The sequence below is a fragment of the Rana temporaria genome, chromosome 11 (assembly GCF_905171775.1).
Source record: "Rana temporaria chromosome 11, aRanTem1.1, whole genome shotgun sequence".
Lineage (NCBI taxonomy): Eukaryota > Metazoa > Chordata > Amphibia > Anura > Ranidae > Rana > Rana temporaria.
Genome location: NC_053499.1, coordinates 117,655,590 through 117,799,768, shown reverse-complemented (window position 1 = coordinate 117,799,768; position 144,179 = coordinate 117,655,590). Strand labels below are relative to the sequence as shown.

At 44.0% G+C, this 144,179-nt stretch overlaps 1 protein-coding gene across 2 annotated transcripts; it reads left to right on the top strand.

Moving 5' to 3' along the window:
- Nucleotides 1-78,643: 78,643 nt before the first annotated feature.
- CHKA (choline kinase alpha) lies at nt 78,644-129,292 on the top strand. 2 transcript variants are annotated; one of them, XM_040328916.1, is made up of 13 exons: nt 78,646-79,064; nt 88,758-88,866; nt 99,927-99,980; nt 106,331-106,357; nt 106,633-106,746; nt 110,760-110,893; nt 112,460-112,564; nt 113,968-114,026; nt 115,400-115,487; nt 118,242-118,350; nt 120,659-120,765; nt 122,245-122,326; nt 125,705-129,292. In XM_040328916.1, the coding sequence occupies exons 1-13, from the start codon at nt 78,808-78,810 to the stop codon at nt 125,762-125,764; spliced, it is 1,305 nt and encodes a 434-aa protein (XP_040184850.1). In that variant the 5' UTR covers nt 78,646-78,807; the 3' UTR covers nt 125,765-129,292. The 2 variants fall into 2 exon arrangements, with proteins under 2 accessions (XP_040184851.1, XP_040184850.1); XM_040328917.1 differs by lacking the exon at nt 106,331-106,357 and having other exon boundaries at nt 78,644-79,064.
- The last annotated feature ends 14,887 nt before the right edge of the window (nt 129,293-144,179 follow it).

The window sequence follows — 144,179 nt, the reverse complement described above, 5'->3', positions numbered from 1 at the left end:
CAAGGCTCAATACAGGGTGTTGCCACTCCACCAGTCCCTAAAGGATCTGATCCTACGGGAATTGAGGTAACCTGAAAGGAGAATTGTCAGACAAAAAACCTGGAAAAGGAGATTTCCCTTTAAAGAAGGTGACGAGGAGACATTTTTTAAGCTTCTATTATGATTGGAATACGTAAAAAAAAAATCATAATTCGTGAAACTCAGCCACGGAGTTGTCATACCAGGGGAGCGTCCCCCCACCAGAAAAGGTTGATTGAATCATCACCTCTAAGGAGAGTGGAGGTCAAGAGACAAACCTGATGTTGACACATAAATTTGACAACAGTCAGCCAAATTGGCACCATTGTTCAGATTCTGCGTTTTGAGATCCAGATTGCAAAGCCTGTGTTAAAGAAAAGCCAGAGTAAACAACCCCATTGTTTCTAAGGGTGAGATCGTCTCTCAGAAAGCACCCAATGTTGACTCAGCTTTTCCCCAGACAATAGCATCATTAATGCCTGGTTAATTCTACAACCAAAAGGCACCAGTCACAGATTTAAAACAGAAGCAAGAGTAAAATGACAAATACATGTATCTATATAGATATGGATATATAATATGTTAAATTACAATGTTGCAACGCATGTTGTAAGAATCAATATGTACCATAGTCATGCATATATTTGATAAGGATTTGGCACCAGTCTGTTATGGGTAAAAGGTGATGTTGTGTAATTCCCTGAAACTCTGTCAATCTCAATATATTTGGTTAGGTAGAGACTTAGCCAGTAAAGTACACAAGATGGAGACAGTACATGACAGGACAAAAAAGCAAACAATTATATTAGATTAACATGAAACATGTTAAAACACATTTCATAATAACACTATACATCATATTCTGATTACACCTTAGCCATGATGGGGAACGGTGAGAATCAGGGCGGTTACCGCCCATATTTGTAACCAACCAATCACAAGAGGATCATCATAAAGTGAAGGAGGTAACCATCCAAGTTTTTCACCATATAAAGGAGACACACACTCAAAACACCTGATTACCATCAATCATACACGCAGACACATACACCATTCATCAACTTACACTTTTACATTCATGAAGATTCCTGAACACCTTATGCTTTGGAATTCGAAGGTCGCAAGAAGTAATTCCTCTTTAAGAGTATCCATCTTGAAAGCCACGGCGGCCATACTAAAAACTCTGGTAACCAGCAATTCAGACCAGTAGCTGTTTTGGAATGGGTAATTATGTTGTGTTGATTTTTATCTTGTATTCATTTGTGTTCTCTTAAATATTGATTCATTGAATTTCATACTATTGATAATTTTTCTCCCAAATCAATAACCGCCTTGTAGATTTTTCTCTAAAGATTCAATTTTCAATATATTTTTCATTTTCATAGTTTCCACTTTGGTAACATAACAAACGTCTAATTTTATTTCATGTTGTTAACCACTTACCTACCTGCAGTATAGTGTGACAGGAAGTCAGGTAAATCTGTGGGTGTTGTCACAGACGGGACATACATTTCTGCCTTGTTTAGACAATACACCAATTGTTATTAGGCGTCGGCTGCAAATGTAGCCAGAAAAGGTCTAAGGGCGTTTGAAGACTTCAGCTGTTCGGAATGAGGCAATTAAGGCCTCTATAAGTAATCCAGAGGATTACCACTGATTTGCTGCATCCTGAGGCTTTCTGAGTGAAAGAGAGCAGTAGCTAAAAGTCTTCTGAGGAGGTGAGGAGGAAATTGATTTTTCTGTGTGATAAAAATCAAAAGACTATTGTTTTTCTGCTGTATGACCAGCAGTGTCTGCCCAGCACTAGGCTGTGCCAGACTCAATAGATAGGTTCCTGTGTGGTGAAGATAGATGCCCCAAGTGGCCAGGGTTTATTTTATGTTTGATTTTGTTTATGCTGTTTGGATGCTTGCACTTGTTTCCAGCAAGATGGAAGAATAAACCAAAATCTTTGTTTTCAACCGTCTTCGACTGCCTGTCTGTATAAATTCAGTGTGTAGTGAACCCATCCAAGGGGTCACACACCCCGCTACCGAGCTAACCCCTTACACATGGTGGAGAATGCGGGCAGTTAAAGTAAACCCAAAATGGAGGAGATACTGAAACAACTGGCTTTAGCAAATGCAAATCAACAACAGGCAAATGCAAATCAACAACAGACGAATGCAGGTTTGCAGCGGAGCATTGCAGCTCAACAACAGAGCCTTGCAGCTCAACAACAGGCTTACGCAGCTCAACAACAGGTTCACCAAAAGTGCATTGCAGCTCAACAACAGGCTCACCAAGAGAGCATTGCAGGCTTGGAACAGAGACACCAGCAGCAAATGGAGGCCATCGTGAAACAGCTTCAGAGACAGCAGACCGAGGCTGGGAGTCAGGCCAGTAACATACCGACTTTTCGGGTAAGACACTTATTGCCAAAGATGACTGCAGATGAGGACCCTGAGATGTTTCTGACCATGTTTGAGAGAGCAGCAGAAAGAGAGAGTTGGCCTAAAGACCAGTGGGCTGGACTAGTGACCCCCCTATTATCTGGAGAAACCCAAAAGGCATATTTTGAATTGGAGCTTGCAGACGCAAAAAACTATGATCGAATAAAAGAGGAAATATTGGCACGTTTCGGTGTAACCCTGGATGTCCGTGCTCAGCGGGTCCACAATTGGAGTTATCAGCAGAGGAAGCCACCTCGGTCGCAGATGTATGACCTCATCCATTTGGCTAGGAAATGGCTGCAGCCAGAAACTCTGTCCGGACCAAAAATTTTGGAACGAGTAGTCATGGACAAATTTCTTAGGTCTCTTCCTAACACCCTGCAGAAATGGGTGAATCATGGTGGTCCAGAAACCACAGACAAACTTGTAGACCTGGTCGAAAGGTACCTAACAACAGAGAATTTTTCCTCTTCCACCAGAGACGCACAGACTTTTCACCCCAAGACCAGACCCTCCCCACCTATAGGTAAGACTGCATCAAGGGCTGGGGGTGGAGAGAGGTACCAAGGAGCAACTAGAGGAATGATCGGGACTACTGCTAATGTTTGGCGAGAGCGGCATGGAAGACCCATCCCACAGGAGAGGACCAGAAGGTTGATTTGTTACCGTTGCCGGGAAGAGGGACATGTAGCAGCGGTTTGCCCAGCGGGTGATGAACCCACGCAGTGTGACTTTCTGACAGAGAGACGACAGTCCCCTTTTGCAACCACATGCACTGCAGTAAAGGCAATGAGAAACCTTTATATAGAATGTGCTTAGATGGTAAAAAATGTGTGGTATTGTTGGATTCAGGTAGCCTGGTCACCTTAGGCCCCGTACACACGGTCGGACAAAACCGATGAGAATGGTCCGACGGACCGTTTTCATCGGTTCACCTCTGAAGTGGCCGTACGGCCTGATGTGTGTACACACCATCAGTTCAAAATCCGATCGGGTCAGAACGCGGTGACGTAAAACACACGACGTGCTGAATAAAACGAAGTTCAATGCTTCCAAGCATGCGTCGACTTGATTCTGAGCATGCGCGGGTTTTGAACTGATGCTTTTCTGTACTAACCATCGGTTTGGTCTGATGGGGCAGCGGTCCATCGGTTCGGTTTTGAAACATGTTTTAAAATTTTGGACCGAAGGAAAACAGACCGATAGCCTATACACACGGTCGGTTTGGTCCGATGAAAATGAACTTCGGTTCATTCTCATCAGACCAAACCGACCGTGTGTACGGGGCCTTAGTGAAAAGTGATCTAGTGGTGGGAAAAACCTTACATCCAAGGAAAATGGCTGTAGTTTGTGTACATGGGGACACTCGAGAATATCCGGTGACTACGGATTCCTTTGAAACCTCCCTCGGTAACTTGTGTCACCAGGTGGGTTTAGTTCCCAAACTGCCACATGACGCCATTGTGGGAAGGGATTTCCCAAAATTCTGGGAACTCTGGGACTGCCCAGATTCCCCAGTAGGTGGTTCTTCTGAGTCTGAACCATCTAGTCCAGAAACCAACAACTGTGAGGATTCTCCTGAGTTTCCATTCTCAGTATTAGCAGGGGAAACACCAGTCCCTAGGGAGGAGCCTGCTACCTCAGAAGAGGAACAGCGGCCGATAGGGTTTGATGACCTCGAGGTGCACAGAGAAAATGTTGTCACTGAGCAATTGAGGGACCCCACATTGCTAAGAGCCCGAGAGAATGTAGTGAAGATAGATGGGGAGGAGTTAGTTAACCCTGACGAGAGGATTGCCCTCCCTTACTTCATTATTGAAAGGGACCTGTTATATCGAGTGTCACAGAGGATAGAGGACACCATTGAGCAACTGGTAGTGCCTAAACCGTACCGCAAGATGGTTTTGGAACTGGCCCATGGGCACATTCTTGGGGGACATTTGGGAGCGGAAAAAACCCAGAGGTTTTATTGGCCTGGGATCACTAAAGAAGTGGAATTGTACTGCTCTTCCTGTCCAGTGTGTCAGTGTCAGGGCACTAACCTTTTACGGTCGCATTCCCCAGTTGGCTCTGGGTGGAATCGAACCCTGGATCTCTCCATTGCTGGTCCGGGTCCTTGCCTCTGAGCCACTGCTCAGTGTTATTCTGTTTGCTGTCCGTTGGAGCCTGGTGCTGAACCTATGTTACTTTGGACCAATGAGTGTCCTGAGCGGCCTATTTAAGCCAGCCCCTTCCTCCTTGCTCATTGCTGGTTCGTTGTCAGCTTTACCTGAAGTACCTTTGAAGATTACCTGTATTCTGACCTGTTTTGACCCGGATTTGGACTTGACTACTCTTTGCCTTCTCCTACGCTTTGACCTCCTGGCTTGTTTACTGGACCCGCTTCCGTCTCCATTCCTTTGATCCCTGGCTTCCCGTTTTGGACTCTCTACCTTCTGGAACCCCTGACCATTTGGCTTGTTTCCTGGACTTCCTGCTTGACCTGATCAGGCTCTCAAACCCGTGGACTCTGACTTGCACCGGCATCTTCACCTCATCTGCTACAGCTCCCTTGGTGTCTCCGAATCATAGCTTCAGTGACTTCCAGCTAGTCATCTTCCGGTGCCGGCAGCCGGTGCCTCTTTGTGCCCCTCCTCGCTGTCTCCATCTCCAGAGGGTGAGGTGCACAGAGTCGCAAAGGTAGCCACCCTCGGCATCTCGGTCTCGGTGAGTACTTACCTTAACGGTCCTGACAGTCAGACTACTGCACCCATGCCACATTTCCGCAGTCCGTTGGTACCCCTGCCCATTATCGAGGTCCCTTTTGAGAGGATCGCCATGGACTTGGTTGGCCCCTTACTGAAGTAGACTAGAGGGCACCAGCACATCTTGGTAATAATGGACTATGCCACCTGGTACCCAGAAGCGATTCCTCTCCGAAACACCTCTGCTAAAACCATTGCCAAAGAGTTGTTTCAGGTTTTCAGCCGTGTGGGTCTTCCTAAGGAAGTCCTAACTGACCAGGCGACCCCGTTTATGTCTAGGGTGACCAAAGAACTTTGTAAACCCCTGAAAGTGACCCAATTACATACATCAGTATATCACCCTCAGACAGACGGGTTAGTGGAAAGGTTTAATAAAACCTTAAAACAAATGTTGAGGAAGGTGGTGGATAAAGACGGAAAGAATTGGGATTATCTGCTCCCTTATCTGATGTTTGCAATAAGAGAGGTTCCCCAATCGTCCACAGGGTTCTCTCCGTTTGAGCTACTGTATGCGAGGCACCCTCGGGGCCTACTGGACATTGCCAGGGAAACATGGGAGAGTGAGAGTTCCCCTCATCGAAGTGTGATTGAACATGTGGCCCAAATGCAAGACAGAATTGCCCAAGTGATGCCGATTGTGAAGGAACATTTAGCCCAAGCCCAATTGGCTCAACAAAGGATTTACAATCGTGGGGCCCAGGTCCGTTCCTTTGCACCTGGTGATAGGGTGTTGGTCCCCTCGGTCGAAAGTAAATTCCTAGCCAAATGGCAGGGTCCATATGAAGTGTTGGAAAACATGGGAGTGGCGAATTATAAAATTAGCCAACCTGGAAGACGAAAACCTGAGCAGCTCTATCACGTGAACTTGCTGAAGCCATGGAAGGATAGAGAGTCCTTGGTCGCTAAGACTACCCGATTTTCTGCTCCATTTAACCTGGCTGTCCCTGAAGTTGGGATATCGGAGACTCTATCGAAAACTCAGAAACAGGAGGTTAAAGAACTTGTGCTCCGTAATAAGGAGAAGTTTTCAGACCTGCCAGGTTGGGTCTCCGGAGTTGAACATGACATTATCACCACACCAGGGGATATGGTCAAGTTGAAGCCTTATAGAATTCCAGAAGCCCGGCGAGAGGCAATTTGCCAGAAAGTAAAACAAATGCTTGAGCTGGGGGTGATAGAAGAGTCAAATAGTGGATTGGTCAAGTCCCATTGTCTTAGTGCCCAAACCAGATGGAAGTTGGCGGTTTTGTAATGACTTTCGCCGCCTGAATAAAATCACTAAGTTTGACACCTATCCTATGCCCCGCATAGATGAACTGATTGATCGCCTAGGCACTGCCCGGTACATGACAACGTTAGACCTGACCAAGGGTTATTGGCAAATTCCTCTCTCGGAGTCGGCCAGCGAAAAAACAGCATTTGTAACTCCAGACGGATCTTTCCAATATCGGAGGATGCCTTTTGGGTTACAGAATGCTTCCCCCACATTTGAACGCACCATGGATAAGACCCTTCGGCCTCATCGAGCCTATGCTGCTGCATACCTTGATGACGTTGTCATCCACAGTGAGGATTGGGAATCACACTTGCCAAAAGTTCAGGCTGTGTTGGATCCCATCTGGAAAGCCGGGTTTACAGCCAATCAAAAAAAAATGTACCCTTGGGCTAGAAGAGGCAAAGTATCTGGGGTATACCATTGGAAGAGGTCTAATCAAGCCCCAAATAAATAAAGTTGAGGCTATTCAGGATTGGCCACGTCCCACCAACAAGAAACAGGTTCGTGCATTTTTGGGGATCGCGGACTACTATCGCCGCTTTATCCCCCATTTTGCCTCACAGGCTGTTCCCCTGACCAATTTGACCAAAGGGAAGGAGTCTGTAATGACCAAATGGACTCCCGAAGCAGAAACAGCTTTTCAGGCTTTAAAACAGGCCTTATGTAGTCAGCCAGTTTTAAATTCGCCTGATTTTTCACGGGACTTCGTGGTTCAGACAGATGCGTCAAATGTGGGCTTAGGAGCTGTACTGTCTCAGATTATCAAGGAGGAGGAACACCCTGTTATGTACCTCAGCCGAAAATTGAAGGCCCACAAAGAGAATTATGCCACCATTGAGAAAGAATGTTTGGCGGTGAAATGGGCTTTGGATTCTCTCCGGTACTACCTCATGGGTAGACAGTTTGAACTGGCGACGGATCATGCCCCATTGAAGTGGATGGCACAGGACAAAGAGACCAATAGGAGAATAAATAGGTGGTTTCTGGCCCTCCAGGAGTTTAGTTTTGTGGTAACGCATCGCCCCGGTGCTAAAATGGGGAATGCAGATGGGTTGTCCCGAGTGCATGCCTGCCTGGCAACCTGTGTCCCAACCCTAGGGTTGAAACAAGAGGGGGGGTATGTGACAGGAAGTCAGGTAAATCTGTGGGTGTTGTCACAGACGGGACATACATTTCTGCATTGTTTATACAATACACCAATTGTTATTAGGCGTCGGCTGCAAATGTAGCCAGAAAAGGTCTAAGGGCGTTGGAAGACTTCAACTGTTCGGAATGAGGCAATTAAGGCCTCTATAAGTAATCCAGAGGATTACCACTGATTTGCTGCATCCTGAGGCTTTCTGAGTGAAAGAGAGCAGTAGCTAAAAGTCTTCTGAGGAGGAAATTGATTTTTTTGTGTGATAAAAATCAAAAAACTATTGTTTTTCTGCTGTATGACCAGCAGTGTCTGCCCAGCACTAGGCTGTGCCAGACTCAATAGATAGGTTCCTGTGTGGTATAGATAGACGCCCCAAGTGGCCAGGGTTTATTTTATTTTTGATTTTGTTTATGCTGTTTGGATGCTTGCACTTGTTTCCAGCAAGGGGTCACACACCCCGCTACCGAGCTAACCCCTTACAATGGTAACTGCATTGAATTTGTGAAATATAGACGTTGGCCTGGATTCACAAAGCACTTGCGCCGACGTATCTCAAGATACGCCGCGTAAGTGCAAATATGCGCCGTTGTATCTGTGCGCCGGACCCACATACTAAGATACACCTAAAAACAGGCTTCATCCCACCGACGTAGCTTGCCTACGCCGGTGTAGAGTGGGCGCATAGTTACGCTGGACGCAATTGGCGCTCCCATTGATTTTCCATTCAAATGAGGGAGATACGGCGATTCACGAACGTACGTGCGCCCGACGCAAGTGCGCGTAAGTTATACGTACGTCGTAAAGTTATGCCCCATAAAGGAGGTGTAACTCAGCAGCATCCATGCAAAGGGCTGCACCAGGGAACACAAGCCGGCGTATTTTACGTAGTTTACGTTGGACATGAATATGGCTGAGCGTAGGTTATGTTCACGCCGTAGGCAGTGATCCGACGTATCTTAGGGAGTAGTTCCGACGTGATTCTGAGCATGCGCACTGGTATGCGTCCACGGGACGGCGCATGCGCCATTCGTTATACGTATCTGTCTGGCGCTCGGCCCATCATTTGCATGGGGTCACGCCTCATTTGCATGGCTCACGCCCACTTCCACCTATGCAGGCTTATGACTAGGAAACCCAGCGCAGTTTTGGGAGCACTGGCTTTGTGAATTCAGTGCTTGCCTCTCTGCGCTGCGTCGGCGTAGCGTACAGGAGATACGCTACAGCGGCATAAATGTGCGCCTCTGTCTGTGAATCCGGGCCATTCTCTCTAATTGTCATTTTACAAGATTATTGATTCTACAGGGAAGTTTATTATTGTTGTGTCACATCAAAGGTACTACACTCCCATTTAGCGGGTGTTTCAACTGATATTCAAGATTTTATGTAACGCAATCTCTATTTTTAATATTATGAAAATGTTTGTTTTTGATTATGTCTGGTAAATAAAATTTCATATTTTTAGACTGTGGTCATGTTAGATTGAATGCAACTACATTTCGCGAGACGTGTAGGCCATATTGCTACAACTGCATGGGATTCGCACACCCTGAACTCAAACTCCAAGACTGTAACTATTTTATATTTTTATCTTTAGATTGTACTGCCCAATGGCAGATAAATAAAATGTATCTATTTTTTCATAAATCAATTTATTTGTATTCCATTTCTTACAGTCCTCAGAGGCACAACCAAAGTCCCACCCGTTCTATTTTTTTTAAAACATAGTTGCATACTTTTAGGGGATGGCGCCTCTGTAGGTGTATTTGTTATTCCACGCTCACCCCAACCCCTACACACATAATAGATTGAATCTGTATCTTAAAAATATCATCGTTAAAATTACTTAAATCATTAATACCGTGCAGGAAAACTTTCCTTAACAAGCACAACACTTCCAAAACTGGATGCTGCTCTGTCTCAAGTTACCAAGCAGTCTTACCTCTCCTTTAAGCATACAGGCAGTATTAAGGATCTTATGGACTGTAGATCCCTCCTTAGACAGTCTTGGGATGCAAATACATCAGCCATGGGTCCAGCCTGTGTAGCCAGAAATGCAAACTTCTGGGTGGAGAAGCTGACCAAACACCTGTCACAAGAATCTGAATTAGATGACATCCTTGACTCCCTATCAGTGATAGGAAAAGCCATTGCATAACTGGCAGATGCCGCAGTTGAGTCTGCAAGAGCCTCAGCTAAGGCAGCCTCATTGATCAACTTAGCTAAAAGAGCTGTCTGGATTAAGGCCTGGGAAGGAGATGTCACATCAAAGGGTAAACTATGCGGACTTCCTTTTCAGGGCTCATTGCTGTTTTGCCAGGGCATAGACGACGTCCTGTCTAGGTCCTCAGAAAAGGGGTAAGAAGTTCCCAGTGAAGCCCAAGAAGGAAAAACATGCAAGAAATTTTTTTGTGGCCCTCTGGGACAACCGCAGCATAGAGCCATACAAGAGCACAACAGGAGGCAGGGCAGTGGTAGGGGAAGGCAAAAGAGCAACTTACTGTTTTCATCCCCCAGGTTGGGGCCAAAGAAACAAAGTGACGCCAAGATCAGGGTGGGGTCGGCTGTCTCACTTTTTCCCACAGTGGGAAAAGATATCAGACCGCCTACATTTGCCAGATCCTGCGAGAAGGTTATCTCCTGGAATTTTGGGCTAAATAATCACCCCCCCAGGGATGCCCTGAAAAGATCAGCCCTTCTGGATGGTATCCAGGAATTGGTAAAACAGCAGGTGTTGGTACCCGTACCAAAAGAAGAACAATACCAATGATTCTACTCCCATGTAGTCGTCGTCATTCACAAGCCGTCAAGAAAGTATCGGCTTATAGTAAACCATATGCAAAAACCTCATGAAGGAGACCTTCATGTCGTCACAGGGGGGAAAATTCACTGGCAATTTAGAGCCCTCACATTCGGGTTAACAGCCAGTCCAAGGATTTTTACCAAAATCCTAGCAGAAGCAGTAGCATTTCTGCATCTCCAGGGTATCTCAGATTCCCTACTTGGACGCTGGTCTCTGGACCGTCAGTTGCCCAAGTCAGATCAGATACCAACAAGGTAATTTCGGTCTTGGAAACCCTGGGCTGGATAATCAGCACAGAAAAATCCTCCCTCAAACCAGAACAGGTTACCTAGTAGTCACCAAACTACAGAAGCTCTTCCTGCCAAAGGAAAAGGTGGCAAAACTAGCTTCATCAGTGGGGGACCTAGTAAAAGCCCTATCACGCTCCATAAGGGAGGTGCTAAGGAGTCCCTGGACCAGGAGACAGCGCTCAACCCTCAGGTTCTATCCTCCCTAGACAGTGGACAGTGCCCAACAAAGGGGGGCAGACCATGGGCTCAGTGGGATCCAGTAAAGGTGACCACCGATTCCAGCACCTGGGGGTGGCATGCCCACCTAGGAAAGGAGAAAGCCCAACGTCAATGGAACAGCTCATTCCGTCAGATGTCATCCAACTGCAAGGAGCTCAAAGCAGTGGGAGAGGCCCTGAAAACCTTTCAAGGAAGCATCCTAAACAGGGAGATTCAGGTTAGCTCTGACAACTCCACAGTTGTAGCTTACCTGAATCACCAGATAGGCACCAGGTCCAGACCCCTCCTGGAATTATCCAAGGAGATCTTTGACTGGGCCGAAGGGAAGGTCCTCTGCATATCAGCTGTCCACATAAAATGGACAAGCAACACTGAGACAGACTTAATCAGGCAATAAGGCAGGGGGGATAGGAACTGAACCCCAAGGTATTTCAAACCCTGCTGCAGCGGAAATCGATCTGTTCGCCAACCGACAGAACAGAAAGGTGAAGAGATATTTCTCGATTTCCCAAGAGAGAGAGAGAGTCAAAAGTCTTAGACGCCCCGTCTCAGACCTAGCAATACAGGCTGGCATACCTCTTCCCACGGATTTTGGTAGGTGTAGGGTTGGTGGCACTGCCCGTCACCCGAAGAGTGGATCTCCACAGTAAAACGTGTTTTCTTTACCAAAGAATTTCTATGTATAGATTTGTGCTCCTTTTTTAAGTGCTATTTTATCCCTGTAATTACTTTGTGCTTTGAAAATAAATATGCAAGTACAAATACAACATTTTTATATTTTTGTTATCTGGTCCGACATATGCTTTCTGATTAAACCAGAGATATCACACATGATGACCCTTTGCATACGTGACTAATAATTCCTTATACGTAAGAGAATATAAAACAATCATTAGTATTAGATGATGGACAATATATATATATATATATATATATATATATATATATATATATATATATATATATATATATATATATATATATATATATATATATATATATATAAATAAAAAATATATAAAAGATTATAAAAATCCAGTGAAAAAAAATGATTCATGCCTAGATTTGGCCACCAGTGTACCTTAGAACAAGTGACTTCCATGATCCCCTTCAGTTCCCCACTCACCAGAACCTTGCACCCTTGTAGGGGTAGAAAGCGTGTAGTGAAGTCTAGGCAGTTCACGGGATGGTCAACTCCTCCTTGGCTCAATAGACACTGGGGTATCTGAACACCTCAGCTCCTCCAGGGGCTCTCTATCTTGAGTGAATGAGTTGCAGTGAACACCTCTGCGGCTCCCTATAGATGACCTGAGAAAACTAGATGGCAAGAGATCCACAAGTACGAATATATATGGAAAGTTATAAAGGAAATAGCGAGAAAAAAAAAGCAAGTAGTGAAACGCCCAGCTGACAAGGGCAAGAGCTTAGTAATACTGAATAAAAAAGACTATGAGGAAGAAATGGAGAATCTACTTAAAGTGGAGAACACCTATAAGAAACTTAAAAGGAACTCTAAACTGTCATATGAAAAGAAGTTGAAGGCTTTTGTAAAAAAGGGGAAAGATGAAGGAATATTAAACAAGAAAGAAGCTGGATATCTTCTATCAGAATCCATGAAGACCCCTGTGATATATTGTGTGCCGAAGATTCACAAGAGGAAAGAAAAGCCACGGGAAGACCAATTATTAGCGGGATCAACTCACTCTTCTCTCACCTAGGAGAGTACCTTGACAATTCATAAAACCATTGGTACAAAAGGAGATCGTATCTTATGGACTGGAAGTAGTTGAGAAGGCATTACATGAGAATACCAAGTTGAAACAAGAGCAAATCGGATATATTCTCGAGGGCCTCCAACTAGCTATGGAAAGCAATTACTTCTGGTATGGAAGAAATTATTATGCCCCCAGTGTGGCCAACCTTTTTATGAATATGTGGGAGGAAAAATACCCCAAAATAAGCTGTACCGAAGATACATAGACAATCTAATTATCCTATGGGATGGAACAGCAGAATCCTTTGAGGAGTTCCTTAATGGAATTAACCACAATAAGTATGGGATGTCGTTTACTGGAAAGTGGGACTACCAACAAATTGATTATCTAGACTTACAGATATTCAAGGAAGGAAATTACTTATATACAATTTTTTTTTTAAAACAGACCGCAACAGCTATATGCTAACTTCTAGCTGCCACCACCCAAAGTGGAAAGGGAACATCCCAGTGGTGGCTGGTGAAGTTTTAGGATGGGGGTGCAAGGCCCCGCCCCTCCACATTTGGTCCCTCCCACTTCTCATAAGCCACACCTCCTATAGAACACCACCACCTGTCACACTGCCCCCCACCACGACCTTTCACACTGGCCCCCCACCACCACCACCACCTGTCACACTGCCCCCACCACCACCTGTCACACTGCCCCCCACCACCACCACCTGTCACACTGCCCCCCACCACCTGTCACACTGCCCCCCACCACCACCTGTCACACTGCCCCCCACCACCTGTCACACTGCCCCCCCACCACCTGTCACACTGGCCCCCCACCACCACCACCTGTCACACTGCCCCCACCACCACCACCTGTCCCACTCTCCTCCACCTGTCAGATTGGCCCCCACCTGCCACCCTGGCCCCCACCTCCATTCACACTTGCCCACCACACTGTTCCCCCACCTGTCACACTGCTGGATTTGGATGCCTCAATGGTTATATGGGGATGTCTCTTTGCTGGATTTGGCTGTCTCTTTGTTATACGGGGATGTCTCTTTGCTGGATTTGGCTGTCTCTTTGGATTGGGCTGTCTATTTGCTGGATTTGGCTGTCTCTTTGATATATGTGGATGTTTCCTTGCTGGATTAGGCTCTCTTTTTGACATTTTATGGCCATGAATTTTTGCAAATTAAAAGAAATGTTGCAGTTTAAATTTTAGATGCTTTAACATTTTCTATTGTTTCTTTTTTTTGGGGGGGGGGGGGCGCAAGTAGCTGGTCTTGCCTAGAGTGCAAAATAGTCTAGCTTCGAGCCGGACAAATAGCACTAGCAGTGGGACAAGGGAGTCGGGCTGAGCAGGCACAGGCAGTCCAGCGTGCGGTGGCATCTTTGGTTTCTGCCTGCAAGCTGGGCTGTCACCACCTCTCTTGAGCCTCCCTGAGTGACTGACTTTGCAAGCTAAGGCAGAGGGGGGCGCCGAAGCTCAAGTGCTGACTATGAGCGGGGCTGAACATAAGAAACTTTGCTGCCCCTCCCCCCTCAAGCCGTCACTGTCAGAAGAGGTCTCAATTTCTTGCCTATCCCCTCCTTCTGTCAGCAGTTGGGGAGAGCGGCTGTGTCTCTGGAGAGAGCAGCTGCAGGATTTTCTCCCCCCTCTCCTCCTCATGCTGCTGTACTCGGGAGTGTAGCCCTCTCCTTCCCATTGGCCAAAAAAAAAGAAACCCAAAAGGAGGATCATGGGTTATATAGTCCCGAGGACTGGCAAGCCCCAGCAATCCTAAAAGGGAAACTGCAGCCCCCAGCATGTCCAGCTGAAGGGGAGCGCTAGCTCTGAGGAAGGGGGTGCACCCCCAAAACGTGTTAGTTGTACCCCGTGTTTTGTGCATGTCCATGCACTGTGTTTATGGCCTTTTGTCAGTGGCGGAGTTCGGGCTCCCCTCAGAAATAAGTTGAGCTGAAGCCTCCTGGAAGGTACTGAAGAACGCACAGCAGGACGACCCAGCACATTTCTGGATTTCTCCTGATTGGGCGGATCATTCAGGATATGACACATTTCTCATTGGATCCACCTGTGAGCCTGCCTGTCTGTCTGTCCTGTGACTCCTTATATTGGAATACAAGCCTGGATTTTACCCATATGGGAAAGCGCTTTTGACCCTTTTTCCTATCTGAGGGTCCATTTTGTAAGGTGAGCGGCCATTTTCAATACTGGTGGAGGTCTCTCACTATATTCCACGTTTATCACCTGCATGTACCAACTATAAGGCCCCGTACACACAAGAGGATTATCCGCTGGAACTGATCCGTGGATAAATCCCAGCGGATAGATCCGGTGGTGTGTACGAGGCCTAAGTCACGTTTGAAGATCACTTGGATGATTTCTTGATTTAAGGACTTTGATTAGCGCTGCACTATCTCTTTTATATTTACTATAGGAATTTTTTTTAAATTGACTACTTGACTAATTGAATACTGCTTAGTCAACATGATCAACATGTACAAATATATAAGAGGTCCATACAGTGAACTTGGTGTTGAGTTATTCACTTTACGGTCATCACTGAGGACAAGGGGGCACTCTTTACGTCTAGAGGAAAAGAGATTTCACCTCCAAATACGGAAAGGTTTTTTCACAGTAAGAGCTGTGAAAATGTGGAACAGACTCCCTCCAGAGGTGGTTCTGGCCAGCTCAGTAGATTGCTTTAAGAAAGGTCTGGATTCTTTCCTAAATGTACAGAATATAACTGAGTACTAAGATTTGTAGGTATAGTTGATCCAGGGTAAATCCGATTGCCTCTCGGGGGATCAGGAAGGAATTTTTTCCCCTGCTGTAGCAAATTGGATCATGCTCCGCTGGGGTTTTTTGCCTTCCTCTGGATCAACTGTGGGTATGGAGTTGGGTGTATAGGATTTTACTGTGTTTTTTTATTTTGTTTTTTGTGGTTGAACTTGATGGACTTGTGTCTTTTTTCAACCTGACTAACTATGTAACTATGTAGTATTAGGGTTTTTATTGCGCTGATTTGTCTTCTGTTTTAGATTTGCATTTTATGAGTACCCACTTTTATGCTAACATTTTTTTATTATCAAATTATCTCTGGTAATACACTAGGTGTGTGCGCCTTCCGTATCTGTTTTTCCTATAGTTCCTTTCGGATTACCCCATCCGAGGAAGGCAGCATCCACCTAGTTTTGGGATACCATATATACCTTTTACATCACCATTGTATCTGATATCTGTTACATCACACCTTTGAAGACCTATTAGCGCTGGAAGTGACTGTGTTTTTCATATACATTTCCATACTTCATTTTGTTACTTATGGCCTATAATGTCCCTTGGGGCTTCACACTTGGTTTATACAATGTACAGAGAGAAAGGAACTTTTTTTTTGTAACAACTTCTGAGCGCAGTTTCTGTTGTTGATTATGTTTTTTGTAGAACTCTTTAAAAACACTCACTAAAAACCAAATAGTTAAAAATAATAATAATCTGCCTGCGCTTAGGACCGTGAATTGGGCTGCTGCCCCCCTAAAAACCAGTCCCCTAAAAAGGGGTAGGTAGACGTGATAGAAAATGTGAGAAGAGTGACAACGCCTCAGAAGACGTGATTACGAAACGCGCGTCAGGCGGAGTTGCGCATTACGTCATTTCCGGGTAAGCGTCAGGTGGAACGCAGCTGGAGCGCACGCTGCAATCCCCGTTACAGGTGCCTATACACTTCACCCGGCAGCTTCACTTTATGGCCCGGATTCACAAAGACTTACGCCGACGTATCTACTGATACGCCATCGTAAGTCCAAATGAGCGCCGTCGTATATTTGCGCTGATTCTTTAAATGAGATACGGCAGAATTTTGCCAAGATACGACCGACGTAAGTCTCCTACGCCGTCGTATCTTGGGTGCATATTTACGCTGGCCACTAGGGGTGCTTCCGTTCATTTACGTGTCGAATATGTAAATGAGCAAGATACGCCGATTCACAAACGTACTTGCGCCCGTCGCTGTAATCTACGTCGTTTACGTAAGGCGTTTTTCCGGCGTCAAGTTAAACCACCAAAAAGCTGGTCTAAGTCGTTTAGGGTATGGACATCGGGACTGCCGTCGGATTTTACGTCATTTACATAAGTCGTACATGAATGGGGCTGGGCGTAAGTTACGTTCACGTCGTACGCATTGAGCCGTCGTATCTTAGGGAGTATTTGCGACATGATTCTGCGCATGCGCCGTTCGTTCGGCCATGCATTTACAGTAGCCTTGCTACTTTGAATTAGGCGGGCTTACGCCGGCAATTTTACATTACGCCGGCGCAAGAAAGGGAGCAAGTGCTTTGTGAATACAGTACGAGCCTCTCTATGTTACGTTAGCGTAGCGCATATCAGATGCGCTAAGCCGCTCTAAAGATACGCCGATCTTTCTGAATCTGGCCCTATGAGCCTGACTGCTCCAAGTAGCCATAACGGTCTTTTTATTTTTATGTTTACTTTTACTTTGACTTATTTTATTTATGGTTTCTTTGAGCTGTACTGAAATCATATAGCACTGCTTTTTAAAATATTTTTTAACTATTTGCCACTTTGCGGCCAAAATAAAGTTTTTTTGGATACTAAACTAGGGAAGCCGTCTCTTTCTCTTCCTGAGGGACCATCATACACATTTTTTGTGTTGGAAAGATTCCAACGGGAACGTGTCTGACTCGCGGAGGTGCAGTGGAAAATTGGGAGGCCTATACTATATGCTGTGTACCCCTGGCGGGGAGCTGGATCTGGTGAGTGGGGACCCTTGTGGGGGAGCACCGGGACCAGGGGACAAGTCCTGGGGAAAAAAGTGTGGGAACTCTCACCCAAGATCCACTCCCCCACCAAAAAAAAAAACAATTATATGCTCATATGCATAATTACTAAACCGCATGTTTTTCTTTTTTTTCCTCGATCCACTGTACTTTAGTAATCCTTTGTTACTGGCCGCTTCCTGTAAATTCCTGTATATGGATTTATAGTTCTTTCTAAATCCCACGATAACTCATGGCAGACCTCCGCAATGTCTCCTGGGAACAATGACAAAAGCTCCCAGGAGACATTGCGGCATCGAGGAAGTGACGGAATACCCGCACACTACCTGATGAATCCATATACAGGAAGCGGCCAGTAACATAAAGGATTACTAAGGTTCGCCTGCCCCTGACAGTGACTCGAGCTGGGCATCGCCACTTCGTGAAGGATTGGCTCGGGCGGCTCGGCTGCTCTAGTCCTGCAAAGGGAACTGAGTTCCTGCTGTGAAAAAAGTGCAGGAACTCCGTTCCCACGCGTTCCTGCAGGACTTGAGCCCTGACCGGGACCACCACGAATGCTGTATCAGCTGTATAGGAACACCCTTCTTCACTGCAAGAACCTGCATTCATAAGCCCTGATTGGAACCAATAGAACTTCTCCCACTAGAGACTATTGTGTTTATGGTTTTATGTGATCTTCTCTATGCGGTTCTACCGATCAGACATCATATAGCCTTAGACCTGAGGCTGTAATTGGACTTTATATTTTCATTTTATGTATGATTGTTTTGATTCTCACTTTTACCAATAGGCTGGTAATGTTTATTAGACTATCACTTTGGGTGTAAGTTTGGAGATAGATTCACACACCTGTGGGAGGGCCATCTCAGGCCTACACTCATTTTCTCACTGTTGACTAAATGTTGAGGCTTACACAATTTACCCTAGGGTACCAATGACAGTTGGTGTGGAAGCTCATACATTAAATAATATTTTTGCACTATATTTAATGCATTGATTTGTAGCTCACCTTATTGGATCCTACACTTGGGTCCTCTTCTCACCTTGTATGGTTTAGGAGATAAGGCACAGGCAGCGCCACCACCCCCACTCTTCTCACATTTTCTAAAAACCAAATAGGGTAAGGTAAAAGATGTGGCAACAGTGATGTGTCTATTCAAAGTACAGGGATGAATAAAGATATTGGTTTCACAACATCACTTGTTGGCTCAACCTTTAGACCCATGAGTGAGTAACCTAAAAATATTTTCATTTACTGTACATATGACTGTTGCTTCATATGGACTGTTGGACTATTGACACATATATTCTTTGTGTTTGTGACCAAGTTATCCAAACACCTCCATTTTATTTTAACATTATGACAACAGTAGGAAAAAGGAGAAATGAGAACATCATGCATTGCAGATTAGGTGTAGACTTTTTATCTAAGCTGGTTGATCCACCTACATTCTCTTTGTAGTAGGGACTTATCCCAAATTACACCCCTCTATCCTTTAACATTTTAAAAGTCTTACCTGTGTATAATTTATTAGCTGTACAAGTTAGTAGGCATATCACTCCCTGGGTATCACAGTTGGCAAAATGACTGTCCCATACTGTGTACCCCAGAAGGGTGTTCAGTGAAGTAATTGAATAAGCACGCAGAATGCAAATTTCTGACATAAGTGCCTTTGTACACCTCATTTTTACAGCTGTCATATCCTAATACCAGTCTATTTTTTAGTGACATAGCCCTCTTCTATACAATCTGTGGCCTATTAGTAATACATTTAGAAAGTCTAGTATCTTCTTCAAGGATCATTTAATGCTTCTGCAATATTACATCATACTGATTGCAATAGATCATAATTAATCAATCTTGATCCATCTGTCTTATCTTATTTATCTGTTTATTACATTGTGCCCCTTTATAAACCTTACATAAGGTCAAATGCTTACAGTATAAAAATAATTTCTCAACCTATTCCGGAGTGCTTCCTTCTCAAAATCCTAATTATGATTACATTTTCTATGTATCTGTGACAGAACTGCTAGGTGCTTCCGCCAATAACAGTGCCTCCTGCCCTCTGCCCTCCAGCAGACCGAAAGCTAATATCAGCTGTTTTTACCCCAAACATCGTACACAGACATGATGTGAGGTAAAATCCAAAGTAATGGCTTATTGACTTATTGAAATTTAGACACAAACTTTATACCCCACAGAAGGATATTCCCCTCCTGACCATATTACCCTAACAATACAAACTGTAAACAGGAATATAATTACCATAGCTAAACAACAGCCAACATATACTATAAACATTAAGTTAATTAAAAAACTAGCCACCCAGACAATTTTGTGATTAATCAGAGATCTCACTCACACACTGGCCCCAAGGTCACAACAAAGTACACTACACATCATAATAAGTATAAATACATAACATCCCACATAAGTTTGCTAGCAGACAGACAGAAACAAAAGGTGAGTTAATTAGCACAATGAACTATGGATGAAAGAGACTTAGGAGTTACACTATGGTAGAGACCTACTTACAATAAACTCATTATAGAAGGAGACTCCAGACAAGTGGTTTGAGCTGGTGATATTGACATCTGCTAAATCTCACAGTGTGAAGCAGTCATCGTTAGTAATGGGCATCTAGGCCCTAAACATAGATCCCAGGCTTATATTCCCAGAGTCTGTTAGGTAGATTCAGGTAGAATGCCGCAACTTTGCGGCGGCGTAGCTTAAGGAATTTAAGCTACGCCGCCGTAAGTTAGAGAGGCAAGTACATGATTCACAATGTACTTGCCTGCTAAGTTACGTCGGCGTAGCCTGAATCCGCGGTCGTAAGGGCGCCTAATTCAAATGTGTTGGGGGGCGTGTTTAATGTTAATGAGGCTTGACCTCAAGTTTTTTAAGTTTTTTTTAACGTGCGCATGCGCCGGGTGCCTACATTTCCCAGTGTGCATTGCGGCTAAGTACGCCGCACGGGCCTATTGATTTAGACGTGGACGTAAATCCCGGTTTGCGGACGACTTACGCAAACGACGTAAAAAATTTGAATCTCACGGCGGGAACGGCGGCCATACTTTAACATTGTTATTCCACCTAATAGGTGGAATAACTTTAGGCCTGCTAATGCCTTACGGAAGTGGCGTAAAACTACTGCGGCGGCTGGGCGTACGTTTGTGAATGGGCGTATCAACTCATTTACATATTCTATGCCGACCGCAATGGAAGCGCCACCTAGCAGCCATCCGAAAAATTGCAACCTAAGATAGGACTGCGCAAGCTGTCTTATCTTAGATATGTTTAAGCGTATCTCTGTTTGAGCATACGCTTAAACATAAGTCGGCGTAGATTCTGAGTTAGGTCGACTTATTTACTGATAAGTCGGCCTAACTCTACCTGAATCTACCTATGTGTGTTTTGGGGAGACATGAATTTGAATCAGAAATAAGACCACTCCAAGGATCCCCCAGGCATACACCTCCCAAAGGGTAGTGTTCCCTTAAAAGCCAGGGCCCATAGTCAGTGGGTAAGAGGCTTGCTCCGATTCCTCTTTAAAAGCCCCTGTCCTGGTTAGGTCTGCCACAGTATCCCAGTGGTGGTGCGTCCATAAGGGGCGCACGGGCACCGCCCCCTCTCTCCTGCCACCCCTCTATCACCATAGATAGATTCATGCATGGCGGGGTATTTTTTGGAAGCACCTGATTAAAGCCTTAGGTGAAAAGCGGGCACCATGCTGGGCGCTCGCAGTTCACTTAGCTTTGTGTTAGGAAAGTGAATGAATATTCACTTTCTTAACACTGAACTGCCTCTCCACCAATCAGGTGCTTGGGTATGTTACCTGTCACCTGATTGGCTGAAACAATAGGTGCTGTGATTGGACACCTATCAGGCATCCAATCATAGCAGAGGATGGGAAGAGAGGACAGGAGAAGACATAGAGGAGCGTGGAGAACACCCCCGTGACCCTCTGCCCCACGAGACAAGGCAGCATTTGATGGGAACAGTGGCGGCAATTGATGGGCACAGTAGCAGCAATTGATGGGCACAGTGGCGGCAATTGATGGGCACAGTAGTAGCAATTGATGGGCACAGTGGCAGCAATTGATGGGCACAGTGGCAGCAATTGATGGGCACAGTGGCAGCAATTGATGGGCACAGTGGCAGCAATTGAGGAGTACAGTAGCTGCATTTGATGGCACAGTAGCAGCAATTTATGGGTACAGTGGCTGCGCTTGATGGGCACAGTGGCTGCTTTTGATGGCACAGTGGCGGCAATTGATGGGCACAGTAGCTGCGTTTGATGGGCACAGTGGCTGCAATTGATGTTTTTTTTCAGTTTGTTTGCACCCCCCTGAAGAATTTGAGCACCAGCCTCCACTGCTGTATCCTAACATATTGTCCATTAGGGATACTCCCATAGGGGTTTAGGGTGGCCACCCTGTGCCTCTAACCACTTAAGGACCGCCGAACGCCGGTATACGTCGGCAGAATGGCACGGTTGAGTACAGGTACGTCGCCTTTTGGAGCCCAGCCATGGGTCGCGCGCGCTCGCGACCCAGTCCGAAGCTCCGCGGACCCGATCGCCACCGATGTCCTGCGATCGGGTCACAGAAGCTGAAGGACAGGGAGAGGTGAGTGTAAACACACCTTCCCCGTTCTTCTCTGTGGCAGTGACACTGATCCTCTGTTCCCTGATATAGGAAACGACGATCAGTGACGTCACACCTACATCCACGCCCCCCTACAGTAAGAATCACTCCCTTAGGGCACAATTAACCTCTTAGCGCCCCCTAGTGGTTAACCCCATCACTGACATTGTCATTTTCACAGTAATCGGTGCATTTTTATAGCACTTTTCGCTGTGAAAATGACAATGGTCCCAAAAATGTATCAGAAGTATCCAATGTGTCCACCATAATGTTGCAATCACGGAAAAAAAACGCTGATCGCCGCCATTACAAGTAAAAAAAAAAAATATTATTAAAAATGCCATAAAAAACTATCGCCTATTTTGTGAACGCTATGGGCCAGATCCACATAGAAACAGATCGGCGCAGCGTATCAGAGATACGCTACGCCGCCGTACCTTATCTGGCGTTCTTTCGAATCCTCAAAGATTTTGCGCCGTAAGTTACGGCGGTTTAGTGTATTTCTGGCGGCGGAATTCAAATCAGCGATTAGGGGGCGTGTTTCATTTAAATGAAGTGCGTCCCCGCTCCGAATGAACTGCGCATGCTCAGTTTCTAAATTTCTCGCCGTGCATTGCGCTAGATGTCGCAACAATGTCATTTTTTTTAACTTAGATGTGAATTACGTTCCATCCCAATTCACGACCGACTTACGCCAAAAAAATTTAAAATTCAAATTTCGACACGGGAACGACGGCCATACTTAACATGGCAAGTCTAACTATACGCCGCAAAATAGCAGCTTTAACTATATGCCGGAAAAAGCCGACTAGAGACGACGTAAGAGAATGCGACGGCCGCACGTATGTTCGTGGATCGTCGGAAATAGCTAATTTTCATACCCGACGCGGAAAACGACGTGAACGCCACCCAGCGGACGCCGAAGTATTGCATCTTAGATCCAAAGGCGTACGAGGACGTACACCTGTCGGATCTAACCCAGATGCCGTCGTATCTTGGTTTGAGTATTCAAACTAAAGATACGACGCGGGTAATTTGAAAGTACGCCAGCGTATCAGTAGATACGCCGGCGTACTCTGTCTGTGGATCTGGCCCTATAACTTTTGCCCAAACCAATCAATAAACGCTTATTGTGATTTTTTTACCGGAAATATGTAGAAGAATACGTATCGGCCTAAACTGCGATAAAAAAAATGTTTTTTTTTATATATTTTTTTGGGATATATATTATAGCAAAAAGTAAAAAATATTGAATTTTTTTCAAAATTGTCGCTCTATTTTTGTTTATAGCGCAAAAAATAAAAACCGCAGAGGTGATCAAATACCACCAAAAGAAAGCTCTATTTGTGGGAAAAAGAGGGCGCCAATTTTGTTTGGGAAACACGTTGCATGACCACGCAGTTGTCAGTTAAAGCGCCGCAGTGCCGAATCGCAAAAACTGGCCAGGTCCTTTACCTGCATAACGGTCCGGGTCTTAAGTGGCTGATATTGTATACTTGACACTTTTTTTGTAGTGCCAGAATGTAGACAATCTTCCTCATTACATACTTAAATCAAGGATCACTATTAAATCACTATGGGTCAGTGTAGAGCTTACATGTTCAAACCTACAAGAATTCTATCTGGGGGAAGATCATTTATGAGTGGAAAAGGGTAGGGCGTACATTAGTATATATCTTAATGATATCTTAGAATGGAATCTATATATACACTTACTGTATTATTTCCATTAGAGATACATTTCTGGAGACAGTGGGTCTCCCCAGAGGATCATCTTAATTTTTATGAACCTTAGGTAAAGGATACAGTACAGGTGATCTTGGTTAGGGTTTAAGACAACGTCACTGCACAGTGGAGCAAGTTCAGAATTGGACTAATGGTTCACACCAGATGCAGACCAGTGCATTTTTAATCTGCATAAAAAATGCATGAACTGCTTTTTCAACATAGATAGCTTGGTATTGATATGCGGCTTGGTCGAGATAGGTCATCCTAACAGCTGGGTTAGGAGTGTAGGTAATTATCAGGGAGGTGCATGCTCTAAATTAACTGGATAATGTAATCTGGAGTGGGATCTACACTTCAACAAACTGTCACAAATTTGTTTGGCCCCTCTATAGCAAAGGAGATAGGTGTGAGCTTACCTGAAGCATTTCCAGTCTCTGTCTGTCCCTGGAAGTTGGATTATTTTATGGCTCCGATGGGTGAAGGTTTCTCCCTGTCTTCTGGAAGATTCTAGAATGTAGTGGGCTAGAAAGGCAAATCAGCAACCTGAATATTTATGTTGTCCCAGCCAATTCCTGGGGGAAGGATGCACAGAAGGTGGTTGGGGAATTGCATAAATAGTTTGGGGTCTGGAGCTACCCTGTTCTTGTCCAGGAGGAGATGTTACCAGCCTGGAGGGCTGCTGCTCTTTTAGGCATCCCAGCTGAAATGTTACTTATCCATTCCTGATCAAGGTCCCAACTCTGCTAGAGCTGGGGGGCCTGTTTGCTAAAAGAATCTGGAACTAACCATAGGGATTTCACAGAGGATCTGGTCTTGAGAGAGCACTGGAGAAATGTCTGGCTGATATTGGAAGGATGCGTTTATGTGTTCAAATCAACTATTTTTCTCTGGGGAAGACACAAGGGCAGTGAAAGAGTGCATTAGAGGAGCCGGGTGTTGCTGAAGCGGCCTAATGTTGGATCGCGGCTGCCTACAGTTATTTTTTAAAGTCACAATAGCTTCGTTTGTAAGTGCAATTATTTTAATAAATATGTATTTTGTGATGTACTACACTATAAGAGTGTCAATGCTAGGCTCTCAGCCCTCCCTTCTCAGCTCTTGGGTTGCTCAGCTGTCGGTTAATTGCCAGTACTCATCGTTCCACTGTGGCTCACCTGGTGATCATTTCCTGCTCGTCATTCCAGCTTACAGCCAGCCCCTTCTGGCTATTTAAACTGCCTGGTTTATTTCTCCTGTGCCTTCGCCTTGGTCAGACATATCAAGTATCAGATCATATCAACATATCTGTTGTGTTCCTGTTGAAGACTTGCCTGGCTGACATCCATTTTGGCTCCTAATCCTGTCTGCTGCTTCCGACTATCCTGATCTCTGTCTTTCTGATTTAGTGGCTTGTTCTGACTACCGTTTTGGCTACTGTACCCTGGTTATATTTTGATTAGGTTTTCTATTTGTACATTTTTTTACAATTATATTAAAAAGTGTGATTTTAACTGCATTTTCTGTCTCTGTCTGATTCATGGTTCCTGGCAGAGAGGCCACCCTGTGTATTTTTGAGTTTTCTGGCAGCAGAGGCTGATGGTCTTTTAAAGAGACACTAAGTATTACCACTGAGGAAGCCATAACCATAAGGACATCTAGGAAAACTAAGACCACCATATTCACACCCCAAGGGAGTAAAAGCAAATTGGACCCAACAACATATGTCCTTAGGTCCATGCCATAAGGGAAGCACATTGAAGTGAAGGTGGCAGGACGCACTTTGCATGATGGTGTGGATGTACAAAATGGTTTAGTAGAGGAAGAGTTAATTTGGACACATAAATGCAATCATTTGCAACTTGATTACTTAGTATTGTTGTTATAGTGTTTTCTTTCTTTATAACGATTCGGTTATTTAAATTCGGATGTGGGTTGCCAATTTATATTTGGAATGCTTACTTTATAATTTGACCTTGTAGTTTGGACACTTATGTTTATTTAATGCATGTGGTAGTAGTTATTAATAGATTTTTATCACATAGGGGGTTATTTACGAAAAGGCAAATCCACTTTGCACTACAAGTAAAAACTACAAGTGCAAAGTGCACTTGAAATTGCACTGAAAGTGCAGTCACTCTAGATCCGAGGGGGGCATGCAAAGAAAAAAAAAACAGCATTTTATCTTGCACATGATTGGATAATAAAATCAGCAGAGCTTCCCCTCATTTCAGATCTACCCCTCAGATTTACAGCGACTGCACTTCCAAGTGCACTTTCAGTGCAATTTCAAGTGCACTTTGCACTTGTAGTGCGGAGTGGATTTGCATTTTATAAATAACCCCCATGGTGATCTCAATCAGTTTAAGGGAGCACCACATAATAATTAATGAGAATTTAGCTTACTTGTGGGAACGCATATGTATGCGAGCAGCACCCTTTAAATATCTAGGATTACACAATATACACTAAATTTCCAAAGGTATTGGGAACACCTGCCTTTACACACACATGAACTTTAATAGCATCCCAGTCTTAGTCCGTAGGATTCAATATTGAGCAGGCCTACCCTTTGAGGCTATAACATCTTCAACTCTTCTGGGAAGGCTGTCCGCAAGGTTTAGGAGTGTGTCTATGGGAATGTTTGACCATTTTTCTAGAAGCACATTTGTGAGGTCGGGCACTGATGTGGAAGAGAAGGCCTAGTTACAGCCTCTGCTCTAATTCAATCCAAAGGTGTTCTATCAGTTTGAGGGCAGGACTCTCACCTCAACCTCGCTCAACCATGTCTTTATGGACCTTGCTTTGTGCACTGGTGCGGAGCCATGTTGAAACAGGAAGGGGCCATCCCAAAACTGTTCCCACAAAGTTGGAAAGCATGAAATTGTCCAAAATGTCTTGGTATGTTGATGCCTTAAGAGTTCCCTTCATGGGAACTAAGGGGCTAAGCCCAACCCCTGAAAAACAACCTCACACCATAATCCCACCAAATTATTTGAACCAGTGCACAAAGCAAGGTCCATAAAGACATGAATGAGTGAGTTTGGGGTGGAGGAACTTGACTTGCCTGCACAGTCCTGACCTCAACCCGATAGAACACCTTTGGGATGAATTAAAGCGCAACCCGCGAGCCAGGCTTTGTCCACATCAGTGCCTGACCTCACAAATGGGCTTCTAGAAGAATGGTCAGACATTCCCATCTTGAATGTAAATGCATTTTTAGGGTCTGCCCCCCCCCCCCCAAGTATAATTTTGTATAAACATTCCCATAGACACACTCCTAAAGCCTGAGAACAGCCTTTTTAGAAGAGTTGAAGCTGCTATTGCTGCTAAGGGTGGGCCAATGCAATATTGAACCCCACAGACGAAGACTGGGATGCCATTAAAGTTCATGTGCCTGTAAAGGCAGGTGTCCCAATACTTTTGGCAATATAGTGTATGTTTATAGTGGTTTAGAGCCGATAGCACCAGAGTTTTCACGATTGTTGAAGTTGGAAGGAGGAATACGAGTATCCAGTGTCACTGAGTACAGAGATGAGAGTAGGATCCTGGTAACTGTTATTGCTGCTATCCCTTGTGCATCAGTACTAGAGCTAGCCTGGCCTGGAATGTTTTTGATGGTGTCTCAGTGCTGTCTGGACTTTTATTTAGCCAGAAGAGTGACTATTGCTGTGTACCTGGCTGCTGTTTCACTAAAGGAACCTGAGGCAAACCAAGGGCCAGCCGGAACAAACCATGGTCCTGAGACTACCAGGAGTTTGGTGGTTCGACAGAGAGGTACAGCAGTTGATGAGAAATGTAGTCCCAGAAAAGGGGTCCTACATTCTGGACCTGAAACATGGGTTTGAGGAAGACTGTACCTATGCCCTGATAGAATGGAAAGGGAGTATTCCGGTAGAGTTCCAGAAAAGCGTGGTAAGCCTGGCTGAAGGTCTAGAGGGCCAAGTGATTCCGGTACAGCTACCTGAAGGAGCTGAGAGGACCCCTCCTGGATCACCTACAGGAAGTCTTGTAGCTGGAACCCCAGTGACTGGCAGTCTAGTCGCACCTGGCACAGTTGTAGGGAGCTCAACAGCAGAGATGCCTCCAGCTTCTTTTTACCAAGACATGAGTCGCCTGGTCGACAGTCTGATAAAGAAACATAATGCTTCTGTCAACCAGGGATACAAGAAGTTGCCAACCTTTTCAGGCCAGGTTCCTAGACCAGTGTAACAGGCGCTCCGCGCGCCTGGTTGCGTTCCATTCTGGAGCGCATTATGGCGACCGCGCGATGATGTCATCGCACGGCCCCCTGTGCGTTCCACCGTGGAAGTGCGCCGGCGAACGGCGCTCCTTTCAAATCTACTGCGATGCACTACAGCTGGTTATATTCCTATAAAGGCATTGACCTTACACTCAATCCCTGTTCTATTATTGTCAGCTGTAGGTTGGCCACGCTACTAATACCGCTGCCATCGCTCCCCATGCTGCAACACCGCTCCAGGCAACAACTACTTCTTTAGTGCAATTGCACCTACTACACTCAGAGCATTGCTGGGGACAACCTTGAGGCCTTGCTAAATACCCTACACCACGGATTCGCTATCTCCTACATAGAAGCCTACAAACGAATAAGTAACTATTCTATCACTTGTAGTCCTATAAGATCTACTGCTATCCATCTAATACATTTGTTGTTACTAAATATGCCGTGTGGATATTAATATACTATTGGGGAGATACTGCTGTGCTAAGAACTGTTTGCCAACGAGTATCTTAAAGGTTCAGCTACCCTCAAAATACTTGTGCAATATTCATCTCATATATGCAACTATAATAACCTGAGCTATGTTGTCTTTTATAAGCAACTAATATTACCTGAGCTATATTGCCTCTCATACGCAATTACTAGTTGTCACTACAACTCCTATTTACTACGAGCTTGACATAAGTACAAATCCCTTATAGGCCTTGTCCTAATTGTTTAAACATGTTCGCTATAACTTTTCTATGCTAGGGGTTGATGCTAGTTCATAGCATCTCCCTTAGTGGCCTAATACATCCCTATATGCTCAAAGTGATATGATGTAGAGAACCCCCCAACTCCTGTTTGTGTGGAGTGACGCCTGGGGTCCCGTACTGATAATCACTTGCATATAGAGGTGTATTGGAATCTTGATCTCTGAAGTATTATATAATTTTAAACGCCAAGCTCTGGTTGCATGTTGTAATTTAGCAGCTCAACGCCTTTCTTTATGTGACAGAGAGATGATGTAGAGATCCCCCAAACTCCTGTTTGTGAGGAGTGACGCCTGGGGCCCAATACTGAGTTGTCACTAGGGTTCAGCGAACCCGAACAATTTACTTTAAGTTCAGGTTCGGGTCCGGTGTTCGGCAATGTAATGGCACGCTGCAGGGCAGCCAATCACCATTTGTTTTACTTGTGTGACCTAGAAGCTATCACAGCCATGCCTACTAATGGCATGGCTGTGATTGGCCAGTGCAGCTTGTGACCCAGCATGTGACCCAGCCTCTATATAAGCTAGAGGCACATAGGGTAGGGAAAGGCTGCTGCTGTTGCTCTGAGGGAGAGAATTAGATAGGAGTCAGACTGTCCTGCTTCAGAAATAAAATTACTCAGCGATCTACATAGCACAGCAATTCACTCTGCATTAGATACTTTAGGGAAAGGTTCCCGATTTTGCTTGTAGGGAGAGAAATATATAGGAGTCAGTCCTGCTTCAGAAATCAAATTACACCAGCACTGCATATGTTACTGTGAGATACTCTGCATTAGATACTTTAGGGAAAGGTTCCTGCTTTTGCTTGTAGGGAGAGAAATATATAGGAGTCAGTCCTGCTTCAGAAATCAAATTACACCAGCACTGCATATGTTACTGTACACCCTTTAGATACTTTTCTTCTATTGTGCTATTCAAAAAACATCCATTTATGGCAAATACATTTTTGCAGTGTTTCCACCATATCTGTATGTGTGAGATACACCCTTTAGATACTTTTCTTCTATTGTGCTATTCAAAAAAAAAAAATTTAGGGCAAAAAATAAATATTTTGCAGTGTTTCCTCCAGTGTTTGCAGTTTCCTCTATATCTGTACGTGTGAGATAAACACTTTGGCCCAGATTTACAGACAACGGCGCACATTTATGCCGCCGTAGCGTATCTCCTTTACGCTAGTGCGACGCAGCGCAGAGAGGAAAGCATTGAATTCACAAAGCACTTCCTCCCAAAACTGCGCTGGGTTTCCTAGGCGTAAGCCGGCGTGAGTGGAAGTGGGCGTGAGCCATGCTAATGAGGCGTGACCCCATGCAAATGATGGGCCGAGCGCCAGACAGATACGTATCACCAAGTGCGCATGCGTCGGGACGTGGGGGCACATCGTTCTGCGTATGCTCAGAATCACGTCGGAACAACTGCCTACATATTTGAATAGAAAATCAATGGGAGCGCCACATGCGTCCAGTGTAAATATGCGCCCACTCTACGCCGGCGTAGGCAAGTTACGTTGGTGGAATGAAGCCTGTTTTTAGGCGTATCTTAGTTTTGTGGGCCCGGCGCACAGATACGACGGCGCATATTTGCACTTAAGCGGCGTATTTCGAGATACGTCGGCACAAGTGCTTTGTGAATCTGGGCCTACAGCTAGTGTTCTTCTATTGTTCTATTCTAAAAACACCCATTTAGGGCAAAAAATATATATTTTGCAGTGTTTCCTCCAGTGTTTGCAGTGTTTCCTCCATATCTGTACGTGTGAGATACTCACTTTAGATACTGTTTTTCTATTGTGCTATTGTGCTATTCAAAAAAAAAATATTTAGGGCAAATAATCTTTTTTTTTTGGTGCGTTTCCTGCATATCTGTACGTGTTGTAAGATTGGGGTTATTAGACTCCAGCGATAGATGCGTTTTCCAGTGAGTATGCCAATCCAGAACTGAGTTTTTAAGGGCCTGGTAGCCCACTTTTATTTAAAAACATGAAAGTTCACAAATACAATAGTAGCCCTCGCAGGGGGTTCCACCATTCCTGTATCTTGCAAAACTCAACAGTTTAGCCTCCTGGCTTTCACACACTTGCCATCCGGCTGTTTCAGGCCTTTAGCTTAGGCCCAAGTTCTGCTCCTCGGAACTACCCGTTTCCCAACGGTAAGCACACACCTAGCTTTTGTCAGCGTCTTGCTGCGCAATTTCTGTCCCTCAGAACAGTTTCCTGGAGTCAAGCTCAAACCTCGCTTTCTCCAGTCCTTAATGATATCTGCCTCCTGCAAAGATGCATCCACTCTCTGACTTCTCTCAGAGAGATTTGGGAGTCACCTGACTCCCAGCACAGACCTCCTGCCTGTGGGGTGGGGCCCGGAGCCATGTCAGATCAGAACTATATAGCTGGACACATAGCTGTCCAATTAGTGTGTCTTTTTCTCCAGAATTTGGCGTAAACCAGCAATTTCTCACACAGCACAGGGTCCTACCCTCACAGTGTGAGATACACATTTGAGAAATATGAGGAGAACGTCAAATAAGGGATGTGGCCCCGGTCGTGGTGCTGCTGGTGGAGATCCTGTTGCAGGGAGAGAATGTGGTCGATCTGTGCCAGCTACACGCACAAGTGAAACACCTTCCTTAGGTGCGAGTAGGCGACAGAGCCTGCAGCGGTATTTGGTCGGGCCTAATCCGGCTCTACGAATGTTGAGGCCAGGGGCAGAACAGGCAGTAGTAGATTGGGTTGCTGACAGTGCCTCCAGTTCCTTCACATTGTCTCCCAACCAGTCTTGTGCTGAAAGGTCAGAGTTGGCACCTGCAGCCAATGTCCATCAGTCTTTTACCTCACCCCCTTGCAAATCAGCCAAGCAGTCTGAGCCCCAAATCATGCAGCAGTCTCTTCTGCTTTTTGATGACTCTGTTAGCATGTTTTCCCAGGGCCATCCACCTAGCCCTGCCCCAGAAGTGGAAGAGATTGAGTGCATCGATGCCCAACCACTTATGTTTCAAGATGAGTACATGGGGGGGACCATCACAGCACGTCTCGGATGATGAAGAAACACAGTTGCCAACTGCTGCTGCTTTTGCAATTGTGCAGACTGACAAGGAGGGCAGTGGTGAAGACTGGGTGGAAGATGATGTGGTGGACGATGAGGTTCTCGACCCCACATGGAATCAACGTCATGCAGGTGACCTGTGTAGTTCGGAGGAAGAGGCGGTGGTCGCACAGAGCCACCAGCACAGCAGAAGAGGGAGCAAGGTGCAAAAGCGGAGCGTCCGTCCCCTAGACAGTACGCCTGCTACTGCCCAACACAGCAAGGGACCGAGCACACCAAAGCCAGGTCCAAGGAGTTCCCTAGTGTGGCAGTTCTTCACACAATGTGCTGATGACAAGACACGAGTGGTTTGCACGCTGTGCAATCAGAGCCTGAAGTGAGGCATAAACGCTCTCAACCTGAGCACAAGCTGCATAACCAGGCATCTAAGTGCAAAGCACGAGCTGCAGTGGAGTAGACACCTCAAAAACCAAGAAAGGTCTCTGGCTCCTCCTGCTTCCTCTTCTGCTTCAGTCTCGGCCTCTTCATCCACCTCTGTAATGACAGTGGCACCTGCCACCCCGCAATCAGAGGATCAGCAAGCAACACTACCACCTGGGTCACCAAACATCTCCACAATGTCCCATGGAAGCGTTCAGCTCTCTATCTCCCAAACACTGGCGCGGAAGAGGAAGTACCCCCCTACCCTCCCGCGATCCCTGGCCCTGAATGCCAGCATTAAAAAATTACTGGCCTTTGAAATGCTGTCATTCCGTCTGGTGGAGACGCATAGTTTTAAAAGCCTGATGGCATTGGCTGTCTCACAGTACGTCGTGCCGAGCCACCACTACTTTTCCAGGCGAGCCATCCCTTCCCTGCACAACCAAGTGGGGGATAAAATCAGGTGTGCACTGCGCAACGCCATCTGTGGCAAGGTCCACCTAACTACAGATACGTGGACCAGTAAGCACAGTCAGGGACGTTATATTTCCCTAACAGCACACTGGGTAAATGCAGTGGCGGCTGGGCCTGAGGCGGATAGCAGTTTGGCGTATGTCCTTCCACCATCGAGGATTGCAGGGCGCTTCAGTTTGCCTCCTGTTGCTAACTCCTCCTACTCCGCTTTCTCATCCTCTACCGCCTCCTCATCCGGTCAGTGTAACACATTCACCACCAACTTCAGCACAGCCATGGGTAAACGACAGCAGGCAGTTTTAAAACTTTCCTGTTTGGGGGAAAAAACCCACACCGCGCAGGAGTTGTGGAGGGACATGGAACAACAGACCGATGAGTGGTTGGCGGCAGTGAGCCCTTAAGCGGGGCCTGGTGGTGTGCGATAATGGGTGAAATCTCGTAGAAGCTCTGGGCCTAGCCGGTTTGACGCACATCCCTTGCCTGGCGCATGTGCTGAATTTGGTGGTGCAGAGGTCCCTTAAAACTTACCCCGATATGCCACAGCTGCTGCAGAAAGTGCGGGCCGTCTGTTCGCACTTTCAGGGTTCACACCCTACTGCTGCTCGCCTGTCAGCGTTGCAGCGTAACTTCGGCCTTCCCGCTCACCGCCTCATATGTGACGTGCCCACAAGGTGGAACTCCACCTTGCACATGCTGGCCAGACTGTGCGAGTAGCAGCAGGCGATAGTGGAGTTTCAGCTGCAGCACGCATGCGTGAGTCACTCTGCGGAACAGAACCACTTCACCACCAATAACTGGGCCTCCATGCGAGACCATGTGTGCCTTGTTGCGCTGTTTCGAGTACTCCACCAACATGGCCAGTGCCGATGATGCCGTTCTCATCGTTACTATCCCAGTTCTATGCCTCCTTGAAAAAACGCTTCGGGCGATGATGGAAGAGGATGTGGCACAGGAGAAGGAGGAATCGGGATCATTTCCAAGGCTTTCAGGGCAGTCATTCACAAGTGGCTCCATGGGTGGGTTCCTGCACCAACAAACGGCAGGTCCACAATTGTCCAGCAAGGGCACAGTTCTGGAGGATGAGGAGGAGGAGATGGAGGAGGAGGAACCATGTTCACAGCAGGGTGGCACCCAGACCAGCTCATGGCCATCACTGGTGCGTGGCTGGGGGGATACAGAGGACGCAGGCGATGCACCTCCCACAGAGGACATCTTTTCGTTGCCTCTGGGCAGCCTGGCACAGATGAGCGATTACATGCTGCAGTGTCTCCGCAACGACCGCCGCGTTGCCCACATTTTAAACAGGTGCTGATTACTGGGTGGCCACGCTGCTGGATCCCCGTTACAAGGACAATGTACTGTCCTTCATTCCCTCACTGGAGCGTGATCGCAAGATGCGCGAGTACAAGCGCACGCTGGTAGACGCGCTGCTGGTGGAATTCCCACCTGACAGCGGGGGCACAGTGGAAGCACAAGGCGAAGGCAGAGGAGGGGGAAGAGGTCGCCAACGCAGCCGGGGCACCGCCAGCACCTCAGAAGGCAGGGTTAGCATGGCTGAAATGTGGAAAAGCTTTGTCAGCACGCCACAACAACCAGCACCACCAGCTGATATGGAACGTTTTAGCAGGAGGCAGCATTTCACCAACATGGTGGAGCAGTATGTGTGCACACACCTACACGTACTGAATGACGGGTCTGCCCCCTTAAACTTCTGGGTCTCCAAATTGGGCACATGGCCTGAGCTTGCCCTTTACGCCTTGGAGGTGCTGGCCTGCCCTGCAGCCAGTGTATTATCTGAACATGTATTTAGCACGGCAGGGGGCGTTATCACAGACAAGCATAGCCGCCTGTCCAGAGCCAATGTGGACAAGCTCACGTTCATTAAAATGAACCAGGCATAGATCCCACAGGACTTGTCCGTACCTTGTGCAGAATAGACACGTATACCGGCCTTACCCAGCCATTCTTTTATTTCTGATCTTTCTCACTCTTTTGGGGTGTACCCCAATTTAAAAAATAAATAAATTAAAAACAAAAACCTGTGTTGGCTACCTCGTCCTCCTCCACCGCCGCTTCCACCTACACCCCCACATCCACCGCCACCTCAACCTCCTACTCCATATGGACCGCATCCTCCTAGGTCAAGATTATTTTATTTTTATGTATTTTATGTTATTTTAAGTTATTTCCCTATCCACATTTGTTTGCAGAGTACTAGCCATGCTCTTACCAACATTTTGCTGCCATTTTTAGCCCTCTAGCCCTTTCCATTCGTTTTTTAGAGACATTTTAGTACTGAAAAGTTCGGGTCCCCATTGACTTCAATGGGGTTCGGGGTCAAGTTAAGGTCCCCAACCCAGACTTTTTTCCGAAGTTTGGCCGAACCCATGGAACTCGAACATCCAGGTGTCCGCTCAACTCTAGTTGTCACATAAAAAGCGCATTGAAATCCTTGCTAGCCGCAGTTGTGGTTCACTCCGTTCACCAGTGCTGTTACAACCAGATGGAGAAGAAGAATTCGACAGTTGGATGGATCGGGCCTTGCAAGCGGTTGAAGAATGGGAGGTGTCCGAGGCAGTGAAGAGGCAGCGGGTCAGTGAAAGTCTTCGTAGTCCGGCAGCTGATGTAATCAGGAGTCTGAAATGGAGGAAGCCAGATTGTGAGGCTATGGACTATATTGAGGCCCTGTATGCAGTTTATGGGAGAGTAGAGAAACTACCCGATCTGATGTACAAATTTGAACACACCCACCAGTGGAAAGGAGAGAAGATGTCCAACTATGCTGTCCGGGTGGATCGCATCCTGCATAAAATCATCATGAAAAAGGGGTTCGACCCTCGTGAGATAAATTCAGATTGGAACAGACTTTACAAGGGGCTAGACCCAACCATTCAGTGGTGCTCCGGTTACTTCTAAAAGGCCCACGGGAAGTGACCTCTTTCCGAATTGATGGGGCTGGTAAGGGAGGAGGAGGCCCTTCTGGATGAGAAGAATCAAGGGATCCGACCTCAGGAGAGGACACCTCAGAATAATGAGAAAGTAACTGCCCAGTCTGTACAAGTGGATGCTAATGAGGAGGAATCTGATGAAGAATCTGAGTGGGGGGAGCATACTAAGGTTCTCGTGGAACAGTCTACTCCAAAAACTACCCCTGTCTAACCATCTGAAGGGGGAGGTCAGGTCCAAGACCAAGTTCAGCAGGCCTTTTCACTTGTGATGGAAGCTCAAGATGGAGCTCAGGCTGAACAAACTGGCATAAGGAAGTGCTACAAGTGCGGTGACCCGAGACACTTCAGGGCACAGTGCCCCAACAAGAGATAGGCAGAGAATTGTTGGCGTAATTAGTAAAGGTGCTGCAGAATCTGTTGAAGGATAAACGCTGGGGGGTCTCAGTGAGGGAGCCAACTGAGGACTCCAGTGAAAAAAACTCCAGCAGATCAAGGAAGAAAGCTGCCGCAAAGAAGCCGTTTAAAAAAGATATGTACAAGCCGACCTGTTCCAGAGGGTGTTTTCCCGTCTCCATGAAGAAGGGTTGAAGCTGTCGTTGGGAAAATGCCAATTCTACAGAACATCCGTCACCTACTTGGGCCATGTATTCTCTGCAGGGGGAGTCGCCACTGACCCTCAGAAGTTGGAAGCTGTTGCCACCTGGCCTCGGCCAAGAACGGTTACCAAATTGCGCTCCTTCTTGGGATTCTGCTCCTATTATTCGAGATTTGTGGCCAACTTCGCCAAGATTGCCCGACCTTTGAATGAACTGTTGCAAGTGGTTACGGGTGAAGGACCAGATGGGGTCAAGGAGAAGAGCAGTTTCTATAAGAAAGGGGAGTCAGTCCAAACCCAGTGGACTCCACATTGTGAAAAAGCTTTCTGGCAGCTGAAGAAGAGCTTTACAGAAGCCCCAGTCTTGGCGTATGCTGACCCAGGCCTACCCTATGAACTGAATGTGGATGCCAGCAAAGAAGGGTTAGGAGTTTTATATCAAGAACAGAATGGGGGATTGAGACCGGCGGCCTATGTGAGAAGGAGTCTTATACCTGCTGAGAAGAACTATCTGGTTCACAAGCTGGAGTTCCTGGCCCTCAAATGGACCATGGTGGATATGTTGAGAGACAACCTGTACGGAGCTGAGTTTAACGTCAAGACTGATAATAACCCTCTGACCTACATACTGACTTCAGCAAAGTTGGGTGCTACTGGACACAGATGGCTGGTTTCCGGTTCAGCCTGAAGTATCGGCCTGGGGTTGGGAACAGAGATGCAGATGTCTTATCCTGGCGGCCCCATAAGGAAGAGAAAGACTCTGAGGAGTGGACTTCTGTGAATGAAGAAGGAGTCCAAGCTTTGTGTCAAGGGTACATTGGAGTCCACCCTTTAGGCATACCAAGACGTTACTGTGGACTAACCCAAGTGGGGAGAAGGCTTACCTCAGTTGTCAAAGAAAGATTTGAAAAGGGATCAAAAACAGGATCCGTTGGGCAAAGTGGGGATCCAAGCTCTGAACAAGCAGAGACCTGGGCTGTTGTTGAACAGCACCGTCAAATAAAGCAAAGACATTGCACCGGGAATGGGATGGCTTACAGATCAGAGATGGAGTGCTGTAAAGGTGTTGCCCAACTGGAAGTGGAGAAGAGTGACGGCAGCTATTTCTCCCTGAGAAACAGTGACCCACTGTCTTGATGTCCTTACATGACGATCATGGTCAATCTAGATAGATTCCGGCTGATTAGGGACAGATTCTATTGGCTCAACATGAGAGGGGAGGTAGAAAGCTATTGTCACTCATGCCTGACATGTATTCAACGAAAAACGAAAGGAAGGGACTTTGAGAGTCAGTTGATCCACCAGTTATGTGCTTTGCTTGCCATATGACCCGCAAGGAGATGCTCAGCCTGAGCGATTTAATCGAACTCTGCTAAACATGTTGGAGACTTTGTCAGAGAGAAAGCAGCATTGGGGAAATCACATAGCCGCATTGGTGCATGCCTATAATAGCACGGAGAGTGATGCCACTGGTTATTCACCATACCGGCTGATGTTTGGAAGAGAAGCTCGTCTTCCTGCTGACCTGGCCTTTGACACTTCAGTTGATGATGTCCCACTGGTGTCACACAAAAGGATATGTGGACAGACTTCGAAAAAATGTGCGGCAGGCTTATGAGAAGGCATGCTTCTGTCAGAGAATCCCAGAAAAAAAAAAGCAACTTTGATTTTAAAATTTTGAAGATACAGGATTTGCAGCCCGGGGACAGAGTGTGAGAGAGAGAGAGAAAATGTGCCTTTCTGGTGGTGGTCTACTGAAGACCATTCGGTAGAAAGAAAAAGAAAAAGAAAAAAAAAGAAAAAGAAAAAGAAAAAGAAAACGAAAAAGAAAAAGAAAACGAAAACGAAAACGAAAAAGAAAAAGAAAAAGAAAACGAAAACGAAAAAGAAAAAGAAAAAGAAAAAAAAGAAGAAAAAGAAAAAAAAAAGAAAATAATAATAATAATAAGAATAAGAAGAAGAAGAATCACATTCCCCTTAAAAAAATTATGTAGCATGCTCTAAAGTGAACTCTGAGAATGTAGGGGAGTCTACACAGGTTGCTGGGCCCAGCTCTCCAGTGCAATTGAGGTGGAGTGTGCATCCCCCAAAGAGACTTACCTATGATAAGTTGGGAGAGAGCTCTGACAAACTTATGCACACCATTAGAACTGTTCCTGAGGCTGCACCCCCTATTGTCAATTGGGTAGGGAGCGACTCTGCTCGAACCTCTGACACCCGAGGGTGGGACACTGCAATTTCCCTGGCCTGTTCACTAACTGAATGTGAATTGTCTAAGAACGTGTATAGATGGCTTTTAATGAATCCAGAAGTAGGTAAGAGTTTGTTAGACCTAGACCTTGGTTGATATTGAAATCATTTGTTAATTTTTTATTCCTCCCTATTAGTTTCTAAGGGAGTGTCCCTCTGTCTTTGGGGACCAAAAAATCTGAGTGGGGGGAGTGAGTAGCCAAGGTATTGCTACTGAAAGTTATTGCATTACGTTATGTAATGTTTATTTAGCAAAGGGTTTGGCTCCCTCTGGTGACCATTGAAAGTTATTTGCAAATACATTTTCTTGGGTAAAAAGAATAATGGTGATGCATTATGGGTTGTGTGGTTTAATGAGGAAGTGATTCTTACTGTGTAAATTAGTTTGTGAACTACCAGACCCACAATGCTAAGCTGAGGGCCCACAAGGCAAAGTGTCACTGAACAACCTGCTGGGTAACCAGATAAAAAGACAAGGCAGGCCTGGTCTAGGCCTCTCTGGACGCCCTCTCAACAGCCAGCAGGAGTTCTGTGAATGACTGAGAGCGAGAGACTGCGGCCTACAGCGGAGAGCCGGATCATCCGCCCCAATTGTGATACTTGTGAGGCTTACCAGAGGGATTGGACCCAAATAGGCATATACCTAGTGGGTCATACAAGCTTTAAGTAATGCCAGGATTCCAGGGTAGGCTCCAATGATGATAAATTAGTTGGTCTCCTAGAATGTTTTCATACGTAATGTAGCAATTTCACAGGTACCAGTTGGATGATGCTAGTGAATGCTCCCACGTATTGATGTGAACATATCCACAGAATTTTCAAATAATGCAGATAGGAGAAAGAGAAATAAAAGTGCACAAAGCGTGATTCCGTATTTAGTAAGTAACGATATTTAATAAAAAAAATGTTACACTCACATTTAAGAAGGTAAAAACAAGCGCTTAAGTAAGTCCGGCAGTGGGGTCAGTGTAGTCTCCCGACGCGTTTCGTTCCCTTGAACGTCATCTGTACCAGCCAAATGAGGACTTACATGGGTGAGTGGGCACTTGCCCATTAAAGTAATTCACTGAGATTGATAGAGGATTTCTGCTATCCAGACTGTCGCTGACACTTGTAGTCTCACGGAAGGGTTCCATTACACCTAATTGTTTACACAACCGGATGTTCAGATTTAAAATATCTTTAAAAGAGGATTAAGCATATCACCTTTTTCAGTTGCTGTTAATTTCTTTGTCTTATTGGATCACAATTAAGTGCACCACCGTACAATTCAAGACCACTAAGCTAGCTGACGAAAAGAGACTGGAACAAGAGAACACTGCCATCACTTTATGATTCACTAGGCCGCATAATTCATAGCCCAGGTCACATTGAACTGCACTCTAGGGGTAGCCATTTAGTAATCTAAGGTGGAAGCATATGTTCTAATTATTGTATTCATTGCTGTTTATTGATTTCTGCGCTTGGTTCATTGTGGGAAGGTGGTCCAGTACAATTACAGAAGTGCTGGGGAACCTGCTCCACTGTGTCCTGGTCCACATATCCTTTGCCTAGTTGTTTCAGGGTAAAGTGATAGCCATTGCAAGCTTGAATATACATTTCAGTCAATGCTACTAATTTGTGTTCATTTTCTATTGAATGTAGAATACTTTAAGTTTTTTCTTTGCTCCAGTAAAGTTTTGTGCAATTCAGAAATCTTGATTGAGTCTATTATTATTACGGTGAGACAATTACAATGAAACTGGAGAATCTGCAGAGTCGGGATACCCTGTGGGGTATAGGGTCAATCAGCAGCCCCCCACAGGGGTACCGCTACAAAAACTACAAAAATAAATAAAAATAAACTTAATAGCTAGTGCCCAGTTTCACAACCTGTAGCACAGGACTGCATGCACCCCTTGGCGCTTATTGTGCACCTCGAAGCTCACAAAACAGTAGTCTGTATTTTTCCTACCTAGGTGCTTACTTAGGCCAGTAAATAAACATATTTCAAAACTTGGTTCTAGTAGTTAAATGGTTTGGTTAGTTTCTTATTCACCGGCTCCCCCCCCCCCCCCCCCCCTCTTTCCATCTTTGTTCTTTTTTTGTGTTTCTTTATTTTGATCTTTTATTATGGATCTTGTAGAGACTTATATGAAATGTGGCATAAGAAGGAAGCACCAATATAGAAGCATCGGGCTTTAATAGCCAGTCTCTAATAGCCAGTCTCTAGAAGTTTCATTTATTGTCTCTCTGGTCTATGAATGTCTGCTAATGCATGTCTCCAGTCTTCTATAACTTTTACAGTCTATAACTATTTATTTTAGCATTTTTGTAGTGTGACCATCTCCTGTTGCATGTAGTTATGGCAGCTGAATATAGCCCCTTTGGTCATGTCAGGGGCCACAAATGAGGACCCCCGTATCATATCATGAGAAATGGCTACTACTGGCCTAGCGTCTGTGTTATCGCTCTTCTGCATATATTTATGTGATAATGCATTTTCACCATCAGGTGGCAGTAGCACACTATAGACATATTCATAACATTTGTTGCATTAGGTTTCAAATACTTTTCAGCAAACTGAATAAGGCATCACAAGGTCTGATTCTACCTGGTTAAAGCTCGTTCCCACTTTCATGTTTTCGAATTTAACAGTGCTTTATATATTAATCTGTGTTTATTTTCTTATGTAAGAAATAATAATTTTAAAGAGTATAAGGCAGTGATATATTATATTTTTCAAACGCTGGAAATTCAGTTACTTAGCAGGAATGTTGTAATCATAGGGTAGGACTGTGCTTTTGCTTGTGAGGGTGAATTCATTTTTCTTGCCTCCACACTACTATGACCAGTAGATTAAGTCACAAACAGAAATTATTCATGGAACCCAATGCGGTATTAAAATTTTTTTTTTTATATTTTAATGGAATCAAAAAGTAAAAAAATAATTAAACCCTTTAAGTCTGAACCATTTATACAATTCTGCCTAAGGCTAATATTCTGAATAACCAGAATTATAAATTAAAGAGGTTAGAGCTGTTTCCTACATTCCTTCCAAAATAGAAATCGGAAATGCAGGATCTAATATCAATTTGATTATTCAGAGTTAAGCCAAAAGGGGTAAATATACTTCTTGTATACTGCTTTTATTGGATGATTCTACAATGAACTTGTTCTGTCAGTGTTCTACCAGTATGCAATATTGACACATCAAATAATTATTTTATCTGCAATCAGTTACACATCACTCAACTAAATATATTTTGGCCTTGTAATAGCAAGCAAGGTCCATTGACCTTGATCGAATGGTACGTTTGTGCCAAATGTCACCTACGAAGGAAAAAATAGAAAAAGGGTACCAGAAAAAGTGTATATGTGGAAGTGTATTCCAACTACGTATATTTCTGTATCTGTAGGAAAGCTCTAAAATGTAGATGTGCTCATAAAACCCACATTAAATGTGGAACTGTGCTTGGAGCTTGAAGAGGTTACAGATAGGTCTTAAGAGGCAGTTCATCCAAAATTAATATTTAGCTTTTTTTGTCAAACAAAATAACTAGTTAGTGGGATCTTTGTACTTGAGATAATGGGTCTGTGCACCTGCTATGGTATTATTTTACATCCTGATGAATGCACGAGAACAAATGGGAATACTTCAGGCAGATTGAATGATTTTAGTAAAGGCAGCTATTTGGGATGCCACCCAAGGCCCACAGCTCCCAGGGGACCTATGCCTTACAACCCATCCATTATACAATTTCTTTCCTTTAAAACTGTTTTCCTTGTACAGTCTGGAAGTTGTTTATGTACTCTACGCACATTGCCATTTAGTAATTTGCTGCTGCACACTAGACACATGGCCTTAATGTAATGCCTTGTGATGCTCTGAAGCAGTTATGCCATGCTCTGAAATTAAAGGTATAACATTTAATATATGAAGTTTGTGTTAGTGACAAATTGGTTTTACAGAGGAACTTCATTCTTGTCATACAAATTGTCACAAATGCACCTTTGAATTGTTTAGAAACTGATTCTTACAGGAGTTTCATTCTTTGTATATTTATCACTATTAGGGATGAGCCGAACACCCCCCGGTTCGGTTTGCATCCAAAACATGCGAACAGACAGAAAGTTTGTGCGAACTTTCAAACACTGTTAAAGTCTATGGGACTCGAACGTGAGAAATCAAAAGTGCAAATTTTAAAGCCTAATATGCAAGTTATTGTCCTAAAAAGGGTTTGGGGACCCAGGACATGTATCAATGCAAAAAAAGTTGTAAAAACTGAAGTTTTTTTGGGAGCAGTGATTTTAATGATGCTTAAAGTGAAAAAATACAAGTGAAATATTCCTTTAAATATTGTGCCTGGGGGGTGTCTATAGTATGCCTGTAAAGTGGCACGTGTTTCCCATGTTTAGAACTGTCCCTGCACAAAATAACATTTCTAAAGGAATAAAAGTCATTTAAAACTTCCTTTGGCTTTAATGTAATGTCTGGTCCCGGCAATATGGATGAAAATCATTGAGAAAAATAGCATGCCCCCCCAGCCCATTACCAGCCGCTTTGGGTCTTGTATGGATATTAAGGGGAACCCCCGCACCCAGATTGATAAAAGGAAAGGCGTGGGGCCGCCAGGCCCTATATACTCTGAACAGCAGTATACAGGAGGTGCAAACAAGACAAGGACTGTAGGTTTGTTCTTAAGTAGAATCTGTTTGTAATTTGGAACATTTTGTTGATGTCAATTTTTAAGCTTTTTGGAAAACATAGGGAAGGGTTATCACCCCTGTAACATCTATTTGCTGTCTGTGCACCTGTTCAGAAGATTTCATCTCAGTTTCTGTCCCAAAGGCTATTGGATTTTGAAAATTTTGTGTTTTTAGGGAAACAAGGATTGGTGATAAAGCATTAGTGGAGAGGAGACACGTTTTTCCCATATTAACTCTTAGGCCTTGTACACACGACCGAACATGTCTGCAGAAACTGGTCCGACGGACCAGTTTCCGCGGACATGTCCGACCGTGTGTAGGGCCTACCGGACAGTTTTCCGGCCTAGCGGACAGGTTTCCAGCGGACAAAAGTTTCTTAGCATGTTAAGAAACTTGTCCACTGGAAGCCTGTCCGTCGGACATGTCCGATGGTCAGTACGACTCATCGGACATGTCCGCTGGCCTGAAATCCCACGCATGCGTCGAAGTGATTCGACGCATGCGTGGAAGCATTGAACTTCCTGGTGCGCGCACGTCGCCGCGTCATCCTCGCCGCCACGTCACCGCGTATTCTGTCCGCGGGGAATTTGGTCTGATGGTGTGTACACACATCAGACCAAATGATCCCAGCAGACATGTCCGATGAAAACGTCCCACGGACCGTTTTCATCGGACATGTCTGGTCGTGTGTACGAGGCCTAACAGGAGAGAATTTCCCTTCCTAGGGGTAGATTTCCTCTGACTTCCTGTTGTCTCCCTCCGTTTGTATGTATGAGTCGTTTGTAAGTCGGATGTTTGAGAGAAGGGGCCTGCCCTATATACTTTGCAGAAATTTGGGCCTTAGGTGTTGGTGTTGCCACAACACTGATAGCCCTCACAGTTACTCTTGGTGGGCGCAGGAATAAGCCCTGCTGTGAAATATTAGACTAAGAATTGTAATTACATGCCCCTGTTGAACAGGGTCAGAAAAATTGGGCTTTAGGCACTAGTGCTGGTGCCACAACACTGCAACCCCTCACAGATACTCTAGTTGGAGCACAGGAATGAGCCCTGCTGCAAAGTATTGCAGCAAAAATTGTAATTACACGTCCCTGTTAAACATGGGCATAAAAATTGGGCCTTGGCCACTGGTGGCGGTGCCCAGAACCAAAAATGTTCTTACAAGCTATCAACATCAACATGAAAATTGAGGAGGAAGAGGATAGTTACTCAGCATCAGCATAGGCAGTCTTAAAGGGATCTCAGATTCATTAAAAAAAAGCATTCGGTTACATCAGTTTAGCTGGTGATCCAAGACCGATTTATTTTTATGAAGGTCAGCTGATCGACCAAGTCGGTGGACAGGCGCACCCTGTGATTGGTTACAAAGCCTCCAGCAGCACTGAATGTGCGTTCCGAAAGAACGCTGGATGCAGGACAGGCCAGTAGCTCAATTGCATGCTGTGCAAGCTCTGGCCAGTGATCCATCCTCAAGACCCAGTAACCCAGAGGATTTTCGGTGGGAAAGGTGTCCAATTCTGATCTTGTCCTTAGGTATTCCTTCACCATGTATACCTTGGGGCTGCGGACTAAAAAGTTGTCTGAACGCATCGGTCAGACGGCCATCTTCTCCACTGCTCCTTCTGGGACTGACCGAAGCCTCAGCAACACGTTGTCCAGGACCAGGAATTTGTAACCTCCCAGGCTCAACAAACCTTTCTGCAAGGTCTCCCGAAGATGTTTCATCCTCTGCGACGGCTACATAAAGTCTTCAACCTAACCCTTGTAACGTGGATCAAGGATGGCTGCCAGCCAGTAATGATCCCTCTCCGTGATACCACGAATCCGAGGATCATTTTGCAGGGTTTGCAGGATCAGGGAGGCCATGCAGCGTAGGTTTGCTGAAGCATTCGGTGCGGGGTCCTCTGGGTCACTAAGGACGACATGATCCGCAGCCACCTCCTCCCAACCATGTACAAGTCCATGGATTTCTGGGGACTGTAAATGATCCCTTGAAGACTGCTACTGATGCTGAGTGCTAGGCTCCACCTCCATGCAGACACAATCCTCCTCCTCCTCAACCTCTCCATGTGTGATCGGCAGGCCTTGAGAGGTAAGGAAGTCCTCCTCTTCCTCCCTCTGTTCTGCCTCAAGTGCCCTGTCCATTATTCCATGCAGCGTGTGCTCCAACAGGTGAACAAGAGGTACACTATCACTGATGCATGCACTGTCACTGCTCACCATCCTCGTGGCCTCCTCAAATGGTGACAAGGCAGTGCATGCATCCCTGATCATGACCCACAAGCTCCCCTGACCCTGTCCTGGTGCCATAGTCGCACAGGTACTCATTGATGTCCCTCTGCTGCGTGTGCAGCCGCTGCAGCATGGCCAATGTTGAGTTCAATCTGGTGGGCAAGTCACTGATTAGGCGGCTCTTGGGCAGGTTAAATTCCTTTTGGAGGTCAGCCAGCCAAGCACTGGCATTACACAGACTTTCCTGGCCTGCCTCAGGAGATCCTGTAAGCCTGGTACCTGCCCAAGAACCGCTGCACCACCAAGTTAAGGACGTGAGCCAAACAGGACATATGGGTCAGGTGTCCCTGGCAGAGAGGAGGTTGGTACCATTGTCGCAAACCACTATTCCTGGCTGAAGCTGGCATAGCGTCTAACCACCTCTGAGGACACAAAAAACAAATACTCCTGCGCACGAGTGGATAGTCCAACAGTCAATGTTCCATGGAAAAGTGCCAAAAACGGTAACAACGGCCTTGCTGTCCTTCATGGATGGGGAATATCCTAGTAGCAAAAAAGGAGGAAAGAAAAGAAAAAGGCGCACCAGCCTAGTGTGTTACCGTTATAACAATTTAATAAAATAAAAATATAATAAAAAACTACTCACAAAGAAAGCAACATAATAGGCTTATCGAAGGGATAACTAGGGGCTAGTTGTTGGACTTTTTAGGCACAATTGGTTGATCAGAATACAGTCACACAGAGAATGGTGTTCTCTAAAAAATATTTCAATTTATTAAGACAACAATAAAAAAGATTATACATATTAAAAGGAAATTGCCATTGCCATTGCAATAAAGACTACCTAAAGAGCCAATTCGGCAAGCCTCTCCAGGTACAGTGACAGGAATAATGAATAATAATATTGTATCAGAAAAATAAGGTTGAAAAAAAAATCCCTCTCAAAAACACGAAAGACAACCTATAATTATAATTGATAGTCCTGTATGGTTATGGAGATGCAGGCAAAGAATTTCTGCGATGGTATGGCTTGCTTGGTTAGCTGACTCGACCGGTTTCACTCTATCTCACAGCGCTTCCTCACGGAGTCTTAGTGTGGTTAACTGTATGACAACATTGAACATGAACATAAAAAACAAATAAAGATCAAAAAGATACATCAGTTTAGATAATATCAAAAATAATTATACAAACATATAGATGGGCAGGCACAAAGCAACACAAAACCTAGATTGAGAAAGCATAAGGAGAGGAAAGGAAAGAAGGGAGAGGGAGAGGAATGGAAAGGGAACAAGGGGGGGGGGGGGAGTGAAGGGGGGGGGAAAAGAAGGGGGGGGAGGGGTAAGGGAGGGGGGATGGGGAGAAACGGGGTAGGAGTGTATGTTCAGCCATAGAGCATTCCCTCAATGATACAGTAGGAGCAGGGATATATGGTGTTAGAGTATGTATAGGGAGGTAAATATGACTCAAGGATAATGAAATAACTGGGGATATTAATATAGATACTCACAAAAGGTGTTTAGAGCAAAAGGAAAAAATCCAAAAAGTTATGTAGACATTGCACATAGGAAATTTCCTAGCAAGAAAAAGTAAGTTATATCCAGGCTGCTAGACGTAATTAGAAGGGTATTCAGATAACCCAAAGAATAAGGTAAAAATTCTGGAGGATAATGAACAAAAAATAGTTTAGGGTCACATTGTATATAGCAAATAAGCAGTGAATGACATTCAGTAATTGACAAGAATAGATATAGCACTCTACCTTAGATGGAGGAGGGTAAGGCCTGGTTAGAAAGGAGGGCGGAAAAACGAAAGTTTTTAGACGCCAAAACTCAAAGAGTAATAGACTCCTTAGTAAGGGAATTGCATCGAGTATATATGCCCCAATGTCAGCCCAGCACAGGCTGTAAAGGCGGCGGTAAACCTGGTAAATAAAGAGGGAGGAAGAATAGGTATAGTTGCGAGTAGTGTATAGTAAGATCAGAAATTGCAAAAGCCATTGTCCCTAGAGAGGGGCATACCAGGGTAATGGGTTGCAGCGGCGAACTCCTCCACAAGTCTCCCGAGAGACTGCAGCAACTGGCGTCTCAAGTGTGGGAGCTTAAATAGAGCCCTGCTCAAGGCGGAGAGGGCGTACAACACGGCGCATCCGTGTGACGTCATCCGCAACGGCCGCGTCTCTCCTCAACATGCGTGGGCGTCGCAAAGGTATAGCGACGTACTGCATGAGAGGTATCGCTCCAAGACGGATGGCTCCATCTAGTGGTGCGATAGCATATCTCCATGATGGAGATATGTGATACGCGGCCACCCACTGTATCAAGGGGAGAGAAATATCTCGGTGGATGGAAATAACAAACATGGGGGGGGGGGGGGAAGGAAATTGAGAGAAAAAAGGGCAGTGGTGATGTATCAGGGAAAAGTGGCGAAGTAGAATGCCCATAGATATGTAGTATTTAGTACTAATTTAGTTTATATACATTCTACATATGAAAAATATAGGTACAGAATTTTTTATCTTTTGATATTACCTAGAAAAAAACGGGAAATAAATGGAAAATAAACATAGGGACAAGGGGAAGGGGAAGAAAGGGGAATCCTCTGTTTGAGGATAAGGGAATATAAAAGGAAAGCCATAGAAAACACATAAATTCTGGTATAGGAAAATCTATAATCCATAAGTCACATCCAGACATTGGCAGATTATATAGACATTCAGCATGGTACATGTAACTTCGTCGAGACATATGTATAAGGGTTCATAGAGGGAATTAAAGCGGTAGTTCACCCTCACTGGCTTGATTTTACCATCGAGACAGGCATTGTAGCGCGAGCTACAGTATGCCTGTCCCGATTTTTTTAACCCCGGACTCACCTTGTAATCGGACATCGTAGATTTCGGCTCCCGCGGGGAATGGGCGTGCCTATGGAGAGGGAGGATGATTGACGGCCGGCCCTGGCACGTCACTCTCCCCGAAGACAGCCGGAGTAGGTCTCGGCTCTTCACGGCGCCTGCGCACAGGCTATGCGCAGGCGTCGTGAAGAGCCAAGCCTATTTCGGCTATTTCCGGAGAAACGTGACGCGCCAGAGCCGGCCGTCAATCATCCTCCGTCTCCATAGGCACGCCCATTGCCCGGTATCTTCGATCTACGCTTACAGGTGAGTACGGGGGTAAAAAATTCGGGACAGGCATACTGTAGCTCGCGCTACAATGCCTGTCTCGATGGTAAAAGAAAAAAAAAAATGTTTTTTTCGTTGATAGGGTGAACCCCCGCTTTAACATATCTTTTTAAATTTAAAAATAGTATATTTAAGGTATGTCTCACACTCTATGTATCGTACATAGTTTACTCACTGAATTTTAGTGCATATTTATATATAAAGGACAGTATATTAACAGGCCTAGTCATGGGTTAGAAAGATTGTGTAAAAGTATGGGGTTGAAAGGGAGAATCATATAGGGGAGGAGAGTTGATTATAGGAAGGGCTTGTAGGATTGTGCCTCGTTGAGGCCAGGGGCACAGAGAGCATTAAGACGTTCTATCCATAATGTTTCCTTTTGCAATATTAATTTATCCCAATTTCCCCTCCGTTAATTTTTGGGGACTACAGCTAGGGCAATGAAGGAAACCATTTTGTTATTAAAGCTGTGGTAAAGATCTAGATGCCTGCTTACTGATGTCAGCATTTTGCCTTCTGCCGAATAATATACATGATCTCGGATCCTGGCTTTAAATTTCCTGATGGTTTTCCCAACATAAAAGGCCTGGCATTTGCATGTCATCAAATAAATCACTCCCTGTGTGTTGCAATCAGCATGGAAGTTGGGTTTAAAGGTTTCCCCATTTGGTAGGGAAAAAGTGGTGCCCTCGGTCAACCATGGGCAGAATGTACAGTGGCCACAACGGGTAATACCATTGATAGATGTTAACCGCTTGGACGCTGGTACATAGTGACTCGATGTGAGTTGATCACGCAGGGATCTAGATCTCCTAAATGTTATGTCAGGTTTGGGGCCGATGTACTTTTTCAGAATAGGGTCATTAGTGAGTAGCGTCCAATTTTTCGTTAGGATGGTGCGCAATTCATTGTGATGGCCAGAAAACCTAGTGATGAATCTTACCGGTTGAGAAAGGGGGTTGTCTTTTGGTTTGTATAGTAAACTTGAACGGGGTTTACGGAAGGCCTTATTGAAGGCCTTGCGTAATAGGGTCTTGCTGTATCCTCGATTTAGGAGACGCATTTTTAGCAAGTTTGCTTGTTCAATGAAATCGGTGGTTCGTGTGCAGTTTCTGCGCAACCGCAAATATTGCGCATAAGGTATACTGCGGATCAAATTTGCTGGATGTGCACTGTCTGCATGTAACAAGGTGTTACCAGCTGTTTCCTTTCTGTAAAGGGATGATGTCACACGACCATGTGCGTCTTTGAGGATATTTAAATCTAGAAACGTTATTTTATCTTGTGCACTGGTATAAGTGAACTTCAGATTATAGCTGTTGGTGTTTAAGGCTTCAATGAAGTCATCAAAAAGAATGTAAGATGATGAAACTCGAAGGAGTGTCAACAAATTAAAACAGCGCTATCAAATAACTGTGCATATTTGACTATATAAAATACATTACTACAACCCATATGTAATGATATACAGTGATAATAAACAAAATATATCCAGTTTAAGAAATAAACACTAAACTGTGACTGTAATAATAAACACCCGTGATTGACTTAAACGTGAAGTGAACGCACTGAAAGTGCAAGAGACAGTCTTTAAAAATAATTTAGAACGTGGCCAAACAAAGCAAAGTTCATGTGTATAAGGATCCTGCGATCTTCAAATTTTTTCAAAAACTTCCACCACACCCGACAGTGCTCAGTGACTCCTCCCCCATCAAATGGACACTCACCGGATAGGTATGCCTCACACTCTCGTGTTTTGGCACAAAAAACCTTATCAGATGTAGTTGTTCCCGTCAATAAAGATGTAATCCAAATATGACATCCAATCAGTTCCACATATATGTCAGAGAGAGACAAAAGAAGTGCAAATAGTGTGATACCATCAAAGGTTTAATAGCACACCAAAATAAAACTTCAAACAGTGCACTCACAAACAAAATCTTGTAAAACAGCAGAATATCACATCAAGAAACTCCTTCAAACGTCAAAATGGTGAGAAGCGGTCACGGCGGACCCCCGATCAGCGAGAAAAAGTGAAACCAATTCTCCTACTCACGGTGCCATGGACTTCTGTCAGATGCAGCTGCACATCCACTTAAATAAAAAACTTCAAACGCACTCTGCATCCAAAAACGCAGCACTCACTAGTAAAATTAGACTGTATGGCAATACCCTGACATGTTTCGTTATAAAAACTTATTCATGGGACTAACCACACAGTCATAAATGGTTACCTTATATCTGATGTAGTCAGATCAATCAGCCTATCAGTCCTGGGCGTTTTCCCACTTCCTCCAAAACTGTGGGCGGAAGTAAACGATAATCCCAAACTACTGTGGGCTGACAGCATCATCCACCACCACTGGCTGGTGTATAAATCAATCAGCCAGTGCGATAGGCGTGGCGCCAGTCCCCAGATTCCAATAGGTGAGAGAGTATGTTAATCACATCCCCCAACAGCAGCAGTCTGAGCCAATCACGTGCTGCACAGCGCATCCCGCTCCGCCTACAACGATGGGCGGGCCTAGAACGCTTATGCAGCCAAAGCTAGGAGGAAGTCAGCGCCTCCTCCATTGGCTGGCTGTCTTACCCAGCAGCCACAGCGGTAAGCCGACCTGATAGGTCGAGCAGACGCTGCTCATGATAGGCTCGCCGCGGGGAATGGCTTCTATCATGAGCAGCGTCTGCTCGACCTATCAGGTCGGCTTACCGCTGTGGCTGCTGGGTAAGACAGCCAGCCAATGGAGGAGGCGCTGACTTCCTCCTAGCTTTGGCTGCATAAGCGTTCTAGGCCCGCCCATCGTTGTAGGCGGAGCGGGATGCGCTGTGCAGCACGTGATTGGCTCAGACTGCTGCTGTTGGGGGATGTGATTAACATACTCTCTCACCTATTGGAATCTGGGGACTGGCGCCACGCCTATCGCACTGGCTGATTGATTTATACACCAGCCAGTGGTGGTGGATGATGCTGTCAGCCCACAGTAGTTTGGGATTATCGTTTACTTCCGCCCACAGTTTTGGAGGAAGTGGGAAAACGCCCAGGACTGATAGGCTGATTGATCTGACTACATCAGATATAAGGTAACCATTTATGACTGTGTGGTTAGTCCCATGAATAAGTTTTTATAACGAAACATGTCAGGGTATTGCCATACAGTCTAATTTTACTAGTGAGTGCTGCGTTTTTGGATGCAGAGTGCGTTTGAAGTTTTTTATTTAAGTGGATGTGCAGCTGCATCTGACAGAAGTCCATGGCACCGTGAGTAGGAGAATTGGTTTCACTTTTTCTCGCTGATCGGGGGTCCGCCGTGACCGCTTCTCACCATTTTGACGTTTGAAGGAGTTTCTTGATGTGATATTCTGCTGTTTTACAAGATTTTGTTTGTGAGTGCACTGTTTGAAGTTTTATTTTGGTGTGCTATTAAACCTTTGATGGTATCACACTATTTGCACTTCTTTTGTCTCTCTCTGACATATATGTGGAACTGATTGGATGTCATATTTGGATTACATCTTTATTGACGGGAACAACTACATCTGATAAGGTTTTTTGTGCCAAAACACGAGAGTGTGAGGCATACCTATCCGGTGAGTGTCCATTTGATGGGGGAGGAGTCACTGAGCACTGTCGGGTGTGGTGGAAGTTTTTGAAAAAATTTGAAGATCGCAGGATCCTTATACACATGAACTTTGCTTTGTTTGGCCACGTTCTAAATTATTTTTAAAGACTGTCTCTTGCACTTTCAGTGCGTTCACTTCACGTTTAAGTCAATCACGGGTGTTTATTATTACAGTCACAGTTTAGTGTTTATTTCTTAAACTGGATATATTTTGTTTATTATCACTGTATATCATTACATATGGGTTGTAGTAATGTATTTTATATAGTCAAATATGCACAGTTATTTGATAGCGCTGTTTTAATTTGTTGACACTCCTTCGAGAGTTTCATCATCTTACATTCTTTTTGTTCACTTATTATCTTCTAAACAGCAGCTAGGCATCATCCACTCCTCCATAGGCGCAACGGTGGGCGACTTTTTAGGGCGCATTCTATAGATCACCCATTGTTACTTTCAATGAAGTCATGTAATGAGTTTACTGACCCCGTCCAAATTATAAATACATCGTCGATGTATCGTAGCCAGTTAGCCACAAATTTGGTGTAGACAACTAAATCTTCATTGGAAAAAATTAATCGTTCCCACCCCCCCAGGTACAGGTTCGCGTAGGCAGGGGCACAACAAGTGCCCATTGCCACGCCCTGTACCTGGAGGTAGTGGGACTCTTTGAAAACAAAATAATTACGGGTGAGTATGAAACGTAAAAGTTCAATGATGAACTCATTATGTTTCCAAGTATGATGATCTTGTTCGTTGAGGAATGTTCGTGCTGTCGAGATGCCCTGCTCGTGAGGGATGCTGGAGTAAAGAGCCTCCACATCCAGGGTCACGAGCAGGGCATCCGGAGGCACGACCATATCCTCAATTTGTTTTAAAAGGTCCAGGGTATCTCTAGTATAAGATGGTAGTGCCAGCACGTGTGGCATAAGGATTGAATCCACGTAGCGACTGGCATTTTCTGTTAATGATCCAATGCCGGAGACCATCGGTCTTCCAGGTGGATTTTTAGGGTTTTTATGTGTTTCCATCTTTTCAGAATGTTACTGCTGACTTTAAGATGTCTTGGGAACAAACCCTTTCTGCTTGCAGTACACAACTTATGAAACTACTAATTGTACAGTATCAAGCTGAATTAGCTTCATTAGACCAAGATGTCCTTATACTACAGTCCAACAGTGAATCAATTAAATCTCATACTCAATATGACAAGCGTTGTCAAGAGATAAAAGACTTAATTACTAGAATTACTAAGGACATCATATACAAAAAACAAATCAAGCTATCTAAGGACAGGCTGGCCTTTGCAGAGGGCTATGCCTATCGTTGGCAACCTCCCCCTGCAAACAGAAACTCAAGATCTAACTATAGAATACCCAAGAATCATGACAGTAACTATTACACCACTGAAGATGATACCGAGTCTGACTCCTCCTCTATGCTTCCCTTACAGCTTCCATCACGGCGGAATCATTCGACAACGACACCTTCGACTTCTGGCTCACGTAAGAGGGAATTTGGTGGAGGGTCTCTTACACCTAGAGCTAAACAACGTCCCCCCATTAGAGACACCCCTTTTGTACATCATCCTCAAACAAACACTTATTCTAGTGGTGGTGGTCCTAGAACACAAACTAACTATACAGGAGCTACGGCACTTCTGGCCATACAAACATTGCAATCGCAAAACATTTCTCACCTTCCCCCTTTAGAAAGCACCAATACCAGTTCTATTACTGATACACAGACTGGGGTACCCAGGAGAAACATCTCTCTAGTTACACCACCAGTAGCAACACAATTGCAATTATGCACCCGACAAGGCACCCTGGACCCACATGTCATCTCCCAGGTTCCCAATTTTCAGATCCCCCCGAATACGATATCACAAACGTAACGACAAATCCTGACTTGGATGTCATTAATCTTACCCCCTACACTTTTTCCAACGAGCAGCTTGGGGTCCTACGTTTAGGCCTTAGTTTCTGTCCTTCTATGAGCCTCAATAAATATGAGACCATAAAAGATATATACCTCTTTACGAGAAATCTTACAATTAAATTTTTGTTTGATGGAGATCATCTCCGCACCATTGAGGAAAGACAAATTTCGGAACAAATAAAAAATTTCTCTATGGAGGACTTTAGAGCCCTACGAGACCTTATGCTGCTCCTAGAGGAAAGTGAACCCAGTACCCCTGAACCTAATCTTTGCACCAATCCTTCTATTCCGACCATCAATAGATCTATTCCGACCATCAATAGATTTAAACCTAAGTCCCAACGTTTTCCTGATCTCATCAGTAACCCAAATATATGGGCCTTTTTGATAACTACCATCAATGATCTCAAAAAAACTTGAGATCAATCCTTTAAACTATAATATCTCGAAAGAACAACGATTAGCCATTAACCTTTTACAATGCCATTCTGACCTCGAAATCAAGGGCTCAGATAAAAGGCGGCAGTATAGTTTTAATGACCAAATTGAACTATGAAAAGATGGTAATGAAAATACTTCAAAACAAAGATTGGTACAGATGGATCCACGAAAACAAAATCACTCAATTTAAGGATGAATTCTGAGGCCCCGTACACACGATAGAATCCATCCGCAGATAAATCCCAGCAAATGGGTTTCTGCGGATAGATCCTATGGTGTGTACACGCCAGCGGATCTGTTTCCGCGGAGAAATCTCCTCTGGGATGGATTCCAGCAGATCGGATATTTGCTGACATGCACAACAAATCCATCTGCTGGAATCCATTCCAACGGATGGATCCGCTCGTCTGTACAGACTCACCGGATCCATCCGTCCAAAGGGATTCCCCGCACGCGTCGTAATGATTTAACGCATGCGTGGAATTCCTTATATGACAGCGTCGCGCCCGTCGCCGCGTCATAATCGCGGCGACGGCGCGACACGTCATCGCCAGAGGATTTCCGCGCGGATTTCAATGCGATGGTGTGTACACTCCATCGCATAGAAATCTGAGGAAATCTTTGAGAGGATTTATCCGTGGAAACGGTCCGCTGGACCGTATCCGCGGATAAATTCTCTCGTGTGTATGGGGCCTTAGTCATCCTATCATCGGCCTACCACAACGGCTTGATTAACCAGGACTTGTATGACTATCTAAATACACGTTACCCCAAAACGCCCACAGTATACGCACTCCCCAAGATTCATAAAAACCCTAAAAATCCACCTGGAAGACCGATAGTCTCTGGCATTGGATCATTAACAGAAAATGCCAGTCGCTACGTGGATTCAATCCTTATGCCACACGTGCTGGCACTACCATCTTATACTAGAGATACCCTGGACCTTTTAAAACAAATTGAGGACAGGGATGGACTGGCCATAGGGACTACAGGGAGTTTCCCGGTGGGCCGATGGCTCAGTGGGCCGTTTTTTAAAAAAGAGATGCTGCTTGTCGGACTTTTTCTAACGCCCTGGCAGCGCCCCAGTGTGAAAGCACTCAGGCTTTCACACTGGGACTGCAGCTGAAACGTTTTTCAGTCGTTTTACTGGTGCTATTTTTAGCCCAAAAGCGCCTAAAAAACGCCTCAGTGTAAAAAGGGGTCCTACACTCACCCCCTCTCTTTTACACTCACTCTCTTTTTCTTACACTCACCCCCCTCTCTCACCCACCCCCTTTCCCTCAACCCTCCATCGCTCGCTCTCATTCCCCTTTCTCTCACCCTCTCATGATATACAATAATGGATGTAGGGGCCTTTTGGTGGGCGTGATTTTTCGGGGGGGGGGGGGGCAGCATTTTATTGAATTAAAGTGGGCCGGTCTGGATGAAGTCCAGGGCCAAATTTTTGTCCCAGTCCAGCCCTGATTGAGGATATGGTCGTGCCTCCGGATGCCCTGCTCGTGACCCTGGATGTGGAGGCTCTTTACTCCAGCATCCCTCACGAGCAGGGCATCTCGACAGCACGAACATTCCTCAACGAACAAGATCATCATACTTGGAAACATAATGAGTTCATCATTGAACTTTTACGTTTCATACTCACCCGTAATTATTTTGTTTTCAAAGAGTCCCACTACCTCCAGGTACAGGGCGTGGCAATGGGCACTTGTTGTGCCCCTGCCTACGCGAACCTGTACCTGGGGGGGTGGGAACGATTAATTTTTTCCAATGAAGATTTAGTTGTCTACACCAAATTTGTGGCTAACTGGCTACGATACATCGACGATGTATTTATAATTTGGACGGGGTCAGTAAACTCATTACATGACTTCATTGAAAGTAACAATGGGTGATCTATAGAATGCGCCCTAAAAAGTCGCCCACCGTTGCGCCTATGGAGGAGTGGATGATGCCTAGCTGCTGTTTAGAAGATAATAAGTGAACAAAAAGAATGTAAGATGATGAAACTCTCGAAGGAGTGTCAACAAATTAAAACAGCGCTATCAAATAACTGTGCATATTTGACTATATAAAATACATTACTACAACCCATATGTAATGATATACAGTGATAATAAACAAAATATATCCAGTTTAAGAAATAAACACTAAACTGTGACTGTAATAATAAACACCCGTGATTGACTTAAACGTGAAGTGAACGCACTGAAAGTGCAAGAGACAGTCTTTAAAAATAATTTAGAACGTGGCCAAACAAAGCAAAGTTCATGTGTATAAGGATCCTGCGATCTTCAAATTTTTTCAAAAACTTCCACCACACCCGACAGTGCTCAGTGACTCCTCCCCCATCAAATGGACACTCACCGGATAGGTATGCCTCACACTCTCGTGTTTTGGCACAAAAAACCTTATCAGATGTAGTTGTTCCCGTCAATAAAGATGTAATCCAAATATGACATCCAATCAGTTCCACATATATGTCAGAGAGAGACAAAAGAAGTGCAAATAGTGTGATACCATCAAAGGTTTAATAGCACACCAAAATAAAACTTCAAACAGTGCACTCACAAACAAAATCTTGTAAAACAGCAGAATATCACATCAAGAAACTCCTTCAAACGTCAAAATGGTGAGAAGCGGTCACGGCGGACCCCCGATCAGCGAGAAAAAGTGAAACCAATTCTCCTACTCACGGTGCCATGGACTTCTGTCAGATGCAGCTGCACATCCACTTAAATAAAAAACTTCAAACGCACTCTGCATCCAAAAACGCAGCACTCACTAGTAAAATTAGACTGTATGGCAATACCCTGACATGTTTCGTTATAAAAACTTATTCATGGGACTAACCACACAGTGGCTAACTGGCTACGAAACATCGACGATGTATTTATAATTTGGACGGGGTCAGTAAACTCATTACATGACTTCATTGAAGCCTTAAACACCAACAGCTATAATCTGAAGTTCACTTATACCAGTGCACAAGATAAAATAACGTTTCTAGATTTAAATATCCTCAAAGACGCACATGGTCGTGTGACATCATCCCTTTACAGAAAGGAAACAGCTGGTAACACCTTGTTACATGCAGACAGTGCACAGCCAGCAAATTTGATCCGCAGTATACCTTATGCGCAATATTTGCGGTTGCGCAGAAACTGCACATGAACCACCGATTTCATTGAACAAGCAAACTTGCTAAAAATGCGTCTCCTAAATCGAGGATACAGCAAGACCCTATTACGCAAGGCCTTCAATAAGGCCTTCCGTAAACCCCGTTCAAGTTTACTATACAAACCAAAAGACAACCCCCTTTCTCAACCGGTAAGATTCATCACTAGGTTTTCTGGTCATCACAATGAATTGCGCACCATCCTAACGAAAAATTGGACGCTACTCACTAATGACCCTATTCTGAAAAAGTACATCGGCCCCAAACCTGACATAACATTTAGGAGATCTAGATCCCTGCGTGATCAACTCACATCGAGTCACTATGTACCAGCGTCCAAGCGGTTAACATCTATCAATGGTATTACCCGTTGTGGCCACTGTACATTCTGCCCATGGTTGACCGAGGGCACCACTTTTTCCCTACCAAATGGGGAAACCTTTAAACCCAACTTCCATGCTGATTGCAACACACAGGGAGTGATTTATTTGATGACATGCAAATGCCAGGCCTTTTATGTTGGGAAAACCATCAGGAAATTTAAAGCCAGGATCCGAGATCATGTATATTATTTGGCAGAAGGCAAAATGCTGACATCAGTAAGCAGGCATCTAGATCTTTACCACAGCTTTAATAACAAAATGGTTTCCTTCATTGCCCTAGCTGTAGTCCCCAAAAATTAACGGGGGGGAAATTGGGATAAATTAATATTGCAAAAGGAAACATTATGGATAGAACGTCTTAATGCTCTCTGTGCCCCTGGCCTCAACGAGGCACAATCCTACAAGCCCTTCCTATAATCAACTCTCCTCCCCTATATGATTCTCCCTTTCAACCCCATACTTTTACACAATCTTTCTAACCCATGACTAGGCCTGTTAATATACTGTCCTTATATATAAATATGCACTAAAATTCAGTGAGTAAACTATGTACGATACATAGAGTGTGAGACATACCTTAAATATACTATTTTTAAATTTAAAAAGATATGTTAATTCCCTCTATGAACCCTTATACATATGTCTCGACGAAGTTACATGTACATGTACCATGCTGAATGTCTATATAATCTGCCATTGTCTGGATGTGACTTATGGATTATAGATTTTCCAATACCAGAATTTATGTGTTTTCTATGGCTTTCCTTTATATTCCCTTATCCTCAAACAGAGGATTCCCCTTTCTTCCCCTTCCCCTTGTCCCTATGTTTATTTTCCATTTATTTTCCGTTTTTTCTAGGTAATATCAAAAGATAAAAAATCTGTACCTATATTTTTCATATGTAGAATGTATATAAACTAAATTAGTACTAAATACTACATATCTATGGGCATTCTACTTCGCCACTTTTCCCTGATACATCACCACTGCCCTTTTTTCTCTCAATTTCCTTCCTTCCCCCCCCCCCATGTTTGTTATTTCCATCCACCGAGATATTTGTCTCCCCTTGATACAGTGGGTGGCCGCGTATCACATATCTCCATCATGAAGATATGCTATCGCACCACTAGATGGAGCCATCCGTCTTGGAGCGATACCTCTCATGCAGTACGTCGCTATACCTTTGCGACGCCCACGCATGTTGAGGAGAGACGCGGCCGTTGCGGATGACGTCACACGGATGCGCCGTGTTGTACGCCCTCTCCGCCTCGAGCAGGGCTCTATTTAAGCTCCCACACTTGAGACGCCAGTTGCTGCAGTCTCTCGGGAGACTTGTGGAGGAGTTCGCCGCTGCAACCCATTACCCTGGTATGCCCCTCTCTAGGGACAATGGCTTTTGCAATTTCTGATCTTACTATACACTACTCGCAACTATACCTATTCTTCCTCCCTCTTTATTTACCAGGTTTACCGCCGCCTTTACAGCCTGTGCTGGGCTGACATTGGGGCATATATACTCGATGCAATTCCCTTACTAAGGAGTCTATTACTCTTTGAGTTTTGGCGTCTAAAAACTTTCGTTTTTCCGCCCTCCTTTCTAACCAGGCCTTACCCTCCTCCATCTAAGGTAGAGTGCTATATCTATTCTTGTCAATTACTGAATGTCATTCACTGCTTATTTGCTATATACAATGTGACCCTAAACTATTTTTTGTTCATTATCCTCCAGAATTTTTACCTTATTCTTTGGGTTATCTGAATACCCTTCTAATTACGTCTAGCAGCCTGGATATAACTTACTTTTTCTTGCTAGGAAATTTCCTATGCGCAATGTCTACATAACTTTTTGGATTTTTTCCTTTTGCTCTAAACACCTTTTGTGAGTATCTATATTAATATCCCCAGTTATTTCATTATCCTTGAGTCATATTTACCTCCCTATACATACTCTAACACCATATATCCCTGCTCCTACTGTATCATTGAGGGAATGCTCTATGGCTGAACATACACTCCTACCCCGTTTCTCCCCCTCCCCCCCCCCCCTCCCCCCCCCCCCCCCCTTTTTCCCCCTCCCCCCCCCCCCCCTTGTTCCCTTTCCATTCCTCTCCCTCTCCCTTCTTTCCTTTCCTCTCCTTATGCTTTCTCAATCTAGGTTTTGTGTTGCTTTGTGCCTGCCCATCTATATGTTTGTATAATTATTTTTGATATTATCTAAACTGATGTATCTTTTTGATCTTTATTTGTTTTTTATGTTCATGTTCAATGTTGTCATACAGTTAACCACACTAAGACTCCGCGAGGAAGCGCTGTGAGATAGCGTGAAACCGGTCGAGTCAGCTAACCAAGCAAGCCATACCATCGCAGACATTCTTTGCCTGCATCTCCATAACCATACATGACTATCAATTATAATTAAAGGTTGTCTTTCGTTTTTTTGAGAGGGTTTTTTTTTTCAACCTTATTTTTCTGATACAATATTATTATTCATTATTCCTGTCACTGTACCTGGAGAGGCTTGCCAAATTAGCTCTTTAGGTAGTATTTATTGCAATGGCAATTTCCTTTTAATATGTATAATCTTTTTTATTGTTGTCTTAATAAATTAAAATAATTTTTAGAGAACACCATTCTCTGTGTGACTGTATTCTGATCAACCAATTGTGCCTAAAAAGTCCAACAACTAGCCCCTAGTTATCCCTTCTATCATATATATTAGGACGTGGCACACCCCTACATTCCAATATCCACATGTACACTACATGTGAGGATATTTTCATTTCCTCCTTTAAAATAATAGGCTTATCGACAACGCTGTAGTGGATACCCCTTGAACCACACTCCAAATGGGGGGATGAAGGTGTGTCACTGCCGGCTGATGCGTTTCGAGGCTCCAAAGACCTCTTCATCAGAGCCCAGCAGTGTAGACCCTTCCAAAGGCTCCCCTTCTATACATATGAGCACTCATGACCATGTACCTAACGACTACAAGCCGCAGAGGACCTCCCAGGGGCCATCCAGACTCCTCCCACCTAAGTGGGTGGTCCTAGATGCCTCACACAGATCAAAATAGCAATAATAATAATGATAATAATGTTGGATTAAAAATAGGATTAAAAACAATTAGTGTAGAATAGGGATAGGATGACAAAAAAAGAACAACTCGAAGCCGTGGGCATAGAGTAGATTTCTAAAGCTAGAGGGAAAAAAAAACACCAAATAAAACACAAGACCACTAGTTATAAAAATGCTAACACTAGTGGAGTGGTGATGTTGTTATAGCTGACAGCGATAGATGACAACAATATCGATGCCAGTGTTGGCAACAAAAAAGCACCCTAAAAACAGTGGCCACTATTCATATGTTACTAATATAAATATAAATATAAATATAAACATGAATATAAATATAAATGAAATGGCAACTTAGTCAGGAAGAGCTGGACTAACAGATGGGTGGTTACAGCATGATCTGAAAAAGGCTCCCTTCCCCTGCTCCCCCAGAATCATCTGGAGAGATGCCTGTTCCCCTGGATGTAACGGCCACAGGCCAGGGGCGGACTGACAACTCATGGGGCCCCCGGGCAATAGAAGATTATGGGGCCCCTCTGGCTTACAGATGGCCACCACGCCAGGAGGTAGTGCAGAGGCGGGCAGCTAAAATCTTGGGATATTCACATTAAAAGCATGTCATTTTCGGACATATCAGGGACAGATCTAAAAAAAAACACAGATTTTTACATACTGTCCCTGGTTTTACTGAGCCTGGCAACCCGGATGGGGCCCCCTAGTGGCATGGGGCCCTCGGGCAGTGCCCGAGTGACTCAATGGTCAGTCCGCCCCTGCCACAGGCGCATCTCTATCTGTCATGGCGCAGTGCATCACGGCGGTACTGTACCTCCATAGTGGGCAGTGAGTGGAGCGCAAACGGATCAGTCTGCGCTCCAAGTGAGCCTGCGCCGAGGCTCCTCGTCATCACTACTGGCCCGCATATCCAGCTCCTGACGCGCTGATAGAGCTTTGTCAGGCTAGACAGTGCAGGGGCTCGGTCGCCGCCATTTTGGCAGAGACCAGACACTGAAGAAAGAAGATAAGGACAATACAAAAATAATTAAAAAATGTATATTATAAGATGAAGTTACATTAACATATAGTTGCATTAAAATGTGGCATCATTGATCAGGATAAAACTAAAAAAGGGGAAGGGGGGAAGGGGGGGGTGTTTTTGTGAGTGAGGGTCCCTGACAAAGTCTCTCACATGGCTTGCAGAGGATACGCATAGCTGCACATGTATATAATATACAACAGGTAAGAGTGCTTCGCAGAAACATGCCCATATTTCAACCAGCAATAGGTGATACAAATAGAATGAGCACAGCATAAAAGGGGAATAACCTGTTTAACATGATGCTTACATTTAAGTTACATTTAAAGCGGGGGTTCACCCTATGAACGCAAAAAAAAAAATTTTTTTTTCTTCTACCATAAAATCAGGCATTGTAGCGCGAGCTACAGTATGCCTGTCCCGATTTTTTTACCCCCGTACTCACCTTGTACTCGTACATCGAAGATACCGGGGAATGGGCGTGCCTATGGAGACGGAGGATGATTGACGGCCGGCTCTGGCGCGTCACGCTTCTCCGGAAATAGCCGAAATAGGCTTGGCTCTTCACGGCGCCTGCGCATAGCCTGTGCGCAGGCGCCGTGAAGAGCCGAGACCTACTCCGGCTGTCTTCGGGGAGAGTGACGTGCCAGGGCCGGCCGTCAATCATCCTCCCTCTCCATAGGCACGCCCATTCCCCGCGGGAGCCGAAATCTTTATCGTACAGGTACACAGTAAGTACGGGGGTAAAAAAATCGGGACAGGCATACTGTAGCTCGCGCTACAATGCCTGTCTCAATGGAAAAATGATGTAAGTGAGGGTGAACTACCGCTTTAAGATGCAGGGCAAAATTGCTCAGGACCAGTGAACAGCCCAACGTAGAACTGTAACTATAGTATGTATACATATATATACACACACAACAGATATTACACATACAGTATACATACACACAGCATATGAGTATAAAAAAAAATTATATATATATATATATATATATATATATATATATATATATATATATATATATATATATATATATATATTTGTAAAAACGTATATGTATGTGTTAAAAATAATTCTACAATAATGAATACAGTGCCCAACATGCAACAAAAAATGTTGTGGTCGTATACACGTATCCAAAAATTGTAAATGCATACACTGGTCCTGCACCATAAAAAAACAGCATACTATGTGGAGAAGAAAGGGACTACCAAAAAAAGGGGCTAATATAATAACAATTAATTAAAAAGCAAATGGTATATGTGGTCACTACCAAAATGGAATCAAACTAAAATAGACTAAGGTGAATACCTAAAAACAACATCCCCAAACAAGGGGAAGAGATGCTACAACCGGCCAACTCTGGCTGGAACCTAACAAATTACTAGCCAATTGGACTGATCAGAATCTAGGCAGAATCTATCTAATTTTATTAATTTCGGGGTCTTCGTTTAGTCCTCCAGGGGTGAGACTCCCAAGGGTGAAGATCCAGTAGGCTTCTCGCTTGCAAAGCCTCTGGTGTCTCCTGCCGCCTGCCCCTGTCCAAATCGCCTATAATAGACTCAATTCCAAATACTCTCATCACCTTGGTGCGCTTCTAAAAAGTGCCTAGGAACTGGGTACTTCACTCTGGTTTTTAAAACGTCACGCTTATGCTCACCAATCCACACTCTCATAGGACGAGAGGTGCGACCAACATAGAGACGGCCACAGGGACAGATGATTCCATATACGACAAAGTCCGTCCCACAGTAAATAAATCGCTTACACTGGTGGACTTTGCCGTCAGAGCCAACTACTGACTTTTTTCTGTGCCACATAAATGTGCAAGTGCCACAGTTCTTAACACTACACTTATAGCTCCCCTTTTGATCAAAAAGAGTGGTCCAAGCATTAATGGTTTTATTGGTGGGTTTTGTGACCCGACTTGGAACAATCATTCATACTCCTTAGATCACGATGCCTTCTAAATACAACATTGGGTTTATCAGGAAGAACTCCGTTCAAGATGGGATCTTGTTTGATTGCTCCAAGCCGGGTTCACAATGCCCACCAATGCGGCCAGTAGTGATGATGCGGAGCCTCGGCGCAGGCTCACTTGGAGCGCAGACTGATCCGTTTGCGCTCCACTCACTGCCCACTATAGAGGTACAGTACCGCCGTGATGACCCATCTGCTCTTCCTGACTAAGTAGCCATTTCATTTATATTTATATTTATATTCATGTTTATATTTATATTTACATTTATATTTATATTCATATTAGTGACATATGAATTGTGGCCACTGGCCCAGATTCAAGAAGCACTTGCGCCCGCGCAACCATAGGTTGCGCGGCGCAAGGGCTTACTTGCTCCGGTGTAACGAGTGCTCCTGATTCAGAAACCTCGTTACACCGACTGCAGCCTAGGATGTGACAGACATAAGCCTCCTTATGCCTTCACATCCCAGGCTGCATTCTTGCGTTGGCCGCTAGGGGGCGCGGCCATTGTGATCGGCGTATAGTATGCAAATTGCATACTACCACCGATTCACAAAAGTTGCGCTGGCCCTGCGCACGCAAGGTACGGAGTTTCCGTACGGCCACTTTAGCATAAGGATGCTCCTGCTAATAGCAGGCGCAGCCAATGCTAAAGTATAGCTGCGCTTCCCGCTCGGGACATTCAAATTTTACGTCGTTTACGTAAGTGAACCGTGAATGGCGCTGGACGCCATTCACGTTCACTTAGAAGCAAATGACGTCCTTGCGACGTCATTTGCCGCAATGCACGTCGGGAAAGTTTCCCGACGGAGCATGCGCTGTTCGCTCGGCGCGGGAGCGCGCCTAATTTAAATGATTCCCGCCCCCGGCGGGATCATTTACATTAGGCGCCCTTACGTAGGGCTATTTAGCATATCGCCCGCGCAATTTACAGAGCAACTGCTCCGTGAATCGCGGGCAAAGCGCAATATTTGCGTGGGCGCAGAGAAAAATGTTTGCTCTTTGCCCACGCAAATATTGCGCGATTCTACCTGAAACTGGGCCACTGTTTTTAGGGAGCTTTGTTGTTGCCAACACTGGCATCGATATTGTCATCTATCGCTGTCAGCTATAACAACATCACCACTCCACTAGTGTTAGCATTTTTATAACTAGTGGTCTTGCGGGTTTTTTTGGTGTTTTTTTCCCTCTAGCTTTAGAAATCCACTCTATGCCCACGGCTTCAAGTTGCGCTTTTTTGTCATCTTATCCCTATTCTACACTAATTGGCCCGGATTCTCGTACCTCGGCGCATAGTTATGCCGGCGTAACGTATCGAATATATGCTACGCCGACGTCGCGCAGAGCGGCGAGCACAGTATTCACAAAGCACCTGCTCCCAACGTTGCGGGTGTAAGTCATGTTAAGATATGGACCAGGGAACAGTCGTCGTATGTTACGTCGTTTACGTAGTAGTACGTGAATAGGGCTGGGCGTAGGTTACGTTCACGTCGTAGGCAGTGATTCGACGTATCTTAGGGAGTATTTCCGACGTGATTCTGAGCATGCGCACTGGGATGCGTCCACGGGACGGTGCATGCGCCGTTCGTTCGGCCCATTATTTGCATGGGGTCACGGTTCATTTAAATAGATCACGCCCACTTCCACCTACTTTGAATAAGGCCGGCTTACGCCAAAGACTTTACGTTACGCTGGCGCAATGTTGGGAGCAGGTGCTTTGTGAATACTGTCGAGGTCGAGGTAGTCTCTGAAGATGTCGTTCACAAAATGTTGAAATGTGGCAGGGGCGTTACAAAGCCCGAAGGGCATGACCAGATATTCAAAATGTCCGAAGCAGGTTCGGAAGGCCGTCTTCCACTCGTCTCTGTCACAAATACGTACCAGGTTGTACGCCCCGCGGAGATCCAATTTTGTGAAGATGACTGCCGCGCCCAAGCGTTGGAATAACTCAGGTACCAAGGGTAGCGGGTACCGATTCTTAATAGTCACTTTGTTCAATTCCCTGTAATCCACAGGGAATTGTGGGCTTGTGGGCTTGTAGCCACGGCATGCCTAGGATAACAGGAAATATGGGTGACTCGATAATATCTAGCCACAGAAGTTCGTGGTGGATGTCAGCAATTGTTGTAGCCAGAGGCAAAGTCTCTTGGACCACCGGTCCGGATTTTAAGGCAGATCCGTCTGCAAGATGTACAGAAAGTCCAATAGTCTTAGAACGCAGAGGAATACGGTGTCTGGTGGCGAAGGACTGATCCAAGAAACCACTGCACGCTCCGGAATCAATTATAGCGTGGACCGGAATATTACTTCCGGGGAGCTGAAAGACAACGGAGACAGCCAGATGAGTTGAGCAATTTTTGGGGAAGGCGGGTATATGGACAGACGACAAAAAGAGGGACTTACGAAGCTTCGCCGGGCAGGATCTCACGAAATGCCCGGATTCCCCGCAGTATAGGCACAGATTATTGCTTCTTCGACGTTGGCGCTCCTCTGGGGTAAGAGATGGACGAAGGAGCCCCAGCTGCATGGGTTCCGAAGTGTCGGGTGTGAAGAGGTCATTGGGACCGGTGGAGCTGAGTTGGCGAAGGAGGGTACTCGCGGCAACATCCAGACTGGGCGTGACGGACTGGTGGTTCGTTCAGACCGGCGTTCTCTCAGGCGTCTGTCAATCTGGATTGTCAAATTTATTAAGGCGTCTAAAGTCCCAGGGACACCTACCCGAGCCAACTCGTCCTTAAGTGAATCTGAGAGGCCAAGGCGGAACTGGTAGCAAAGGGCCGAATCATTCCAGCTGGTGTCTGAGCTCCACCTCCGAAACTCAGACACATAGTCCTCTGCTGGTCTGCGACCCTGTTGGAGGGCATGTAGGGCGGCCTCAGCGGTGGCCGCTTGATGTGGATCCTCGTAAAGCAAGGACATAGCTTGAAAGAAGGTGGTTAGGGTATCCAGGGAAGTGTCTTTTTGTTCCAGAAGGCGATGGGCCCAAGCCTGTGGTTCTCCGGATAGAAGTGACATCACGAATCCCACCTTGGTGGCCTCCAAGGAAAAGGTCCGCGGCTGCAGGGCAAAGAACAGTTCACAGGCGTTCCGGAAGGCCCGATATTTGCTCCGATCCCCTGAAAACCTCTCTGGTGTAGGGACCTTGGGCTCTGGTGGCAACATGATCACAGAAGGTGAGGCGGCATTACCCGCGGCTGCGGCAGCGGGAGCTGGAGCTGATAAGGCCTGGACGCAGTTCTCCAATCTTGTATAACCCTCTTGCAGGGTTCGGACCGCCTGGGTTAGTCCCTCAAGGTGACGGCAGAGTTCCTGCATGGGATCCACTCCCTGCGCGGGCTCGGACATGGCTGACCTGTACTGTCACGTACCTGGTTGACGAGCCCGACGTGCAAGGAGTGGCTGCCCTTGCTCCTCTGACCACGAGACCCCTGATAGAGCAGACAGGGGGCTCGGGGGTACAGAGTTGCACGAGTGCCGGTTGCAGCGCTGGTGCTGAGAGGAGCTCCAGAGGTCCCGGACTGCGTAGGGAAGCAGGTGCAGGCTGGCGGACCCAATAGGCAGGTGGAGGCGCAGGAAGCAGACGAGGCAGCAACAGCGGGGAAGGTGTATTGTAGTCCAGTGGGGACAAGTCCCAGCAGAGGGATCCACTGATGGGTATTGGATCCGGTACAGGTGCGGTAGGCAAGCAGAGTCAAGTCCAGGCAGAGTCGGCAACAGGCGGGCAGCAGAAGGTACAGTGGGTCAGGCAGGAGAATGGTCAGACGATCCGTAGTCAGGGCAGGCGGCAGGCAAGGAGAAACAGGTACAAGCCGGGTGATCAGGAACAGGTACAAGGATACAAGGGTCACAGGGGGCGCTGTAGACAGGTCAGCAAGAAGGGCAGGGATCAGGATCCTTTTGAATCCAAGTTTGGCGCCAAAACGGCGTCCTCACGTGTACGCGCGCCGCCGCCGGTGCGCGCGCCTGTGCGCATTACGGTGCGCGATTGTGCCGCGATTGTGCCGCGGTTGCTAGTGCGCGCGCCCGTGCGCGCCGAAGTGCCGCTACTGCCATCTTGTGGCCGAAATTGTTCATGACAACAACATTTGTTGTTGTATGTTGGGCACTGTCCGTGGAATTTCCCATTGCTCCAAAGTACGCCGCAAGGACGTCTTTGTTTTCAACGTGAACGTAAATGACGTCCAGCCCCATTCACGGACGACTTACGCAAACAACGTAACTTTTTCAAATTTTGACGCGGGAACGAAGGCCATACTTAACATTGGTACGCCGCAGTTATGCCTCATATAGCAGGGGCAACATTACGCCAGGAAAAGCCTAACGTAAACAGTGTATCTTTTCTGCGTCGGCTGTGCGTACGTTTGGGAATTTGCATATCTAGCTAATTTACATATTTTGACGCGTAAATCAGCTTACACGCCCCTAGCGGCCAGCGTAAAAATGCAGTTAGGCTCCGACGGCGTAAGAGACTTACGCCAGTCTGATGTAATAGAAATCTATGGGTAACTGATTATAAGAATCAGGCGCATAGATACGACGGCTCGGATTCGGACATGGCTCTACGCCGTCGTAAGTCCTCTGAGAATCCGGGCCAAAGTCTATTTACAGGTGCTGTACAGTGTTCCAAAAAAAACAAATAGGAACAAAAACCTAGCCGTGTCTTGGCACTAACTATACAATATTTACAGATCCTAACTACCAGGATGGAATGAGCAAGCCTACAGCTTGTCAGCTTCCACATCAATTTTCACCAACCTTTTGCTCTACTAGACAGATGTTGTCTGAGGTTCCCAGGCCAAGAGCAAAGGCTGTCTGCTCAGGTGAGTTTAAATTAGCCTGGGAGAAAAGACCAAGACCCGAACTGGATACTGATTTAGAGATCCCTGAATGTGTAAGAGAGGAGCCTGGGAGATGTATAAACCCGAACAGGACTTTTTCTGGCTCTCTCTGGGATATCTTGATATCGTTGTCTGGTGGGGCTGTGGGCAGACGAAAAGTAGTTAAAAAACGTGGACAATTCTTTAGTGAACACAAAGCTTGACATGATATTTCAGGACCAGCTCTTTCACAACAGTGCCTGGGGAGAGATGAAAATATATAGCTATTTAAAGCGGAATTCCATCCACTTTTACAACTTTATCTTAAAGTGGGTTTAAACCCACTTTTGAAAAAAAATAAAAATAACTAGCATACTAGCATACTAGCTCATTATGTAATATACACCTGGGATCGAATCCCCCGCTGCGGTGCCCGACACAACACCAGCCGGCGACATGCCGTCTCGGAGTTAAGGGTGTACAACCACTTTAAAGGAAAGACCACCACTTGTTTTAGGATAATTATCATTATTTTTTTTTTTTTATTCTTACCTTTTATGGAGTATGAATGAATGAATGAAAAAAACTTATATAGCGCGGCACATGCGAACTGAATCGCCTCTGGGCGCTTGATGTTTCGTGTCTCATGCAGTGGCGTCTCCAGCTTTCATATTTAGGGGGGGCACATGGGGGGACAGGGACAAAAGTAGGGGGGCCAACTATAAAATGCAAGAGATATATGTCACCAGCACACCAGCACACCAAGAAAATATAAGGGTACAAAGCAGTGGGAGAACTATCATTGTTGCAAAGGTTGTCTTGCCACCGGGCCCTGGGGTTCTGCCACAGTGGGGATCCCCAGCTGTCCTGTCCCTGCTATTTACAGCGCTGGTCTGGCATCTGTCTCCTTGGCAGCGGCGGCAGTCTATTAGGACCTAGTGCTGGTGACATTATGGGTGCATGCAGGGGAAGGCTGGCACTATTGGTTATAGAGAGCCGAGCCCCCAGCTGGTCACCTAGCAGCAGTAATGCTGTATAACCTTCTCTGTTGACATGCTGATCGGCATGTGATCCAGGTGATGCTCCCAGTCAGATCTAATAAACACATTATTTATTAGCATCAAGAGTACAACCACATAAATATAATCAACCGTATGATCAGCAGCCATGTGGGCTCTATGTCTGTAAAGTGTGGGCTCTATGTCTGTAAAGTGTGGGCTTTGATCAATAAAATCTCTGATATTTATGACTAGGATTTGACTAAGAGCATCACCTGGATTGCATCCCGATCAGCATGTCAGAGAAGGGTCCACTGCTGCTAAGCAACCTGCAGGGAGCTCAACTGTCTACAACCAATAGAGATGGGCTCGGGTGTGTTTGAAATCCCACATGCACGATCCCGCCAGGAAGCCGACACTCCACAGTGCTAATCAATGTATGGGCTGCCTAAGAGCTAAGACCAGCCATAGACAGTTTAAATCTCAGCTGGTTCAGCAGAAACTGGCTGAGATTTGAACCATTAATTAGCAGATTCTCTTATAATTATCACTAGTGGTTGCTGTATAGCCACTGGTGTTAATCACTGTTTGTCGGGAGAATATAATTGCTGGGCAGGAGGGATATTCCCCTGTCACCACTGTCTGTTGATGGGGGAATCATGCAAGTTTCTTTCCTGCAATCTGTGGATGCAGGAAAGAAATTTGCACCGTATATTATCTGCCTAACTGAAAGTGAAAAATTGTGAATGTTTTGAAAGAACAGGAGAGGGGGAGGGAGACAGATGGGGGGGGGGAAGGGATGGAGATAATGTAGTTCAGTGATTACAGTGTACTGCAGTCTGCAGTGCACACACTTAAACACGGTCCAGGCTAGAATATCTGGTTGTGTGAGCGCTTGCATTATGCAGTGATGGCGAGCAGAGGGAGGGGTAGGAATCCCCCGCAGACCTGACTCGGGACGCTCTCCCTCTCGGGGAGCAAAATACAAAAATTGCAAAAAAAAAAAAAATGTTTTTTTTTTTTTTGGGGGGGCACATGGTGGGGCACAGCATGATGTTGGGGGGGTCAGGGCCCCCTCTGGCCCCCCCCTAGGGACGCCCCTGGTCTCATGACATCAAAAGAGCAGAGTTTTAATCTGTCTTCTGAAAGTCAGGTGGTTTTCCTCCAACCGAACGCTGGTTGGTAAAGCGTTCCATAGTCTCGGACCTTGAAAAGCAAACCTTCTTTCTCCTTTGGACTTGTATTTGGTTTTTGGCACCTTGACCAGATTTTGGTCAGTGGATCGCAGAACGCGATTAGAATTGTGAGGTTCTATCTTGTCGCAAAGATATTGCGGCGCCTTCCCATGGATGCACTTATGTGTCAGGCAGAGTGCTTTAAATACAATTCTGTCTTTTACTGGCAACCAGTGAAGGGTTCTCAGCGAAGGTGAGATTGATTCCCATGTCCTTTTCCCAGTCACCAGTCTGGCGGCCGTATTCTGTACGACTTGCAGCCGAGCGATTTGGTACTTTGGGAGCCAGAGGTAAAGGGCATTTGCATAGTCCAGTCTGGAATTCACTATTGTTCCCACCACGACTGCTACGTCTTCTTTGGGGATAAATGGAATAAGTCTGCGTAGTAGGCGCAACAAATGGTGCGATCCGCTGACTACTGACCCTATTTGTGCGTCCATTGTCATGAAGGTGTCAAAAATGACTCCTAGACTTTTGACTTTGGAGCTAGGGGTGATGCTTTGGCCCAGAATGGGCGGCGGTGTCCAGGTTGTTGCCAGTTGACTCTTTCGGCTGGCGTGAAACATAAGAAGTTCTGTTTTGGAACTATTGAGTTTGAGATAACTCTTAGTCATCCAGTTTTCTATCGAAGAGAGACATTTCTCTAAACTGAGATGATGATCCTTTTTGTTGCAGATGCGAAAATACAATTGCGTATCGTCTGCATAAGAGTGATAAAGTAGTTCTTGGCTACTGATAATATCAAAGAGAGGGCGAAGATAGATGTTGAACAGTACCGGTGACAGGGGGATCCTTGGGGGACTCCACATGGCACCGTGCGTTTTTCCGACGTGAAAGATCCCAGTTTCACTGTTTGTGATCGGTTTTCAAGAAAGGAGGAAAACCATGGTAAATCACCTTCTGCGATTCTGGCTACCTCGGCCAGTCGCATCAGTAACATTTTGTGGTCTACTGTGTCAAAGGCTGCGCTTAGGTCCAGCAGAACCAGGAGACAGGATTCTCCCTCGTCTGCGGCCTCGAGGGCATCGTCCCATATTTTGAGTAAGGCCGTTTCTGTCCCGTGTCCGGGACGGAAACCTGATTGAAATGGATCGAGTAGATTGTGGGTATCCAGATGCTGTTGCAGCTGTTGTACCACTATTTTCTCCATTATCTTGGAGAGAATATTTAGGCCTGTTATGGGGCGACGGTGAGTTGGGTCCTTGGGATTCAAATTAGTTTTTTTCAAGATGGGCTGGATTGTGCCCTCTTTCAGCAGGGATGGCACTATGCCTTCCTTAAATGACTGATTTATAAGCTGTGTGATGGGAGGCGCCAGAATGTCGGCGCATTCCTTCAGCAGCTTGGTACTGAGTGTACTTCCGTCCTACCTCAGCCGTGACCCAGGACATTGTTTCCTCCTGCTCCCCCACTGCCTTCTGGGACCTGTGTGTGTCTCAGAAGATGACTGGGTCATTCAGAAAGCGCCGCGGGACTTGTACATGCAAAGTAGGAAACCGGCCGTGAAGCCTGAAGGCTCCACTGCCAGTTTCCCTTAGTTGCAATGGCTGCACCTGCACCCGAGCCAATGCAGGACAGGTAAGTAATAACAAACCAATAACCAGTAACCAATAACAAAATGCACAAAAACAAAACCTCCATATACACAATTCTATACCTACAGTTGATTCAGAGGAAGGCAAAAAAAAAAATCAATAAAGTGTAGCACTACCCCCATAGGAGCTGCTGGTTTAGATTTGGGCCTTGCACGTCACCTCAATATTCGTCGTCTAGGGGTAGAAAGTCTGTAAAGAACTCCAATGTCCACGCAAGACGTAAAACCTTAAGCTGTTAGGTTTTCTTTTTCTTTTAAATTGCAGGAAATTAAGGGGAAAGGGAAAGGTTCAGGTGCACAGTACAGATCACTAAAGAAAAACTTCAAAGTCCCAATAGTCATTCACCACTTCCTCTCAAGTGGGTATTGCTCACCCGGATAGGCCCCTCTCACCTGGCCCAGCAGCCGGAATGATGCACGGACAATAATCAGCAACAGTCTCTGCCACAGACTATGAGCAAAACGAACGGTCCGGAATCCTCTGCCACAGGATTTTAACACCCGAACTTCCAACCATACAGTTAAAGAGCCGACCATGCGAAACTGTAGGGTAACTTGAGATGTAGATCCCCCCTTAATAGGGTCACCAGGCCTATCCCGAGACATTAGCCTTCCGCTTGGTCTCCTCCTGGCAAGGTCCTCCCCTGGTTTCCTTCATTAAGTAGCTTCCTCTAGTAGACGGATAGCTTGGGATCTCTTTGCAGTTGTAGGCCCCAGCCAGGATAGCTGGGCCTACTTGGTAGAAAGGCAGCCTCGGGCCAAAGTGGCCCCGAGGCTGAAAATCACAACAACACGTACCTCGTGCCAGGAGGGCCACGAGGCGAAGAAGCTCAAAAATTGGCATCTGCCCCTAAAGTATCCTTCCCCAGCATGCCCAGCGGGGAGACCACTCCCACTGGGCTGTTCCCAGGAAACGATACTCAATACACCATAGCCTGCCCGTGTTCCAACATTGGCCTGTGGTGGTATCGCCACCTACAGGCAACAGTGGGAAAATCCTTTCAGACACAGCCACAGCCAGAACAGAGGCTGATTTAGCATAAATCATTAACTATCGGCCCAGACACCCATTAAATGCCTGATCAATGGGAGCAGGGAGCTACAAAAGCATGATCCAATTTGCTCCTTTAGGGTGAAAAATGTCCTTCCTGATCCCCCATGAGGCAATCGGATCAACTACCCCTGAGGTATGTGGCAAGAATTCTGTCAGAAAGACATAAAATCAGGAACCAGAAAAATGTGTGAATTTGTTCCCTAGCTGTCTGCCTTCCTGTGTGAACAGCTGAACTACTGGTTTGGAAATTTTGCCTGATGATTCTGCTTTCCTCTGCTAGACCATGTATGAACTCTGCCTGCCCTTGATTGTTTTTCTGGTTCCTGATTTTAAGTCTTTCTGACAGAATTTTTGCTAACCCAGCCTGCCTGACTACACTACATAAATACCTACTCCCACCGGGAAGGCAGCAAAACTCACGAGGGAGTCTCTCACCTTTTCTTCTTCTTCTTTCTCTTCCTCTGTGCCACCACCTGTCACACTGCCCGGCCGTCCTCCGACAGGGACATGATCACGGATCCATTCTGGACTCAGAAAGGAGGAGGAGGAGAAGACAGCGAGCGTCCACAGCTCGCAGAATAGGCCAGGCCAGCCTCACTCCCCCGTGATTGAGAATAGGCCAGGCCAGCCCCACTCCCCCGCGATTGAGAATAGGCCAGGCCAGCCCCACTCCCCCGCGATTGAGAATTGGCCAGGCCAGCCCTACCCGCCGCACATGACAACTTCACCCAATCACAGGGCACCAGGGGCCGGCTTGAAACTAAACATGGCGGCCGAAGCGCAATAGCACGGAAATGGAAATTACAATTATTGAGCGAGGGTGACACATACTGGTGCAGGATTTTGTCCCCCCAAATGCTGTGCCCGGGGCCTAGGTCCCCCTCGTACCCCCCACGCTACGCCACTGGGTATATCCACTGGGTGCTTCTAGATGGATAAGACTAGTTAAATTACTAAATGGTGTTCTGCTGAGGGTTTCCATTCATCAAAAGAGTTCCATGTTCATTTGATGACCATCTGTTTAGGAGTTAATCTGCAATTTTTTGCTGAGATCTGATTGACAATCATCACCTGTGGAGTCCATGATAACCTGCATTTGAAGACCTTTAGTATTCTATTGGAGTGTTTGTGTCAGCTTTGCAAAATAAAGACCTGGGCTGGGTTAAAGCCATCCGTCTAGTTGGCTTACTATCCGGTAAGCATGTTTTTTAGAAGGGGTTGATATTATTCCTAGACTAATGGCCATACACACGATCCGAATATCGTACAAAAAATGTCGTCTGAGGAAGAACCGTATGATAATCGGATCGTTAGTACAGAGTGTTCGAGAGCCGATCATGACAGTTCATTTGATATTATTTTATCAGACATGTACGAAAGTTTTTCTTGTACGATACCAGATCGTACGATTTTCGTTTAGTCAGTACAGTTGTCGGCCGAAAATACAATACAAATACATTACAACACATGACATCACTTCCGATTTTTTTTTCTGTTGTACGAGAATTTTCGTGACTTTAAAAATCTATTTAATTTCTACTTGCGACTATTAAGCAAAAAAAGTTGTACGATATTCGGATTGTGTGTACGTGGCATTATACTTGATTACATCATATTTTGCTTCCAACCGTGCAATACATTGGAACAATCTTTTATTACTTGGACTGTATTTAGTGCAATTTTCTCCTTCCCATTTTATCTGTGCTTTATCTCACATTAATTGCTGCTTTTTGGACTGGTTCATCTATTTATTTTGTAAATTTTATTTTAATAGGGCAGTTTTTTACCCATTATGTTTTTACATTGCATTTTGAACAATACCTGGGGGATGACACCTCAGGGGATCTGCATGTGATCATATAGCCTACGAATATGTGGAGCATTGGTCTTTAATCTGGACGACAACTTGGCAGACAGCCTATGTGGCATACCAGGCTGGGTAGCCCCTAGGAAGCACCCAAGGCCAGGCCGCCAGAGAGATGGGATCTCCTCTGGCCCCCCGATGGGATCTTTTTGTGCCGAGTGAGGGATTCTCCCACCTCCCCTAAGGCCCCCCCCCCCCCCAGGGACCCAGGAACAGCCCAGCTACTTGTATTGCGCTCTCCAGTCCCATGCTCGCAGGAGGTATCCCTGGGGTCATCTTGAGGCGTAACAGTAACAGGGGTTGGGGGGGGGGGGGGGGGTTAGTCTTCTCACCCCTGACATAACAGAGATCTGTCTATTGACATTGACAGATCTCCGTTCTGCCTCTCTCAGGAGTAATTGCGGGTGACCGGCGGACATCACGACCGGCGAGCACACGTATCGGCTCCGTCGTCACGCTGTGGGTGCGCCCAGTAGTGCTCTTAAAGCGGCGACGTACAGCTACGACCAGGCCCGGATTTACTCCCTTTGCCGCCCCAAGGCCGGGTCCTTCAATGCCGCCCCCTGCCACACACACATCACATGGGGGAATCCCCAGAGAGCCCCCCTTACATCAGGGTCCCCAGAGAGCCTCCTCCTACATCAGGCTGCCCAGAGAGCCTCCCCTTACATCAGGGTCCCCAGAGATCCCCTCCTTACATTAGGGTCCCCAGAGAGCCCCCCTTACATCAGGATCCCTAGAAAGCCTCCCTACTTACATCAGGGCCCCTAGAGAGCCTCCCCTAACATCAGGGTCCCCAGAGATCCTCCCCTTACATCAGGGTCCCTCCCCAGAGAGCCTCCCCTCTTACATTAGTGTCCCCATAGAGCCTCCCTCCTTACATCAGGGTCCCCAGAGAGCCTCCCTCCTTACATCAGGGTCCCCAGAGAGCCTCCCTCCTTACATCGGGGTCCCCAGAGAGTCTCCCCCTACATTAGGGTCCCCAGAGAGTCTCCACTTACACCAGGGTCCCCAGAGAGCCCCTCCTTACATCAGGATCCCCAGAGAGCCACCATTACATCAGGGTCCCCAGAGAGCCTCCCTACTTACACCAGGGTCCCCAGAGAGCCTCCCTACTTACACCAGGGTCCCCAGAGAGCCTCCCTACTTACACCAGGGTCCCCAGAGAGCCTCCCTACTTACACCAGGGTCCCCAGAGAGCCCCCCTTACACCAGGGTCCCCAGAGAGCCCCCCCCCTTACACCAGGGTCCCCAGAGAGCCCCCCCCCTTACACCAGGGTCCCCAGAGAGCCATCCCTTACACCAGGGTCCCCAGAGAGCCATCCCTCTTACACCAGGGTCCCCAGAGAGCCATCCCTCTTACATTACTGTCCCCAGAGAGCCCCTCCTTACATCAGGGTCCCCAGAGAGCCCCCCTTACACCAGGGTCTCCAGGGAGCCTCCCCTTACACCAGGGAGCCCCCCTTACACTAGGGTCCCCAGAGAGCCCCCCTTACACCAGGGTCCCCAGAGAGCCCCCCCCCTTACACCAGGGTCCCCAGAGAGCCCCCTTACACCAGGGTCCCCAGAGAGCCCCCCCTTAAACCAGGGTCCCCAGAGAGCCCCCCTAACATTACTGTCCCCAGAGAGCCCCCCCTAACATTACTGTCCTCAGAGAACCCCCCTCTTACATTACTGTCCCCATAGGCACCCCTCCTACATTACTGTCCTCAGAAAGCCCCCCTCTTACATCAGGGTCCCCAAACAGCTGACTCCCCCCTTGCAGAGCTTCCCCTGTACCTGGCAGGTGGAGGTGGGAGGCGGCGATCGGCTGCTCTATGGTGTCCACGGGCAGGGGGTCTCCCTGGGGCTTGTAGTTCTTCTCCGAATGTATACAGCAGAGAGGGGAGGTGCCTCTGACCCGGGCATCAGCAATAGTGTACAAGCAAAGTGAAAGTGATACTGGCCAGGTCAGAGGCCCCTCCCCTCTTCTCTCCACTGTATACACTGTGATTGACAGCAGCGCCAGCCAATGGCTGCGCTGCTATCAATCTGCCCAGCCTAGCCAATCAACGGCCAGGCTGGGAACCGAACAAGATGACAAGCACGCGCACGGGACTTTCGAACGATGAGGTAATTAAAACGGGGGTTCGGGGGGGGCGGTGCTGTCAGATGTTTTTTTACCTTAATGCATAGGATGCATTAAGGTAAAAAAAGTTTACCTTTACAACCCCTTTAACAGCAGGTGCCTGTGCCGCTGCCCGGAGGCTATGTAAATGCGGGGGGCGGCCACGAAAGACGTGAAGTCGCCGCAGGAGCGGCGCCGGCCGTGCCGCCCCTGCACCACTGCCGTCCCGAGGCCTGGCCTCGGTGGCCTTGTGGCAAATCCGGCCCTGGCTACGACGGCTCGCCCAGGGGAGTGAACCAGTTCATCATACATTCAGTTCCTCTAATCTTTCCTCATAGCTGAGATTATCAGGTTGGTTGCCCTTCTCTACACTTTCTCCTGTTGCCGTTTTGTAGACTGGCCTGTCTATGGATTTGTACGGGAAATGATGTCTCCTCCTCTGCAGTCCATATACCTCTTTACATACAAAAAAGGATTTTGCTACACTTTGTATCCTCATTCTGAGTCTCTAATAGTTGGAGAATACACCCCGATTCCTGCCAATCACAGCTCTGTAACTATGGAAACTGCAGCAGCCTTGATGATGGAGTCAGGGAGTATAGTAGAGCCGACCATCCCAGCTCAGCAGCCAGACCGTCCACACCCCCTCCTCCAATCACAGCTCGGCACTGGGCGGGGCCTCACACCCTCAGCCTTTGTGACGTTGTAAATACATATAAAGCGGAATCCGGAGCAGGCAGGGCAGACGAGATCTGACAGTGTGAGGAGAGAGAGACACTGTATGCATCAGTAACGAGTTCTTCTATACTAGTAATAATAATAAATAAGAACACTTCCTCCTCCGCACACAGCAGTCCTCGTGTCTCCTGCTCATTGTTCCCATCATGAAGACCAAATTCTCCTGCGGGGATGAGCTGCCGGATTCTCTGGGCTTACTGATCAGTTCAGCCGGAGGACTGGTGAGCGGGCAGAGGATCGGGGAGCCGGGGGTGGTGGAGAGTCCGGAGAAGGAGGAATGCAGAGCGCCCGAGGACGAGCCCGACCCCCGGACTAGGTGCAAGGCGTACCGATGGTGTAAGCAGTTCCTGCCCGGGGCCTGGAGGTTCCTGGAGGAGGAGCGATTCCACATCACTGTCATACGGTCAGTGCTATACCCCGAGTATCAGAGCATCACTGCATAGGATCTATACACTGAGATCTATACACTGACATCTGTATACTGCGATCTGTATACTGACATCTATACACTGCGATCTATACACTGACATCTATATACTGCGATCTGTATACTGACATCTATACACTGACATCTATACACTGACATCTGTATACTGACATCTATACACTGACATCTATACACTGACATCTATACACTGACATCTATACACTGACATCTGTATACTGAGATCTATACACTGACATCTATACACTGACATCTATATACTGACATCTGTATACTGCTATCTATACACTGACATCTGTATACTGACATCTATATACTGACATCTGTACACTGACATCTATACACTGAGATCTATACACTGACATCTATACACTGACATCTATATACTGACATCTATATACTGACATCTATATACTGACATCTGTATACTGCTATCTATATACTGCGATCTATACACTGACATCTGTATACTGACATCTATATACTGACATCTGTACACTGACATCTATACACTGAGATCTATACACTGACATCTGTATACTGACATCTATATACTGACATCTGTACACTGACATCTGTATACTGACATCTATACACTGACATCTGTATACTGCAATCTATACATTGACATCTGTATACTGACATCTATACACTGACATCTGTACACTGACATCTGTACACTGACACCTGTATACTGACATCTGTATACTGACATCTGTATACTGACATCTGTACACTGACATCTGTATACTGACATCTATATACTTAGATCTGTATACTGCTATATATATACACTTACATCTATATAATGACATCTGTATACTGACATCTATACCCTGGCATCTGCATGCTGAGATCTGTATACTGACACATGTATACATCTATCTATATACTACTGACATCTGTATACTACTATATACTGAGATCTTTATACTGACATGTATACTGCTATCTATACACTGACAGCTGTAAATCGACATCTGTATACTTCTCTCTATACACTGACATCTATATACTGAGATCTGTATACTGCCACATGGCAGTATACAGTATTTCTACACTGGCATCTATATACGGCCGTCTATACTACCACTAATCACTGTACAGTATATATACTGCTACTACCATCTGATCACACTGTACAGTATACACACTGCTACTACCACCGATTACTGTACAGTATACACACTGCTACTACCACCGATTACTGTACAGTATACACACTGCTACTACCACCGATTACTGTACAGTATACACACTGCTACTACCACCGATTACTGTACAGTTTCCCAGATAGTAAGCAATTGTGCTGCAAGCTTGAAAATGACTCCCTAACTATTGCGAGACTTGCCAGGCTTCCAAGTTTGTTGCAGCAAGTCCACAATGCATGACTCCATATAAAACTATCTTTGCAAACATTCTGCAAGTTCTGGTTCAGTTATGTTGTGCAATAGTCATCCCACCACAGGGGACACAAGTTATCCTTGCTATCTGGGATGTACACTGCTACTACCACTGATCACTGTACAGTATGTACACTGCTACTACCTCTGATCACTGTACAGTATGTACACTGCTACTACCTCTGATCACTGTACTACCAATTATCACACTGTACAGTACATACACTTCCACTGATCACTGTATACACTGTCATCTATACACTGCTACTAGTACTAACATTGATCACACTAGTACACACTAGTACACACTGCTACTACCATCTGATCACTGTACAATATATACACTTCCACCATCTGATTACTTACTGTACAATATATACACTTCCACCATCTGATTACTTACTGTACAATATATACACTTCTACCATCTGATTACTGTACAATATATACACTTCTACCATCTGATTACTGTACAATATATACACTTCTACCATCTGATTACCCTGAAAAGGGTAATGAGCTTTTTTGGGGCAGAATCATGCATTTTTGGCCCCATAGAGTAGAGTAAAGTGGAGGTTCACCCGGAAATAGCATTTTTTACCCTTAGATTGATGCTCATTTTGTCTAGGGGAATCGGCTAGTTGTTTTAAAATTGAAGCTGTACTTACTGTTGTAGAGAGCGATCTTCTCCGCCGCTTCCGGGTATGGTCTTCGGGAATGGGCATTCCTATTTTGATTGACAGTCTTCCCACAGGCTTCCGACGGTCGCATCCATCGCGTCACGAGTAGCCGAAAAAAGCCGAACGTCGGTGCGCAGGCGCCGTATAGAGCCGCACCGACGTTCGGCTTCTTTTGGCTACTCGTGACGCGATGGATGCGACCGTCGGAAGCCTGTCGGAAGACGGTCAATCAAGAAGGAACGCCCAGTCCCGAAGACCCATAACCGGAAGCGACGGAGAAGATCACTCTTTACAACGGTAAGTACTGCTCGGATTTTAAAACAACTAGCCGATTCCCCTAGACAAAATTAGCATCAATCTACGGGTAAAACATTTTTTATGGGTGAACCCCCGCTTTAAGGCCCCTTTCCCACAGGACGGATCAGTAATGATCCTCCTCCGCTTGCTCAGCGGGGATCACTCCATAGATCCCTGCTGAGCCGGCGGATGACAGGGCGGTCCTCGCACACTGTGCAGGGACCGCCCTGTCTTTTCTCCACTCTCCCCTATGGGGGGATCGGATGAACATGGACCGTGGGTCCGTGTTAATCCGATCCGCCAGACGGAAGAAAAAATAGGGTTTTCTTCCGTCTGCAAAATCGGATCTTTTGTCAGTTTAGTGTTTTGTCTTGCGATTTCCCAAAACACAACAATGCTCTAGCTGAAAAATTCCCATTGTTTTCAATGGGTCCATTCACACCTACCTGAGCATTGTATTCCTTGCCTCCTGTAATGTGATGCTACAAAAAGTACACAAGCTTTTTGTGTCATAATTGTGTGTTTTTAGCCCTATAGACTTTTAATGGGACCGCCTAACAATGCAAAAAAGCTTAATTGAACAAGCTGAAGTAAAAAGCGGATTGGCTACCATGCACTCTCCAGTTTTAGTAAATTTCCCCCAATGAGGATTTATATCCTTTGTAGCCATTTAGGAATATATTTCGATGAACGTTTTGGTGCCTGGAGTTTAATTAAATTTTTTTAGTATTCAGGCTAACAAGCATCTGAGCGCTCCTATGTGAACAGGCACAGTCTAAAACCACGGAGCTTTGAGCTTCAGGTACAACACACTCAGGTGTAATCAGGGCTAGAGATCTTTTAGCCCAGGTTCACACTGACGCGATGCGGGAACCAGCGCGATTACAGCAGCGCGATTACATCGCTGGTTCCTGCATCGCATCTCACCCACAGGCAGTTCACTCTGCATTCTGCGAACCGCTGCGGGTGTCATTACACTGTTAAAGCGGAGGTCCACACAAAAAGTATACCTCCGCTTTTCGGAACCCCCCCTCCGGTGTCACATTTGGCACCTTTCAGGGAGGAGGGGGTGCAGATACCAGGTATTTGCACCCACATCCGGGCATAGACTCACGCCAGAGTCACACCCCTTACCCCCCCCGCTGTCTTTTGGGAAACATACTGGTCCCAGGAGACAGCAGGGACCAGTAAGGACGTGCTGGGCGACTCGCACATGTGCAGTAGGGAACCAAAAAGTGAAGCCACAACGCTCCACTTCCTGATTCCCTCACCGAGGATGGTCGCGGGGAGAGCCGAGCGATTTCTCGGCTTCGGCTGCCGACATCGCGGGCACTCAGGACAGGCAAGTGTCCATTTATTAAAAGTCAGCAGCTGCAGTATTTGTAGCTGCTGACTTTTAATATTTTTTTTCTTTTAGGCAGACCTCCGCTTTAATGACGCCCTCAGATCGGTTCACAGATAGCAGTGTGATCTGTGAACTCGCACAGGAATCGGATCGCATAGGTGAGAACACTCATGCGATCCGATTTCTAATGCGATGAACTCGCATTAGACTCGCAGGAAAACAACTGCAGGGACTTTTTTTTCCCCCGCACTGTAATCGGATCGCATGAGTGTTCTCACCTATGCGATCCGATTCCTGTGCCAGTTCACAGATCACACAGATTCAGCCATACAACTGTATGGCTGAACTCGCATCTCACGGACATCGCATGTGATCAGCACTGCAGCTGTGGGTGCGAATCGCATGCAACGTCTGTGATCGCAGTAGTGTGAACCTGGGCTTTGGGTGTGACAATGAATGCATCGTCTTTGTTTTCAGAGGCCATTTTCATCCACTGCATTGTATTTGCACTATAATAGACGCTTCCGCCCAACTGTAGATTTCCTGTGTGGGTATTTGATTTTACCATCTGGACTTCCCTTTATTTCTAAGCTGTATATGCCATTGTTGCTTATGCTGATTTTTTTCAGCTCCACAGAACTTCCTCCCTGACATCAGGGACACTTATTGTACACTTGTCACAATTTCATAATGCGTAGTGGTGTGTCAGCTGCCTTTTATTTTTGCCGATGACTCATTTCTATTATCAGGTGATAAATGAAAAAAGAATCATGCAGATTGCATTGGTCATTGCCTGCTGATGACGAGTTTCATTAAAGTCTTCGATCTTTTCACAAAACCGTTACATTCAAGCCATGCCAAAAATAACTGTCGCAGTGTCTTGTTGTCGCAACTGAACTGTTCATCTCTTAAATGGCTAATGTCATAACTGATTACATGTGCCACACTTTGGCACCTGCAGATCAGAGGCTAAGATGGCAGCTTTCTTGGCTGAGAGAAGGGTTTACCGTCGTTTTGCTTTAATAACCTCCCATCAGACATTAGATTTGTTTTCTAAGAGCCAGAAGCTGCTTAACCACTTAATCCCCGGACCATTATGCAGCTAAATGACCGGGTCACTTGTTGCGATTCGACACTGCGTCGCTTTAACTGACAATTGCGTGGTCCTGCGGCGTGGCTCCCAAACAAAATTGACGCCCCCCCCCCCCCCCACAAATGGAGCTTTCTTTTGGTGGTATTTGATCACCTCTGCGGTTTTTATTTTTTGCGCTATAAACAAAAATAGAGCGACAATTTTTAAAAAAATGCTATATTTTTTACTTTTTGCTATAATAAATATCCCCAAAAAATATATAATTTTTTTTTCCCTCAGTTTAGGCCAAAACGTATTCTTCTACATATTTTTGGTAAAAAAACATTGCAATAAGCATTTATTGATTGGTTTGCGCAAAAGTTATAGCGTCTACAAAATAGGGGATAGTTTTATGGCATTTTTACTAATATATATATATTTTTTTTACTAGTAATGGCGGCGATCAGCGATTTTTATCATGACTGCGACATTATGGCGGACACTTTTGACACATTTTTGGAACCATTGTCATTTTTACAGCGATCAGTGCCATAAAAATGCACTGATTACTGTGAAAATGACACTGGCAGTGAAGGGGTTATCCACTAGGTGGCACTGTAGGGGTTAAGTGTGCCCTAGTGAGTGATTCTTACTGTAGGGGGGGATGGACTACACAAGACAGTGATCACCACTTCCGATTACAGGAAGCTGTGATCACTGTCATTGACACCAGGCAGAACGGGGAGATGCCTGTTTACATCAGCATCTCCCCGTTCTTCCTCACCGTGACACGATCGCAGGTATCCCAGCGCCGATCGAGTCCAGGAGAACACTGTTCACATGTTTGTATTTCAACTGTGTGTTTAGTTTGACGGAGTTCAGCTTTAACAGACTCTTGCAAGGAAAACCATTGTTGGCTGCAGTATAGTAATGGCAATTGTCACTTTGGAGTGAGATGAAAAAAACGTGTGTCTTTTCAGCTGGCATATGTCTTGAAACATCAATGATTTGCTGCCGCCAGGTACTGCAAGTATTCAACCAGTTGGATTGGTTGAATACCTGTTTCTCCTGCTGCATGAAGGAAACTGGTATTGCAGGAATAAAGGAGTATTACAGGAGAGAATGAAGTTTCACAATAAGGCCCCGTACACACGACCAAACATGTATGCTGAAACTGGTCCGTGGACCAGTTTCAGCATACATGTTTGGTCGTGTGTAGGCGCGAGCCGGCAGAATTCCAGCAAACATTTGCCCGCCGGGCCTTTTCCCAGCAGACAAATATTCCTGGACGTGTTTTAAAACCGTCCGCTGGAATTCTGCCCGCTCGGACATGTACGGTCGTCAGTACAGACCTACCGTACATTTCCGAGCGCCCGCCGTCCCTCGCATGCGTCGAATGAGTTTGACGCATGCGTGGAAGCATTTAAATGGCAGGCGTATTGTTTACGCGCGGACTTCTGTACGATGGTTAGTACAGCCATCGTACAGACGCCCTCGGGCAGACATGTATGGTGAAAACGGTCCGACGGACCGGTTTCATCGTACATGTTTGCTCGTTAGTACCCGGCCTAAGGAGGGAAGGCAGGAACACTTGAGGAGGAAAGGTGGAATTACAGGAGAAAGCAGGTATTAAACACAAGCAGAATTGTAGAATACATTCCGCAGTCAAGAAGCAAGGAGGGGAGAATTACAGGAGGAGAGAAAGAGGTTTCACAGGAGAAAGAAACTTGGTAACACAGGAGGAGGAAGGGGGGTATTACAGGGGGAATGAACATGGTAACACAGGAGAAGGGAAGGAGGTATTACAGGGGTAAGAAACATTCCAACACAGGAGGAGGGAAGGAGGTATCACAGGGGAAGAAACGTGGTAACGCTGGAGGAGGGGACGTGGTAACGCTGGAGGAGGGGACGTGGCAACGCTGGAGCAGGGGGCGTGGCAACGCTGGAGCAGGGGGCGTGGTAACGCTGGAGCAGGGGGCGTGGTAACGCTGGAGCAGGGGGCGTGGTAACGCTGGAGCAGGGGGCATGGTAACGCTGGAGGAGGGGGCGTGGTAACGCTGGAGGAGGGGGCGTGGTAACGCTGGAGGAGGGGGCGTGGTAACGCTGGAGGAGGGGGCGTGGTAACGCTGGAGGAGGGGGCGTGGTAACGCTGGAGGAGAGGGCGTGGTAATGCTGGAGGAGGGGGCGTGGTAACGCTGGAGGAGGGGACGTGGTAACGCTGGAGGGGACGTGGTAACGCTGGAGGAGGGAACGTAGGAGGTATTACAGGGGGAAGGAACTTGGTAACACTGGAGGAGGGGACGTGGTAACGCTGGAGGAGGGGACGTGGTAACGCTGGAGGAGGGGACGTGGTAACGCTGGAGGAGGGGACGTGGTAACGCTGGAGGAGGGGACGTGGTAACGCTGGAGGAGGGGGCGTGGTAACGCTGGAGGAGGGGGCGTGGTAACGCTGGAGGAGGGGGCGTGGTAACGCTGGAGGAGGGAAGGAAGGAGGTATTACAGGGGGAAGGAACTTGGTAACACAGGAGAAGGAAGAAGGGTAAAGAAGACAGTAACACTAGAGCAGGTATTAAACACAACCAGAATTGTTGAATACATACTGCAATCAGGTAGCATGAAAGGAAGTATTACAGGAGGAAGAAAGGCAGTAGAACTAGAGGAGGATATTACAAGAGGAAACTGGGAATTACACACACAGAGTTGTAGAATACGTGCCGTAGTCAGGGAGCAGTGAAGCAGCTGTACTATAAGATGTTTGCCACTGGAAATGTATGTACCGTATTTATCGGCGTATAACACGCACATGTGTATAAAACGCACCCTAACTTTAAGAGGGAAGTTTCAGGAAAAAAAAACTTTCCACGGCCCCCTGCATATAACACGCAGGCACAGTTTACCCTCTATTTTCAGGGTAAAAATTTGAGTGTTATACACCAATAAATACAGTATATTCTTTTACCAGGTCAGCTATTGGTATACAGGTGACCCTGTGCATCCTAAGTCACTTTGACATTCTCCTGTGCTGCAGAGCATGTAACATTCTTAAAAAGTATAACATCACTGCAATAATTTTTGTTACACAAGCAAATTCCCAATTCCCTGCCTGAGATAAGAAATGTTTTCTATATAAACTTCTGTGAGATTATCAACTACCATTGTAGTAACCTATTAAACAGGTCAGGGAATATGATTATCTAGTTATACATAGAGTTAGGTCTTTTGGCCTGACAACAAAGTTACTGTCACAAGGTCACAATGTTCTTTTGTAAAGTTGACCCACTAAACAGGATAAAAGGTTTACTTCTGATCGTATTTAAAAAGTACAGTGCCATTAATTATAATAATGAATTACATCAGCCCTTCCCAGCTCTACATAATTCGCTCACCAGTTGGCATGCACTTTTCTGGCAGTACAGCACACATTAGTGCACATTAGAATTGCACAAACACAAGTGGTATGCATTGCTACGCACTGTTCTAATGCATGTCAATGCGTTACCTTATCACAAAGGTCTGAACGGAAACTAAGGCCGGTCATACACAAAGTGAATTTCTTTCCTGCAACCACAGGTTGCAGGAAAGAAATTCACTCTGTTACCCCATCAACACAGACAGTGGGCCAGATTCTCAAAGGAGATACGACGGCATATCTCCAGATACGCCGTCGTATCTCTGAGTCTGGGCGGACGTATCTATGCGCCTGATTCATAGAATCAGTTACGCATAGATTTCTCTTAGATCCGACTGGCGTAAGTCTCTTACGCCGTAGGATCTTAACTGCATATTTACGCTGGCCGCTAGGGGCGTGTACGCTGATTTACGCCTAGAAATATGTAAATCAGCTAGATACGCAAATTCACGAACGTACGCCCAGGCCGACGCAGTACAGATACGCCGTTTACGTTAGGCTTTTCCCGGCGTAAAGTTACCCCTGCTACATGGTGGCGTACATGCGGCGTACCAATGTTAAGTATGGACGTCGTTTCCACGTCGAATTTTGAATATTTTACGTCGTTTGCGTAAGTTGTCCGTGAATGGGGCTGGACGTCATTTACGCTCACGTCTAAACCAATACGTCCTTGCGGCGTACTATGGAGCAATGCACAGTGGGATATTCCACGGACGGCGCATGCGCCATTCGTGAAAAACGTCAATCACGTCGGGTCACAAGTTATTTACATAAAACACGCCCCTCTGTTCCAAATTTGAATTAGGCGGGCTTACGCCGGCCTATTTACGCCGCAACTTACGGAGCAAGTGCTTTGAGAATACAGCACTTGCCCGTCTAATTTGCGGAGGCATAGCGTAAATAGGATATGCTACGCCGGAACAAAGATACGCCGATCTACGAGAATCTGGCCCAGTGTTGGCAGAGGAATCCCCCTGCCGAGCAATAGTCTTCTCCTGGCGAGGGCGGGCAGGGGAGGTGGCCCCTGCTGGGGGAAGACAGTAATTATAGCAGCTGCTTGTGATAATCACAGGAAAATCTTGCAGGCTGGTTGTTTCTAAGTCAATTAACTTGGTTCATTCAGCCTCCCATTAATAGTTTTAATCCTGGCCAGTTCCTGATGAACCGCCGAGATTCAAATCATGTATGCCGGCCTAAGCCCCTCTAAGCAATTGTAGCCTATTTAGATTATATGACATTAAATTGATATTTTTGAGTCATGTCGTTTGCCCTGTAATGTTTCCATTCCATTTAATCAATGCACATGTTTTTTCACTCCAAAGAGGGCATGCCGTATCTTTGTTTCAGACAGTCCACAACTAACTTTGTTAAAAATTTCAATTTAGAAAAACAAATTATTTTCAGAGGTGTTCTTGTGTTTTAATCAAATTGTCTTTTATCTACAGAGGTGGCCTAAGCAACATGCTCTTTCATTGCTCTTTACCGGATGACGAAAAGTGCTTAGGCAATGAGCCGAGGAGTGTACTGCTGCGGCTGTACGGCGCTATTCTTCAGGTGGGTGAAAACTGACCGAAAACCTAACTGTATTCTTTTAGGTAAAGAGGAATTTTGTAGGGTAAGTATAATGCAGCGTACACACGATAATTTTTCGGCATGAAAAAAAACTTTGTTTTTAAAAACTTAATTTAAAATGATTGTGTGTGGGCTGCACATCGTTTTTCAGTTTCTGAAAAACAACAAAAAAAAAAATTCGAACATGCTGCAGTTTTTAACGTTGTTTTAAAAAAAATGTGTTTTTCGGGTAGTAAAAAATGATAGTGTGTGGGCTAAAACGACGTTTTAGACCTGTGCATGCTCAGAAGCAAGTTATGAGATGGGAGCGCTCGTTCTGGTAAAACTACCGTTCATAATGGAGTAAGCACATTCATCACGCTGTAACAGACAGAAAAGCGCAAATCGTCTTTTACTAACAAGGAATGAGCTAAAGCAGCCCAAAGGCGAATAGAACTTCCCCTTTAGAGTGCCGTTGTATGTCTTGTACGTCACCGCACTTTATTCATCATTTTTTTAAAACAATGGTGTGTAGGCAACGTCGTTTTAATATTGGTAAATTGGTTTGGGACAACTGCGCTATGTTTAGGTTATTAGAGTCTGGATTAATAAGCAGCAACAACAAAGAAAATTATGGAGAAAAAGAGTAACTGCGCTAAACCAAAAATGTTATCCCAATGGAGAGAAACATATAAGGGGCATAAAGCCCAACGTGTGTTTCGTACCTTAGTGATGAACTAATGGCAGACTGTGAACAAATTAATATACATCAAAGTGCAATATTGCATATTAGCAACCGTGGCCTCAACCACTTGGAATTAAACATATAAGTGGAAAAATGTGAATATACAACCCTATCCATCCGATGTGACATCAATCACCATTCAGGGGAGGATAGATGGATCATATAAAGTGCAAAAAAAACTGTCAAATTTCAAAAGCCAAAAATTAGATTCAAGGTGAACCGATTAAATAAAGTCCAAAGTCCATATAGATTTAAATTGAAAAACACCCGTGCACAATTCTAATGATGAATGCCTATGGTCCCAGCACACCGCATGTGAATCCACCACCGTAATCCAAATCTGTTTACCAGATGTAAAGGTCCTAATGGACCAAACCCAGCATATCACTCCAATAAGGGGCTAGATAATGGTGTATCTACGATATGGTAAACTTCTCATATGGACTCAATTGCATGGATCATGTAAAAGAGAGAAGTGCTCCACATAGCATAAAATCAGAGGTATTTTATTGAGTAAACAAGCATGCAGGTAAAAAACTCACATTTGGCAGATAGAAAATTAGCATCAAACCTGTAGCGCTGGCCGGACGCTAACAGGAAGAACCGCTCGTGTAGAGAATAGCAGCGATGAGGGGGATGACGTCAGCACGTCGCTCGCTCCGCCCAATGCGTTTCGTGATAGATCACTTCGTCCCGGGGCCTTTTAATGATGAAAACATTGTTTTAATGATGAAGTTGGAAAAACTTTGTTTTTTGGACATGCTGAAAAACAACGTTTTCTTTCATGCCGAAAAATGATCGTGTGTACGCGGTATAATGCTTAGACTTTTGCCTGTGCCCATTGTTGGTAGGTGTTAGATTTACTAAAACAAATTTGGTATATATGCCATTCAGTGTCTTTGCTGTTTGGATACGTGTAGCACAAATTGTGTACTTCCACCTTAGATTGTAACATATCACAAACTTTTAATGTTTGACTGTAGATTATTACTGTATCATAGATCATATCTCTGTTATCACACAGCCCAAAGTGCATGCTAAAGAAAAACATATCTTTGCAATTATATTTATCTGAATTTGCTCATATGCACAATGTTCAGTTTGTTGGCTGATCATGTATAGACATATAATGCATGAGAAATGTAAGAGAAACTGAACACACACAAGTTGTTTTGGCAAAAAGGTGGCATTACTATAGTACTGTCTTTTTAGGCACATGTAATTGTCACTTGTATAGCTTTCATGAAACCATAAACTGCATTACTGAACTTATTAAATATCCAGTGAAACAACTTGTGCTGCATAAAGTACACTATTTTTATATCAGATGAGTGTATTGCCCTCTGATTCCTACTGTATTAAAGTGTATTGTATTTGTACTTCCTACCTTCAAGTTGTGAAGCGCTGCATATACTGTTGGCGCTGTATAAATCTTGAATAATAATAATAATATTGCGTATAGGCACATGACCAACGTAAACACAAGTTGGGACTGATACATCATTAACGTGTGCTGAGCCTACCCATGCACAGTGTGTGTATAATGTTCGTGCTTGCCAACATGTGAACTGCCTGCCTGACTATGATTTGCAAAGGTGATGATCCTGTGCTTTCCAGATTCAGTCATACTGGCTGTGGATGTCTGGAGTTGTAGTTCGGAAGAAATGGCTGGAATGCGTAGATTGGTCATGCCAGGTTTAGAGGTAAAGGTGCTTTAACATATTAAGTTAGGCTTTTCACCCTAGGTAAGTTTAATTGTAAATTGTGGAATTCCCTATAGGCCTAATTGTCTTAATGCAACACATTTGGTTTCTGAATAGTCCAAATCTAACTTTCAAAATATAAACTTCATACTTTGTGCCATTTAATGATGGCCATAAATCTTTGTGCCAAGAGAATATACCGTGCAGTACTTGCAGCTTAGTGGCCAGTTAGACTGTAAATTATCATACAGAGATAAAACTTCGGATGATCGAAGAAATCGCATTTTCATTAGTCAGAACATTCCAGAATGCTCACATGTCATGCTTTTATGAATGACAAGTAGTCATTGTTTTTGCCTAAGTTTGACTCTACTTTAATGCTACACTGGAGTATTTATAGCTGTAAGTGACTTTGCCAGCTCCCGTATTTATGGCTCTGTATTTTTCCATTTTAGTCACAGGTCAAAGTCTAGAATAACTGAGCAGTGTGGCGTGGACTTTGACTTTGTAAATAAAGTTTCCCACAGATGCATAACTTGTAGGATTTCTGGTATTTTTCCTTTGATTGCCACACCTAGGTACAGTCAGGGCAGGCTTACAGTTTCATTCCTCTCTACCTGGTAGACATATTAAGCTCTGTTGGTCAAGTACACAATGCTAAAGACTGGCAGAACTGGTTTACCTGCTTAGTACTAATAGGTCAAGCTTTTGTTTGAGATACCAGATAACATCTTCCCCAATTCACATTATTGCCAATTATTGTTTAATTGTAGAAGGAAACATGTATGTTTAACTCTATAATTAACTCTATAATTAACTCTATGGCCAAAATGTATAATATACACTGGGGTTATTTACAAAAGGCAAAGCCACTTTGCTCTACAAGTGCACTTGGAAGTGCAGTCGTTGTAAATCTGAGCGGTAGATTTGAAAATGAGGGGAAGCTTTGCTGATTTTATTATCCAAACATATGCAAGCTAAAATGCTGTTCTTTTTTTTTTTCTTGCATGTCCCCTTCGGATCTACAGCGACTGTAATTTCAAGTGCACTTGTAGTTTGCACTTGTAGTGCAAAGTGGATTTGCATTTTGTAAATAACCCCCAATGTCTTTAGGGCCAATGCCGCCAACATCTTAAAATTAGCTCCATTCCACCCCTGATCTAACTGCCTGATGCAGCGCACTTATGAAGATCAGGCAGTTTGGGGAGATTTTAATGCGGAACTTTACCCATAACAACTTGATAAAAAAAAGAATGTTCTCTAGAAAAGTACATATATTCCACATTAATAATTGTTCTACTAAAATTAGTGTGTGCTGTAAATTGCATCCAGCAGTGCTCCTGTTTCTTCTTTGCTGGAGGCTGCCATTTTGGTGAAGCCCAGAGAACTAAACACATTGATTTAACAGTTTAAAAAACAGTTACATTCCTGTCAAACCGTCAAATAGCTGGTGTCATAACTGATCACCATGGCAGTTACAAAAGCAGCATCCTTAACTGTAAAGGATAGAAGGGTTTAATTTCACTTTAAGGCTGTCTGCAGATTGGTCTCTATAAACTCAGCAGTGCCTAATAATGGAGAGCAACTGAGCACGTGCAGAACAGGGAGACAGTGTATTACAGTATAGGCACTTATTTTTAATGCTATACATGGATATACCTTTAAAAGGGTCCACCCTGAAATGATCTTGCAGGACCTAATTTTTTGCCTAAAGTTCCACTTAGGCCTTGTACACATGATAGGTTAACCAGAGGACAACGGTCTGAAGGACCGTTGTCTTAGGTTAACCTATGAAGCTGACTGATGGTCTGTCGTGAATACACACCATCAGTTAAAAAAACAATCGTGTCAGGCCTCGTACACACGGCCGAGTTTCTCAGCAAAAACCAGCAAGAAACTTTTTTTTTTTTTTTTTTTTTTGCCGAGGAAACTGGTCGTGTGTACACTTTTCGACGAAAGAAACCGATGAGGATCTCATCGGGCCAAAAAGAGAACATGTTCTCTATTTCCTTGATGGCAATGGGAAAATTTGGCTTGCCGAGATCCTCGGCGGCTTCACAAGGAACTCAACGAGCAAAACGATGTGTTTTGCCCGTCGAGTTTCTCGACCGTGTGTACGCGGCCTCAGAACGCAGTGACGTAAAACGCAACGACGTGCTGAAAAAAATGAAGTTCAATGCTTTCAAGCATGCGTCGACTTGATTCTGAGCATGCGTGGATTTTTAACCGATGGTTGTGCCTACTAACGATCCGTTTTTTCACCATCGGTTAAGAATCCATAGGTTAATTTTAAAGCAAGTTGGCTTTTTTTAACCTAAGGTTAAATAACCTATGGGGCCTACACACAATCGGTTTGGACCGATGAAAATGGTCCATCAGACCGTTGTCCTCTGGTTAACCTATCATGTGTACGAGGCCTTAGTGCTGCAAATATCCGCTCTGTCCCAACAGACATTTTTCTAAGTAGCCAATTCTTTTTCAAGATTGAATGAAGGTAGTGTCTATGAAAGCACCACTTCCTTCTCACTGGGGGAATTTAATAGTAGTCACAGATGGGTCCCACCACAGCGAAGGACAGCCAGTTGTCCTACACTCTGGGGAAGATGTCTCCCTCTCTATGACAAGCTAATTGTTTAAAATTATGTAATTCTTAGGTTTTTTTTTTTCATGTAGCTATTAACCTCAAAAAAATATTTATAAACAGGAAAGAGAAGGACTGGGGCTTCAGAAATTGCCCCTGTATCTTTTGTACATATATTGTTAAATTGACATGTCTACTTTGTTTTCCAAAGCGTAAATGACTTAAAATCCCCATAGATTTACTGTAGATATTTTAAAAGTGACTGAAAACACGATTTTTTTGTTTTTAACAAACCTGTCACATTTACCTGTTCTGTGCAAGCCCCAATCCTCTTCTCAGTGCTCCTGGCACCTTTCCCCTGCTGAGTGCCTAAACTGCTTGCTATGGGGGCAGTCGTGTGGGATCGCTCCAGAGCTGCGCTCTGTGTGTTCTTTGACACACAGAGCACAGCTTGGCACTACCCCCCTGCTCCCTCCTCACTGACTGTGATTGAGAGCAGCAAAATGGGTCTCTTGGCCTATGAGGAGGGATTGAGCCACTGCTCTCGTGCATAGTGCTGGATTGAGATTGGGCTCAGGTAAGCTGGACTCAGGTTTTTTACCTAATTGCAGAGATTTCATTAGGGTAAAGATCCTTCAGCCTTTAGAACCACTTTCATTTATATGTATTGTGGGTGAGAAAGTTATAAACCAAATGTAAACATTCAGAAAAAATAATTTATGAAATAGAATTGTATTTTCGGTATAGTTTACCATTTGCTATGTAATGTATTCTGTACAGATAAAGTGTTAATTTAACCATGCACATTCAATGCTTTGGCCTTGTGCCAACATAGCCTATCTTCAATTTCCAACAGCTTTTTTAAAAAATTTATTTTAATATTAGCCTGTTTTTTACTGCTTCCATGGCAACAGACCATGTTTCTATCCTGTTTTTTATTAAGAGAGCAGGCAAATGTCTATTTCTTTTTTGTACTAGGAATATAGGTAAGAATATGGACTTAAGCACAAGACACCGGCATTGCACACTATTCTGGTTGGTAACTTGAAGTTTAAATCCTTTGATAGTGGTCCAGTCATCTGATTGGTTAGTCAATATAAAGCCTGATTTTAATACTTAATATCTATGTAACACTGTCATCTTTGTTACTTATTGAAGTTTAGGCTAAAGCATTTAGCAACTATTTTATTGACCTTAAGGTGTTGGAAATCTTGATATATTTGCCTTATACTAATTGCCTACTAATGTTCCAACATGTTCTAGTGCACATTATAAGGTGCAACATCATATTTTATATATTCTAAAAAAAATCTTGTTTTTATGGCTTTTTTTTAAAGTCTTACTGGGTGGGTTATTATGGGGGATGGTAATTTATGGATGGGGTGGGGTGTTATACCTCTTTAGTTGTATGTGCATGTGTTCTTTGCTGCAGGCGTGCCCATGCGATCGTGCCTTGCACATACTGGTTACCAGGTGACAGACACGATACACGGTATAGTATGCGACCTCTGAACTTGGAGCATTCTTTTAAGATTTACATATTAATGTTCATATGCATTGGTTTATGATGCATGTCTCAGTCTGTTTTGAAATGCCTTTAATGGGGAGTTGCAGGACCAAAATGAGCTAGTGAGGTGACTACAAGTCTAAAATATTTCATGTGCCTTTTAAACCCTTACAGCTGTTACACAGCACAGCTAATATCGATATATATATATATTTTTATCAAACGTGCAAGCTCAGCAGACTTCAATAAAAAAAAGCTAATGAAAAAAAGAAAGATGTCAGATGAGGTTTGGTTTTGTTGTGAATTACTGAACTTTACCGTTACCTTTTTGCTCTCTTTTTTTTTAGCAGAAAATATAATTCACATACAAAATGCCAAATAAATGCAAAATAGACCAAGAACATTCTACATTTCAAAGTAACCAGCCATAAAGGCCAGCGTCTCAAATCATAAAAGACTCCTACCGGAGTAGCATATCTGGAACCCTTTAGCCAAAAAGTCCGTTTTTTTTTTTTGATTATGAACAAACAAAACTGCATACACCATCCAATACAACAATAGAGTACTCTGGAAATGTCCACCTCCTTCCCACAAGGACCCCCAAACACCCTAGAAAAACCAAGGAGACCACTGACTTCCCTCTTGAGTAAGTCAAACTATTTACATAAAAGCATGGGCAATTGCAGATGGAGTATACTATTCCAGATCCCCATAATTTATAACCGTGTGCAGTACTTTTACCCCTAACTTCAGTTAAGGCTTATAAAAAAGAAAACATTTATCATGCAACATCTCCTCACTCCCTTTACCGCTCATTAATCCACTTCCCCCTCCAACGTATATTTCAAGTCCATCCACCAGAACCACACCTTCCCAACCTCTTGGGGGTACTCCACGTCTCATGCGTCATACGACAGCATTTACGCCCTTCATCTAGATCCCTAACGTCAGTTTTTCCGTATATATCCACCTCCTTGTGATGAGCTTCCGTACCCCAAAATAGAGAATCCTAAAGAATAATTTGGTATACACATCCAACTCAAAAATACCCAAGAGGCAACGCAAGAGGGAGCATATATTTGGATGGTCAAATTTGTCAGCTATAAATTGTCACCATAGGCCACAGAGGCCTTTTCTTGGTACATTGCCACACCATGTGAAGAAAAGTCCCTTTAGCACCCAGGCATTTATAACAAGTTGTAGAGTCTCTCCCTACGCATATGGAATAATCTAAACAGCGTATAGTACATCTAATGGAGTTACCCAAGTTGAATTATCCTATCTGTCAAAGATATGACCGTGGTAAGATAAGTATCAAGTACTTCCTGCCACAGCTCATCCAACAACTTGGTGCCAAGGCTATCTATCTAGATCTCGCCCCAACTATCAACCCAAAATCCCCAGGCCCCACCACCTGGTAATACCTAGAAAGCTGGATCAGGGTCCAATAGAGTAGTTTCCAAAGAGGAACCCGCACCTCCCCGCCACCAAATTGCGCTACTGCCGCATGATGCAATTGAGCATATCTGAAGCACCAGGCCCTGGGTATCCCAAACTGGTCCCTTAGTTGATCAAAAGTGTGTATCTTACCTTCCTGATATATATATATATGATGTAGGTACTTTATCCCAAATTGGGCCCATCCTCCAATTTGTGGAACTCCTGCCTGCTGGGAACAGATGTGAAAAATCCTACCAGGAAGTGCCATCACAGAGCCCACCCTCCTACCCACAGCACCCCTCCTATAAACAATATTTAAAAGTGTCCCATGGGTAGTGGCCACCGCAGCTTCCGGCATTGTAGTCACATTTGGAGTCTAGGTAAAAAAATTGCCAGTGTAAGAGAATCAAAATAATAGGAACGGAAATCCGGGAGGGCTACACCTCCCCAAATTAATGGGTAATTTCAATACAGCTATATATACCCTAGGAGAACGAGATCCTCACAAAAAAAACACCACAATAGAGTCTACGCCCCAGAAGACTCGCTTCGGCACAAAAACGGGACAATTCGAAAGAATGTACAAAAGTTTAAGAAGAACTCTTTTTTAAATAGATTTATTCGACCCATCACCGTAAGTGGTAGAGTCTTCCATTTTTGTACCTTCTCACGAAAGGCTCCTATGATCGGTGTTTGGTTGACCTCCAAGAACTTGGAGATGGGGAGCTGAACTTAGATCCCCAAATATTTGAAAGTCCCGGGTAATGGGATGGGGCAGTCTTCGGAAACCATCACATTATCATCAATAGGAAAAAGAGATGACTTAGTCCAGTTAATGTGAAAACCAGAATAGTCCCAGAACTCCTGGATCAGCCCAAAGGCAGCCGAAAGTGAGGGACCCAGGTCCTGAAGGTACAGTAGCATGTCATCCGCATATAATGAGACGCGTTCCCTCAAAAGCGTCACCCAAACGTTTTGCTAATTGTTATTTCATAAACCTAAATATTCCTTATTTTAGCTTTAAATGTTGGAGGGGGGAAAATATATAACACTTTTTAATTTCATAGCATCTTTTACTTGCAAATTATACAAACATCAGATAAGAACACCCTATAGATTTTAATGTGTTAATAATGGGTTATATAACAGATTTATATTATACGTGTTTTATAATCTCAGATAAATAAATACACTCTATTGGTAGACCTCTGAAATTGCCTAGTTTATTTTGGTGTCCTACATCCCCCCATGAGGTGATTGATACCACCTGTCATCAGAAACCAGGTTTTTATAATGGGTAGCATTTGATTAATCAAAAACATGGAGTCTTATTGTAACCAAAGTCTCTCACAGGCAACTAATAATATTCTGTTTTTCTTAATCATTCTGATTACCTTTTGCAAATATTTTTAATGCGTAGGTTAATACATAAATGTTTTTTATGTGCACATAAAGGGGCCTATTTTCTTTAATTATAAGAAGTGCCCTAGTGCTTATTAACGTGCAAGTTTATTGAACAGAATTAATGCTTGACTCCAATTAATTATCTGAATTTATTATCTGAATGAAAAATCTTTTTTACATGGGGCAGTTTATTTGCAACTTCTGCTGCATGTAAAAAAAAAAATATTTTTTTTCTTCAGATACCTGATTTCTGATATTTCCTATGGTTGGTTCAATAAATGGCTTTCTGGGTTGTAAATATGACCTGCTGTTTTTCTGCTTTATTCTTTATCTTATGTTCTAGGAATTTTGATAACTATTTAGAATAAGGTATGTCTAGCTAAGCTGTATAGTAATTAAGACAAGTTAATATTGCAAGGAGGAATTAAAAGTGTCATAACTGAAAAATAACCTACAAGATTAGCTTTAGGTAGTCAGCAGGACTCAGATTAATGGAGACCAGCTTTTATACAGTATGGTCATCGGCAAAACTTAATTTCTAATGATCGAGTCCTCAATTGCTGTTAAAAATTAAGTATAGGAAAACTGCTTAAATGGGAACTTATCCTTACTACAGCACTGCTTTAATCATTAAGGATCTTCAGACAGTACCGCATTGCATGATATTCTAAACCGTGGCTTAGTTTTCTACACACCTTCTGCTTTTTTATGATCTGAAGGGAAATGCATAAAACGCATTAGGCTCAATTCGCAAAGCTTTTACACAAATACTAAATATTATTTTACCCATGTGACTGTAAGGCCCCTTCCACACCTGCGGACTGTATGTCCGTTTTTCATCCATCCATTTTCCATCTATGGGATAGCGGATGAACATCCGCTGACATCCGATCTCATCGGTGTCCGATATGCTCCGATTCGGCAGACGGAGGAAAATCCTATTTTTCCATCCATCTGCGGATCGGATCAGATGAACACGGACAGACGGTCTGTGTTCATCCGATCCCCCCATAGAGGAGAGCAGAGATCAAACAGGGACTGCCCTGTCATCTCCTGGTTTAGCGGGGATTAACGGAGTGATCACCGCTGAGCGAGCCGGTGTTAAAGGTACGGATCCTCACGGGGATCCGTACATGTGAAAGGGCCCTAATTTTCAAATCTCTTTGGACTCTTTGGCTGAAAATAACTGTCCCTTTATTTTTTGGGGAAAATAAGGATTCTTGGCTTAGTATATCTTGTAAATGTAGCGATTTGTGTCAAGTGTTTCCAATAAATGCAGTGCATCTCACACTGAAAGTTAAAACGTTTTAAACATTTGTAAATTAGCGTTTACAGTGATCATTTGAAATACTTGTAGAAGTCAGCCTTGCTAAGGACTTGGCAACAAGCAAAATATAAATGTGTAAAAATCTTGTTATTAGTTTATCCTCTTTTGTCCTTAAAGAAAAATGTTTTGTGTGCCTTCGTGAAAGCTTTCATCTCAAAGGCAAGTTTATGCCCCTTGCAAAAGGCTTTAGCAGTATTTTTCTGTCAAGCTAAGCAGCTAAATCTGGTATTTTCTGGTAAGATATATGCACAAGCATATGTATGTGAAATTTCTATCTTTATTTCTTTCCGCACCAACTTGATTTGTGGTGGGATTTTTTGATGGTTAAAATAACAGTTTTTTTCTGATCTCAATAGATGTCATGTAACAAGGGTGAAAATCAAGAGATGCAGAGAGAGAATTTTTTTCAAGTAAGTACTTTTTTTTTCGGAATCAAATGTTCTACAGAGAATCAGATGCAATGGGGGTTATTTAGGAAAGGCAAATCCACTTTGCACTACAAAGGCAAACTTCAAGTGCAAAGTGCATTTGAAATTACACTGAAAGTGCACTTGGAAGTGCAGTCGCTGTAAATCTGAGGGGTAGATCTGCAATGAGGGTAAGCTCTGCTGATTTTAATATCCAATCATGTGCAAGCTAAAATGCTGTTTTTTATTGTCCTTGCATGTCCCCCTCAGATCTACAGCGACTGCACTTCCAAGTGTACTTTCAGTGCAATTTCAAGTGCACTTTGCACTTGCAGTGCAAAGTGGATTTGCCTTTCGTAAATAACCCCCCATTGTGTCATAGACCGTGTGTAGTAAATTTCAGGACTTCAGTTAGCTGGAAATAATTTGTTTAGGAAGGGATCTAAATGTACTATAACAGCAGTAGTGAGCTTGTCACCCTTTCTTGATCAATGTAAGGCATTCTAGGCACTTAGGTTAGGGGGGAAAGGATTATAGGTGTGCTATATCTGTCATATGTGTTTAGCTCAGTGTGTTTTGACATTTTCTAGTCTTAGCTGATCATTGACACCTTGGGGGTTATTTACGAAAGGCAAATTCACTTTGCACTACAAGTGCAAAGTGCACTTGAAATTGCACTGAAAGTGCACTTAGAAATGCAGTCACTTTAGATCTGAGGGGTAGTTCTGAAATGAGGGGAAGCTCTGCTGATTTTATCATCCAGTCATGTTCAAGCTAAAATGCTGTTTTTTATTTTCCTTGTCCGTCCTCCTCAGATTTACAGCGACTGCACTTTCAGTGCAATTTCAATCGCACTTTGCACTTGTAGTTTGCACTTGTAGTGCAAAGTGGATTTGCCTTTCGTAAATAAACCCCCTTGACTACCTTGATCCAGCACTAATAATTCAGAGGTGGATGGTCTTTGATGTATAAAACTGAACTATAGAGTGTTGGCCACCTTTGGTAGTTTTAGACGAGTCCTTACTTAGCAGTGTTTCATAACATGCATTTGTGTTGTGTTCTTGTTTGAAATTCAGATTTAAGTTATCAGTCTTGTTACTTCTTTTAAAAAAAAGGTATAATATGGTAATATTGATCACTAGATCTATTGGGCTTTGACCAGATATTTACAAAAAGTAAGCATTGAATTGACATAACAGTCAAAGGTAAATGAATTACTAATATTTCACTATTTTGTTTTATCTACAAAATTAAGAATATCTTTGGAAGAATGAAGAATGGCGCGCTATAAAATCGGTGAACAAACATAGTATAAGCTGCCCATTTAAGAGTGAACAAGTCACCAAAATCTGCAGACAATATATTAAAGGTTAAGGCGGTAGTGATGTTCAGTAAATCATAAAATTGATTGCAAATATAAATATACATATAGTATAGCAAGCTAGAAAGTCCATATGTGAGAAATCCCAACACCAAAATGTGATGCTCAAAAAATAAACTTCTAATTCTTCACCATGAGTGCTTAATAGATTTGTGGCCACTCACCAGAAAATGATTACCCCTTTTTACAGGAAAGTCAAACAGTGCTTCTGGAATACCAATTTATTCCACTGATGACACAGTTCCACTTTACTGACCCCTCGAGATTAAACTAGGATGGGAAAAATGACAATGACAACAACACATGGTTATTACACTCACATGTTACAGTGCCGATCCAGGCACCAAGTGTAATCAGTGTGTGCAAGTCCGCTAGTCCATTAAGGATGGCGTATAGTCCACGTCTCTCCTAAGGGCAAAGCCTGAGTGGGATGTAGGATCACGACCTGGAATGGTGGATCCTCTACTCCAACATATGTTTTGCCAGGTTGGCGTCTTCCTGAGTGGAGTGGAACTGTGCTGTCAGTGGAATCAATTGGTATTCCAAAAGCGCTGTTTCACCTTCCTGTAAAAAGGTGGTCATAATTTTCTGGTGAGTAGCCATCCATTATTGAGCTCTCGTGGTGAAGAACTAGAAGTTTATTTTTTGAACATCACATTTTGGTGTTGGGATTTATCACATATGGGCTTTCTAGCTTGCGATACTATCTATTTATATTTGCAATTCATTTTATATTATTTACTGAACATCACTAGCGCCTCAACCTTTAATATAAGAATATCTTTGCTTATCCACCTGTCTACGTGGAAACTTTAAAGCATGTGCAGCTTAGTCCATTATCCTCTCCCCTTAAGTTGCCCATTGTGGCCTAAATGGCCTATTTGATGCCCAAGTACAGAGATCGGATCTCTGACATCATTTATAAGCTATATGATCAATTTAGCTTGGGGAATAATTGGTAAAGCTTTGGAAATTGTGGCTAAAATCTGGTCTGATGGCACTGCATGTTTAGGGGCTCTGAGTTTGCCGTTTAGAGGCTCTGAGTTTGCCGTTTAAGGGCTCTGAGTTTGCCGTTTAAGGGCTCTGAGTTTGCCGTTTAGGGGCTCTGAGTTTGCCGTTTAGGGGCTCTGAGTTTTCCGTTTAGGGGCTCGGAGTTTTCCGTTTAGGGGCTCGGAGTTTTCCGTTTAGGGGCTCGGAGTTTGCCGTTTAGGGGCTCTGAGTTTGCCGTTTAGGGGCTCTGAGTTTGCCGTTTAGGGGCTCTGAGTTTGCCGTTTAGGGGCTCTGAGTTTGCCGTTTAGGGGCTCTGAGTTTGCCGTTTAGGGGCTCTGAGTTTGCCGTTTAGGGGCTCTGAGTTTGCCGTTTAGGGGCTCTGAGTTTGCCGTTTAGGGGCTCTGAGTTTGCTGTTTAGGGGCTCTGAGTTCGTTGGTGAGGGAAAAGCAAGTCCTTAAAATTAAACTTCTGTAAGGCATACAACCAGTGATTTGTGCTTCAATACCCAGGCACATGAGTTGCATAATTCATGTGATACAGTTGATTTAAAGTTCAAATGCATTATTTTGTTGGATTCATTATGCATCAGAGGCTCCTGTGTTTTTCTTTTGACCTGAACTCTGTGCTTCATCAGTCTTTGGCACAATGCCAAGGAAGCTGGAAACTATACTGAATCTTTGTGTGCAGGTTTTTCCTTGACTCTAATGTGTCACCGCATGTATTTAGTTTAATAGTTTATCTCCAGCAATCAAAGAGAAAGGTCTCTAGTTTGTGCTGTTAGTATTAGAAAAGTATAGATTTTTACATATTAGATTTTAATTTCTAAAAATAAATGGTGTATTGAGCATGTAATAATGCAATCACTGAACATCTTTGTCGAATGTAGAATGCACTTTATTTGGGAGACTGAACAAAATGTCAAGCCAATTACCATGTGCAGCAAGATATAGAGAGATCACTTGTTTTGTAAGCATATTTTTTTTTTTTTTTAGAGAAGGTACAAAAACTGTGGAGCAGGCCATGCAAAAAATAGTCTATGCAGGTGCAGAGTTGGTACTCCATAGACCAGTAGGGAAGTGATGGATGAAAAGACAAGTCTTGATTTCACCAGGTCCTGGTGGAGAAAAAAAAATATTCTGTGTTTGCAGGTATTATCAGGTGTGCATCTCATACTAATTGACCCCATTTTGGGTGGTAGGAATTTTTCCTGCAATTGCACGCAGGCAAACCTGGCTGTTGTGTAGACCTACCACAAGCTTGTTGCCCACATCAAGCTATTTATCTTTAGCAGTGAGTTACTGGTGGAAGGAATTGTCATGAATGGGGACATCCTTCCTAAATTCTTAGTAATGTCAAGCTATAACTCATTTCTGTCTAGTGTTGGGGTTGTACAGTTTCCATCCTGACTTCTAAACTGTAACATTTCAGTAATTTTTATTTTATTGTCACCTGGTAAACATGGGATTAACACACTTCCTGGCTGGTTGCTCTCAATCCACCCCCTGTATCTTTGAAGGGAACAGTGGTTGCCATACAGGCTGGACTACAACCATATTTACTTTTGTTCATCTCCTTTATATGAGAGATGGTGAGATCAGTAGTTTACAGAAGGAATATAAGCTTCTGCAGTTATCTCACCTAATGCGACAAGGGCATTTCATTTCTGGCAAGATCAACAGGTATTTTTTTGTACTCGTTTGAAGTGCTTTTTAGCCTGAACATTTTAAATAATGCAACTGCCACATCTAATGAACAATAAGATGTTATGTATAACATTTTTGTACTTTAATATAGTTTTATTCTTTAATGTGTTTAATGCTGTTTACATTTTTTCGTAGTTTAGAGTCGCAAAGGATTAAACTCCCTGCTAGATTATTTTTTGCTGTCTCTGTACCATTGGAGACATTTTTCTTCACTTGTCCTAGAAACACCAGAAAATTTTTAAGAAAACTCCACAATTAAGGGGATTTTTGTTTTTTAGTCAGTTGTCCCCTCATTAGATGATTCCCCCTACCTCCTTGTTATGGGGATAACATTAAAATGTTTGATTTCCTTTAACTTTCTTCCCCTGTGACAGTGGTCACCTGTACAAATAGAGGGTTGAATCTCCCTAATGGAGACAAAGACTTTGCCTCCAGATATACTATAAAGCCTCGTACACACGTCCGAGGCACTCGACGGGCGAAACACATCGTTTTACTCGTCGAGTTCCTTGTGAAGCCGCCGAGGATCTCGGCGAGCCAAATTTTCCCATTCCCGTCGAGGAAAAAAAAGACATGCTTTATTTTTGGCCCGACGAGATCCTCGACGGTTTCCTCGTCGAAAAGTGTACGCACGACCGGTTTACTCGGCAAAAAAAAAAAAAAACAGCAAGCTTCTTGCTGGTTTTTGCCGAGAAACTCGGTCGTGTGTACGAGGCCTTAGAATGCAATTCAAGCAGGATAGTGTTGTAAGTTTACATTGAGGGATTACAATGATAAATCTTTGCTGATCGTTTGATAGCATGTCACCAAAAGGTAAAACCAGACAGGCTGCTTTTGATGATTTCTCTTAAATCAGGCATGTCCAAAGTCTGGCCCGCGGGCCAATTGCGGCCCGGGTTCTGGTTTAATGTGGCCCCCCTGGTAATTTGGATATATATCTTTTGTGGCCCCCAGGGCCACAAAAGATATTTATATACTCTATTTATCAGTGCTGCCTCGGAGGGGACAGGAAAGGGGGTGGGACAAGTGCCATCAGATTACATACAGGAGAATCTCCTGTTTACTCAGCGGTGTCTGTAATAGGAAGTCCCGTCTCCTAGGCTGCCATTGGACAACTGTTTTGTTCATCATAGGAGGCGGGACTTTGTATTAAAGAGTCCACCATATAAACAGGAGATTCTCCTGTATGTAATCTGTTTAGTGCTCGTCCCGCCCCCTTCCCTGCCCCCCCCCCCCTTTGATCAGGCTGCACTGATGGCAATGGTGAGGCTGCTTTTTTGGGCACTGACCCTTATTTTGCATCACAGTTCTTAATTTCAAATTTTATTTTTTCCTGAAACTTCCCTCTTAAAGTGAAGGTGTGTGTTATACGCCAATAAATATGGTATATCCAAATAACACGCCCAAGCTCATCTCTTTATCACACACAGCCACAAAGGCTGGAGAATTCTTGTTGGGCAGTGTATTAGTGCTCGAACACACTTAGACCGAATTTAAATGGTACAAAGAATTTTAGGCAAAATGGTCGGCTCTCACACATGTTCACTTGATCAAATCTGGCCCTCTTTGAAAAAAGTTTGGACACTCCTGTCTTAAATCTTTATCACTCTACAGATTGGTTCTGTATGAATACCTTTACCCTCTGTACACACAGATGTATATTTGTATCTGCATTTTACCTTCAACTTCCAGAGTCTTAGGCCCCATACACACGATAGAATTTATCCGCGAATACGGTTCAGCGGACCGTATCCGCGGATAAATCCTCTCTAAGATTTCAGAGGATTTCTATGCGATGGCGTGTACACACCATCGCATTGAAATCCGCGCTGAAATCCTCTGCCGATGACGTGTCGCGCCGTCGCCGCTATTATGACGCGGCGACGGACGCGACGCTGTCATATAAGGAATTCCACGCATGCGTCTATTCATTACGGCGCGTGCGGGGAATCCCTTTGGACGGATGGATCCGGTAAGTCTGTACAGACGAGCGGATCCATCCGTTGGAATGGATTCCAGCAGATAGATATTCTGTGCATGTCGACAAATATTTATCTGCTGGAAATCCATTCCAGGGGAGATTTATCTGCGGATAAATATCCGTTGGCGTGTACACACCATAGGATCTATCCGCAGAAACCCATTTGATGGGATTTATCTGCGGATAGATTCTATGGTGTGTATGGGGCCTTAATGTACAGACTATTCAAGGGTTATTTCTAGACTGTGTGTATATGCTGAGTATACAGTGTTGATTAGAGAATATCCTTTATCTCCAGGTAACCTCTCTGCAAGCTATAAGAAGGGTAAATACCTCCTGCATCATTAATCTGACTTGTCTGCTATTGTTCTTTAATGGGCTGCTCTGTTGCTGTCTGGATTAAGATAAGCAGACTAGATGCTTCATTGACTTAGTCTACTGTCTGCATGCAGTTAACCTGATACATCGGTGACTTTACTTTAACCTGGTTTACAGCTAAAGCATGTGGCCTTTTAGTCATGAGGCTGTAAAATCCTTTTTCCATGTTGCTGGTAATGTTGTTTATCAGTATAATTCCATTGTCGAATTTCTTCTTCACAGGGTGCTGCAGCCATGGTAATGGAGAGTGTCATGTTCGCAATCTTGGCAGAGAGATCCCTTGGTCCTAAGCTGTATGGGATCTTGCCACAAGGACGTCTTGAAGAATTCATTCCAGTAAGCAGGGACCAAATTTTTGGGGTCTTGTATTGTATGAATCAGCAATATGAAGTAGTGGAATGCCTGATTATGTAAATTCCATTGGCTTCTTAATCACCCTCTTGGTTTTTACTGAACAAATGCCAAAAACTGGCTGAATAAGAACATTTTGGTTTCAGGATTGGAATCTTTATTCTGGGCAATTAAATGCCAATTGTCTGACACCACTTTGCTTCATTGTGTCTCAAATAAACCCACTTAGTAGTGGACATATTTTAAGTCCTGCTAAATATATGAAGTGATATTTCCTTTGTTAGGATCAATAGACTTTAACTAAATCTCTAGGTAGATACAAAGATAAATGTATAAAGAAAAAGAACAATGTTTAAAGTGGATGTAAACCACAATGTAGAGAATAAGATTTCGTATAATCTGTGCCCAGTCTTGCCACACAGAGTTAATCCAGCTCTGAGCAATCCTCCTTTATTGTTCAGTGAAAATTAACAGACTTCCAGATAAAAAACCTGTCTAAATAAAAAGTCCTTTCCGTCCCCTTGCTTCGAGTGACATACATTACCTCTCACAATGAACTGTGGATCACCCCCCATATTGTGATAAACATCCAGGAATGTGCATGTGTCCAAGCTAGTGCACAAGATATGTAAAAACCCTGTCACTCGAAGCAAGGGGATGGAAAGGACTTTTTATTTAGACAGGTTTTTATCTGGAAGTCGGTTAATTTTCACTTAACAATAAAAGTGGATTGCTCAGAGCTGTATTAACTATGTGTGGCAAGACTGGGCACAGATGATATGAAATCTTATTCTCTACATTGTGACATAAAAAAAATGCAATTTTTTGGGTTTACATCCACTTTAAACTACACTGACACTTGTTTTATTTGACCTGATGTATCAGATTTTAAAGCGGGGGTTCTGCGGGACATCGTTTTTTTGCTGTGCATCTATGGGTTTTCGGTTTGTCAAGCTTGTACTCACGTGTCTTATGTTTCTGTTCCCCCGCACTGTGAATCGGCCGTAAATAATACTTTATAAAAATTCCTCCTGGAATGTTCCATCTTGCTTGTGGGCATTGTGAAGCCCACAAGCAAATACTTCCTGGAAGCGGTGAATGCTGTGACGTGACTTGCTTCTTGAGTCATGTGAGATGTGAAATCCCGCAAGATTTCGTCGGTCGGCTTTATGAATTGTCTCCTGGAAAGCACAACACTGTACTCCCAGGAGACATTGCGATCAACTCCCAGCAAACACTGGGAAAGAGAGGAGACACGCCCACTCCCGCAGGAGGGAGACCAGAAAGTGTCTCTTGAAAACAGATTCACGGTATTTGAATGAACTATACATTTTTTATTAGCCAAATGTTCATATACATATTGAGCTGGTCTCGGTAAACTGTATTTAATATTTAGGGTGAACCTCCGCTTTAAGGAAATATATGATGTGTTGACCATAGAGCCCACCAGATGCTACATCTCGCCTTCCCAGTTACTAGTTATGAAATGGGGGATGTTCTCTGCTTTTGGCAACACCTACACTTTTTATCCAAGTTAAATCATACAGATGATTGGCTACAAACACTGACATATCATTGCACTGATATACTGCTCATATACGATTGACTAGAATGAGTTGGCTGTAATTATGATGTATTGATGCAAAAAATAGATGCTAAAACTAGAAGAAATAAGAGTACTGTTCCTATAATTCAACAAATTAGCTTTCTGGTTCCTGTTTATTGGCCGCAGGTACAGTAAGTGATAAAGATGCTATTTTGTGAGTCTAAAAGAATAAACATTAAAGCATAAATATGCCCAATAATACAATTGCAATATATTGCAACTTAACAGTCCTTAGATCAGTGGGGGTTATCCACAAAGCCTTGGCGCAACGTAACTTTTCTGATTTAAGTTACTCCGCCGCAAAATTCCAAAGTTAGGTGCCGATCCACAAAGCACTTACCTGGAATTTTGCGGCGCTGTAACTTAAATCCGTCCGGCGCAAGGCGTTCCTATTCAAATGGGCGAGTCCCATTTAAATTAGGCGCGCTCCCGCGCCGGACGTACTGCGCATGCTCCGTCGGGTAAATTACCCGACGTGCATTGCGCTAACTGACGTCGCTCCGACGTCATTTGCTTAGACGTTACCGTAAATGGCGTCCAGCGCCATTCACGGACGTCTTACGCAAACGACGTAGAATTTAAAATTCGACGCGGGAACGACGGCCATACTTAACATGGCTTAGGACCACTAGGGCTTAGCCCTAGTTTTACGCGGCGGAACTCGACGTAAACGACGTAGATTTAGAGCGACGGGCCCGTCGGAGCGTTCGTGGATCGCCGTAACTGGTCATTTGCATATTCTACGCCGGCCTCAATGGCCTCGCCACCTAGCGGCCGGCCTAGAATTGCATCCTTAAGATCCGACAGTGTAATTCAATTACACATGTCGGATCTTCGTCCTAACTATGGGAAACTGAGTCTGTGGATCAGTTCCATAGTTAGGACCAGGGATACGACGGCGTAACAGCAGTTACGCCGCCGTATCTCTTTTGAGGATCTGGCCCAGTGTTTTTAACCTTTTTTCAGTCAAGGCACCCTTTAAAATTATGGACAGTCTCAAGGTACCCTACTCCAAAATATAAAAAAAATAGGTTTACATAATGCAGCAACATCCAGACGTAGGACACCCAAAGTAGTGCACTGGTCCAAATCATTTGGAGGGATTATGGTGTGGGGTTGTTTTTCAGGGGTTGGGTTTGGACCCTTTGTTCCAGTAAAGGAAACTCCTAAGTCATCAACATACCAAGAAATTTTGGACAATTTCATTCTCCCAACTTTGTGGGAACAGTTTGGGGATGGCCCCTTCCTGTTCCAACATGACTGGGCACCAGTGCACAGAGCAAGGTCCGTAAGGACATGGATGAGCGGGTTTGGGGTGGAGGTGCTTGACTGACCTACACAGTCTTGACCAGGCTCAACCTAAAAGAACACCTTTGGGATGAATTGGAGCAGAGACTAAGGACCAGGCCTTCAGGTCCACATCAGTGCCTGACCTCACAAATGCACTTCTGGAAGAATGGTCAAACACTCCCATAGAGACAGTCCTAAACCTTGTGGACAGCCTTCCCAGAAGAGTTTAAGCTGTTCTTGCTGCAATGGGTGGGCCAACTCAATATTGAACCCTACGGACTAAGACTGGGATGCCATTAAGGTTCATGTGCGTGTAAAGGCAGGCGTCACAATACTTTTGGTAGTATAGTGCATATGGACTGGAAAGTTGCAGTAAAATGTTTGTGTGTCTGTGTCTGTCTGTGTGTCTCTCTCTCTCTCTCTCTCTGTGTCTCTGTGTGTGTGTGTGTGTGTGTGTGTGTGTGTGTGTGTGTGTGTGTGTATATGTGTGTGTGTGTATATGTCAGTGATAAGCATTCAGAAGCTCTAGCTTCAAAAGCTTTTAGTTTCTCAAGTTTTTGTCTTTACTACATGCAAGCAGTTTAACCAGTTTAAACTTTCTTAACATTTTCCCCTAAAGAAATAAAAAATTACCATGGGAAGAAAAGATTGTGTATGTATTAGAAAATCAGTATAAGCAGAAAGTGCAGTATAAAAAGTAGTAGGATACCTAAAACTATAAAGACCTAGATTTGAGATTCGGCATGCGATTTGACATGTCAAATAACTGGCAATGGCAGCGTCTGAATCGGTGCGATGCTGACTTTGTGGCGCCACAGCAATTTTCCAAAAGTAGTTCCTGTACTACTTTTAGCGACTTCCCAGGTGATTTGAATAGACATCTGTGCATGAACCCGCACAGATATATGCCAAATCACCCCCGAAGTTGGACTGCATTGCTGGTTTTAAATTGTGCAAGTTCGGCTGAACTTGCGCGATTTCTAACCCGCATCAGTGTGAACCTGGGCTTAATGTTTGCCCCTAAATATAAGTATGAACAACAACGCTAAAAACAATTAAGCCTTATAACATTTTAGCAATAACCGTTTCCTCCTTTTTATAGAGTCGAAAGCTTGAGACCGATGAGTTAGGTTTGCCAGAGATATCTGCTGAAATAGCTGAGAAAATGGCTCGATTTCATGGAATGAGCATGCCGTTCAACAAGGAACCCAAGTGGCTCTTTGGGACAATGGACAAGTAGGTTGATTTTTCTCTTTTCTATTTCTTATCTTGTTTTCTATTATTTTAATAGATTGTTTTTTTTCTTGCATTTATTTGATTTCTGTGTTGATGTAATTATTTTGTACATTTTTTGGTTCATCCGCACAAGCAATTTATAAATAACCTTATTGTAGACATTTTTTCCATCTGTGTTTTATTCCAGACCACCACAATGCTCCTGCACCTCAAAATATTTTTTTCAAATTCTTTGAGAAAATTTGAGCATACTGCTCCCGTTTTTCAAAAGGCAATGGTATTGCATTGTGGGAGGTGGGATGAGCCTATGTTCAGGAGAAAATAGTATGTGGTTTCTGGTAGGTCAGAAGAGCTGAAGCTGAAGCTGAAACCCCTAAAATAATTGTCAGGTCTCGAGGAACCCTTTACGAAAGTTAATTTATAAGGAGTAAATGGCAAAAATGCCTATTACATTAGTCGTCAGTAGGAAAAATACTCTCTTTATAGGGCGTTCAGTTGGCCATTATTAGACGGCTAAAAAAAAAAATCACTGGTATAATGGTGTTGGCTTTGCCAAGTGCCATTGGTCCTACAGTTATGCAGGCACCATTAAATGGGAATATAGTGATAAACACAAAAGTACCCTCCGGTTCGTATTAGGTGCAACACCTGGTGCTCCACATAGGAAATCAGGGCACATATATCCTCTTACCAGATCATTAGACCTATCAAGGTCTGTATTCACATCAGTGAGCTTTACCCCTCACACTAGGTATAGGCAAACCTCTGTTTTTCAGCCTCCTTGTGGATACCAAAGATGGAAGTCACCACAGACAAATATCCTTAAGAAATCCTTGGACCTGGTCATACAGCATACCAATGAGAAGAGAATAACTCATTGCACAGCGTCCACTAACAGCATAGGAGTTTAATAAAATGATCTACTTACAGCAGCAAAGTTAAAACAGGCATTGGAAAAACAAACATTCGCCCCCCACCCTCTACAGGCGTCAAAACGCCACCGCTATTTTTTTGCCTTGCCTGACGTTTCATCTGAATAGACGACTTCTGTTTTTTTTGTTTTTTTGGTTTCTGAACACTAAACTAATCAATTAACTTTAAAGAATTTTAATTTATTAAATAGCACTATTTGTGCCGATTCTTGCACCACTTTTATGACCGCACAACATTTTTTTTTTTTACCATCAGTCAGCCAGAGTTCAAGGAAGCCCTAGCAACTGCTGGAGGAATCCTAGATTTCCACAGAACCCTGGTTGAGAATGGCTGCCTTAAAGTGTCTGTGCATATATATGCAGCCTGCCTTACACCATTTTTTTCTTGATAAAACCGATTTTGTATTAGAGCAGGATCACAGTTAGTGGGTCTCCTTAATTCAATAGCTTTCATTAGCAGTAGGGATACAAGCTCTCTTCTGTGGTATGTACTTTGGCAAAGTAGGAATGTATAGGTAGTGGTCAACCCATAAACTTTTAACATGGAGGACAGTTTTACCAGTTTTGAGTTTATTCACATAACGTACAGTGAATTTAGCATAGTATGCTCATTTACTTCACTCTTTTCCTTTAGGTACTTAAAGCAAGTGTTGAAAATCAAATTCACTAGAGAAACTCATATCAGAAAACTCAATAAGTTTTTAAGCTACAATCTTCCCAAAGAAATGGACACCCTGAGGTAAGGCCTGTTTTGATACTTGACTCGTATGTTACAGATTTTTATAAATAGCATTTAAAAGTCATGCAGTCCTGTAGATCTGTTAAATTCCAGGCAAAGAGATAAAGAGGGACACAGCTAGAGCAATTCTTATGTTTGCATTCACATATAATGGACCATTTTTCAAACAGAGCATTATCATGGACAGCACTGTGTAGGCTTGAAAATGTACCCCTGGGTTCCAAACTCTGCTTTTTGTTTCTTGGCAATTGGCCTCACAGCAAATATTTTATATCTTCCCACTTTTGCACCTCATCCCTAATGCATTCACGGCCCACATTCCATTCACTTCACAAGCCTGTCAACAGCTAAGCAAGTCGCAATACAGACTTTCTGTTGAAATGAATAGAGAGCAGTCTGTATGGAAGTTTTGAAGAGTTACTGTAAGGAAACAGGCAGGCAATGCAGTAATGATTTTACAGGAAGCTGCTTTAGTGGGAAGTATATTTCAAAATCACTGAGTCAGGGGGATAAACCCTAATGCCGCGTACACACGATCATTTTTGGGCATGAAAAAAAACTACGTTTTTAAAAACGTACCGTATTTATCGGCGTTTTTAAAAACGTAGTTTTTTTTCATGCCCAAAAATGATCGCGTTATACCGCGATAAATGCGGTAATTTAAAATGATCGTATGTGGGCTTCACATCGTTTTTCGGCTTCTGAAAAACAACACCAAAAAAATTCGAACATGCTGCATTTTTTTAACGTTGTTTTTTAAAATTTTGTTTTTCGGGTTGTAAAAAATGATCATGTGTGGGCTAAAATGATGTTTTAAACCCGCGCATGCCCAGAAGCGAGTTATGAGACGGGAGCGCTCGTTCTGGTAAAACTACCATCCATAATGGAGTAAGCACATTCATCACGCTGTTACAGACAGAAAAGCGCGAATCGTCTTTTACTAACACGGAATCAGCTAAAAGCAGCCCAAAGGCGAATAGAACTTCCCCCTTCAGAATGCCGTCGTACGCGTTGTACGCCACCGCGCTTTGTTCATCATTTTTCAAAAGCGATAGTGTGTGGGCAACATCGTTTTTAATGATGAAGTTGGAAAAACGTCGTTTTTTGGACATGCTGAAAAACGTTGTTTTTTTTTATGCCGAAAAACGATCGTGTGTACGCGGCATAACAAGAGTAAATGCACCAAAACTGCACATGTCATTTAGGTCTGTCTGTTAGAAATAATGTTTATTGTATCATTAGTTATGCTGAAAGGAAAATATTTTGTGCATATATGGTGTTACTTTGTGGAATACGTGAAAATGTCAATGTTGTAATGGATAAATATCCCTTAGAATATGCTCAGCATAATTGTGCTTTCCTAAATCAGTCTTCAATGTTCTTCCTTTTTTATATTTTTGTAGGTCTTTGCTGGAATCAACCCCATCACCGGTTGTATTCTGTCACAATGACTGCCAGGAAGGTAAGACTAAAGCTGGCCATACATTGATTATAAAAAAAAAAAAAAAAGAGCTAATTCCCCCATCCACAAATTCGATGTGCTGTGCTTTTGTGTTCTGACGGCGGCGAGACTTCCTTGTTGCTAGAACACACTGTTCAATGCTGCAGGCTATGGCACTAATCGTTCTGAGAAAAAAAACAGACAGGCTGGTTGTACAGATGTCAATCGGTAGATCGATTTCTGTACAACCAGCCTGCCAATACCTGGTTCAAAATTTGTCTGGTTCCTGCTGAACCAGCCAAATTTCCATCCACGTATGGCCACCCTTAAAGGGTTTGTAAAGGAAAAGATTTTTTTATCTTAATAGCTTCCTTTACCTTAATGCAGTGCTGTTTTCATGTCCTCATTGTTCGTTTTTGCTCTCAAGTTGCTGTAATTCTTCTCTGATCTCCACACTTCCTGGTTGTCTGTTTCCTGATGACCACAGTACTGGGAGCTTTCTCTCTGTGGTCCCTAACTTCAAGGAGGTGTGATTACTGTGTGTCTAGTTTCTAGTTTCGTTTTCCAAACCATCACTGCTCTATGGCTCTGTGGCTCTGTAAGGCAGAGAGGCAGGAAACAACATGCAAAAACGAAACTAGGAACTACAGGTACATTATATGATTGATTTTTATCTATTTTTAATCGTTTTTAAAAGGAATCAGTTAACTATTATGTCTCTATACCCTGTAAACAGTCATTTCAGCAAAAAAAATTTTTTTTATTTACAACCCCTTTAAGCTTTGCTGCTGGCATTGAAATGTATTGGGCTGGGTTCACACATGTCCGACTGTGGTTTGCAGTCTGGAGTCTGGTGCATTCAGGGGTTTCGGTTTCGGTGCGATTCAGGGGCAGTTTTTTCCCTGAATTTGCACTTAAACCGGACCCAAAAATGCGCAGGGCCCTTTTGCAAACCGCACTGCAGTCGCCGTTCACATTTGATGCGGTTAAAAACGCATCCAAATTCGCATATATGTGAACCTAGCCTCAATGTGGGAGATCTAATGAATGCAGCATGGCACAGTGGTAGTCTTGATTTTTGCAGCATTGTCTACTTACAGCCACTAATTCACCAACAAATCTCTCACAAAATCAAGGAGTGGAGTACATTAATGCTCATTCAAAGTGCAAGAAAATCAAATAAGCTTTTCTGGGGAAAGTTGGATTTTCTGTTGAAGTCCACAGATAATCCAACAAGCCTTTCTGATTGCTACAATGCAACAATCAGTGCTTATATATTTACCTTTGTACTATTGACTGTGAAACTTCAACTTTGCTAACTAAGACTTCACAATCCAATGTCATTGTTCATTTTGACCTACTGAGGAATTACTTTGCCTTGCTTGACCTTGCAGGTAACGTCCTATTACTGGAAGGAAGAGAGAATTCTGAAAAACAGAAGCTAATGCTTATAGACTTTGAATACAGCAGCTACAATTACAGGTAAGATATCACATAATGTCTGCGTTGGGTAGCTCCTTTAACCACTTCAGATCCCGCCCATAGTCAAATGACGTCCTATCCTGGGTGGACATCATATGACGTCCTGGGCTTCCCGGCCATCTAGGGGGCGCCCGCGGCATCGCTCGGGACCCATTGCACGTGCCTGGCGGCCGCGATGTCCGCCGAGCACCCGCGATTGCCCGCAATCACGGCAGGACCGTGGATCTGTGTGTGTAAACACAGATTCACGTCTTGTCAGAGGTGAGGAGACCGATGTGTGTTTCCAGTACAGAGGAACACAGATCAGTCTCCTCCCCTTGTGAGTCCCCTCCCCCTACAGTTAGAAGCACTCCCTAGGGAACATATTTAACCTCTTCAGCGACCCCTTCCCTGGCAGTCATATTTACACAGTAATCGGTGCAGTTTTATAGCACTAATCGCTGTATAAATGTGAATGGTCCCAAAAATGTGTCAAAAGTGTCAGATATGTCCGTCGCAATGTCACGGTCACCAAAAAATTGCATATCGCCGCCATTACTAGTAAAAACAAAATGCAATAAATCTATCCCCTATTTTGTAGACTCTAGGAAAACCGGCCGTGTGTAGGGGGAAAAAGCTGCCAAGCAGGTTCTCGGCGGTAAAAAGTCCACCGGGAATCCTGTACGTGTGTACAGGGCATAAGAGTTTTATGGACTGTTTTGGCCAACAATATTAACATTCATTGCTTATTGTATAATAAGACAATGACAGCATTTCACAGCAGAAGAGACTACTGTTGGCAGGCTCATATATACTGTATGCTCTGCAAGGCACACTTTAAACCAAAGAGCTAAAATATAATATGTTACAGCTTACCAGTTCTTTAGATGTCTTGGCTATATTAGTGCTCTTATTTATTTTTTTAGACGTCATTCTGCTTTCACCTGGTAATTCTGCCAGTAACACACTTCCTGTCTTAGGGTGACAACATTCATTCAGTGTATTAGATTCATGAAGGAGCAGTGATTTTCAACTAAAGACAAGAGGTGTTGGGATGCAGAAAGCCACATCTTTCATCAACCCCATAGAATAGGGTGGTGGCCTAGAGTTTGAATTGGCCACAGATGCACAGTAATTGTCAGCTCACTGGATTTCTAGCAGGATCAATAGATATTTTTGCACTCTTCAAGCGCATATATCAACTCTTGCAAATCTATACTGAACAGAAGATAAGTGTTTTGGCTTACATACACTTCAACTTCAAATAACATTTAGGCAATGTGACTGTGCCCTAAGAAATAACACAAACTATATATATATATATATATATATATATATATATATATATATATATATATATATATATATATATATATATATATATATATATATATATACTATATTGTCAAAAGTATTGGGACACCTGCCTTTACACGCACATGAACTTTATTGGCACCCCAGTCTTAGTCCGTAGGATTCAATATTGAGTTGGCCCACCCATTGCAGCTATAATCGCTTCAACTCTTCTGGGAAGGGTGTCCACAAGGTTTAGGAGTGTGTCTATGGGAATGTTTGACCAATTTTCCAGAAGCACTTGTGAGGTCAGTTATTGATGTTGGAGGAGAAGGCCTAGCTCATAGACTTTGCTCTAATTCATCCCAAAGATATTCTATCAGGTTGAGTTCAGACCAGTCAAGTTCCTCCACCCCAAACTTGCTCATCCATGTCTTTATGGACCTTGCTTTGTGCAGTGGTGCCCAGTCATGTTGGAACAGGAAGGGGCAATCCCCAAATTGTTCCCACAAAGTTGGGAGCATGAAGTTGTCCAAAATGTCTTGGTATGCTGACGCCTTAAGAGTTCCCTTCACTAGTACGAAGGGGCCAAGCCCAACCCTTGAAAAACAACCCCACCATAATCCCCCGCCATCAAATTATTTGGACCAGTGCACAAAGCAAGGTCCATAACCTCAGCCCTATGGAACACATTTGGGATAAATTAGAGCGGAGACTGCGAGCCAGGCCTCATTCAACATCAATACCTGACCTCACAAATGGTAATGATTACGCACAAGATGTTTGTATGAAACGCATCTACGTGACTTCGTGTTGGTGTCTTTGGTGTTAACAATAAAAGGCAATCGGAATTCCAGGATGTGTAGCCATTTCTTTTCTTACAAGTTTCCCACAAAGGCAAGCCGGGGCTGGCACTCTACGAGACATTCCACCTCAGGTTATCATCATACACCTGGAGCAGCGGCTCTTTTTCTTTGTATATGCGCTTCTAGAAGAATTCCCATAGACACACTCCTAAACCTTGTGGACAGCCTTCCCAGATGAGTTGAAGCCGCTATAGCTGCAAAGGGTCGGTCAACTCGATATTGAACACTACAGACTAAGACTGGGATACCATTAACGTTCATATGCATGTAAAGGCAGGCGTTCCAATACTTTTGACAATATAATGTATATTACTTTGCAGCACACAAAGAACCATTCACATCAGTTTCTAATGATGATGAGGTTAAAGGTAGGCTCTGCTGTAAGCCACTTAGTTTTATGATCATCTGTTGTGTAGCATAGAGCCTGCTATACGCAGATCAGATTACAGATATGCACGTTTGTCATCTTGAAAGGATTATAAACTGTTAACATGCTGGGTCAGCAGGTTTTTGCAGCTGTTGATTTGTCATCGCAGTTAATGTCTATGGACACAACCTCAATTCTAAAACTGTATTTATACTTTTGTTGCCACTTAACATGATTCTCTTCCTCCAGGGGTTTTGATATCGGTAATCACTTCTGTGAATGGATGTATGATTACACTTATGAAAAGTTTCCGTTCTTCAAAGCCAATTTCTCGAATTATCCCTCAAAGAAACAACAGGTATTGGCTTAATTTATTATGAGAGTTCTGTAAATAACTTCACCTAGCTTAGCTGAGATTAGTTTTTTATAATTTTGTTTTATTTTTTCAACTTTTTTCCAAGCCATAATCTCCTTATTTGGGAAAATATTCTAAAAGGCCCGTACACCCGATCGGAATTTCCGATGGAAAAAGTCCAAAAGACTGACTTTTTCCATCGGAAATTCCGACCGCGTGTATGCCCATCTGAGTTTTTCCATCAGATATTCAGAGGAATTCCATCAAGAGTTTAGATAGAGAACATGTTACTCTGATGGAATTCCGTCGGAATTCCGATGTGAGTTTGGCCGGACAAAAGTCAGATCGCGCGTACTTGGCATTAGCCGCACAGTTGTCCCTTTTCATGAGCTCAGACCACTGATGTCATTAACAGGGTGATATTTAACCACTTCCGGACCGCCCACCATTGTTTTACGTCGCTACTTTAATGAGAAATACTGCAGCTAACTACCATAACCTCGGTATCCTCTTCAAGAGCAGGCGGTCCGCTTCAAGATAAAAGTGGTCTCTGCAGCAGATTCGCCGCGGAGATCAGTTTTATCAGTGGTGGGAGAGGGCCCATTCTGTTGCTCTCTGGTGCACTCCGCCGCTTACCGGAGCCGTCGGTAACGGCGGAGGTGATCGGATCCTCTTCCTAGCCTGACATGGGGATGAGTCAGGGCAAGATGGCCCCTACCCGTCTCCATTTGATTGCAGGGCGAAAGCGACATCAAAGAGTCACTTCTGCCCAATGCTCTTAAAAGGCCATTTATTTTTAGTGTAAATATGAGATCTGAGGTCTTTTTCACCCCAGATCTCATATTTAAGAGGTCCTGTCATGTGCTTTTTCTATTACAAGGGATGTTTACAATTACATTCCTTATAATAGGAATAAAAGTGACCCAAATGTATTTTATTTTTAAAGCAGTGTCAAAATAAAAAATTTGAAGTAAAATAAGAAGAAAACTTTTTTTTTTTTAATGAGCCCCGTCCCAACGAGCTCGCGTGCAGAAGCGAACGAATACGTGACAGAGCCTGCATATGAAAACGATGTTCTAACCACACATGTGAGGTATCGTCGCGATCATTAGAGCGAGAGCAATAATTCTAGCCCTGGACCTCCTCTGTAACTCAAAACATGCAACCCGTACAAATTTTTAAACGTTGCCTATGGAGATTTTAAGGGTAAAAGTTTGTCGCCAGTCAACAAGCAGGCGCAACTTTGAAGCGTGACATGTTGGGTATCAATTTACTCGATGTAACATTATCTTTCACAATATAAAAAAAAAATTGGGCAAACTTTACTGTTTTCTTCTTTTTTTCATTTGAAATTTAATTTTTTCCCAAAAAAGTGCACTTGTAAGACCGCTGTGCAAATACGGTGTGACAAAAAGTATTGCAATGATCGCCATTTTATTCTCTAGGGTGTTAGAAAAAATATAGAATGTTTGGGGTTCTAAGTAAGTTTCTAGCAAAAAAAAAAAAATGTTTTTAACTTGTAGACAGCAAATCTCAGAAAGAGGCTTTGTCCTTAAAGCGGTGTTTCACCCTGCAGAACAACTTTTTAGCATAAAACTAGGCATAGTAGCGCGAGCTACAGTATGCCTGTCTTAATTTTTTTATCCCCGTACTCACTGTGTAATCGTACATAGAAGATTCCGACTGCCCGCGGGGAATGGGTGTTCCTTTCAAGAGGGAGGGTGATTGACGGCCGGCTCTGGCACGTCACGCTCCCCGAAGACAGCCGGAGTAGGTCTCGGCTCTTCACGGCGCCTGCGCACAGACTATGCGCAGGCGCCGTGAAGAGCCAAGCCTATTTCGGCTATTTCCGGAGAAGCGTGACGCGCCAGAGCCGGCCGTCAATCACCTTCCGTCTGGATTGGTACGCCCATTCCCCGTGGGCAGTCGGAATCTTCTATGTACGATTACACAGTGAGTACGGGGATAAAAAAATTAAGACAGGCATACTGTAGCTCGCGCTTTTTTTTCTTTTTTTTGTATAGGGTGAACCCCCGCTTTAAGTGGTTAATTATTTGGAAGTTGAATTTTTGGTCAAATCGGGTGAAATATTTTGTCTATATTGAGCCCTGGTGCTCGGCCAAGTGGGTCTACAGCTGTTGCATGAAAATCCCAGTCAATCTGCAGCCTGTGTAACATGGCATGGTGACAGCTGCAAGTCTAACAGTTCTCTTAAAATACATTTATATTAGCAGCTGATGGCTCTTTTGTGTGTCTGAATATTACCAGAGTTCAGTGTCTGACAGCCGTTTGGTGTTCTTCTGTCTTTCAGCTTCACTTCATTTCCAGCTACATGGCAGAGTTTCAGCCAGGGTTAGAGAACCTGAGCAATGAAGAAAAAAGTCAAATTGAGAATGAAATGTTAATTGAAGTTAACAGGTTAGTGAAGGACTTTATAGTTCATCAGCCAGCCAACTGATCCAAAGAAAACAAATGGATTCCCCCATCCTCATTCAAGGTGGTTGAAGCAATACTCCACGTTTTGTCATACTACTCTGACAGTAGGACTCCTCCACTGCCAGAATACACTGATCAGCGTCGAAGTTGATTACTTGGTCAGCTCCTCTCGAATGGGAACTGCCATTGTCAGATCGAAATTCCCACTGAACTTGCTAAATTTCGATCCAGCTATGGCCAACTTAAGGCCGGGTTCACACCTATGCAAATCAGAATGCGGCTTAAAACGCAACCAATTCGCCTGTCATTAGAAAATACATTCATTTTAATGAGGCTGGTTCACATATGTGCGATGCATTCGCACTGCGCATTGCCCCAAAAAACGTGTGCGTTTTCTAGGCATTGCGGTGCGAATTGTCTGCACATTATCTTCTATGGGAATGCATCTGATTCGCAAATGTGTTCCGTGCTCACTACACTACCCCCCCTCCCCCTCCCAGGTCAGCAAATCCACAGCTGCAATGCACAGGAACCGCTGAACAGCTCTGTTATCTCTTTGCAGAGATAACAGAGATGGAATTCGCACCGCACAAGTGTGAATCCGGCCTAAATTTGTTTTTCAAGAGTGCAATAGTTCACTCATGTACTAAGATACAGCTGCAGCTCCCTAGGTCCATTCAGACACAAAGCTGCGGTTCGGCCCTGCTCCCTCTCTCTCCTGATTGGCTAACTGACTTTGAAAGCATCGGAAGCCAAAGACACCGCTGCTGTGTCTCAGCCAATCAGGATGGAGAGTCCCAGACTTCCGAGGGACTCTTTGACCTCACTGGATAGAGATGGGGCTCAGGTAAGTATTAGGGAGTCTGAGGGGGGAGGCTGCTACACACAGAAGGCTTTTAATCTTAATGCACAGAATGCATTAAGATAAAAAAAATGAATTTACAACCCCTTTAAGTACACAAGGCCTTCTAGGGTAAGAGGATTTTCTTCCCCTGAAACAAAATGGTCATAGTTGGCTGTTTTTATTTTTTGTCTTCCTTTGGGCCAAAACTTCTGGAGTTTGAGAAGTTAACTTGATGGACATATTTTAAACCCTTAAATAACTGTGTAATTGTATAGTAACATAAGTAGTTTAAAACTAAACTCCAGGCAAACCTCTAAAAACGATTTGGCCTCCAGTGCATCCTTCAGCAGAAGCAGCTGAATTGCTGATGTATTGCAGTGTCCTCACTACATGAGCTAGTGCATATTATTTCAAGAAGTCTGGCTAAAGAGAAATGTAAGACATTGATTAAGCGTAAAGATTTTTACAGATCAAGAATAAAATCACCATTTAATTTTCCTCATGTTTTTGGTGGAATTTTTATTTCATGGGCATCTTTAACACCGCAGCAAATGATAGTAGAAAGTGCTTTCCTATAATCTGCTAACTTCGTTATTTTGCTTCTGCTTCTAACTTAGGTTTGCCCTTGCATCACATTTATTTTGGGGCCTCTGGTCTATTATACAAGCAAAAATCTCTTCAATTGAATTTGGTTATATGGTGAGTAATACTTTATTAAATTAGTGTCGAAGCATGCACTGTCTTGGATGTGATGTCAGCAGCCCCAGTGGACTTGGAGCTGTCACTCAATGAAACTCTATAGCAGGGGTCGGGAACCTTTTTGGCTAAGAGAGCCATGAACGCCACATATTTTAAATGTAATGCAGTGAGAGCCATACAATATATGTTTAAAACAATAATATCCACATATCTCCCCCCACTGTAATATCCACATCTCCCCCCACTGTAATATCCACATCTCCCCCCACTGTAATATCCACATCTCCCCCCACTGTAATATCCACATCTCCCCCCACTGTAATATCCACATCTCCCCCCACTGTAATATCCACATCCCCCCCCCACTGTAATATCCACATCCCCCCCCCACTGTAATATCCACATCCCCCCCCACTGTAATATCCACATCCCCCCCCCCCCCACTGTAATATCCACATCCCCCCCCCCACTGTAATATCCACATCCCCCCCCACTGTAATATCCACATCCCCCCCCCCCACTGTAATATCCACATCCCCCCCCCCACTGTAATATCCACATCCCCCCCCCACTGTAATATCCACATCCCCCCCCCACTGTAATATCCACATCCCCCCACTGTAATATCCACATCTCCCCCCACTGTAATATCCACATCTCCCCCCACTGTAATATCCACATCTCCCCCCACTGTAGAATCCACATCTCCCCCACAGTAATATCCACATCTCTCCCACTGTATATATGATTGTCTGCTTGCTTATCACTACACAAGCAGGCAGATCCATGAGCAGTTGAGGCGTGATGACGTCAGCGCGCCGCTCACCTAGGCCACCAAGATGGCCGCCGCTCCGGTTGCTAGGCCGAAGCCGCGGCCTTTCCTATGGGCTTAATCCGTGGATCGGCACACCACACGATCCGCGGATTGAGAGGCGAGAGCCAGATGCAGCCATCAAAAGAGCCACAGGTTCCTAACCCCTGCTCTATAGTATTATTTTTTCCCTCCTTTCTAGAAGATACATATAGAAAATGTTTATGGGAGGAGGGTGAGGGGGTGAAGATGCTAGGCCAGCACAGACAAACACTCCTAGAAGAGGGGGGCCTACATTCAAGGAGAGAAAAAGCTGTGCTAGGGAATGGACTCTTCCCTAAGAAGTTTTTATTTTATTTAGCAAGTTCAAAGGTAACTTGCAAGAGAATATAAAATAGTTTATGGAAAGGAGTTTTGTAAGTTGGTGACAGGGTCTCTCAATGGGATAGACATCATTGTGTGTTTTTATTTTTTTTAAGTTCTGTATAATACCAACCATTTTCAGGAGTGTAGGTAGATGTATCTCTCGTGGGCTACTGTCAACATTTGGTTTTGACTAAAAAGCGACCAATTGGCAATCCAAAATCTTCCAAAACAATGTCCAGTTTCATCACAGAGAGAAATAAAATAAATAATGGGTACAGCAAGGCTTTCAGACATGAATGGGAAGCCTGTACCTACTGTCGAACAAATTAAGTACTCTTTAGAGGAAATTGCCATATATTCTTAGTGACTCAAAGTATTAAAACTAACCCAGACAACAAGGATAACTTGCTACAAATTTTTGGCAATGTTGAACTGTAAGACCTCGTACACACGACCGTTTTCCTCGAATCCATCAAGAAACTTGGTGGCAGAGCTTTTTTGCTGAGGAAAACAGTCGTGTGTACGTATTTCATCGAGGAAACTGTCGAGGAACTCGACCAGGAAAAAAGAGAACAAGTTCTCTTTTTCCTCGACGGGAGTCTCACTTTCCTCGTTGTGTTCCTCGTCGGGCTGGTTTTCGATGAGAAACACGATCGTGTGTATGCTAAGAAACCCGCGCATGCTCAGAATAAAGTATGAGACGGGAGCGCACCTTCGGTAAAAGTAGCGTTTGTAATGGAGATAACACATCTTTCACGCTGTAACAGACTGAAAAGTGCAAATCGTCTCTTACCAAACTTTTACTTAACACACAGTAACATGAGATTAGCAAAAGCAGCCCCAAGGGTTGTGCCAGTGGAATCGAACTTCCCCTGCTATTGTATGTGTTGTACGTCACCGCGTTTGAGAACAAGGAGATTTTGTCTTGACCGTGTGTACGCAAAGCAAGCTTGTCGAGTTCCTTTGACAAGCCTAACAAGGAACTCGTCGAGGAAAACGATGTGTCTTTTCCGACAAGTTCCTCGGTCGTGTGTACGAGGCCTGAGTCTTGTTAACTTGCTGCACATTTTCACTGGCAATTGTACACCTGGAGAGCACTTGAAGCACAAATTCTAGTTGACACTTTTCCAACTTGTAGCAAAAGTTGTATGGAAAGTCTCCAGCAAGAGCAGCTCTGCAAGTCACAGTGAACACTTGTATTGGGATGACTATTGCACAACATATTTAAACCAGAATTTGCAGAAGACTTTAAGATTGTTTGCAAAGGAAGTTGATCTGGAGTCATGCAATGCAGACTTGATGCAATTGTGCAACAAACTTGCGAAGCCTTGCAAGTCTATCAATAGCTTAGCAAGTCATTTTCAAACTTGTAGCTCAGTTGCTTGCTATCTGGAATTGGATCACCACAACATCCAGTTAATGAGTATTTTCAGAGGTCAGCTTTGGTAGCCCCTAACACACAGTATACTCTCAGTATTTCTGCAAGTTAGGTGTCTTTGCTAACAGGTGTATGCCCAGATAACAAGGATAACTTGCCACAAATTTGTGGCAGTGTTCAATTGTAAGTCTGTTAACTTTTTGCATATTCTCACTGGCAATTTGTACAATTTGGAGAGCACTTGAAGCACAAGTTCTAGTTGACACTTTTCCAATTTGTAGCAAATTTGCATGGCAAGTCTCTAGCAAGAGCAAAGTTGCAGTTGTGAGTATACAGCAAGAGCTCTGCAAGTCTACAGCATGGAAATTCATCCACAGTGACCCCTGTGGTGGGATGACTATTACACAACATAACCGAACCAGAACTTCCGGCTTGACTTGCAGAATGTTTGCAAAGAAAGCTGATCTGGAGTGATACAATGTGGACTTACTGCAATTGTGCATTTAACTTCTTAACACTGGCAAGTCTAGCATTAGCTTAGCAAGTAATTTTCACACTTGAAGCACAATTGCTTGCTATCTGGGTAACTACATCTTGTGTTGTGCTATAGCACTTGTAATGTATTACTTTTCAGAGTGGGCATGGTGAGGAAGATGAGTGTTTGTACTATTATTCGTAAATCAAACAAATAAAGCAGAGTAGTACCAGGGATAGAGGTAATATCTTTAAATGCAACACATACTAAGACGGGATACAGGGAATGTTGAAGTGGTCATCTTACACATGTATTGTTTGAGTAATCATTTTACATGATTTTTTAAAGGACTATGCTACGGCAAGATTTGATGCCTACTTCCTGCAGAAGAAGAAGCTTGGTCTTTAATTCCATTCTGCATGGACACCTGTCTGGATGTTCTCCCATCTCTATTGTTACTGCTGTTAATATCTTAGCTATGAGGGGACTTTATCGGTGTCTGAACTATGCATTGTGTTTAGCAACCAGTTGGGACTCTCCCTTTCATTCTTCCTATGCAGTTCAGAAAATTAAAAAGGTTCTGGTTGCTCTGCTCAGCAAAGTTCTTCTTTCAAACACTTTTTCTAATGTTCTTTAGGACATTTCTTGTAAGATTGAATGTAATATAACTGTGAATGTTTACAGAGTTTAGTTTCTGCAATGATGGAGTAAAGTAATTTTCTTTTGTGTCAAAACTGTACAGATACCTCCATTCCGTGGAGATCACCATTTTGCTATTGGAGCAGATATGAGAATGCAACCTATTTATATTGAAAACTGCAATATTTGGTGAATACTTAACCAAACGCTACATTAAAAAAACAAAACATTTTAATTTATGGGGAGAGCAGCTGTGCTCTTATCCAATCAGAGAGATTTATGTTGTCCAATTTATTATTACTTAGGGTAAGGGAAAAGTTCTCTAACCATTAATATTTAATTGTTCTGATACCTCTCTAGTGATTGATAACGTTGTATGGCTTTTATGCTGCATTTTGCAAATGCTTCATGCACACAAAGTTATGTTTAATTAGGAACGATACATTTAGAAAGTGTGTTTATCTTATTGGAGGTGATCACTTCTCCGTAGAGTGCCACACTGTGCCGGTATAGTGCTTTTTTTATTGTTTTCTTTTTTGTACACTGGAGTACTTCTATCGGAGAAACTCCTGTTTTGTTGGAAAAAAATCCTCCAGGTCAACAATTTACATAGGAAAGACTTTAGCATGCATTGTGCAATCTTTATTGAGTTATGGCCAAACTATTGCAATCATTGATAACAGAGTGTGGGAAATTCTGCCAAATATGATCACATGCAAATTGCTAGTGTTAACTCATTTTTGATATGAGCTTATCAAATAGATGGGCTATGTGTTCTCATAATTGTAAACCAGTTCAAAATAATTTGCAGCCCTGATCTAAAACCAAGTTGGTAATGTGAAGTGGTTTATTATTGTAATTGTAAATATTGTATAATGTTTTTTAAAGGCGTAATATGAATTTAAGTATGGTTTACTGATTTGGGCTTTTACACTTAGAGAGTTTTTACTCAAATTCCAGTAAGCGGAATAACTAGTTAACACATACAGTTTCTTTTTTATTACAATAGACCGATGTTGAGCAAGGCTTCAAATGTATTTCACTTCAAATGCAATTTCAATAAGGTAATGCCCAAACTGACATACATGTTTGCAGTGTTAGGGGAGAAATTTATAGTTGAGTTTTTATATTTAACCAAAGGCACTTAGGCTGAACACTACGGCACAAAGGAAAGGTGCCATTGCCTAGCAGCAACCAGCCACATTTTCATACATTTCATTGCAAGAAAAAAGTGCAATATCCATGCAAATGCAACACGGTTGCAGTAATTTTTTTATGTATAATACGCAATTGACATTCTGTGAAGTAGAGACAATGTTATTCTTGTATATATTGCACTGGCCTGGATTTACATTTTGTTTATAGCTTTGCTACCCTTTCTGATCTGATTCAGCTATTTGTTACCCACTTCAATATTTCAGTTCTTGTATTCCCAGCCATGAAAGTTGAACACCAGGACTTGCTTAGCCTATTGCTCAATTTAACAGCCAGTTAAGTAAAACTGTAAGCATGTGAAAAGGAATTCAACCCTGACACTGCTGAGTTATTGGGGTCATGGTCTTGTGTCAGGACATGTATGGCATTACATCCTAAGGCTACATAAAAGATTACATTTTAGTACACTAGTCTAGTTTGTATTGATCCTAGAGTTGGCTTAAATGAAGCTTTTTTTTTAGGATGGTAGTTCCTAGCCCATGGCCAATATTTTATTTGGATTTATTTCTTTAGCAGCATAAACTTTATGCAATATGATACCTTTAGCCATTATCCATCCATTTTGCTTTCTAAAAACGCTAAGTTGCGAGATGCTCGCAGAATATATGTATCTTTGAGTATGTATTCAACCCACAGTGCAAGCTGTATGTGTACAAGGAAAATAGGACATCTGGGAGATGTGTACTTGATTTATTAAAAGCAATATATATTGCTGTATCAAATTTGTCTAACAAATGCTGGCAGATCAAGTACATTAAGAGATCCAGTATCTGCCAGTCATTTAATTGCTAAACGCTCTTGACTATTGGAGGCTTCTTGCTGCATTTTAGATGATTTTTCTGACAGATTATTGCTTTTATGTGTCAGTACCTGGGCAGAAAAGACTAGTAGAACTCTTACAAAAGCTTGATGGCCTTTTTTTTTTACTGCCCCCACAACTGCAGGTGTAAACCAGCCCTTGGTGTGACTGACATCTTCTCTACAGATGCCATGTTTGCATTACTCTGTTGCAAATGATGCCATTGTCAACAAGAGGCTAATCTTGTATTGTAATTAAAAATGTCAATTGTTGGTAAAGCGTAACTTCACTCTCTCAAGCAACATTGACTATTTTTAATCTTTATGCTGCTGGCATTAGTAAATGAATAGGAAAGTATATCATAATTGCTTGTTAAATTTTTTTTTTTTTTACATTTCTTCAGTTACTTCCTGGTTTTCATGCCTAGGCAAATTATGTCATGCATCCCAGGAGTCTTCAGGATGAGAGGAGGGGCTTTCTCAGCCAAGCACAGCCTCTCCTCCTTGCATGCCTGGGCTAATGGTAGATGGATTCCAGGAAGTAAAGGCTACATGAATAATCTGCCCTTACTCAAGATGGCCACAGCCAGAAATGCTAGGGGGTGTTTTTCAAAGTGACTTCTCAGCAAAAGAACGGAGACATGGATGGGCGAGTTTGCTTTGAATATTAAAAATGAATTAAATAGCATTTTTGGTTTGTGGTGCTCAGATGACGTGTTGGTCCTCTTTAAGCAGCTGTGATCTTTATTTATTTAGCACTGTATTACATTTTACACGCGTTATAATTTTTCTCGTAAGCAACATTTAAAATACATTTTCTTTTGATAACATTTTCACTGTGCATCTGTAGTAACCATTTGTAGTATATGCTATCATAAATGCTTTTGAGGCAAACCTAAATATTTCTCCTGTTATTTCATAAGCACTAGAAGGAAAAACCAGTGTTAAACGGTTTACTTCACTGCCTAATGGGAGATGGAGATTACTTAAGAAAAGATGTTATACTGTGATTTGCAATAAGATCACTGCCATGGTTTGTGCTATGCTGGACCTGACACAAGTTAGGTTGGTATGCAGTATATCAGTATTACATGGCCCGGGCAAAGTATCCTTCTTTTCTTGTATGTGTATATAAAATAATGGAAACAATATTTGTAAGCTCATTATTCTTTGCTTGATAATCATTTTATAATGAATCTTGTAGTGGGTTTTTATGATCTAATTACACTAATACTGTGTATTAATATTAACTAAGTGAACTAAATGGAAAATGTGTGTAATATCCTCTATAGAGATATTAAACACAATTCAGGAATAGTATTAACAGTGTGACTCCAATTTACCATTATCAGTGATTGTAAAAGGATATATTGCAAACATTGCCTCTGCGTAGAATGATTTGTGCATTCGCTAGTCAGAGTGTATAGGCTTTGCGTAAAATTAAAATTTATGTCTGCACAGAATTGAGTCATGTAGTAGGCTTGGCCCCTGCTACATCCTGTCGCCTACTTTGAAGTATATCCTTGGGCAATTCGGCATGCTGAAGTTATGAACATTTTAACTTTTCCTGGTAGAAACCTGAAGGCTGCCAAGCATTTTTTTTTTCTTGACAAAGTCGCCTGATCATTAAACTGAACTGGCTTTTAGCGCCTTGTGCGTTGCTGACCTTGAACAAGTTTGTGGATAAGGATAAAATATGTGAACTCCTAGGTACCTGTTCCGGATTAGTGAGAGTCAGCATCACAGCCAGTAAAGTTATTCTAACACAGACATCAGAAATGGCAGCTCTTATGTTTCTTTCAGAGAAAATTGAGTACTGTTCGTGATACTTTTTTTATTTGCACTAACATACAAGTTTTCAGGACAAGCTTTCAGGTTATGTCCCCTTCTTCAAGGTCCAAGCAGTACTGATTCACAAAAGTTTTAGCAGAATGTTAAAACAAAAAATAAAAGGTTTCCTTTATGCAAAGGTTGAATTGCTGCATTTTGAGTAGCATGATTAACTTTTGCTGCAGCTTTACAGACAATTTCCCTAGATCAACTAATTAATCATGCCTATATTATACAATGGTGTGGGGTTACACTTTAGCATTCCTTCTATAAAGCACATATTAATATGGTTTTGCTTGTAACTATAGAAAGATAATCCTTGTTGTGAAAGGAGGTGCAGCAGTTGACTAGTGCTAAAAGCACTATAATAAACATGTATGGAGTTAATAGTGGTAGTATTCTTTAAAGTGTTACTAAACCCACAACAGTAAACTCAGTCTGTATATACAGTAAAGCATGCTTATTATACTCACTCAGGCCCGGATTTACTCCCTTTGCCGCCCCAAGGCCGGGTCCTTCCACCCACGAGCCTCCCAGCAGGCAGCTTCCTGTCTCTCTCACCCGCCCGCCGAGCCACCTCCGCTCGCACAGTCAGTGTGACTGTGCGATCGCCGATCGGATGGGCAGCTCACTTACCGCGCCGACCGCACAGTCACTTGTACGTTGAGCCACCCGCCAGCTCAACCACTATGTCGCCCCTGCACCCACTGCCGGCCCGAGGCCTGGCCTCGGTGGCCTTGTCAGGAATCCGGCCCTGTACTCACTACGGAACTTAAGGGGTTAATCCTCTGCATTGTAAGCTCTAACGAGCAGGGCCCTCTGGTTCCTTCTGTATTATATTGTATTGCAACTGTACTGTCTGCCCTCATGTTAAAAAGGGCAGCGAAAACTGTTGGCGCTATATAAATCCTGTATTATAATAATTGTGTAAAAAGTCTGTTTGGTTCTATCTAATGTGATTCACCCCTTCTTCCACTGTCCACAATCCATCTCTTGATAAGACAGAGCCTTGGGGGGAACTCTGCACATGCCCAGTTTTATGTGTATTGCTACCTTTTTTTTTTTTTTTCTTGGGAGGGTGCATGTGATCAGCACAAGGCCAATCAGCACTGTCCAGACAGAGGGTCATGGGTCCTGAAGCCTCATAGGACAGTCAGAATAGAATGGAAACTCCTACAAGCTTTAACCAGGCACTAAAGTAGGGAAGAAGTCACAAGACTGCTATATACGGCTGATGAGAAAAGTTTTTGGGCAGTTTATATTTACTAAAATAATTGCCATGTACTGTGGGAGACCAGATATAGAGAATGCAGGGTCCTTGGTTTAGTAACACTTCAATCCCTTACAGAAGGGGTTGCCATTAAAGAAAATCCACACAAAATCTGGGTGTGATATTCCTGTAGGGCACTGCCCTATAGGGTATCATGCTAGCTCAGCAGTGGGTATCCACAGACCTAAAATAGTGCGACAAATAAAAACCATTTGCAGCAATTTGACTTTAATGTAATCCTGCTGTTGATAGCTTACTCCAGGCTTGCTGCCTTCCTTCTAACTGGGGGTATTTTATCTATAGAAATGATAATGTGACATTAGAAATTATACTGTGAAATGCTATGACACTATTTGCTAACTATTCTTTTAACACCAGTGTTTATTTGATTATTATCTAAGGCAAGTTTTAGAAAATGTGACATTATATACAAAGGTGTTTTTTGTATTCTCTATGTATTCCCTGCATCTGTTATGCATATCAAAATTACCTTGCACTTTTTTATTTTAATGTTAATGCAAAGCTGTATTTTTATAATAAAATGTGGATGGTAAATATCTGTCTTGTGGTGTTTTTTTTTTTTTATATATATATATCTTCTCTGAGCATCTATTTAAATATTCAGATTAATGACACTGTAACAGTCAGGAGTTAACGCCGTTGCGATATTCCATTCCACCAACCCAAGACAGCTTCCGACACTCCACAATTCAGCAGACAGGACCCATTGGATTTCCCCCAGAAGAACGAGACACACACAGCTCTGTTCTCTGGTTCCAAACAGAATGACACTTTAATGGTAAACTTAGGCTCTTTTTATACAGTTGAACAAAGGTAATGCAGTATGCAGTAATCAAAGGGACAATGACACACTCCACCCACAACATCACACAATGGGTGCTAACGAGTCCCCTCAATCCACATCTTAGACAGACTTTCTGGCACCGAATCGACATGAGTTAATTACTATAGCTGACATGGCAGACGTCATGACTCCGTCTCTTTCACCTTCTATTCAATACACATTACTTTGGTAAACATAAGTCAGACATCTAACCTTTAGAGGGTGCTAAGTCACATCACATATTATCATCAATAGACTTTCACACAATACAGTGTAAATTAGCATAGCACAATGAAATATCTTAGGAGCCAGACTTAATTAACACAATAGACAATAGAAAGCAATCACAGCAAGCTTTTATCACTACAGCCAGGTAGCTGGAGGTGATTAACATCAATTAACATCTTAACAGTATGTGTCCCCACATTGAATGTATCACACTGTTATTGACCGGTTGTGTTCAGAATTAACCACCTGTAATATTTCAAGATATCCTGCAATACATTTTGAATTACTGTCCTAACTCATGTAATCCAAGATATCAGTTCTTAGTCATCCTATGCCCCTAGTGGACATAGGATGACCCTAGACGCAAGAGTCATTGGTGAAGCTGAACCAGGAGTACCCCGTATCCTTCAAGAGCCTCTGGGTCCCACGGGCCATACCGTTACAGACACCTTTGTCATTAGTGTTTTAGAAGAGTAACATTGATCGCAATCAAAATACTTTGATCACAGATGGTGAATAGAATTCATGCAAATGGCTTTTACAGTTGGGAAATAATCCCTGTCTAATTTTCAAAATATACTGTATATAAATCTGTTCAGCCACTGTTTTGACTGAATCACTTGACAAACTATTTCTATATTGCAATTAAGCAATATAGTTTGGTAACAAATCGACTTCCACCAGCTTATTGGACAATGAAAGGGCAACCGCACGCTGAATGTGTTTTGATCCATCGACTTAATAAAATCTTGCAAACCACAGTGAATTAAAAGATTGGTGATAGAAATTTTTAGCATGTTGGATCTTTAATGAGGGGACCGCATTGACATTTAACAGTGTCTATAGTTGCATCATTAGTTTTGCGTGCAAAGTTTTATTTTAATAAAAAAAAACTATGAAAAAAGTGACTGTAGCTAGTATAATTTAGTACAGGGTGATAATTCTTTAATACATACTTGGTAAAATCTTTAAATTGTCCTATGCAGGGCAAAGCAACAAGCTAATTTTAAAGGCAGCTCTGCCAGCAGGTTTGTACTTGTTTTCCCTTCACTACCTGCTGTTCTATTCTGGCCACTGAAGCGAAGAGAAAAAACAGATACCTCTCAGTATGGAGAGCATATCAACGCTCTCCCTCTTCTCCCATGTGACAGCAGTGGTGTTTGCAATTGGCTGTCAAGACACCCAGTGCTGTCACATTTGGGCAAGGAGACTCACCCATCCTGTCTTAACGTCTTCATTGTGACACATGGCTTCCTGCCAAGGGAATTCTAAGATATTGGTGGGGCTGCCATTAAAGTGGTTGTAAACCCTGTTGAACTTTTTTATTTAAATAAAAAACCTGAAAGACAAAGCCATAATGAGCTAGTATGACTAGCATACTAGCTCATTATGCATGTACTTACCTTAGAACGAAGCACCAGAAGCCATCTTAGTCTCCCCCTCCGCAGCATCCAACGCTCCCGTAGGTTACTTCCGGGTGTCGCCGCTCCGGCGCGGTGATTGGCCGGAGCCGCGATGACGCCGCGCATGCGCACGGGAGCCGTCAAACATGGCATTGCTGTGTTTGGGATGGCTATTGTTGGCATGCGCCGTAGACAGCGGTGCCTATCATTGGCGAATATCTCCTAAACTGTGCAGGTTTAGGAGATATTGCTAACACCTACAGGTAAGCCTGTAAATGACAAAAGTGGGTTTACAACCACTTTAAAGTGAACCATGCATGGATTAAACCCTTTTAACCCATAACCACTTCAGACCCGGAAGGATTTGCCCCCTTAATGACCAGGCCATTTTTTGCGACAGGGCACTGCATCGTTTTAACTGACAATTGCGCGGTCATGTAACGCTGTACCCAAACAAAATTGACGTTCTTTTTTACCCACAAATAGAGCTTTCTTTTGGTGCCATTTGATCACCTCTGTGTTTTTTTTTTTTTGTGCTATAAACAAAAAAAGCAACAATTAAAAAAAAAAATTTTTTTTTACTTTTCTGCTATAATATATATATCCAAAAAAAAACACAATAGGCATATATTGATTGGTTTGCGCAAAAGTTATCGCGTCTACAAACTATGGGATAGATTTTGGGGAATTTATTTTTTTATTGTTTTTACTAGTAATGGCGGCGATCTGCGATTTTAAGCAGGACTTCGACATTGCGACGGACAAATGTGACCTCAAATGACACTTTTTGGGGACCAGGAACATTATTACATTAATCAGTGCTATAAAAATGCAAGGGGTTATCACTAGGAGTCAGGTTTGTTCCCTGTGTGTGTTCTAACTGTAGGGGGGATGGGCTCACTGGGACATAACAGAGATCACTGTTTCCGATCACTGGGAACAGAAGACAGAAACACAAAAAAATCCACCGCTCAATGGGCAGGAAAAAACATTTATTGTTACTTCCATAAAAGTCAGAAATACAGTTATTATGACTGCTGGATAAAACCTATGAAGAAGGAATAGGTAAGTATAATCAAAATCACCTGACATCCATTGCAGAAAAAAAGTTAGATCCAGTCTGCTCTTATTCAGCAAATCTTCTTATGGTATGGAGATGGAAGAGAAGGTGGCCGCCAAACAAGCTGATATTGGAATCATAAGAAGCAGACACTCCAGTGGGTCTGTAAGCGGTGGTCAGACGAACAGGGAAAGCAGAGCAGTGAAAACTGCAGAGATTAAATTAAATAAGTGGGACGAACGTTGCATATGGAAGCTATGCTGAACAGACTCGAATTAACCCCTTTCTGCTCACTAAACACACTAGTCTAGTATGCTTAGTGAGCAGAAAGGGGTTAATTCGAGTTTCGGTTTCGATTATACTTACCTATTCCTTCTTCATAGTGGGCCAGATTCACGTAGGGCAGAGGCGGCGTAACGTATCGTAGATACGTTACACTGCCGCAATTTTTCATCTCAAGTGCCTGATTCACCAAGCACTTGCGATGAAAACTACGCCGGCGGCCTCCGGAGCAAGGCGGGCCAATTCAAATGGGCGTGTGCCATTTAAATTGCATGCTCCGTTTCTTAACTCCCGCCGTGCTTTGCACGCCGTGACGTAGCGTAATTCCGTATTCCTGGACGGCTTACGCAAACGACGTTATTTTTTAAATTTCGACGCGGGAACGACGGCCATACTTTAGACAGCAATACGTTTGCTGACTAAAGTTAGGGCACCTAAAACGACGACTAACTTTGCGACGGGAAACTAGACTAGCGGCGACGTAGCGAACGCGAAAATCAGTCGTGTATCGCCATAACTCCTAATTTGCATACCCGACGCTGGTTTACGACGCGAACTCCCCCCAGCGGCGGCCGCGGTACTGCATCCTAAGATCCGACAGTGTAAAACAATTACACCTGTCGGATCTTCTGGCTATCTATGCGTAACTGATTCTATGAATCAGTCGCATAGATAGAAACAGAGATACGACGGCGTATCAGGAGAAACACCGTCGTATCTCTTTGGTGAATCTGGCCCAGTGTTCCTGGCATCAGGGTTTATTTCCATTGAACAGAAGGGGGATTTTTGATCTTCTCTACATGTGTGATTGTTTTCCATCATTTGCTATGGATCACCAGCTGAAAAGTATCCCTGTTAGAACATCTACAGTTCCGTGTGTCACTGCGCGGCAGTTCTGGTCCTTTACCCCCTGTTCCCCCTGCCAACATTGCAGCTGGTCTGTCGTCACTGGCCGGCGCGGTATCCGGCTGTCTCTGCAGTATTCACTGCTCTGGTTTACCAGTTCGTCTGACAACGGCTTACAGAGCCACTGGAGTGTCTGCTTCTTATGATTCCGACATGAGCTTGCAATGGATGTCAGGTGATTTTGATTATACTTACCTATTCCTTCTTCATATGTTTTATCCAGCAATCATAACTGTATTTCTGACTTTTATGGAAGTAACAATAAATGTTTTAACAGCATCAAACAGTCTGCTTTTTCCTGCCCATTGAGCACTGGATTTTTTTGTGTTTTTGTTTACTCCTGTGTTTTGGCTACAGTATTCCAGCAGCACTGGGTTTAGTGAATTCTCATATGGAAGTATTTGGTTTACCGCTTTAAGCCATTGATCCCTTGAGGGGGGTATTTGTTGTATCCACTTAAGCACAATTTGCTTACGTACCATAAATAGGGTTTCCTGTAGGCAGGTCTAGGTATATCCAGTACATTTCTGGTTCTCGACCAGTCCTAAAAGGCAAACTTCTGGAGTGAATGGGATGCGGTCTCCCAGCACTTTGATAATATATCCTGAGCAAGACCACATTAAATGCACAAAATCAGCCCCTGGTTGATAACACCTTACACAGTCCGCAGATGCTGTTCGTCCCATTAAGTGTCAAATAGGCTTGATGTATTATATACAGCTGTATCAATCTATTATTACTTGCAGGTGATACTCCCACATGTGATTTACATGCCTCCTTCCACATCTCATCTGTCATAGATGTACAAACCATTTGCCACTTCCTTTTAATCTGTAGCGGAGCATCCCGTATCTTGGCCTGCATTAAATATGTATATAATTTAGATACTAATCCCCTTGGTCCCTGAGTTCTTAATATTCCAATAAGAGGGAATTTTGATATATTGACATTATTACTACCAAATTGAGCCTGTAGTGCATTACTTAATTGTAAGAATCTGTAGTAATTGAGATCTTCTAGGTTATATTGTGCTTTTAAAGACTCAAATGAGCATATATTACCACTTTCATAAACCTGATCCAATACTACTATTTCTTTTTGCTTCCAAAATTTATTATCTTGCAGAGTACTTAATTCCTCTAATAAGGGATTATTCCACATGGGTAGTTCGGATGGGATGTCCCTAAATCCTATTAGCTTTTTAACCTCCCGTCATACCGATCGTACCAAAGAGAGCATGGGAATCTTTACCCTTGGTAATTGTATATGTCTTGCCTCAAACTCTATCAATAGATTCTCAGCTCGGACAATCCTTAAAAAGGTACTTCTCCACTCCCAAGCTTTGTGCCTGTATCAGCCAAGTACGCAGATGTCTTATTTCCCCTGCAGGGTACTATAGATACATATCTGGCAAAGCCAGTCCTGCCTCCGGTTTTGGCCGCTGTAATGTTGTAAGCTTTACTTTACATCTGCCGTTAGCTCATATAAATTTAGTAAATTGAGAGTTTAAGCTTTTAAAAATCTTTTTAGGCACTGCCACTGGGGAGTGTGAAAAAATATACCATTTTGCTGCAGCACTTAACAGTCTCCCATTCCCCTGTTTTGAAATAATAATGGCAACTTACTCCAGATCCTCAGCTTACATTTAATATGTTCCATCAATGGATTTACTATGGCCACCAATGCGTCCAAGGGTTGTCTTGTTATATACAGTTGTGGCCAAAAGTTTTGAGAATGACACAAATATTCGTTTTCACAAAGTTTGCTGCTAAACTGCTTTTAGATCTTTGTTTCAGTTGTTTCTGTGATGTAGTGAAATATAATTACACACACTTCATACGTTTCAACGTTTTTTATAGACAATTACATGACATTTATGCAAAGAGTCAGTATTTGCAGTGTTGGCCCTTCTTTTTCAGGACCTCTGCAATTCGACTGGGCATGCTCTCAATCAACTTCTGGGCCAATTCCTGACTGATAGCAACCCATTCTTTCATAATCACTTCTTGGAGTTTGTCAAAATTAGTGGGTTTTTGTTTGTCCACCCGCCTCTTGAGGATTGACCACAAGTTCTCAATGGGATTAAGATCTGGGGAGTTTCCAGGCCATGGACCCAAAATGTCAACGTTTTGGTCCCCGAGCCACTTAGTTATCACTTTTGCCTTATGGCACGGTGCTCCATCGTGCTGGAAAATGCATTGTTCTTCACCAAACTGTTGTTGGATTGTTGGAAGAAGTTGCTGTTGGAGGGTGTTTTAATACCTTTCTTTATTCATGGCTGTGTTTTTGGGCAAAATTGTGAGTGAGCCCACTCCCTTGGATGAGAAGCAACCCCACACATGAATGGTCTCAGGATGCTTTACTGTTGGCATGACACAGGACTGATGGTAGCGCTCACCTTTTCTTCTCCGGACAAGCCTTTTTCCTGATGCCCCAAACAATCGAAAAGAGGCTTTATCGGAGAATATGACTTTGCCCCAGTCCTCAGCAGTCCATTCACCATATTTTCTGCAGAAGATCAATCTGTCCCTGATGGTTTTTTTTGGAGAGAAGTGGCTTCTTTGCTGCCCTTCTTGACACCAGGCCATCTTCCAAAAGTCTTCGCCTCACTGTGCGTGCAGATGCGCTCACACCTGCCTGCTGCCATTCCCGAGCAAGCTCTGCACTGGTGGCACTCCGATCCCGCAGCTGAATCCTCTTTAGGAGACGGTCCTGGCGCTTGCTGGACTTTCTTGGGCACCCTGAAGCCTACTTCAGAAATGCAGTGTAATTTTTTTTCTTTATCCTACATCACGGGACACAGAGTCTTAATCATTACTATCTGGGTTATATTCCACCATCAGGTGCTGGACACTGGTGTAATCAATTAGAACAGGAAGTTCCCTATATAATCCCTTCCCTATATAACCCCTCCCATACTGGGAGCACCTCAGTTTTTTCACCAGTGTCTAAGGTGTTGGTCACGAATTAACATGTTCTCTGAGGAGCTCCACAGGAGGGATCCATGCTGGATGTAAAAAGCCTCCATAAAATCCGGATCCGTCCAAGGTGCTTCATAGCCAAAGTGGACGGTACCCGGGCCTCGGTACGAAGAACGAGGTTTTGCCTATAATGCTTCTCTCTGAGAGCTGGACCCTGGGTTCCAGTACATTGGTCGATGTCAAAGACCAAATATTTTTTCTGTTGCCAGGGTGCTATATAGGTCCAGGGGAGAGGTGACCTGCTATGGACCCCAGTCCCTGAAGGTCTGAGACGAAGCCCGCGTTGAGGGGTGAAGGCTGGGCCTCTTGCTTTGCAATACCCTGCAGCGTGGAAAGGTAAGCGGAGGTACCTACGGGACTTGGTCCGACAGTGGGTTCTCCATTGGGGATTATGGGTCTCGCCTATTTTATGCTTCTATGCATGGGCAACTTAACCACAAAGTCTTTTGAGACAGGATGGCTCTGGCACCCATATACCTCCCCTAGTGGGTCCTAGTCCTCCGCTGAAGGGGCTATTGGGTCTTGCCTATAATGCATGTGTGCCTTGGCAAAGAAACCACTATGTCTGTTGAGACAGGATGGCTTTAATACCCATAGATCTCCCATTTAGGAGGTTGGTACCCCTACATGAGTATGTCTTATCTGTTTTCCACGAAGGGCCCTAAGAGGACATGCCGGGTGTTTCGCTTGCCATGCTTTCCAGAAACGGAAGCTCAAGGTTAGCTGATCTAGGGTGCGGCTTACTGCCTCCGCTTCAGGCTCTGCCACGATGGGGGGGGGTCCCTCGTAGTCTCTACGGCTCCTTGGGGGATCTCCCTCTCCCCCCGCCTCCACCATTCCCCTACGCGCGCGTGTGTGAGAGGGGCGCGCTTTAAAGGCGGGGGGGACGATGTGGTTGCCGCTGGCGCACGTGCGCCGGCTCATGGTGCAGACGCAGGGCGGCCCCTTCAAAAGGCCCAGACGTCAGAGAAGCCAGGGGGACACGGTAGCTTGAGCACGTAAGCACCTTGTGGAAATAGGATACAGATTCATTTAAGACACCTACTCGGCATCTAGCTGTGTTAGCAAGCATTATTTGCTAGACTAAGTTCAGCTGTTGATGCACCAGGGTTAAAGTTCCTCTGCTTTTTGCTTAGGACTCTTGTCTCCCCGTAAAAGAGGGTTCAGGGGTAGGAAGGGGTATCACCACCTAAATCTGGTGGCCCTTTTTATCATGATACTATCCTCCCCTGTAGAGACTTAAGATAGCTCACATAATTAGCTATCAGCCCTGTCAGGCGTGAGCCTCCCCCAACATTGCAGCACTCTGCATATGTTTTGTTGCATTGCATGTATAGGTCTATAAGAGGTTAACTGCTATATTCACAGCAGCCTCACAAGCAGAAAACGGGGTGTGTCCCTTTCCCTGCTCTAAATCCTCAAACAAGGGATTGAAAGACCTGAGGATGAAGGTTCACTGTCAGTGAACAGATAACAGGTGTTAATGAGGAGAAAACTATCAGAAGCCCCAAAAGCTCTGGTTGCAGCTGCAGTCTTTTCAGAGATCCAAGCTGCATATAACTTCACTTAGCCTAGACGGCCAGAGCCTCTGTCTCTTTAAAGTCCTCATCCTGGTGTTGGCTTCAGGCTAACCGAATGCACAACAGGGGGGGTGCACATTTGCTGCTGTGCACATGGCTAACGTTGCAGGTTTGCGGAGACGCACATCTGCAGAGCATAACTGCCTCTTTACAGTCCACATGTTTGCATGAAGTACATGAGTTTGGAATGTTCAAAATGCATGTGGGGTAAAAACCAGTAACAAAGCATGTTTTATTGTTGATCACATAAAGAGACATGTTATTTTGTTCGTATGATTTTATATGTTCACATAAGGGTGTTTAATCACAGCAAAGTGCCTAAAATCGCATAAAAATGCTTAAGTGCATAAAGATGCGGGATCTCACATGGTTACTTGATAACCCAGGTCCTTGATTACCCAAGGTTATTTAGGTCACACAGAGAGGCTTGTTTCAACAGGAATGCCTAAAATCGCATAAAGATGCTTAAGTGCATAAAGATGCGGGAGCACACATGGTTACCTGATAAACCAGGTCCTTGATTACCCAAAGTTATTTAGGTCAAACAGAGAGGCTTGTTTCCACAGGAATGCCTAAAATCGCATGAAAATGCTTAAGTGCATAAAGATGCGGGATCACACATGGTTACCTGATAAACCAGGTCCTTGATTACCCAAGGCTATTTAGGTCACACAGAGAGACTTGTTTCCATAGGCATGTCTAAAATTGCATGGAAATGCTTAAGGACTTAAGGATGCGACATCACACATGGTTATCTGATAACCCGAGTCCTTGATTATCCAAGGATATTTGGTCGTACGGAGAGGCTTGTTTTATACAGGAGTGCCTGAAATCGCATAAAGATGCGGGATCACACATGGTTACATGATAACCCGAATCCTTGATTACCCAAGGGTATTTGGTCACACAGAGAGGCGTGTTTCCACAGGAATGCCTAAAATCGCATAAAGATGCTGGAGTGCATAGAAATGCGGAATCACACAGGTTTACCTGACAAACCACAATCCTTGATTACCCAAGGGTATTTGGTCACACAGAGAGGCCTTTTTCCACAAAAAGGTCTGAAATCGCATAAAGATGCTGGAGTGCATAAAGATGCGGGTTCACACATGGTTATCTGATCACCCGAGTCCTGGATTACTCAGGCATATTTGGTCACACAGAGAGGTTGTGTCCGCAAAAATGCCAAAAATCGCATTAAAAGGCTTAATTGCAAAAAATAAATAAATAAATAAAATTGCTGGATCGCACAGTGGTGCTCGATCATACAAGAATCCTTGGTCCCACAAGGGTACTTGTCCGCACAGGAGTGCTTAAGATGCATAGATGTTGGATCGCATGAAAATTTGCTGAATCGCATAAGAATGCATGTTTGCCTAGAGTTTGACTTAGGAGGCATTATAATTAGGTTTCCTTAATTATACAGGATTCCTTGGCCTTACATAGGCGCATACTTGCTTGCAGGATGCTTGTTCATAGCTCACATGCTATATGTATGCGTGTATACAGCACGCCCCCTTTTTTGTGTGTTTGCGGAAAACATATTCTTATGAACTCACGCTTCTATGAACACACGCTTCCATAGAGGCATATGGCTTTAAAGGTTGCCACATGCACATAGGGGGAGCTATTTGCATGTGTGTTTATTTACAAGGCTGCTAGGGCCCGCCTCTAGCAGGGCTAAAGGCCCAGAGTTTAGCAGTAATGTCATTCCAAGGCAAACCCGTGCTGACAGATCAGTCAGTAGCATGGCTGGGCCTAGGGGAGTCCAGCATGATTAATTATCTGGAACTCCTGGGTTGGGATCCCAGTCTAGAGGGAATATGCTGTCTTTATTCAAACACAGTTCCCTATGCTCAGTTTTATTCAAGGCTGATATAAACTTTGCTCTGTCGGCCTGGAACGAGTGGATCCTAACTTAGCATTATCCTAGGAGTCTTGTCCCAGGGATATGCTGGAATTTCAGTTTAGGGTTCTTAACTGAATGATTGGCAGAAGGGAATATCCTTCATACCCGTTACCTGGGAGCAGGTTGCGAGGACTGGCCTCTAGGGATAGAATCCAGGCCTGGAAGAGACCACGGCACAGGGAAGGTGGTCAAGCTCCTAGGGAGCCTTATCTGCTAGCTTTCTAGAGCTACGGATGGAGCATCCGGCTTAAGGACCTGAACGTTTAGGTTACAGGGTTGCTCTGTCTGAATACAATCTGACTATGCCTCTCTAGTGGTTTACTTTGGTAACCAGAGAAGAGCTTGTGCCTTGCCTATTGTCAATTGTCATTTCATGGAATGCTAGATTGGCAGGCGATTCGCTGGAGCCATCAACAATCGGGTCCGGGAGATTGGCCTCTACACCCCGACTTTTTTCTGACCAAATGTCACAGAAACGTTACCCTGCACATAAAGGGTGTTGACGTCCAGGTTCAACAAGGGATTGAACAACTTTGTGTCAAGGCCAAAGGATCCACCCGCATGCGGGACAGATTTTTTAGTGACCCTGGGGGCCCAGTTGTCGCTGGTTTATGTGTTATCTCCCCCCAGGGCCGCAACCTTCGTGGCTTCCATGCTACATCAGAAGAGAACGGAAGCTGGCTTAATTGCTCCAGCATAGCCCATACAACCTTACTGCGCAGGGACAGCAGAACTGATCGTAGAGGACCCAGGGTCCCTTACAGCTTGTCCAGGCCTGCTTTGCAGGGTTACATCCTGTCTTGCATACATGTGTATTAATGGTCTGGCTGTTATAGCCTGCATTCTTGAGGATCGGGGCGTACAGAATCAGCGGCAGTTACCTTGATTCATACAGGACAGCTGGCCTCCAGGACCAGATATCCTAGGATATGGAAGGCCCATATTCCTGGTGTGAAACCAAGGGGTGGAATCCTTGGTAGTAGGTCCTAGGTAAAATTCTCACCTTTCTACATTGGAAAAGAGATGGAGCTGGCCTTAAGTTCCATCAAGGGTCCGATCTCGGCACACTCTTGATCTGGGCCGTTATACAAGGGGTGACAGGTATAAGTCCGCCAGTTAAGGCGCCCTTGTGCTCGGAGGATTGGATCCAGTATGCTGGCTTACAGAGTCAGCACCTTGGGCTGATGCACCATAAATATTTCCCTTTATCCTTCTAAAGAGGGAATTGGTGTTCTTGGTTGCGGCTGCCTCCGCAAGAGAGTATTGGCAACTTTCTTTGTATAGAGCCATACTTAATTATTTGTACAATAAGGGTGATGTTAAATACTCACCCAACCTTATTGGCTAGAAGGATCCAGTGTTCACTTGAATTAAGATATTCTTGCCTTCCCTTTCCTTTTTTTCAGGACCTTGATCCGCGGAAGGAGAGGTTATTGCTTTCTCTTAATAAAGATAAGAGCAGTTAAAGATCTATCTGAAGGCTTCAGATATAGAAACCTAACGTTTTGTTGCCAGAAAGCCCCTAGATGGGGCGGGCAGGGTTCAGATCGGCTATTAAAATGGCTATGCGCTCTCTCGTTATAGTAAGAGAGGTCAAGACCTATCTGAAGCGGCTGCTCGGATACGGAAGACTGATGTTGGTGCGCTACCAGGAGGCCCCAGCAAGGGGCAGGCAGCGTCTAAATCAACTATTGTCAAATGTTGATTCATCAGGTTATTATTCAGGCTTGTGGTTTATAGAGAGGGCTTCCCCCTGTTTCTTTTTGGGGTACACCCTACCAGGATAGTAAGCACTTCATGCGGGGTGCATTACCAAGCCTTTATGACTCAGATTTGCCAGACCTGCAACTTGGTCGTTTGTGCTTACGTTCACTAAAT

Coding starts and splice junctions, on each gene's coding strand:
- CHKA (XM_040328916.1), top strand. CDS start 78,808: ATGAAGACCAAATTCTCCTGCGGGGATGAGCTGCCGGATTCTCTGGGC. Junction 88,867..99,926: donor TGTACGGCGCTATTCTTCAG/GTGGGTGAAAAC, acceptor TGATCTCAATAG/ATGTCATGTAACAAGGGTGA. Junction 99,981..106,330: donor AGAGAGAGAATTTTTTTCAA/GTAAGTACTTTT, acceptor CTTTATCTCCAG/GTAACCTCTCTGCAAGCTAT.